This window comes from Pristiophorus japonicus, chromosome 1 (genome assembly GCF_044704955.1).
Source record: "Pristiophorus japonicus isolate sPriJap1 chromosome 1, sPriJap1.hap1, whole genome shotgun sequence".
NCBI classification, from domain to species: domain Eukaryota; kingdom Metazoa; phylum Chordata; class Chondrichthyes; family Pristiophoridae; genus Pristiophorus; species Pristiophorus japonicus.
Genome location: NC_091977.1, coordinates 385,759,263 through 385,903,441, shown reverse-complemented (window position 1 = coordinate 385,903,441; position 144,179 = coordinate 385,759,263). Strand labels below are relative to the sequence as shown.

The 144,179-nt window shown below is 45.2% G+C and overlaps 2 protein-coding genes across 3 annotated transcripts; one reads left to right on the top strand and one right to left on the bottom strand.

The window, feature by feature from the left end:
• Window positions 1-43,776: 43,776 nt before the first annotated feature.
• LOC139274075 (elongin-C) lies at window positions 43,777-82,683 on the bottom strand. Of its 2 annotated transcripts, none has more exons than XM_070891129.1 (4): window positions 82,583-82,683; window positions 59,111-59,171; window positions 56,828-56,971; window positions 43,777-49,868 (listed from the first exon to the last, which is right to left on the bottom strand). In XM_070891129.1, exons 2-4 carry the CDS (start codon window positions 59,112-59,114, stop codon window positions 49,678-49,680), a joined length of 339 nt encoding a protein of 112 aa, XP_070747230.1. In that variant the 5' UTR covers window positions 59,115-59,171; window positions 82,583-82,683; the 3' UTR covers window positions 43,777-49,677. The 2 variants fall into 2 exon arrangements, with proteins under 2 accessions (XP_070747230.1, XP_070747236.1); XM_070891135.1 differs by lacking the exon at window positions 82,583-82,683 and adding an exon at window positions 82,366-82,512.
• A 14,670-nt stretch (window positions 82,684-97,353) lies between these two features.
• tmem70 (transmembrane protein 70) lies at window positions 97,354-124,821 on the top strand. The gene is made up of 3 exons (XM_070891118.1): window positions 97,354-97,551; window positions 116,951-117,053; window positions 120,292-124,821. The coding sequence occupies exons 1-3, from the start codon at window positions 97,354-97,356 to the stop codon at window positions 120,723-120,725; spliced, it is 735 nt and encodes a 244-aa protein (XP_070747219.1). The 3' UTR covers window positions 120,726-124,821.
• Window positions 124,822-144,179: the final 19,358 nt, after the last annotated feature.

Here is a 144,179-nt window from a genome sequence, read left to right as displayed (position 1 = left end):
GCTGGAGAGGCACTCTGGAGACCTGTAATAAAGGACTATGGTCACACATTACTTTGAGCTTTTACAGTATCTGGTCAAACTCTTTATTCAATACATAACAACTGGCGACGAGATATAGATGTCGAACCCCAATGCAACAATGCAGAGAACCGTGGGCATTCTGGAGAAATTTTCAGAGGGAGATGATTGGGAAACCTTCATGGAGCGACTTGACCACTACTTCGTGGACAACGAGCTGGAAGGAGAAGCAAACGCTGCCAAATGAAGGACGATTCTCCTCACCATTTGCACCAACTTATGGCCCATGAAAAACCTGCTTGCTCCAGCGAAACCCACAGAGAAGTCGTACGATGATTTATGCACACTGGTCCGGGAGCATCTAAACCTGAAGGAAAGCGTTCTGATGGCGAGGTACTGGTTCTACATGTACAAGAGGTCTGAAGGCCAGGAAGTGGCGAGCTGCGTCACCGAGCTAAGGTGCCTTGCCGGACATTGCGAATTTGAAGGATACTTGGAGCACATGCTCAGGGACTTCTTTGTTCTTGGCATTGGCCATGAAGAAATACTTCGCAAACTTTTTGACTGTAGAGACATCAACCTTGAGTAAAGCCATAGCAATAGCCCAGGCGTTCATCACCACCAGTGACAATACCAAACAAATCTCTCAGCATATGAGTGCTGTTGCAAGTACTGTGAACAAAGTAATGTTGTTTTTGAATCGTAACGTACAGGGCAGGACTCACATGCCTGTAGCTGCACGTCCACAGATGTCTCAGAGTCCACCATCAAGGGTGGTGAATGCAAGGCCATTAACACCTTGTTGGCACTGCGGAGGTGATCATCGCTTCCATTCATGCTGCTTCAAAGGATATATTTGCAAGGGCTGTGGAACAATGGGACAGCTCCAACATATATGCAGGTGAGCTGCAAACCCTGCTAATCCTGCAAACGATCATGTTGCAGAGGAGGACAGATCTACAGTGGATCACAATGAACCAGAGCCTCAGGCTGAGGAGGCAGAGGTATATGGGGTGCACACATTTACCACAAAGTGTCCCCCGATAATGCTGAATGTTGAATTAAATGGACTCCTGGTGTCAATGGAGCTGGACACGGGCACGAGCCAGTCCATAATGAGCAAAAAGACTTTCAATAAACTGTGGTGCAGCAAGGCCTCAAGGCCAGTCCTGACTCCAATTCGTACTCAACTGAGAAAGTATACAAAGAAACTGATTCTCATAATTGGCAGTGCTACCGTAAAGGTCTCCTATGATGGAGCGGTGCACAAATTACCACCATGGATGGTACCGGGCGATGGCCCCACGCTGTTCAGCAGGAGCTGGCTGGGAAAGATACGCTGGAACTGGGATGACATCCGAGCACTCTCGTCTGTTGATGACGCTTCATGTGCCCAGGTCTTAAACAAATTCCCCTCGCTGTTCGAACCGGGTATCGGGAAGTTCCAAGGAGCAAAAGTGCAGATCCATTTGATTCCGGGGGCGCGACCCATCCATCACAAGGCGAGAGCGGTACCGTGCATGATGAGAGAGATGGTGGAGATCGAGCTGGACCAGCTGCAACAAGAGGGCATTATTTCGGCGATTGAATTCAACGAGTGGGCCAGTCCGATTGTTCCAGTCCTCAAGGAAGACGGCACCGTCAGAATCTGTGTCGATTACAAAGTAACTATCAATCATTTCTCCTTGCAGGATCAATACCCACTACCAAAGGCAGACGACCTATTTGCGACACTGGCGGGAGGAAAAACGTTCACGAAGCTGGACTTGACTTCGGCCTACATGACGCAGGAGCTGGAGGAATCATCGAAGGGCCTCACCTGCATCAACACGCACAAAGGTCTCTTCATTTACAACAGATACCCGTTTGGGATTCAATCAGCCGTGGCGATATTCCAGAGGAACATAGAAAGCTTGCTGAAGTCAGTCCCACGCACTGTGATCTTCCAGGACGACATCTTGTTTACAGGTCGGGACACCGTCGAGCATCTGCAGAACTTGGAGGAAGTTCTTAGTCGGCTTAATCATGTGGGGCTCAGGCTAAAACGCTCGAAGTGAGTTTTCCTGGCGCCAGAAGTGGAGTTCCTGGGGAGAAGAATCGCGGCGGGCCCACTTATTCGAAGACGGAGGCAATCAAGAACACACCGAGACCACAGAACGTGACGGAGCTGCCGGCGTTTCTTGGACTCCTGAACTACTTTGGTAACTTTTTACTGGGTCTTAGCACACTGTTAGAACCACTGCACTCTTTACTGCATAAAGGAGATGAATGGGTATGGGGCAAAAGCCAAGAAAATGCCTTTGAGAAAGCGAGAAAACTGTTATGCTCAAACAAATTGCTTGTGTTGTATGATCCATGTTAGCGTTTGGTACTAGCATGTGATACATCGTCATACGGTGTCGGGTGTGTATTGCAACAAGCTAATGAATCTGGGAAATTGCAACTGGTTGCTTATGCATCCAGAAGTCTGTCTAAGGCGGAGAGGGCCTACAACATGATTGAAAAAGAAGCATTAGCGTGTGTTTATGGGCTCAAATTTGAATTGGAAACCGATCATAAACCACATATCCCTCTTTTCTGAAAGTACGGGAATAAACACAAATGCATCGGCCCGCATCCAGAGATGGGCGCTCATGTTGTCCGCATACAACTATGCCATCCGCCATAGGCCAGGCACAGAAAACTGTGTCGATGCTCTCAGTAGGCTGCCATTGCCCGCCACAGGGGTGGAAATGGTACAGCCCGCAGATTTAGTTATGGTGATGGAAGCATTTGAAAGTGAGCAATCACCTGTTACTGCCTGACAGATTAGAACCTGGACGAGCCAGGACCCCTTACTGTCCTTAATAAAAAAAACTGTGTGCTTCACGGGAGTTGGTCTAGTGTCCCGTTAGAGATGCAGGAAGAAATAAAGCCGTGCCAGTGGCACAGAGATGAAATGTCCATACAGGCTGACTGCCTCCTATGGGGTAATCAGGTTGTGGTGCCAAAAAAGGGCAGGGACATTTTCATTCGTGACCTCCACAGTACCCACCCAGGCATTGTAATGATAAAAGCGATAGCTAGATCCCACGTGTGGTGGCCCAGTATCGATGCAGACTTAGAGTCCTGCGTGCACAAATGTAACACCATGTTCCCAGTTAAGCAATGCACCCAGGGAGGCACCACTAAGTTTATGGTCCGGGCCCTCCAAACCGTGGTCCAGGGTCCATGTTGACTACACAGGCCCATTCTTGGGAAAAATGTTCCTTGTGGTTGTAGATGCGTATTCCAAATGGATTGAATGTGAGATAATGTCGGCAAGCACATCCGCTGCCACCATTGAAAGCCTGCGGGCCATGTTTGCCACGCATGGCCTGCCTGACGTCCTTGTAAGTGACAATGGGTCGTGCTTCACCAGTGCCGAGTTCAAAGAGTTCATGACCCGCAATGGGATCAAACATGTCACTTCGGCCCCGTTCAAACCAGTGTCCAATGGTCAGGTAGAGAGAGCAGTGCAAACAATCAAGCAGAGCTTGAAGAGGGTAACTGATGGCTCACTGCAGACTTGCCTATCCCGAGTCCTGCTTAGTTATCGCACAAGACCCCACTTGCTCACTGGGGCCCCCCCGCTGAACTGCTCATGAAAAGGGCACAAAAGACAAGGCTCTCGTTTGTACACTCTGATCTACACGAACTGGTAGAGAGCAGGCGGCTTCAACAGAATACATATCATGATCGTGCAAATGTGTCACGCGAAATCAAGATTAATGATCCTGTATTTGTGTTGAACTATGGACAAGGTCCCAAGTGGCTTCCCGGCACTGTTGTGGCCAAAGAGAGGAGTAGGGTGTTTCAGGTCAAACTCTCAAATGGACTCACCTGCAGAAAAAACTTGGATCAAAACAAACTAAGATTCACAAACTATCCAGAACACCCACAATAGACTCTACCTTTTTTGACCCTCCCAACACACACACACACAAGTAGCAAGTGACTCAGTGGTTGACCACAAAGCAGAACCCATCACCTGCAGCAGCCCAGCAGGACTCAGCACTCCAGGCAGCCTGGTAAGGCCAGTTGCGCAGCAGCCCAGCGAGGGCCCAACAAACGACTCACCAAAACCAGTATTTGCACCGAGATGATCAACCCGGGAAAGGGAGGCCCCAAATCGATTCACATTGTAAATAGTTACACTATTGACTTTGTGGGGGGGGGGGGGGAGGAGTGTTGTTATATATTGTTAAATACAATGTTTAACCACTAGAGGGATCATCCCCATGAGTCCCAAGGGATCCCACAATCCCTTGGGAGCACCTGTACATAAGGAGGCCTCACAGGCTGGAGAGGCACTCTGGAGATCTGTAATATAGGACTACGGTCACACCTTACTTTGAGCTTACAATATCTGGTCAGACTCTTTATTCAATACATAACAAAGCCCATCCATTACAAATCCAGGGCAATCCCGCACATGATGAGAGAAAAGGTCGAGCTCGAATTGGACAGGCTACAACGCGAGGGGGTCATCTCACCGGTCAAATTTCAAGAATGGGGCAGTCCCATTGTTCCGATGTTAAAGAGCGACGGCACGGTCAGGATTTGTGGAGACTACAAGGTCACAATCAACCGAGTTTCGAAACAAGATCGGTACCCGCTACCGAAAGCTGCTTGCAACGATAGCTGGGGGAAAATCGTTCACCAAATTGGATCTAACATTGGCCTACATGAGAGAGGAACTGGTTGAATCATCAAAGAAACTTCCATGCCCAACACGCACAAAGGAATGTTTATTTACAACAGATGCCCTTTTGGTATTCGTTCGGCGGCAGCCATATTTCAGAGAAACATGGAGAGCCTATTGAAACCCGTCCCCAGGACTATGGTATTCCAAGACGACATCCTAGTCACAGGTCGTGACACCGCCGAGCACCTGCACAATCTGGAAGAGGTTCTGCGTCATCTGGATAAAGTGGGACTCAGGCTGAAACGTTCAAAGTGCGTTTTCATGGCACCAGAGGTTGAATTCCTTGGACGAAAGATTGCTGCAGACGGAATCAGGCCTACAGACGCGAAAACAGAGGCCATCAAAAATGCACCCAGGCTCCAGAATGTGATGGAGTTGCATTCGTTCCTGGGTCTTCTCAACTACGTCGGTAACTTCTTACCCAAATTGAGCACAGTATTAGAGCCTTTGCATAAGCTGCTCAGGAAAGGAGACAACTGGGTGTGGGGTGAACTTCAAGACAGAGCCTTTGAGAAGGCTAGAAATCTGTTGTGTTCCCACAAGCTACTGGTACTGTATGACCTATGCAAGCGTCTAGTTTTGACCTGTGATGCGTCGTCCTATGAGGTCGGCTGCATACTCCAGCAAGCCAATGAGTCAGGCAAACTACAACCAGTTGCATACGCATCTCGAAGCCTGTCCAAGTTGGAAAGAATCTACGGCATGGTAGAGAAAGAGGCTTTAGCATGTGGTTATGGGGTAAAAAGAAAATACACCATCCCTGTTTGGGCTTCGCTTCGAGCTGGAAACCAATCACAAGCCGCTTATATTGTTATGCTCAGAACACAAAGGTATCAATACCAACACGTCGTCCCGCATCCAGAGGTGGGCGCTGACATTATCTGCCTATGATTATGTCATTCGCCATAGACCAGGCACCGACAACTGCGCTGATGCATTGAGCCGGTTACCGTTGCCCACACCGGAGGTGGAAACGCTAATGCCCGCAGAGCTACTCATGGTCATGGATGCCTTTGAGAGTGACGGGTCACCTGTCACTGCTCAACAAGTTAAGATCTGGACCATCCAGGATCCGACCCTATCGGTTGTAAAACGTTGTGTTCTTAACGGGGACTGGTCGACCATCCCCAAGGAAATGGGTGATGAAATCAAACCGTACAGCCGTCACAAAGGTGAGCTTTCCATCCGGTCTGACTGTTTACTGTGGGGTAATCATGTTGTAATGCCCGAGAAAGGCAGGGCGAGATTTGTACGGGAGTTACATATTATACATCCTGGTACTGTCATGATGAAGGCCATCGCCACGTCACATGTTTGGTGACCTGGCATTGATTCAGATTTAGAGTCATGCGTGCATCAGTGCAGCACTTGCATGCAGTTAAGCAATGCCCCAAAGGAAGCTCTGCTCAGTCTGTGGTCATGGCCATCCAAACCATGGTCTAGAATCCACATCGACTTTGCGGGCCCCTTCCTCGGTAAAACGTTTTTTGTGGTGGTGGATGCATACTCCAAATGGATAGAATGTGTGATCATGTCATCCAGCACTTCCACTGCCACCACTGAGAACCTGAGAACCATGTTTGCTACACATGGTCTGCCAGACATCGTTGTCAGCGACAACAGACCGTGTTTCACAAGCCTTGAGTTTCAAGAGTTCGTGAAACACAATGGCATAAAACACGTGAGGTCAGTCCCGTTCAAACCTTCATCCAATGGTCAAACGGAGCGGGCAGTTCAAACCATCAAGCAGAGCCTGAAATGCGTAACTCACGGTTCCTTGCAGACACGCTTGTCACGCATACTGCTCAGTTACAGGACAAGGCCACACACACTCACCGGGGTTCCGCCTGCGGAACTATTGATGGAGAGGCCTCAAAACCAGGTTCTCTCTCGTCCATCCTGACCTTCACGATCATGTCAAAACCCGATGTCAACGGCAGCAGTGGCATCACGATCGCGCTGCAGTGTCACGCGACATATCTATAAATGCCCCAGTGTATGTACTTAACCATGGTCAAGGGCCCAAGTGGCTCTCGGGCAATGTTACGGATAAGGAGAGTAACCAGGTGTATATGGTTAAGCTCAAGAATGGGCAGATGTGCAGGAAACACATTGATCAAATCAAGCTAAGACACACTGACGAACCGGAACACTTGGAAGAAGACATTGATTTAGATGACCAACCAACTCACGTCCAGCCATCAGAAGAAGCCACTGTGGTCAACGCCCAGTCCCAAGTCGTGAGAGACTCGGAAAGCACTGGGATTGTACTGAGACGGTCAACCAGGGAGCGAAGGGCTCCGGACTGTCTCAACCTGTTAAATGGACTTGTGCCAAGAACTGGGCGGGGGGGGGGGCGGCGGAGTGGGGGGGAATGATGTAATGTATGTACATAAGGTCTGCCCACCATCACAGAGCACTATCGTCAGAGGTCCTAGGGTCATAGGTACACTCGTGCTGGGCCCAGTATATAACCTGAACTTCACCTTTGTACCTTCACTTCTGGAAGCCATTAAAGACTGACCAGGTTACACCTGGTCACTGGCTCACAGTACGGACTTCATTGTATCATTTCATACACGATAGTTTGTAGTTCATTTCAGAGAAACAACAGGAATCATTGCTGTGTGCTACATGTACTATTGAAGAAAGATATTTATATATGTACTTTATATTATATGTTTAAAAACAAAAGAGAATAAGCAAAGCCAACAAATATATTAAGGTATATTAATGCTGGAATGTTTGGATATTTGCTTGGTATTATTTCAAGGTGCATATACATCCAAAATTTAATTATAATACAAGTTGAAGTGAAATTGTGTTGTATGTTCTTTAGTACATTTATTGACTGACATTCTTTTTAGTATCCATGTATAAAATAACATCTGTTTTTAAATCAGTTTTTAAATTATGCAATAGTATAAAACAGACATACTGAGTGTTATGTATGCAACACCTTGTAACCAGCATTCTACCGTCACCAGAGGGCCCATCTTTTGGAGTCCCAAAGGATCCCAGCATCCCTTGGGAGCACTGCATATAAGCAGGCCTCCCATGCTGTGCCAGCACGCTGGAGTCAGAATAAAGAGCCGAAGGTCACACTTACACAAGTCGACAGTACTCAGTCACATTGCTTTATTTGAGACATAACAACTGGCGACAAGTAATAGATAACGAATCATTACGTGAAAATGCAGAGAACTGTTGGTATCCTGGAGAAATTCTCAGAAGGTGATGATTGGGAAGCCTTTGTGGAGCGACTTGACCAATACTTCGTGGCCAATGAGCTGGAAGGGAGTGAGAACGCTGCCAAACGAAGGGCGATCGTCCTCACCGTCTGCGAGGCAACAACCTACGGCCTCATGAAGATTCTTCTTGCTCCAGTGAAACCAACAACTAAATCGTATGAAGAACTGTGTATGCTGGTCTGGGAGCACCTAAATCCGAAGGAGAGCGTTCTGATGGCAAGGTATCGATTTTATACATGTCAACGGTCTGAAGGCCAGGGAGTAGCGAGCTACATCGCCGAACTAAGGCGCCTTGCGAATTTGGCTTCCAGGGGCAAATGCTAAGAGATTTTTTTGTGCTTGGCATTGGCCATGAGGTTATCCTTTGCAAACTATTAACTGTTGAAACACCGAATTTGAGCAAAGCCATAACGATAGCCCAGGCATTTAGGTCCACCAGCGATAACACCAAACAAATTTCGCAGCATAAAGATGCATCACCAAGTACTGTACACAAAGTAATGTCGTTTTCAGGCAGAAATGCACATGGCAGAATGTACACGCCTGCAGCTGCACGACCTCAGATGATCCAGAGTCCGCCATCAAGTGTGAATGCGAGGCAATTAACACTTTGTTGGCGCTGCAGAGGTGATCATCGAGCCCATCAATGCTGCTTCAAACACCATAAATGCAAAGGCTGTGGAACAATGGGACACCTCCAGCGAATGTGCAGACGAGCTTCAAACTCTGCAAACCACAACGTTGCAGAGGAAGACCGATCCATGGCGGATCAAACTGAATTAGAGACTCGAACCAAGGAGGCAGAAGTGTATGGGATATACACCTTCACCACGAACTGTCCACCAATTGTGTTAAAAGTTGAATCTAACAGAATTCCAGACTCCATGGAATTGGACACAGGTGCAAGTCAGTCTATCATGAACAAAAAGGCCTTCAAGAGGCTGTGGTGCAACAAGGCACAAAGGCCCAAGCTGAGTCCTATTCATACCAAGCTGAGAACTTACATTAAAGAGCTGATCCCTGTAATTGGCAGTGCAGCAGTAAAAGTTTCCTATGATGGAGCGGTGCATGAACTACCACTATGGATTGTACCAGGAGATGGCCCCACACTGTTCGGCAGAAGCTGGCTGGGAAAAATCTGCTGCAACTGGGACGACATCCGAGCGCTTTCGTCCATCGACGACGCTTCATGTGCCCAGGTTTTGAGCAAGTTCCCGTCGTTGTTTGAGCCAGGCATCGGAAATTTCTCTGGGTGAAGGTGCAGATCCACTTGGTGCCCGGTACACGACCCATCCACCACAAGGCACGTGCGGTGCCATACATGATGCGAGAGAAAGTGGAGATCGAGCTGGGCAGGCTGCAACGAGAGGGTATCACTGCGCCGGTTGAGTTCAATGAGTGGGCCAATCCGATTGTTCCGGTTCTCAAGGGCGATGGCACAGTCGGAATTTGTGGGGACTATAAAGTAATGATTAACCGTATTTTGCTGCAGGACCAGTACCCGCTACACAAGGCAGACGACCTATTTGCGATGCTGGCAGGAGGGAAGACGTTCACCAAGTTGAACCTGACCAAGGCCTACATGACGCAGGAGCTGGAAGAATCTTTGAAAGGCCGCACCTGCATCAACACGCACAAAGGTCTGTTTATCAACAATAGATGCCCCTTTGGGATTCGATCGGCCACGGCTATTTTTCAAAGGAACATGGAGAGTCTGCTAAAGTTGGTTCCGCGCACCATGGTATTCCAGGACAACATATTGATCACAGGTCTGGACACCATCGAACACTTGCAGAACCTGGAAGAGGTTCTAAGTTGGCTAGATCATGTGGGAGTCAGGTTGAAATGCTCGAAGTGTGTTTTCCTGGCGCCAGAGGTCGAGTTCTTAGGGAGAAGAATCGCGGCAGACGGCATCAGACACACCGACGCCAAGATGGAGGCCAACAAGATTGCGCCGAGACCACAGAACGTGACGGAGCTACGGTCGTTCCTGGGACTCCTCAATTATTTTGGTAATTTCCTACCCGGGTTAAGCACCTTGCTAGAACCTCTACATGTGTTGCTATGCAAGGGAGATGACTGGGTATGGGGGAAATCACAAGAGTCTGCTTTTGAGAAAGCCAGAAATCTGTTATGTTCTAACAAACTGCTTGTTCTGTATGACCCATGTAAAAGTTTAGTGCTAGCTTGCGATGCGTCTTCATACAGGGTCGGGTGTATGTTACAACAAGCAAACGAATCGGGAACATTGCAACCAGTCGCTAATGCGTCCAGGAGTTTGTCGAAGGCTGAAAGGGCCTACAGCATGATTGAAAAAGAAGCTCTGGCATGCGTTTACGGGGTGAAAAAAATGCACCAGTATCTGTTTGGGCTTAAGTTCGAGTTAGAAACTGACCATAAGCCGCTTATATCGCTATTCTCAGAGAGCAAAGGTATTAATACCAATGCATCTGCTCGCATCCAAAGATGGGCGCTCACACTGTCTGCATATAACTATGTAATTCGCCACAGGCCAGGCACAGAGAACTGCGCTGATACCCTCAGTCAGCTACCGTTGCCCACCACCGGGATGGAAATGGCACAGCCTGCAGACTTGCTCTTGGTGATGGATGCAGTTGAAACGAAAAGTCACCCGTTACGGCCCGCCCCAACAGGACCTGGACCAGCCAGGATCCTTTACTGTCCCTTGTAAAAAACTGTGTTCTCCATGGGAGCTGGTCCAGCGTCCCAGCGGAGATGCATGAAGAGATCAAGCCGTTTTAGCGGCGCAAAGACAAAATGTTCATTCGGGTGGGCTGTCTTTTGTGGGGTAATCACTTGGTCTTGCATAAGAAAGGCTGGGAAATGTTCATACGTGACCTACATAGTACCCACCCAGGCATAGTGATGATGAAAGCTATAGCCAGATCCCATGTGTTGATGACCCGGCATTGGCTCAGATTTGGAGTCTTTCATGCGCCAATGCAACACTTGCTCTCAACTGGCACCACTAAGTTTGTGGTCATGGCCCTCCAAACCGTGGTCCAGGATCCACATTGACTTCGCTGGCCCGTTTCTAGGCAAAATGTTTTTGGTTGTTGTGGATGCTTATTCAAAATGGATTGAGTGTATAATAGTGTCTGTAAGCACGTCCACTGCCACCATCGAAAGCCTACGAGCCATGTTTGCCACGCACGGCCTGCCTGATGTCCTTGTCAGCGACAATGGGCCGTGCTTCACCAGCACTGAATTCAAAGAATTCATGACCCGCAATGGGATGAAGCACGTCACATCTGCCCCGTTCAAGCCCCCATCTAATGGCCAGGCAGAATGGGCAGTCCAAACCATCAAGCAAAGCTTGAAACGCGTGTCGGAAGGCTCCCTGCAGATCCGCCTGTCCCGAGTCCTGCTCGCCTATCGCACAAGACCCCACTTGCTCACCCAGGGTCCCCCTGCTGAACTGCTCATGAAAAGGGCGCTCAGAACAAAGCTTTCTCTAGTCCACCCTGATCTCCATGATCATGTCGAGGGCAGGCGGCATCAACAGAGTATGTACCATGATCGCGCAAATTTGTCACGCAATATTGAAGTCAATTACCCTGTATTTGTACTCAACTATGGACATGGTCCCAAATGGCTTGCTGGCACTGTCGTAGCCAAAGAAAGGAATAGGGTGTTTGAGGTCAAACTTGCAAATGGACTAACTTACAGAAAGCATTTGGACCAAACCAAACTGTGATTCACAGACAGCCACGAGCAACCTGAAGAGGACACAACCAACTTCGACCCTCCGATACACACACAAGTGGCAACCGACATCACGGTTGACCATGAAGCTGAACTCATCATCCCCAGCAGCCCAGCAAGGCCAGCTGCGCAGCAGCCCAGCGACGGCCCAACCAACTCACCTGCACCTGTGTTTGTACTGAGATGATCGACTAGGGAGCGGAAAGCTCCAGATCGTTTCACCCTGTAAATAAGTGTACTATTGACTTTGGGGGGGTTGGGGGAGTGATGTTATGTACGCAACACCTTGTAACCAGCATTCCACCGTCACCAGGGGGCGTATCTGTTGGAGTCCCAAGGGATCCCAGCATCCCTTGGGAGCACTGCATATAAGCAGGTCTCCCATTCTTAGCCAGCACTCTGGAGTCAGAATAAAGAGACTAAGGTCACACTTGCTCAAGTCTACAGTACCCGGTCACATTGCTTTATTTGAGACATAACACTGAGAAAGATAAGAGCATAGTTTGGTTATGTTTGAGAAAAGGAAATAAACACTTTTTTAAGGGGGAAAGCAGTGTAATGTATTATTAAGTATTCATAGATTATCATAATAAGAAAATAAGAAATAGGAGCAGGAATGGGCCACATGGCCCCTCGACTGCTCTGCCATTTAATACGATCATGGTTGATCCGATCATGGACTCAGGTCCACTTCCCTGCCCGCTCCCCATAACCCCTTAATCCCTTCTCGGTCAAGAAACTGTCTATCTCTGTCTTAAATTTATTCAATGTCCCGGCTTCCATAGCTCTCTGAGGCAGCGAATACCACAGATTTATAACCCTCTGAAAGAAGAAATTCCTCCTCATCTCAGTTTTAAATGGGCGGCCCCTTATTCTAAGATTATGCCCTCTAGTTCTAGTCTCCTCTATCAGTGGAAACATCCTTCAAAGAGCATGTTCAGTGCACCCTTGCGTAATAAACACTCACATGAACTGACAACTATGTGTCATTGTCTCAGTTGTTCTACCCAAATATACAAGACACATGACAACACATCAGTTCTTTTTGCCCCTCAATTAACATGCCCATCATCACCGGAGTGAAGATGTCAGCATTACATAATTGCATCCTTTCTTGTTTAACTCTAACCTACATCAATATTGAAATGCCATGTCAGTGCACATTCTATTTTATTCTTGCGCTACTTCTAAGTACTACCCGAGGCCTAGGATTGCAGGAAGTGATTAATTGCTCATGCTCCACAGAAGGCTAATGAGACTGATGGCCCCTTAGCAGCTTGGTGTCATCTCTCATATTCCACTGATGTAATGCTATGAGAGGAGTGGCTGGGGGCCTGGCATGTGCTGCTGTCCTGAGATATATTGGTAACCATTGAACTGAGACTCCTGGGTGGCATGCTCCTCATCATTCTCTTCACCACTGCACCAATGTTATCATCCTCCTCCTGTGCTACACTTTGCTGTGGTGGATCTTCAGGAAAGGAGGGTAAAAGCCAACAATGGGTGACGATCAACCCCCTTGAAATTAAGGGAACCGAGAGCAGGTTAGAAGATTGAGTTTTTAAAATTTATTCATTCATTGGATGTGGGCATTGTTGACAAGGCTAGCATTTATTGCACATCCCTAACTGCCCTTGAGAAGGTGGGGGTGAGCCGCCATCTTGAACCGCTGCAGTCCATGTTGTGAATGTGCTCCCTCAGTGCTGTTAGGGAGAGAGTTCCTGGATTTTGGGCCCAGCAACGATGAAGGAAAGGCAATGTATTTTGAAGTCAGGATGGTGTGTGATTTGGAGGGGAACTTGGAGGTAGTGGTGTACCCATGCGCCTGCTGCCCGTGTCCTTCTAGGTGGTACAGGTCACGGGTTTGGGAAGTGCTGTTAAAGAGGACTTGGTGAGTTGCTGCAGTGCACCCTGTGTATGGTTCACACTGCAGCCACGGTGTGCCAGTGGTGGAGGGAGTGAATGTTTAAGGTGGTGGATGGAGTGCCGATCAAGCAGGCTGTTTTGTCCTGGATGGTGTCCAGGACAAACTACTGACTTGTGCCTTATTGGTGGCAGAAAGACTTTAGGGAGTCAGGAGGTGAGTTACTCGTCACAGAATACCCAGCCTCGGACCTGTTCTAGTAGTCACAGCATTTGTGTGTCTGTCCAGTTAAGTTTCTGGTCAATGGTGACCTCCAGGATATTGATGATGGGTGATTCGACAATGGTTTTGCCATTGAATTTCAAGGGGAAGTGATTAGACTTTGTCTTGTTGGAGTTGGTCATTGCCTGGCATTTGTGCGGCGTGAGTGTTACTTGCCAATTATTAGCCCAAGCCTGGATGTTGTCCAGGTCTTGCTGCATGCAGGCACGGACTGCTTCATTATCTGAGGAGTTGTGAATGGAACTGAACCCACTTCTGACCTTATGATGGAGGGAAGAGCATTGATGAAGTAGCTGAAGATGGTTGAACCTAGGACACTACCCTGAGGAACTCTTGCAGCAATGCCTGTGGCTGAGATGATTGGCCTCCAATAATCACAACCATTTTCCTTTGTGCTACGTATGGCTACAGCCAGTGGAGAATTTTCCCCTGATTCAAATTGACTTCAATTTTACAAGGGCTCCTTGATGCCACACTCAGTCAAATGCTGCCTTGATGTCAAGGGCAGTCACTCTCACCTCACCTCTGTAATTCAGCACATTGTCCATGTTTGGACCAAGGCTGTAATGAGGTCTGGAGCAGAGTGGTCCTGGCAAAATCCAAACTGAGCATCAGTGTGCAAGTGTTGTTTGATAGCACTGTTGGCAACACCTTCCATCACTTTGCTGATGATTGAGAGGAGACAGATGGGGTGGTAATTGGCCAGGTTGGATTTGTCCTGCTTTTTGTGGACAGGACATACCTGGGTAATTTTCCACATTGTTGGGTAGATGCCAGTGTTGCAGCTGTACTGGATCAGTTTGGCTAGAAGCGCGGCTAGTTCTGGAGCACAAGCCTTCAGCACGACAGCTAGGATGTTGTCAGAGCCCATAGTCTTTGCTGTAGTCAGTGCACTTAACCACTTCTTGATATTGTGAGGAGTGAATCAAATTGCCTTCTGTGATAGTGAGGACATCAGAAGGAGGCCGATATGGATCATCCACTCTGCACTTCTGGCTGATGATGGTTGCAAACAGTTTAGCTTTGTATATTGGACTCATGTGCTGGACTCCACTTCCACCTCCCCCCATTTTTTGTTTAATGGCCCACCACCATTCATGACTGGATGTGGCAGGACTGCAGAGCTTTGATCTGATCCATTGGTTGTTGTATCGCTTAGCTCTGTCTATAGCATGCTGCTTTTGCTGTTTAGCATGCATGTAGTCTCCCTTTCCTTTCCAAAGTCCTTGAACATGTTGTCGCCTCCCAAATCCATGCCCACCCTTCCCCTAATTCCATGTTTGAAACCCTCCAATCAGTTTCCATGCCTGCCACAGTATTGAAACGGCTCTCATCTAAGTCACAAATTATATCCTTTGTGACTGTGACAAAGGCAAACTATTCCTCCTCGTCCTTCATGACTTGTCTGCAGCCATTGACATGGTTGACCACTCTATCCTTCTCCAACGCCTTTCCACTGTCATCCAGCTGGGTGGGGCTGCACTTGCCTGGTTCCATTCTTATCTATCTAATCTTAGCCAGAAAACCACCTGCACCGCATTGTTAACGAAGCTGTCCCTCAAGGATCTATCCTCAGCCCCCCTCATATTTCTCATGTACATGTTGCCCCTTGGCAACATCATCCGGAAACACAGCATCAGTTTCCACATGCACGCTGATGACACACAGCTCTACCTCACTACCACTTCTCTCAACCCCACCAGGCTGTTTGCAACTTTGGTGTCACATTTGACCCTGAAATGAGCTTTCGACCACATATTCGCAGCATAACTAAGACCACTTATTTCCACCTCTATAATAGTTTAGCTTTGTATATTGGACTCATGTGCTGGAGGCCCGTCTCCGCCCTTGCAAGAGATATGGTGATAATGCAGGAAGATGGGTTGAGGTAGAAGATCAGCCACGATCATCCCCTAATCATTTTGAGGTCGGCCAATGCCGTTTCAAGGGCTCCCTCCATTTCGTTCCCAGGAACCTATCACTCATCATTGGCCTCCAGGTTTGGTCTGCAAATCTCTGCGATTCATGGCTTGGCTTTTGGGCTTTCGGAGTTTGGACTAGGTAAATCAGCATTCCCCTGTTCCCAGCTCAGTCCCTGTCCTGCCAAGTTGGCCAAACCTAGCTATGCCACTGCCTCTTCTGCTTATACATTCCACGGGCATGTTGAGTTGTGTTTTTATATAGAACGCTACAAGCAGCAAACACATGGGGTTCCATATGCCCAAGGCAGAACCATAGACCCATATTTCTCTAGGTCTATAATGCTGTTGGGATAAATGAGTGAGTTAGGCTTATTTACAATATGAAGTGCAACTAATGGATTGTGGCATTTGATTACTGGATTCCCATAGATTGATCACAATACATACTTAAATTATTACCTGAAGAATTAAAATTTCAAATGTGCAAAATAAGGATGTAAAGAACATTTTAAAATATATATATTTCATGATCACATGATGAAATTTGTCCACTGAATCGTGTTTTGTGTCTTTTAATATATTCATAAATATGTTTACTTGAAGGCGTAAGTCTCTTCCAAAAGCCTGGGCTTAAACCTCATTATTTTACCCAGAGATGTGACTCTATGAGCTGAATTTAGATTGCACAGTATGAGCATATGCAATGGTTTTGAGAGAGAGCAAATACAAGTGAGAGACAGCTAGCCAAAACAGAGAAGAGACAAAGAGTGAGAGACAAAGGAGTACTGAAATTCCTACCCATTTGTGGCATGGAGAGTGCACAATCTGGGTAGGAGAGGAATTAGGGGTAGGAAAGGAATTAGGGGTTGAATTTGTTTCTGCCAGGTATCTGCCCCTCTCTGCCTATGTTCAAGAATTCTGACAAAAGGAGGAGCATTTTCTGCCTAGCTCCTCCCCCACTGTGATATCATTATAAGAGGTGGGACTGATGAAGTGACATTCACTGCCAGAAATCCTGTCAGTTCCATCTAATGTACAGCCAGTGTACAAAATACTGCCATGATGCGGCTGTACTTACCATACCATGGGCCCATAGCACCACATCCTAATGGCAATTGATCTCCGAGAGATGGACTGCCTTTAGATAGTCATAACTCAACTTTGGATGTGGACAGGATCAAAAAATTTTTATTTGACCAGTCCTTTTCCCCAATCGGAGTGGCAATGTGCAACTGGAGTCCCTCCAATAAGCATTGTAAATGGCATGTGTACTCTTTTCATGCTCTGACTAGTCCCTGGGACAGTGACAGCACTGGGGCATACTTTTGGCTAGAAGTTCACATCATTGCATTTCTGGTAGTACAGCAACTTGCAGAAAATGTCCATGCCTGGAGCTTCACTGCCACTTTATTTTATCATAACCTAAAAACAATTATTCTTTATTAGTTAGAATTTGAAACTAATGGGCTAGAAATTGCGTAGCGCCCAATTTGGGGCGATAATTTTTGCAGGAACTCAGAAGTATTGCCGAGTGAAAAACTTTTGCAACTGACGGGAACTTCCGCTTTGGTGCTCCAAGAGGGAAATGGAACGCTAAATTAATCACTTTCACTTCCCTTGGAGCGCTAGAGGGAGTTAGAGGGGCGGTATCAGCAGAGCGGTGAGCAATGTTCAGTGCAGTGCTGCTGTCTGTACAGGCTCGTTCCCGCGCTTAAAGGGAAGGGCTAATGTTTTGGGTGTCTGAATTTTTCTGCTGTTTGTGTTTGGCAAGGGCACCTGCGCAATGTCCAGAGCAATCCCAAGCACTCGAGGAGTATGCAGGGCTGAGCAATCGCGGGGTCCAAAAAAAGCAAAAACCACCACAATGGGGAGATAAATAAATTTTGCCCTACCTGACTACCACTGCCTTTAATTAGCACTCCCCAAGCAGTCAACCGAGGTGACAACTCCTCCTCCAGCTGCCATTGTTGATGCCCAGCGATGCTGCAGGGGGCGGGAGTAAATATTGCATCCGGAGCAGTATCGGGGTGCTGCACATCAGATGGCGTCACAGTCTCCGGGGCGCAAAAAAGCGAGGTGGTAAATGTTATCGGCAGAGCACAACCGCCAGTGAAGTTCGCAGGCAGCGCTGAATTTGCGGCGCCCAGTCGGTAACCTCTTAGCGCCTGCAGGGGGCAGTAATGGGACACTAATGAGAGGTGCAAAGTTAATTTCTCCCCCAATGATTATTAATAGAATTAGATGAGTTTCGCGAGAAAAAGAATAGAAAGATTTGCTGAGGGGCTCATGTAAGGTATAAAGAATAGGAGGAGATGTGTGGGGGGTGAAATTCATTATCGCCCCATATGGGGGCGGTAACATCTGGGATGCGTGAAACTTAGCACCAGGTGTGGAAGTCCCAGCCCTCTCGACAAATTCGGGGTGAGCGCTCCTCTTCCTTTCTGGGGCAATAACGGGACAGACGCCTTAGCAGCGCTATGCATTTGGCCACGCAGCACTGCAGCACCCGAGGGGCTCTTCCCTCAATTAAAGGGAAGGGCCTACACTGCCGACTCCGCAAGAGAAAAATGCACCTACTTGGACCACCAGGGAGCGGGAGTGCAGTATGATTAGCTCGGCACTCAGAGTGCCGAGCTGAGCAATTGCGGTCACAACCCCACGAAGGCGGGCGGCAAGAAAAAGGTAAGTTTTTTTGCACTCAGCCACCTCCCCTTTAATTTTCGCCCGGTAGCAGCCAGCCGCCCGATAGGCTTTCCCTAAAGCTGTCGATGTTATTGCCTGGCGCTGTTGCGGTGGGGTGAAAGCCAATTTCGAGGTCAGGGCGCTAATGGGGCGATGTGCACGGCGATGATGTCACAATCTCTGGCCGCAGGAGATCGGGGCACAACGCCATAGCTCCGCTGCTAAACTCCCGCCCAATAAGGCGGGAGTCATTGCCAGTGTCGCGCCTGGGTGGTGAGGCATTTGTGCGCCATTAGCATCCCCGGGGGCACTAAAGAGAGGCGCAAATGCACTGATTTTCTAACCCGAGGAGTATAAACACCAGCACAGACTATTTGGGCCGAATGGCCTATTTCTGTGCTGTATATTCTATGTAATTCTAAAATTATGTTTCGCAATGTCTTTCTCATGCTATATTATGATTGCTGAGGGTTTTTTCAAGCAATAAAGAAAAAGGAATTTAATTCTAAAAGCTTTTTCGGCAAATATTTCACAAGAACAAAGGCCAATTATGAACAGTTGAACTCCATTTACACTTTCAAATTGAAAACATTTTAATTAATACATCTCAGCTAGAGAACAAAAGAAGAGAATATTGGAAGTATTTTGAGCAAAAATGTTTCAGATGAATATTAATATAAATCTCCACTGCAATGGTGCCAAACGCCAGGAAACACTACTAACAAAGCCCAGTGCCCTCCACCTAGTGTTGCTAAAACTCAAGATTCCCTTGAGATTGGTACATGTTGCCTACAATTTATTTGTGTATCCTGGGCTTTAAAAAAGATCAGAGATAAGATTGAGTACATGTGCAAAGGAATATATTGATAATAATCAAGGCCACTGATTTATGGTTTTCAAGGAAAAATGGGTAAATCCACATAATTTTATCTTGAAAATGCCAGAAGAAATCCCAAAATAGTATATGTTAAAAATGCAAAGTGACTTATTCTATTCCTGTAAATCAGAGGCGCTGACAATACATTGGGCCAAAAATTGCGGTCGGAGGCTTCCCACGGGTGGATGCCTCCAACCGAATTTTTTTTAACAAATGTACCCGGTGGCCCTGGAGGAATGAAGGGCGAGACTTTCCACTTTCTGACTAAGGCTGAAAAAAATGGGCCTTGTTCCAGCGATGCAGGACCTATCGCCCATGCTGATCGCCGGCTCAAGGCCCATTTTTTATTTTTGCAATTTTCCACTCGGCCTTATCCCAGCGATGTCAAATGGGCGATGTGATTTCTCGGCAATCTCACAATCGCCCTAGCAACGCATTACTGCGCATGTGCAGGTTGATTTTTTTTTCAGGTTGATGCTTTTTCCTGCATTTTGAGGGGTCAAGGGTCTTCACACATGCTCAGAAGCTCTGGGTGGGTCTGGGAGAGAAAGAGAGAGAGAGAGAGAGAGAAAGGAGAAAGGAAACAGGTCAGAAAGTCTTATCCAAATTACAGATACATTTAAAGAATGAAGGGAGGTGCAGGAAAGAGAAAGGCCAATCCCTTCAGCGAAAGGGGCCCTCATAAATGCTGTCAGCTCCAGGTGGGAGGATCTGACAGGGGGTGGGCAGGGGAAACCTCCACTCCGTGCATATCGCAGGATTTGGTCCGAAATAGCTGACATCGTCACATCGGCCTCCAATGAAACGCACACACCGGACCAGTGCCGCAAACGGTGGAACAGCCTACTGGCAGCTGTGAGAGTAAGCTGAAATTTATATTTATGTATTATTTAATGATCTAAATAGCAAGTAGAATCTGCAATGTTATTGGGTTACATTTAAACATAACTAAATTTTATGCAACCCAGCATAAAGTTAAATGTTGTAGTGCAAAATATGCAATGTAATGCTAATTTGTAATAGAGCATTTAAATCTGTCAGTCTTAAATGTCTTCAATTGCCTGATCCATTTGCTTATGCCGTGCAATATTATCGTATCATTTACAGAAGAAGATTTCAATCATTGATCGGGAGCAACGGAGGATGGGGGTGCTGCCATGATGCACACACTATGCCAGTACGAGGAGCTCGCGGTGTCCTTGGTGGGGCGAGATAGCCGTTCGATCACATCCCCTGGTGTGGCCGAACCCACCCTTGAGACATGTGAATAATGAGAAATGTGCATTGTGCAATGTGGGAATCATTAGTAAATATTGAAAATATCGTTGTTACGCATGTAATGTTATGCAATTATAATATAATCTGATACATAATTGTGATGTACTATAGATCTTCAAATGAGGTCATGTTAGGTCATGTTAAACCTTGTGATCACTTGTGCATATGGGGTAATGGAAAGCATTGCAATGTTTTCAGTTGGAGAAAAGTTGTAATGTAATGATTTGAATTGTTAAACGTTGTTTATCAAATTAAAGGTCAAGTGGTCGCCGAGTCGGTGGAATCCATTCCCACCACCACTGAAACTTCGCCGAGATCGCAGGAGATTGAGGAGGAAGGGAAGTCACTGCGGACTCCTGCTGCTGTGGTATATCAGCAGGAGGAGGAGGAGATTGACGAGACGGAAGAAGAGGAAGAGATTTTTGTGGGGGGTGTGGGGGGGGAACAACCTGCAGCCATCTCAGTTGAGATGGAAGAAGCACTGGGACCAAGCGGTGTGCAGGTGGCGAAGCCAAGGCGCGTCATATTGCAAATGCCGATCCCATGTAGGTCTGGTCAGTGTGGCGAGCAATCGCCTGCCTTGGAGGGTCAGACAGAGAGCTTGATTTCTCTGTGCAGGGAGATGGTCATGACTGGTCACGACCTTATCCAGGGGTTCGAGGGATTCTCTGCGAACTGGAGCCAGTTTCCTGCATCCTGGAGCGAGTTCTGCCAGAACTTCTCCAACTGGTCTTCTGAGCAGTCACTGACTGCAAGGGAGACCTTGGAGGCTATTCGGCAGCAGACAGCCACAACCAATGGCCTATGGCATGCATTGCTGGCTGGACACGGCGCTGCACCCCAAGGTGTCGTGTCTGCTCGCAGCGAGACCCCTAGCACGCAAGCGAGTACAGAGGGCACAGTTCCTCCGGACTCGGAAGTAGAGCCTCAGGCTTCTGCTTCCTCTCCGTCACCTCCACCACGGCAGGAAGTCTTGACATCCCACTCTGCACAACGTCTTGGCGTCGGTCTGCGTAGACTAAAACGGGCGGGTGGGGTGCGAACACGGGGTGGGACAGGATCTGGAGGGAAACGTGGCCGCAGGTAGGGAGGGGGGAGTCCTTCTCTATAGTTCACTTGTTTTAAAATATTCACTTGTTATTACCAATTTATTATACTCTTGTTATTGTTATTGTTACTAAATTGGCCCAATTGTATTCAATAGTTAAATGTTCACTTGTTAACATTACTTAACTGTTCCCTTTCCATTCTTTCTGAAATGGTCACTTGTTAGCGTGATTGAAATGGTCACTTGTTATCATTACTTAAATGGCCACTTGTTCTGTTCATTTCTTCATCTTGTAACGTTTTGGGGATTTTGAGGGAAGGGTGGGTTGGTGCGGGGGTGGGGGGATTGGAGGGAGGGTGCTGTTCATTAGTTCTTTGTTTGTTAATTTTTAAAAAAAAATTCTGCAACTTTTGAACCTTCTCTCTTACTTACATACAGTTCTTCATGCAGATTTGTTTGTTTATTCTGTTTCCCCATGGAATATCATTAAATAACTTCACTATGTAAAAGCTATTTAATAAATAATTCCAATATATGCATAAATAAGGTGATAATATCTATTTATATTCCCTGTCCCAAATTTCTGAGTACAATTTGCATCAATTTTACTCTCTAAATAACTCAGAACAATCCTCCACCCTTCCTCAGAGGCTAAAAATGGTGTCCGTAGTGCCCATTTCCCTCTCTCAGGCCCTGAAAAAGCAACTATTTTTGAGCACTCTTTTGGGCCTTGCATTGGCCCAGCGAAGTGCATGCTAAGTGCTGATTTTCCGGCGATATTTTGCTCAAAATGGGCGATAGTGGTCCGTTTTGGGCCACAGATGGGCCTTAGATGGGCGATGTGAAGTGGAAAGTCTAGCCCGAAGATTCTGCTTAGAGGCCTCGATGTGCAGCCCAGTGCAGAGGCCCATGTATACCAGGCTCCTATTACTATCAAAGAGAATACACAAAAACAAATAAAACACAAACATAAATTTTAAAAAAACACAACTTTTAGAAAAAATTTATAGAAATTGCATTAAATAAATGTTTTAAACAAAAATTTTATTTTTTGAAATAAAAGAAAATGTTTTAACAGTGTTAAAAATAAACTTACCTTCATAGACAAGGGGCTCAGTTTTCCCCAAGCCTAATTCTAGTGTATTGCCAAAGTTTCCCCGATGTATAATTTGAATTTGGCGCCACGCAGCGTGTCCAGTCGCCTCGGGGGGTGGAGCCTGTTGTCTGCGCCAAAAAATGAAGCCACACCTTCAGTGCAGGCACGGGAAAAAAAAAGTTACGTTTTTGACATCATTCCAATGGACGTGCATGCTCAGTACAGCTCGGATTTATCCTCTCTCTCCCCTCCCCGCCCACCCTTAACGAATTGGAGTCTTGTGACTTCTCTCTCTCATCTACCCCCCCCCCCCGCCCCCCTTTACTAATTGGAGTCTTGTGATATCTCACCTTCCCTCCACAGTCATTGCAGTCATCAGTGCAGATGACTCTGCTACCCTGGCTCCAAGCCTTACGATCGGCACCTCTCTCTCCTCACCCCACTCCCCCGCCCGCTGTTTGTTTTGTAGCCGAGCCCATGTCCAGGCGCGGGGCCGATTCTGCCGGCCAAAGCAATGACCCTCCAGCCCTGCTTCAAGATGTTCGTTGGTGGCATGTGAGTGACTAAAAAAGAGAAAAATTCTGAAATCCAACAAATTTACACTTCTATGTGTTCCCTTATTTCAGCAGCTAACTCCAACATGCTGTCCCTCATGCACCCTGACAGTGTCTCAACGACCTGCAGCATTCCCTCCCTCATGGTCAGTGACGTGGTTTGCACTATCTCTGACATTCCCTCCCTCATGGCCACTATTCCTTCACTGATGGTCACGGATATCGTTCCCATTTCTCATGTCATTGCTGTTACTTCTCCCGACAATCCCGCTAACTCATCACTCACCCCACTGATGGCGTCCAGGAGTGATCGGGTAAGGCCAATACTCTCCGCACTCAATGACATCATCTGAACCACATCTGTTAGATCCTGCACCTCAGGAGTGTGGTCGACCGTTCATTCCCCTCCTCCCCATGGGTGTGGCTTGCACCCAACTACTGTGACCCGCAACCTCAGAAGGTGTAAAACCATGGAATGTCCCACCAACACTCAAACCACGAGTTACAGAAGAGGTTGTCACCTCCATGAGCAGCACCTCCTCCAAAGTCAGTACAACAGTGGGAGCTTCATCCAGTTCCATCCCCACCCCCTCACCCTCACCCCCATGTTCTTGATCTGGAGGGTTGGATTGGAAGATGTTCTCTTCAGGCTCAAGAATGACAAAATATTTCTGGTGCATTTCTGGTCTAGAAAAACAGGCGTAACTCTGGCAATACACCAGAAAATGGGCTTGGGGAAAATTGAGCCCACGTACCTTTTATGCCTTGTGCCTTGAAGTGATAGACCAGACTACACACAGCTTCACTATACCACAGGATAATATGTTATGTGTCATATGATATAACTCTTGCTCATTGTAAAACATTCTGCCATCCAATTTGCCCTGAGCAATTTGCCATGGAGGATCTGCTAATATGGTATAAAAGCACTTTTATTGACGCCACAGTATCATTGGCGTTGAAACAGCGGATATCAGCACAGATCAAGTATTAAATCTGGAATCTTCCTGGTCTGTACGGCTCAGTATCACTTCTAGCATTGCATTTAATCACTGAACAATTATATTCCAATTCATTAGATAACTTTTTTTTTTACAAAAAGAAAGCTTCTTCCCTTTCAGTTGATTCACAGGGACAAACCAAAGTGTCTGATGAGGTGTGGCCACACTGTTGTTATTGTTTGCACATGTGTGACACTGTACAGGTGGTTAAATTGGTACTGAAGTGCTGTAAGTGCCACAAATGGAAGTATGCTTTCATGTTAAGTCTCTGTAAATACCAATGCTGTTTAGTGTTGAAACTTTAAACTGCGCTGCGCCGAGCTGGAAACTGCCCTACAGATATCGGAGAATTGCGAGGTAAGTATTCGGCACTTTTTCAGTTCTACAAATTCGGCGGGCCTCTCCGATGTGCGCCGTTCTAGCAGGGGTCCGAAACTTGAGCCCATAGTGACTGTTGTTTTGTAAGCAAACTCAATTGTCAATTTTTCTTTTAGCCATCTCATGTCTAAATTAGTGTTATGTTATTTAATTTACCTGACATTTTGAATACTCAGTCATAAAACTGTGGTCTCCATTGTCAGCTTGATGGTTCATTGATCCAGTCACTACAATATTATAAGTAGAGAAGGAGTTAGCCATTATGTACATGTTCAAGTTTCAAAAACGTAGCTAGTTTTAGGAAGGCAATTACGGTTCACCTCTGTTCTTTGCCCGAGTTGCTAGCAATCACAGAATCAGAAGCTATGCACAAAAAGTGGAAACCACCATCACGACTGAATAAAAAGTTTTCCTATCTGTAATTTGAAATCAGAATGTAGCGTATGGAATATTACAGTTTTAAATTGTTAAAGGACCCAGATGCCATGTTTCCCAATTTTTGGGTACTTTTTTCTTGACTGTCATATCCTGCATTTTTTTCCCTAGCCCTTGAACAAGCCTGTCCTGGCTATATAACGTCCATCATGAGGATTGATGACCTCTCTGGTCATGGGTACTGAATGCAATACAAAAGCACCATTAAAAAGTTCATTATTGGGCTGAATTAGATTGCAGGGTTTCCGTAAAAGTACCGTAGATCGAATGTGGTGGTAAAACCAGTGAATGTTTGAGGAAATGCATTTTATACATAAAATTTACATTATCTGAGCACAATGCTAGCAGGATTTAATCGTACTATGAGCTGTGTACTGCATGAACTAATAAACCTGTGAAATAAAAAATAATTATAGTCAAGATTTATTTGTATTGTGTACAACATTCATTTTATGTCGGGCAACATGATTCAATTCTAAAAGCTCTATGAAGGAATTTCTGGGATTATGGAAAAATGGATTTCTGCAGAGTATGTAATTTATCCCCTTAAATCCCCTCTAAACCTCCTACCAATTACTTTCAATCTCTGCCCCCTGGTTATTGACTCCTGCTAAGGGAAATACGTCCTTCCTATCCACTCTATTTAGGCCCCTCATAATTTTATGCACCTCAATTAAATCTCCTCTCAGCCTCCTCTGTTCCAAAGTAAACAAACCCAGCCTATCTAATCAGTCCTCATGGCTTAGATTCTCCACTCCCAGCAACATCCTCGTAAATCTCATCTGTATCCTCTCCAGTGCAATCACATCATTCCTGTAATGTGGTGACCAGAACCTCACGCAGTACTCCAGCTGCGGCCTAACTAGTGTTTTATTTTCTATGTTTCCGTGATGGCTAAAGGGATCAAGGGGTATGGAGAGAAAGCAGGAAAGGTGTACTGAGGGAATGATCAGCCATGATCTTATTGAATGGTGGTGCAGGCTCGAAGGTCCGAATGGCCTACTCCTGCACCTATTTTCTATGTTTCTATGTGCAAACACAATGCATTTCAAGTAGTGAAATAATGCTACAGATGTTACATGATTTTCCACTATGAAATGAATCACATGGTACATTAATTTTGAAGTCTAAACTACATCACTTAATAGGACAAAAGAGGCTTATAGTGCTCTCGGCTTTGCTGTGTCTGCTTCTAAAAGTTTATTCGGCAGCAGTTCCTATTCTCAATTCCATTAATAAGATGCTAAAAAGTATGTATTTTACACACAGACAACTGAATCTGATTTATGCACACTAGCTCAATTGCTGTCACTATGTCAAATAAGGACACGTTTATTTTTACTGCCAAAATGGCCAACATGCTCCACACTTTGTTTCTGATGGGCCCCTCGGAGGATAAGCCACACCCTGAAGTTTCACAGGAATGTGTCACTGGAACCGCCCATCCCAAGGTCTCGCTGACTTTGCAAATTGTAACTCTATGGACTTTGATTTCCTGAAGCGACAGAGGATAGAACTCCCCAGAAGACAGCAAGGGCAAGCCAAAGTGCTTTACCCCAGACCAAGTACTCCCCTCCCCCAGCCAAAGTGCCTTATCCCAGTCCAAATGCATGCCTCCCCCAGCCGAAGTGCCTTAATCCAGCGCAAGTACTCTTCCCCCGCACCGCCCCCACCATAGACGGGGCAGGCATTGTGCAGAATTGTTAACAGGTTTATTGGGTATGAAGTGAATAGTGACAGTGTCGCGACTTCTGGATATCATCCACTCTAACAATGTCCCTTGTAGGGGGTTGCAAAAACGTGATCGTTTTCCATGAAGTTGCTCCCTCCCCTCTGATATGAGTGAGTGAGTCTCCCTGTCGCGATCTCTCTTCCCCCCCCTCCCGCCGCCAATCTCTCTCTCAGCCTCACTCTCCTCCTCCTACCTCAGCCTTTCTCCCTTCCCTCTCCTCCCTCCCCCTCCAAACAGTCCACCAAACAGCAGCAGTGAGGTTGGAGACAACATCAAACAAGAAATTAGGGATGCGTGCAATAAAGGTACAGCAGTTAAGATGGGCGACTTTAATCTACATATAGATTGGGCTAACCAAACAAGTAGCAATGAGGTGGAGGAGGATCCCTGGAGTGTATTAGGGATGGTTTTCTGAACCAATATGTCGAGGAACCAACTAGAGGGCTGGCCATCCTAGACTGGGTGATGTGTAATGAGAAAGGACTAATTAGCAATCTTGTTGTGTGAGGCCCATTGGGGAAGAGTGACTATAATATGGTAGAATTCTTTATTAGGATGGAGAGTGACACAGTTAATTCAGAGACTAGGGTCCTGAACTTAAGGAAAGGTAACTTTGATGGTATGATATATGAATTGGCTAGAATAGACTGGCAAATTATACTTAAAGGGTTGACGGTGGATAGGCAATGGCAAACATTTAAAGGTCACATGGATGAACTTCAATAATTGTACATCCCTGTCTGGAGTAAAAATAAAATGGGGAAGGTGGCTCAAAGGTGGCTAACAAGGGAAATTAAGGATAAAGTTAAATCCAAGGAAGAGGCATATAAATTGGCCAGAAAAAGCAGCAAACCTGAGGACGGAGAAATTTAGAATTCAGCAGAGGAGGAAAAGGGGTTTAATTAGGAGGGGAGAAATAGAGTATGAGAGGAAGCTTGCTGGGAACATAAAAACTGACTGCAAAAGCTTCTATAGATATGTGAAGAGAAAAAGATTAGTGAAGACAAATGTAGGTCCCTTACAGTCAGAATCAGGTGAATTTATAATGGTGAACAAAGAAATCGCACACCAGTTGAACAAATACTTTGGTTCTGTCTTTATGAAGGAAGACACAAATAACCTTCCGGAAATATTAGGGGACCGAGGGTCTAGTGAGAAGGAGAAACTGAAGGAAATCCTTATTAGTCGGGAAATTGTGTTCGGGAAATTGATGAGCTTGAAGGCTGATAAATCCCCAGGTCCTGATAGTCTGCATCCCAGAGTACTTAAGGAAGTGGCCCTAGAAATAGTGGATGCATTGGTGATCATTTTCCAACAGTCTATCGACTCTAGATCAGTTCCTATGGACTGGAAGGTAGCTAATGTAACACCACTTTTTAAAAACAGAGGGAGAGAAAATGGGGAATTACAGACCGGTTAGCCTGACATCAGTAGTGGGGAAAATGTTGGAATCAATTATTAAAAATGAAATAGCAGTGCATTTGGAAAGCAGTGACAGGATCGGTCCAAGTCAGCATGGATTTATGAAAGGGAAATCATGCTTGACAAATCTTCTAGACTTTTTTGAGGATGTAACTAGTAGAGTGGACAAGGGAGAACCAGTGGATGTGGTGTATTTGGACTTTCAAAAGGCTTTTGACAAGGTCCCACATAAGAGATTGGTGTGCAAAATTAAAGCACATGGTATTGGGGGTAATGTACTGATGTGGATAGAGAACTGGTTGGCAGACAGGAAGCAGAGAGTCTGGATAAACGGGTCCTTTTCAGAATGGCAGGCAGTGACTAATGGGGTGCCGCAGGGCTCAGTGCTGGGACCCCAGCTATTTGCAATATGCATCAATGGTTTAGATGAAGGAATTGAGTGTAATATCTCCATGTTTGCAGATGACACTACGCTGGGTGGCGATGTGAGCTGTGAGGAGGATGCTAAGAGGCTGCCGGGTGACTTGGACAGGTTAGGTGAGTGGGCAAATGCATGGCAGACGCAGTATAATGTGGATAAATGTGAGGTTATCCACTTTGGTGGCAAAAACACGAAGGCAGATTATCTGAATGGTGGCAGATTAGGAAAAGGGGAGGTGCAACGAGACCTGGGTGTCATGGTACATCAGTCATTGAAAGCTGGCATGCAGGTACATCAGGTGGTGAAGAAGGCAAATGGCACATTGGCCTTCATAGCTAGGGGATTTGAGTATAGGAGCAGGGAGGTCTTATTGCAGTTGTACAGGGCCTTGGTGAGGCCTCACCTGGAATATTGTGTTCAGTTTTGGTCTCCTAATCTGAGGAAGGACGTTCTTGCTTCGAAGTGCAGCAAATGTTCACCAGAATGATTCCGGGATGGCAGGACTGACATATGAGGAGAGACTGGATCGACTGGGCCTGTATTCACTGGAGTTTAGAAGGATGAGAGGGGATCTCATAGAAACATATAAGATTCTGACAGGACTGGATAGGTTAGATGCGGGAAGAATGTTCCCGATGTTGGGGAAGTCCAGAACCAGGGGACATAGTCTAAGGATAAGGGGTAGGCCATTTAGGACTGAGATGAGGAGAGTTGTTAACCTGTGGAATTCTCTATCGCAGAGATTTGTTGATGCCAGTTCGATGGATCTATTCAAGAGAGAGTTAGATATGGTCCTTACGGCTAAAGGGATCAAGGAATATGGAGAGAAAGCAGGAAAGGGGTACTGAGGTGAATTATCAATCTTATTGAATGGTGGTGCAGGCTCAAAGGGCCAAATGGTCTACTCCTGTACCTATTTTCTATGTTTCTCTGCCCCCTGGTTGTTGACCCCTTTGCCAAGGGAAACAGGTCCTTCCTATCCACTCTATCCAGGCATCTCAATGTTATACACTTCAATCAAGTCTCCTCAGTCTCCTCTGTTCCAAAGAAAACAGACCAAGCATCTGCAATCTTTCCTCATTGGACTGGAAAATTTTGCCAACCAACATTCTTGTAAATCTCCTCTGCAATCACATCTTTCCTGTAATGTGGTGACCAGAACTGCACACAGTACTCCAGATGCGGCCGAACCAGAGCTTTATACAATTCAAGCACAACCTTGCTCTTGTATTCCATGCCTAGACTAATAAAAGCAAGTATTCCATATGCCTTCTTCACCACCTTATCTACCTGGCCTGCTACCATCAGGAATCTGTGGACCTGTACTCAAAGGTCCAATTGTTCCTCTACACTTTTCAGTGTCGTACCATTTAAAGGGTATTCCCTTGTCTTGTTAGAACTCCCCAAACACATTACCGCACACTTCTCCAGATTGAATTCCATTTGCCATATCAATGTACAGGTCAGGTTCTGCCCACCTGACCTGTACATTGATATCTTCCTGCAGTCCGCAGATTTCTTCATTATCAACCACACAGCCTATTTTAGTGTCATCTGCAAACTTCTTAATCATACCCCCAACATTCAAGTCCAAGTCATTGATATATACCACAAAAAGCAAGGGATCCAGTACTGAACCCTGCGGAATCCCACTTGTAAGGAGTGGTTTGCAGGGGGTCAGCTTTCCCTTCTGACCTTATATGAGCAGTTCTGAATCACTCCCACACCCTTGGTTCTAGACACTGGAATTATGAAGGGACTGTGATAGACTTGGACAGACAATCGGTTTCAAGGTAGGAAGCAGGTATGGCTTTATTGTGTTTAAAGAGAAGTAAAAGGCACACCTTTAATAACACATCACAGACCAATATACACTGAAGGGAATAAAATGTCAAATTACAGCCTGCGGGGAAAATAATACAGCTTAAACTCTAAATGGGGTAAAGAGGAGAATGCAGATACACTTACACAAGTTATCCCAGCCTCCCCCTTCCCAATTCCCCTAACTAACTAAGTTTTAGCTCTGAGGGTTCAGGGGCTATGCTCACCAATCCCTTTAGACAGTTGCTGGTGAATCGCGGTTTCGGGGTTCGCTGCACTTGGCCTTCTAGGCGAGCCATACCCCGGACGGAGGAGATGACTTCGGACTGCGTAGTCTTCGGTTGGAGTGCGTCCGTTGATGCGGTAATTTTGGGTAAGTACCCACTTTCTTTGGTTAGGAATAGTTTTAGTTAGTCCCTTTTGGTAATTTCTCACCCGTTGGTCGTTCAGAAGTCGATTGTAGAGTGGAAATAAAGGTTGATTCTTCAGTTTTTGCTAAGTTGGTTTCGGTTGGTCATTTCGTTGGTTGTGGTTGGTCATTTCGTTGGTTGTGGTAACCCGGGTTTATCAATTTGGTTGCTGACAACCTTCCATTTCGTGCGCCTCGTGCTCGGTCGGTCCTTGACGATTTCTTGTAGGTTCCTTCACTATTCCATTTCTTCACTCCGGCTGCTTGTGTCTGTCTCTGTGTTCCCATCTGTGTCCTTGTTCGAGTCTGTGTTCTGCTAGTCTGTGTTCTGCTGGAGTCTGTGCGAGTTCCAGTCTGTGTTCTGCTAGTTTCCTGTGTTCTGCTCGTTTCTGTGTTCTGCTCGTCTTTCCTTGTAAAACTGGGGGATAGATATATCCCAAAAAAAAAGGCTCTGTTTAAACTGTTCTGTCCATTGATTTTCAAATGTCTCCTTTGTCAGTAGTAACTCGATTAGGGTGTGAAAATGTGCTATCACTGGTTTTGCATTGTTTTAGGATTGTCCAGTTTTTCTGACCATGATTTCCATTGTGCTTGATTGGGTAATTCGATTATCTCTTAGGGGGTGAATAGTTCCCCCAGACAGCCTGGGATCCTTAATACACCAATTTGCTTCAGACGTTGGCTCCACCTCCTGTATTTGGTAACTCTTTTTCGCAGCCAAAATGTTGTAGAATCTTAAAATTGATATGCTCCTTCCCATAGATGTTTAGGGGATCTCAAGCTTCTGTAATTTAGGTCCATTTTGAATTCCCTTTCTTATGAGTCCAAACACTGGGGGGGGGGGGTCTCCATGAATGCATCCCCTTTTATCCCCCGCAGGCTTCGTCTGCCCCTTTAAACTCATTTTAAAAGCCCAGAAAGCGATTCTTCTCCTCTGCAGGGGGGAAGGTACCTGAAATCTTTGCCAGATATTGGTAAATTCTACACACTGGATACAGGTTTCCAGTCACAAAAATACCCATCAACCATTACCCTTTGCTTCCTGCCTGAGCCAATTTTGGATCCAACTTGCCACTTTGCACTGGATACCATGGGTTATTACTTTCATGACCAGTCTGCCACGTGGAACCTTATCAATAGCCTTGCTAAAATCTATATACACGACATCATACGCACTGCCATCATCGACCCTCCTGGTTACCTCCTCGAAAAACTCAATCAAGTTAGTCAGACACAACCTTCCCTTAACAAATCCATGCTGACTGTCTTTAATTAATCCATGTCTTTCCAAATGAAGATTTATCTTGTCCCTCAGGATTTTTTCCAATAATTTTCCCACCACTGAGGTTAGGCTGACTGGCCTGTAGTTACTCGGTCTATCCTTTTCTCCCTTTTTAAACAAAGGTACAACATTAGCAGTCCTTCAGTCCTCTAGCACCACACCTGTAGCCAGAGAGGGTGGGAAAATGATGGTCAGAGCCTCTGCTATTTCCTCTTTTGCTTCTCTTAACAGCCAGGAATACATTTCATCTGGGCCTGGAGATTTATCCACTTTCCAAGCTGCTAAGCCCCTTAATACTTCCTCTCTCACTATGTTTATCTCGTCTAATATTTCACACTCCTCCTCCCTCACTCATTGCAAAGTCTGCATCGCCCCTGTCATTTGTGAAAACAGATGCAAAGCATTCATTAAGAATCATACCCACGTCTTCTGCCTCCACACACAGATTTTCTTTATGGTCTCCAATAGGCCCCACTCTTTATCTAGTTTTCCTCTTGCTCTTTAATGTATTTATAAAACATATTTGGGTTTTCCCTGATTTTACTTGCCAACATTCTTTCATACTCTCTCTTTGCTTTCCTGATATCTCTATTAATTGCACCCCTGCACTTCTTAAACTCCGAGTTTCTGCAGTATTGAGTTTTCTGTATGTCATAAGCTTCCCTTTTATTCTGTATCTTGCCCTGTATGTCCCTTGACATCCAGTGGATTCGAGATTGGTTAGCCCCACTTTTTTTTTTTAAGGGAACATACTTGCTCTGTACACTTAAGATTTCTGCTTGAATGGCCCCCACTGCTCTGACATTGATTTACCATCAAGTAGCCGTTTCCAGTCCAGTTTGGCCAAATCCCATCTCAGCTCTGCAAAATTGGCTTTAGCTCAATTGAGAACATTTTTTTTCCTGGTTTGCACCTTTGTCCTTTTCCATAACTACACTAAATCTTACTGAATTCATCATCATCATCATCATAGGCAGTCCCTCGGAATCGAAGAAGACTTGCTTCCACTCAAGTTTCCACACGATAAAAAACGGGCGCCCCTCTGAGCTGGGTGCCCGTTTTTCGCGCCTAAGACGGCGCCGGAAAAAAAACTAGCGATTCTGGAGAGCCCTGCAGCTCCTTGTTTGTTTGGCGCAGCGCCCAGGGAGGCGGAGCTTACACTCGCGCCGATTTTGTAAGTGGGAGGGGGCGGGTACTATTTAAATTAGTTTTTTTCCTGCGGCAACGCTGTGCGTGCGCGTTGGAGCGTTCGCGCACGCGCAATGTGAAGGAAACATTGGCACTCGGCCATTTTTGTAGTTCTTTGTAGCTGTTTAATTTTTGAACTTTTTTAATAAAAGCACATTGCCATCAGCACATCAGCACTGAGGCTTCCTGCAGTCTTCTCACTGTCTCCTTCCCGCCCGCCGTCTGGAACGGCTTCCTCCCCCCCCCCCCACACTGCGTTCGGGCCCGCCCGCCGTCGGGAACGTCTTCCTCCTCCCCCCCTGCTGTCGGGAACGAACGAACTTGTGAGGCTGGCTGAAGCACTTTCACACAGGTAGGAAGATGGTTTATTTAATCTTTTCTTTGCTTATAAATTTTTATTCAGATTGGATTTATTTGTATAATATTTGTATAAGTATAAATAAGGATTTATTGTAGAATTTAATGACTTCCCTTCCCCCCCCCCCCCCTCCCACCTCGTTCTGGACGCCTAATTTGTAACCTGCGCCTGATTTTTTAATGCGTAGAACAGGTTTTTTCAATTCTACAAAAATCTTCACTTGCTCCATTCTAAGTTAGTTTGGAGTACGTTTTCACTGTGGAAACTTTCGAATCAGGCGTCAGTGGCCGGACACGCCCCCTTTTGAAGAAAAATTCTGTTCCAAAGAAGAACTGTTCTACCTGACTAGAACTGCAGGAAAAAAAAATGTGGAGAATTGCGATTTCTAAGATAGTCCGTTCTCCACCAGTTGCTCCTAAAAATCAGGTGCAAATCATGTGGAAACTTGGGCCCTTAAAGTGAGTTCTTTGGTTGCTGAACAGTCCAATACAAGAGCCACAGATTCTGTCACAGGTGGGACAGATGGTCATTGAGGAAAGGCTGGGTGGGACAGGTCTGCCGGACGCTCTTTCCGCTACCTGAGCTTGATTTCTGCACACTTTCGGCAATGAGACTTGAGGTGCTCAGCGCCCTCCCAGATGCACTTCTTCCACTTGGGAGTCCCTGGCCAAAGACTGCCCCAAGTGTCGGTGGGGATGTTGCGTTTTATCAGAGAGGTTTTGAGGGTGGTCCTTGTAATGATTCCACTGCCCACCTGACTGAATTATGATCACGAGCATCAAAATGCTCTCCCACTGATACCCCTTCCACCTGCCCCTCTTCATTTCCCAAAACCAAGTCCAAAACCGCCCCCTCCGTTGTTGGGCTTGTTACATACTGGCTAAAGAAGTTCTCATAAATGTATTTTAGGAATTCCGCACCCTCTGTACCATTACTTTTTCCCCAGTTAATTAGGGTAGTTGAAATCATCCACTATTACAACTCTATAGTTTTTGCACTTTGCAGCAATTTGCCCACATATTTGTTCTTTTATCTCCCTCTGCCTGTTTGCGGGTCTATAGTACACTCCCAGTAGTGTGATCACCCCTTTTTTGTTCTTCAATTCAACCCATATGGCCTTGTTTGATGACCCCTCTAACATATCATCCCTTCTCACAGATGTAATTGTTTTTTCTGCTGCCCAATTCCAGCTTTGCTTCTCTCCCCGCTGAATCTATTCTCCAGTTCCCATCCCCCTGCCAAGCTAGGTTAAACCCTCCCCAACTGTTACGTGAACTTGTATTTACTCTGTACAGCCACCAGGAGGCTTATCCCCTGGAGTCCCAAGGGATCCCATAATCCCTTGGGAGCACAGGTATTTAAGGAGGCCTCAAAGGTTGGAGGGGCACTCTGGAGACACGCAATAAAAGACTAAGGTCACACTTCACCTTGAGCTGAGTGTTCAATCTGACTCTTTCTCCATACATAACACCAACAGCACTAGAAAACCCTCCGGTGAGGATACTGGTCCCTGCTCCGTTGAGGTGCAACCCGTCCAGCTAGTACAGGTTCCACCTCCCACATCAACCGTCCCAATGCCTCAGGAATCTAAAGCCCTCCTGCCTGCACCATCTTTCCAGCCACGCATTCTTCTCGATCCTCCTATTTATGTACTCACTAGCACATGGCACTGGCTGTAACCTGGAGATTACTACCTTTGAGGACCTGATTTTTAATTTCTCTCCTAAACTCTGCCTGTAGGACCTCATCCGTCTTTCTACTTATGTCATTGGTCCAGATATGGACACGACTTCCGGCTGTTCACCCACCCGCAGAATGTCTTGCAGCCATTCATACAAAAAGGACAAACCAATCTCGCCAGTTACCAACCCATCAGCTTACTCTCACTGTAAGGTGTTGTCAACAGTGCCATCAAGTGGCATTTACTCACTAATGCTCAGTTTGGGGTCCACCAGGACCACTCGGCTCCAAACTTTATTGCAGCCTTGGTCCAAACATGGACAAGAGAGCTACATTTCAGAGGTGAGGTGAGAGTTTCTGTCCTCAACATAAAGGCAGCATTTGACTGAGTGTGGCAGCAAGGAGCCCAAGTAAAATTGAAGTCAAGAGGGATCAGGGGGAAATCGCTCCACTAATTGGAGTCATACCTAGCACAAAGGAAGATGGTTGTGGTTGTTGAAAGCCAATCACCTGAGCCCCATGACATCGCTGCAGGAGTTCCTCAGGGCAGTGTCCTAGGCCCAACCATCTTCAGCTGCTTCATCAATGACCTTCCCTCCATCATAAGGTCCGAAGTGGGGATGTTAGCTAATGATTCTGTTCCATTCGCAACTCAGATAATGAAGCAATCCCTGGAGGCATGCAGCTCGACCTTGGTGATATTTAGGCTTGAACTGATAAGTGGCAAGTAACATTCGTGCCACACAAGTGCCAGGCGATGACTATCTCCAAGCCTGCAACAGCTGTGGCCCAGTGGGTAGCACACTCGCCTGAGTCAGAATGTTGTGGGTTAAAGTTCCACTCCAACGGCTTGAGCATATAAATGTAAGCTGACATTCCAGTGCAGTGCTGAGTGCTGCACTGTCGGAGGTGCCGTCTTTTGGATGAGACGTTAAACCGAAGTCCCATCTGCTCTCTGAGGTGGACTTAACAGATCCCATGGCACTATTTCGAAGAAGGGCAGGGGCGGTGTCCCCAGTGTCCTGGCCAATATTTATCCCTCAATCAACATCACAAAAACAGATTATCTGGTCATTATCACATTGCTGTTTGTGAGTTTGCTGTGCAAAGGTTGACTGCCGTGTTTCCCCCATTACAATAGGTGACTTAGTTCATTGCTTTGAGACCGATGGTCGTGAAACAAGAGTCTAACCACCATCCCTTGACATTAAATGCCATCACCAAATTCCCCAATATCCGAGGCATCACCATTAACTTAACTGGACCAGCCACATAAATACTGTGGCTACAAGAGCAGGTCAGAGGCTGGGTATTCTGTGGCGAGTGTCTCACCTCCAAACTCTCCAAAGCCTTTCCACCATCTGCAAGGCACAAGTTGGGAGTGTGATGGTATACTTTCCACTTGCCTGGATGAGTACAGCTTCAACAACATAAGCTCGACGCCATCCAGGACAAAGCATCACACTTGATTGGTACCCCATCCACCACCTTAACCATTCAAGTCCCTCAACCACCAGCGCACCATGGCTGCAAGATGTACTGCAGCAACTCACCAAGGCTTCGACAGCTCCTCCCAAACCTGTGACCTCTACCACCTAGAAGGACACGTTAGTGGGAGTTGTGTCCAGACCTCCAAACAGTAGTAGTGATGTTGGGGAGGGCATCAAACAGGAAATTAGGGGTGCATGCAATAAAGGTGCAGCAGTTATAATGGGTGACTTTAATATGCACATAGATTGGGCTAGCCAAACTGGAAGCAATACAGTGGAGGAGGATTTCCTGGAGTGCATAAGGGATGGTTTTCTAGACCAATATGTCGAGGAACCAACTAGGGGGGAGGCCATCTTAGACTGGGTGTTGTGTAATGAGAGGGGATTAATTAGCAATCTCATTGTGTGAGGCCCCTTGGGGAAGAGTGACCATAATATGGTGGAATTCTGCATTAGGATGGAGAATGAAACAGTTAATTCAGAGACCATGATCCAGAACTTAAAGAAGGGTAACTTTGAAGGTATGAGGCGTGAATTGGCTAGGATAGATTGGCAAATGATACTTAAGGGATTGACTGTGGATGGGCAATGGCAGACATTTAGAGACCGCATGGATGAACTACAACAATTGTACATTCCTGTCTGGCGTAAAAATAAAAAAGGGAAGGTGGCTCAACCGTGGCCATCAAGGGAAATCAGGGATAGTATTAAAGCCAAGGAAGTGGCATACAAATTGGCCAGAAATAGCAGCGAACCCGGGTACTGGGAGAAATTTAGAACTCAGCAGAGGAGGACAAAGGGTTTGATTAGGGCAGGGAAAATGGAGTACGAGAAGAAGCTTGCAGGGAACATTAAGGCGGATTGCAAAAGTTTCTATAGATATGTAAAGAGAAAAAGGTTAGTAAAGACAAACGTAGGTCCCCTGCAGTCAGAATCAGGGGAAGTCATAACGGGGAACAAAGAAATGGCAGACCAATTGAACAAGTACTTTGGTTCGGTATTCACTAAGGAGGACACAAACAACCTTCCGGATATAAAAGGGGTCAGAGGGTCTAGTAAGGAGGAGGAACTGAGGTAAATCTTTATTAGTCAGGAAATTGTGTTGGGGAAATTGATGGGATTGAAGGCCGATAAATCCCCAGGGCCTGATGGACTGCATCCCAGAGTACTTAAGGAGGTGGCCTTGGAAATAGCGGATGCATTGACAGTCATTTTCCAACATTCCATTGACTCTGGATCAGTTCCTATCGAGTGGAGGGTAGCCAATGTAACCCCACTTTAAAAAAAAAGGAGGGAGAGAAAACAGGGAATTATAGACCGGTCAGCCTGACCTCAGTAGTGGGTAAAATGATGGAATCAATTATTAAGGATGTCATAGCAGCGCATTTGGAAAGAGGTGACATGATTGGTCCAAATCAGCATGGATTTGTGAAAGGGAAATCATGCTTGACAAATCTTCTGGAATTTTTTGAGGATGTTTGCAATAAAGTGGACAAGGGAGAACCAGTTGATGTGGTATATTTGGACTTTCAGAAGGCTTGAGACAAGGTCCCACACAAGAGATTAATGTGCAAAGTTAAAGCACATGGGATCGGGGGTAGTGTGCTGACATGGATTGAGAACTGGTTGTCAGACAGGAAGCAAAGAGTAGGAGTAAATGGGTACTTTTCAGAATGGCAGGCAGTGACTAGTGGGGTACCGCAAGGTTCTGTGCTGGGGCCCCAGCTGTTTACATTGTACATTAATGATTTAGACAAGGGGATTAAATGTAGTATCTCCAAATTTGCGGATGACACTAAGTTGGGTGGCAGTGTGAGCTGCGAGGAGGATGCTATGAGGCTGCAGAGTGACTTGGATAGGTTAGGTGAGTGGGCAAATGCATGGCAGATGAAGTATAATGTGGATAAATGTGAGGTTATCCACTTTGATGGTAAAAACAGAGAGACAGACTATTATCTAAATGGTGACAGATTAGGAAAAGGGGAGGTGCAACGAGACCTGGGTGTCATGGTACATCAGTCATTGAAGGTTGGTATGCAGGTACAGCAGGCGGTTAAGAAAGCAAATGGCATGTTGGCCTTCATAGCAAGGGGATTTGAGTACAGGGGCAGAGAGGTGTTGCTACAGTTGGACAGGGCCTTGGTGAGGCCACACCTGGAGTATTGTGTACAGTTTTGGTCTCCTAACTTGAGGAAGGACATTCTTGCTATTGAGGGAATGCAGCGAAGATTCACCAGACTGATTCCCAGGATGGTGGGACTGACCTATCAAGAAAGACTGGATCAACTGGGCTTGTATTCACTGGAGTTCAGAAGAATGAGAGGGGACCTCATAGAAACGTTTAAAATTCTGACGGGTTTAGACAGGTTAGATGCAGGAAGAATGTTCCCAATGTTGGGGAAGTCCAGAACCAGGGGTCACAGTCTAAGGATAAGGGGTAAGCCATTTAGGACCGAGAAGAGGAGAAACTTCTTCACCCAGAGAGTGGTGAACCTGTGGAATTCTCTACCACAGAAAGTAGTTGAGGCCAATTCACTAAATATATTAGGGAGTTAGATGAAGTCCTTGCTGCTAGGGGGATCAAGGGGTATGGCGAGAAAGCAGGAAGGGGGTACTGAAGTTGCATGTTCAGCCATGAACTCATTGAATGGCGGTGCAGGCTAGAAGGGCTGAATGGCCTACTCCTGCACCTATTTTCTATGTTTCTATGACAAGGGCAGCTAGCACATGGGAGCACCATCACCTTCAAGATCCCAAGTCACACACCATCCTTACTTGGAAATATATCACCGTTCCTTCATCATCGCTGGATCAAAATCCTGGAACTCCTTTCGCAACACTGCGAGTACCACCTTCACGCAGACTGCAGCGGCTCACCACCATCTTCTCAAGGGGAATTCTTGATGGGCAATAAATGCTGGTCTTGCCAATGATGCTCCCATCCCATGAACGAATAAAAATAAATTCATGTAAGTAATGATCAAATAGTTCAGTTATAAAATTTTAGATTACACATTTTATTTAACTGAAATTTAACTGTTGAAAGTTGTACAACAGCTTTGGATTGATCTTTCCGTCTAAAATGGGGTGCTACTATTGGAAGACTGGGCATTCTGTGATGAATCTTAACAAATGAGAAGTATACCAAAAGAGCTTCATTATTTTTGCCTCCAATTTATGAACAATTTAATTTCAATTTTTTTTCATGAATCAGAGTTATTGGCTATTTAATTTTAACATTCATATAAATTTTCACAAACCTGAAAAAGAACATGTCTTAATTTTAATTCCACTGTGGAATATATCAATTACTTTTTTCATTTATGGGATGTGGGCGTCACTGGCAAGGCTGGAATTTATTGATCATTTCTAATTGTTTTTAAGCGGTTTAAATACAAGAGAGTGGCTTACTAGGCCACTTCAGAGGGTAGCTAAAAGTTGACTGTGTTGATGTGGGACTGGAGGCATATATAGGTGAGACTGGGTGAGGACAGCAGGTTTCTTTCCCGAAAGCACATTAGTGAACCAGTTGCTTTTTTTTAACCAACACTCCAACAGCTTCATGGCCACTTTTATGGGCATCTCACCACTTAAAACATCCACGGTTAAAATGGGAAGTCGTTTATATCAGTCCAAAAGCATTAACTATGAGCAATTTAAATTATCAATTTTAAACTTGCCAGTTATAGTGTCAAGTTCCAGGCAGAAACAGCTGTGCCTAATTGAAAGATGAGGTTCTGTTCCTTGAGCTTACGCTGAGCTTCATTGGAACAATGCAAAAGGCCGAGGCCGAGGTCGGAGAGGTCAGAGTGGAACAAGGAATTAAAGTGACAGGGGGATACCGGAAGCTCGGAATCACCTTTACGGATGGAACAGAGGTGTCTGCAAAGCAGTCACCCAGTCTGCATTTGGTCTCCTCAATGTAGAGGAAACCGCATCGTGAGCAGCATTCAATATACTAAATTGCAAGTTCAACAAGTAAATCGCTGTTTCACCTGGAGTGTTTGGGGCCCTGGACAGTGGGAAGGAAGTAAAAAGGCAGGTGTCGCATCTCCTATGCATGTACGGGATGGTGCTGTGGGAAGGGTAGGGGATGTTTGAGGAGTGGACCAGGGTGTCGCAGAGGGAGCAGCTCCTTCAGAATGCTGAAAGGGATGGGGAAGATGTGTTTGGTGGTGGCATCACGCTGGAGGAATTGTCGGAGGATGATCTGTTGAATGTGGAGGTTGGTGGGGTGAAAGGTGAGTACAAGGGGAACCCTATCCTTTTTCTGGGAGGAAGGGGAAGGGGCGAGAGCATAAGTGCGGGAAATGGAATGCACACGGTCGAGGGCTCTGCCAACAAGGGTAGAGGGGAAAAAGGGAAGACATATCGGAAGCACTAGTATGGATGGTGGCATCTTCAAAACATAAGCGGCAGAGACGAAGAAACTGGGAGAATAGAATAGAGTCCTTACAGGAAGGGAGTGGGAGGAAGTGTAGTCGAGGTAGCTGTGAGAATCAGTGGATGTTTCGGGATAACCGATCCCCAGAAATGTAGACAGAGAAGTTGAGGAAGGAAAGAGTCCGAGATGGACCATGTGAAGATGAGGGGAGTGTGGAAATTGGAAGCAAAGTGAATTAAATTTTCGAGTTCAGGGCAAGAGCAGGAAATGGCACCAATACAATCATCAATGTACTGGAAAAAGATATGAGGAATACGACCAGAGTAGGACCGCCCACAGCAACACCTTTAATTTGGAGGGAGGAGTCAAAGGAGAAGTTGTTCAATGAAAACAAGTTCAGCCAGGCAGAGGGTGGTGGTGGTGGATGGGACCTGGTTGGAGCTCTGTGCAAGGAAGAACCAGAGCATCCTCAGACCGTCCTGGTAGGGAAATGGGAGATTGGATGTCCAGTGAAAAGGAGACATTTGGGGCCAGGAAACAAAACTGTTGAAGTGGCGGAGGGCTTCAGAAGAGTCGCGAATGTAGGTGGGAAGAGACTGGACAAGGAGAGAAGAAAGAAAGAGTTGAGATAGCAAGAAATCAGTTCCGTGGGGCAAGAACTGAAACAATGGGTCGACCAGGGAAGTCCGGTTTGTGGATCTTAGGAAGGAGGTAGAAGCAGGCTACATGACACAGCCGTGGAAGGAAGATCCCTAGAGATGAGATGAGGTCAGTGACAGTCCTGATGTTCAGTAGTGTCAGAGAGTTGCAGTTCAGCCTTCGCAAGGCAGAGGTCGGTTTGCCAAACAGCACCACCACCCTTGTCAGCAGGTTTAATGACAATGTTCGGGTTGGATCCGAGAGAACCAAGTGCTGCAAGTTCAGAGGGAGGTAGGTTGGAGTGAGGGGAGCAGATAAATTGAGACGGCCGATGTCACATCAGCAGATCGCAATGAAAAGATCTCGAGGGTAAGAAGCCAGAGGGAAGGCTCCAGTTGGAATAAGATTTCAGAAAGCGGGAGAAAGGGAACAGCACATTATCTTTCGATTAGGCACTTTACAGCCTTCTGGGCTCAACATCGAGTTCAACAATTTCAGACCATGACCTCTGCCCTTATTTGTTCAGATGGCAACTGTTGATGATTCTACCATTCCTATTTGAAGCATTTAATCACTCCTACCTTTCACCCCATCACAAACCGTCCCTTTTGTTCTTTCCTCTCCTCCCTGCCTCTGTCCCTGGTTAAAATCGGTTGCATCTCTAACTTTTTCCAGTTCTAACGAAGGGTCACAGACCTTTCTCTCTGTTCCTCTCTCCAAGATGCTGCCTGAACTGCTGAGTAGTTTCAGCATTTTCTGTTTTTAGTCATCTGGATTAGTAGTCCAGTAACGTAACCACAGTACCGCATATAAACATAAAAAATAGGTGCAGGAGTAGGCCATTCGGCCCGTCGAGCCTGCACCACCATTCAATATGATCATGGCTGATCATGCAAGTTCATTCTTAAAAATCATTTATATCAACTAGAGTACTGCTGTACATTTAGCCAAGACTGACATGTTGTGGCTTCCACTTCCATGGGTATCCACATCTATCCTCACACCAACTTCTAGGCAACCCAGAATGCATCTTTAATTTAAATTTGAGCGTCTCCCTTGCGCGAGAAAAGGCATGCTTGTGGGATGGATAGATGAGGTTATTGGAACTTTAGAAAATGTAAAATATCTTCAAGAATTTTTTTTTATAACAGAAAATTATAAAATAAGCAGAGACTGAAGATGTATAACTGTGAGCAAGACAAGGTGCGACAGTTACAAAAGAGCTGAACTTCAGATGAGTGGGAATCTAAGTCAATTTGGAAAGCAAGGAAAAAGAGTAATTGAAACCTGATATAGGCTACTAGTGAAAACAAGGAAATTGAAATGGTCTTGCAATGAAACTGCCTCGGGATCCACATGGCTAGTTTCATTTTCATTCCATCCAACAAGCTTAGTAAGTGACTTGTATACACTGGATTTTACAGCAACTAGAAGTCTGCAAACAAATGAAAAAAACGATTTCTCAACCTGGAGAGATGGCATTGTTAAATGATAGCAATAACATCAACTTTAGAGGATCCTTAGTATATTCCCTATTTTATTGCTGCATCGCATTCCATGCTACGAGCTGCAAAATATTATGGAACAGCAGAGCAACCAGAAATTAATATTCAAAAAAGCACACAATACATAAAGTAAACAGAATTAACTGAAAAGAAACAACACTTTGTAAGGTTCTGGAGCAGTCATGCGTTTAAACAAACGGTTAGTGAATCAGTGCTCTGACTTTCTCTACACAAATGTCATCCTTCTTTCACTCTTGCTACTACCATGCAAGCGATTTCAAACACAATGCAGTAAATAACTCCATGGTAATGTCAGTGATTTTATTTAAAACTGTATGGAGAAAAGACCATTGGGCCCATCAAGTCTGTTCCTTCCATAGCTCCTGCAAGATAACCTCAATCATGGACTTTCTATCCCCTCTCCACATTCTCGAAGGTAAATCCAACAAGTATAGTTAAATTCCTTTGATCCGCTTCCTTTTTAAAAGTGGTGGGACTGCTGGAGTTTGGCAGCAGAGATTTTTTGTAGGGGGGGGACCAGAGGGTTGGCAGAAGGGAACAAGGATGGGCTGTGGCAGTTGGCTCATTGGAAAGACCTCACGTCTATCAGCAGGGAGAGGAAGGGGAAAAGTATGGGCTTGACAGCACTGGGTGGGACCAGCACTGGTTTGCAACTTTCATCAGAGATCTCAGCAAGCATTAAATTCTGTATTTTACTTCTAGGCCATCCTAAGTCTGTGTGTGTATGTCTCTCTCTCTCTCAACAGAACAGATAGTTTGTGACTTTTTGGATGTGTACCATTTATCAGGACTGAGACTGTTCTGATGAAAGACACACACCTGAAATATCAATCTTTTTTCAGAGATGCTGAGTGACCTGCTGTGTATTGCCAGCATTGTTTTATTTCAGCTTTCCAGCATTGACTTCTTTTACTTCTAACCATCAAAACACAGGAGATGATTACAGGCTTCAGAAACATAGAAAATAGGTGGAGCAGGCCATTCGGCCCTTCGAGCCTGCACCACCCTTCAATAAGATCATGCAACTTCAGTACCCCATTCCTGCTTTCTTTCCATACCCCTTGATTCCTTTAGCTGTAAGGGCCACATCTAACTCCCTTTTGAATATATCCAATGAACTGGCATCAACAACTTTCTGCGGTAGAGAATTCACAATTCTCTGGGTGAAAAAGTTCTCATCTCGGTCCTGTATGGCTTACCCCTTATCCTTAGACTGTGACCCCTGGTTCTGGACTTTCCCAACATCGGGAACATTCTTCCTGCATCTAACCTGAACGTCAGAATGGTATATGCTTCTATGAGATCCCCTCTCATTCTTCTAAATTCCAGTGAATATAAGCCTAAATCGATCCAGTCTTTCTTCATATATCAATTCTGCCATCCTGGGAATCAGTCTGGTGAACCTTCGCTGCACTCCCTCAATAGCAAGAATGTCCTTCCTCAGATTAGGAGACCAAAACTGCACACAGTACTCTAGGTGTGGTCTCACCAAGGCCATGTACAACTGCAGCAAGACGTCCCTGCTCCTATACTCAAATCCTCTTGCTATGAAGGCCAACATGTCATTTGCTTTCTTAACTGCCTGCTGTACCTGCATGCCTACTTTCAATGACTGATGTACCATGACACCCAGGTCTCATTGCACTTCCCCTTTTACTAATCTGTCACCATTCAGATAATAATCTGCCTTTCTGTTTTTGCCACCAAAGTGGATAACCTCACATTTATCCACATTATACTACATCTGCCATGCATTTGCCCACTCACCTAACTTGTCCAAGTCACCCTGCAGCCTCTTAGCCTCCTCCTCACAGCTCACACTGCCACCCAGCTTCAAACTATCATCTGCAAACTTGGAGCTATTACATTTAATTCCTTCGTCTAAATCATTAATTTATATTGTAAATAGCTGGGGTCCCAGCACTGAAACGTGCGGTGCCCCACTAGTCACTGCCTGCCATTCTGAAAAGGATCCGTTTATTCCCTTTGTTTGCTTTCAAAATGTAATTTGTTTTAAAAATTGAAATGTGGTTGAGGATAAATAATATGGCTTAGTCTTCCAGTCGCTCCCCCCCAACCGTCGATTTGGATGCAGTGACAAATTCTGTCTTAGCAGGTTTACTGCAGTTTGGCCTGACCATACGATGAGTGTACTTGCACAGGCTGTGTCAGAATTTATTTCCTTTCCTTCAACCACTAAATGCTGGATACATGGGCTAAACAGGAAAGCCTTTACATCCAGCATCCAATCTGTCCATGTAATTCCCTCATTTGCATAGTTTACATCTCCCCATCCCATGTGAATGAATGTATTGTGCGCTGACAGAACTGACCCTGTAAAATAGGGTGGGGGAGGGGATAATAGAAGATACACACAGGCAGGAACACTAGAGTACAACCCACCAATCTGTGTGTTTCACTTTCTGTCTTACAATGTTAGTAATTTGAATACAATTTTCCTATCCATTAACAAAACACAGGTGATAATTAGAGGCTTTGCTGTATAAACGTAACCTTTTTAAAAAAAAACTCAAATTAGGAAGAGGAAATACTTTTTTCCCCCAGCTTAATATACTTTGATGTTTATAAAAAGTATCCATCATATCAGTACTAATTTAATCACTGCAGTCATTTTTTCTTACACATAGACATGTATTTCTTAACTTTTAACTTTATTCAAACAAAGCTTTTGAAATCTATCCTCTAGCTTTACTTCACAGATTTTGTTGGAGACAGGGAAGCATTATCACTTATTTATCTAGATGCTACAGATGTATCCTGCAAAAGTGTGCAGACTGCATATGCTGAAGTTGCAGGACCTGACTTCAACTAACAAAATCACCACCATGGACAAAAATATCAAGTTCAATTCACAGCTTTCGGGAGAGGCTGAGGCCTTCAATTGAAGATTTTAATGAAGGTACCATGATATGGTAAAATGTGATTATTGTTTAAAATCATACTTTGGATATTAGAAATTTGAACGGAGAAAAAAATGGCAGATGATTTTTTTTTTTTTAAATTGAGTGATTCAATTGGTTCATCAGCAAACCATTACAATGGTATACACAAGGAAATGCTAATATAAAACGTTTACATAGGTAACTTCAATGTTAATATAAACAACAATTACGAAAGCAGGAAGTAAGATTTGTGGACAGGAAGTATACATATGCAGATTTAAAAAATATAGATGTTGGAACTCAATGTTTGAATTAAACAATCTATTTACCTTAACAATACTGTTCATTATTTCAAAGGTTCTGGTCATGTCATATCTTAGTCTTTTAATTGGTTTGAGCTTTCGTCATCAGTTAGTCCCCCAAGGCTTGGAACCATCCTTCTCTGAACAATTTTCACTATATCTATATCCTTTTTAAGGAAAGGTGACCAAAACTATACACCATAGTCCAAAATCTGTCTTACTCACGACAAATTCAGCAGTCAAAAATAGCTCTGCGTCCTCTGCCACTATTTATAAATTTACTCTCATCGCTGCAGTAAAACACACCAAAGCTGGCATGTGGGAGCAGAGGGTTTGAACTTTAAAATAAAATGGCACAGCTGTACTTAATTAAAACACCAGGAACAATACCAAACCAAAACACTGGTATCGGCACTTAAATGCAGGAGTGGAACGTTTTGCAGGAACCCACGGTTAAGGTTGACCGATGGCCGAATAACAATCTTAAAACACTGTACCTTGTGGGTGAGGCGCCATGAGCCAAGAGAACTGCTCCCCATGGGATAGGGTAAACAATCCAAATGTTTTTTTTTATAGTTCCCAGCTGGTGGCTGTCAACCTACAGGCAAAGGCTGGCAGGTGATGGAAGGTTTTAAATACATAGCACATTTTGGAAAGATCAGATGATTAAAGCATAAACCTCAGGCACCAAAGCTGCGAGATAGAACAGTTAAGCTGAGAGGACCAGAGGTCAGATTGGAAGAATCAGCCAGAGATAAATACAAGTGGTAAGCTTAGCAATAAGTGATCCATAATGTGACAAGGATGTGCAATAGTAGTAGTGTTTAAAAAAAAATTGTGACAAAGGGGGAAATGTATAGGTTGTATGTAATGCACAGGAAGGGCGTGGTATACACAAAACTTTTAATAAATGTTTATACTGGTAAAAGTAAAAATGTACACACAAAAAGCCTTTCAGAACAGCTCTTTGAATTAAAACGCCCAGTATTTATTATGTCATTGTGCAAATGCAGAACAGTGTTTAAATGGGAACAGCAGTTTGTTGTACCAGTTTAGTATGGAGGGAAAACTATGACATGTTTTTAACAGGACTAACTAGTTTATTGGACAGCACTGCAAGAACTAGAACTTTAAAATTAGCAGTTATAAAATTTGTCAATGAGATATGAGCTCAATTGAATCAGCTCATCTTTAAACACACAGCCATCTGCATTCAAATGTGTCAGACATGAGATCTGAAAGGTTCAATATCCATTTTGCCTACTAAAAATGTTTTTCGCACAGTTTGTTTGCTGGGCGGGTGGATGGTGGGAGGGGACAGGGAATTTACAGGTTCCCCACTGACAGCTACCACTGTAACTAGAGTAGCATCAGTCTATCCACATATGAATTCTTATATTTATCCTAAATAACATCAAGTTTTGTATAAAAATATAAAAGTAAAAATAGTGCAATGCAAAGTATTTGGTAAGGATACATGAGATTATTAGTTTAAATCAGAGTAGACTGTTAATGAGTAGATCCCAAGTACTGAATATCTCAATCTAAACGATGATTTTTCTTCTGCTGAAAGCCTTTTAAAATAATTTGACATTTATTCTTTCCCACCCTTCTCCATTCCCAGTTGAGGTGCTCCCAAAACTTTGCCAATGTTACTCTCGCAGGTATAAAAGCACTCCAGGTTGTTTTATCCACCTATTGGTTCGACAATCTTGTCGTACTATCCTAGTGTATACTTGACACTTGAACAATCAGATGTGGACATGAATCAACTGCAGTGGAATGGAGTGGTGCATCAATTGCAGTACTGTTATTGGGTTGGGGGCAAAAAAAAAAGAGGAAGAGACAACAAAAGTTGGAGTTTGGACAACCTCAACTCAATTCTTAGTGGGCATGAGCTCATAGCTTGGCACTAATCTTGCTCAGAGAAATCACAAAAAAATAGCTTATAAAAGAAATAGAAAATTGACACTTGTGCAACAGAATGTTTTTTTCATGTAAGAGCCACAAAGGAGGAGCTTTACTCTTCATTGTATCTATTTATAATTAAACTGAGAGCCTGATGCAGATACTGGGAATAAAATGTAGACTAGTTCCATTCCCTAGTACTGTCATCCTTCAACCTGAACACAAAAGTTCATTAAGTACATACTGTAAAATAAAGCAGATGCTCTACAGAAACTTCAAATATCGCAGAGATACTGTCACCAGTAATGGATGGATACTCAAAGGGATCCCTCTGGCCCCCCATCAGGTTTGCATTCTGCTTTTTAGAACAGTTGTGTAAATTAAGTTTTAAAAAATGAAACAGGAAGGTAAACAAACTTACCTGCAATCACATTCTCTTAACTAAAACATCTTTTGGGGGAAAATGTTATCTGCCACATTTTCAAAGAAACTTGGATTTAAGAATTATTTAGTTACTAGTAACTTCAGATAGGGATAAAGGAATGAAAAAAGAAACCCAATACTTATCATTAAACTACGAGAAATGTGAAATTTCAGTTTTGATAGAAGCTCCATGATGTGGTGCAGAGCAAATGTAGTTACATACTAATACAATATGGCTACAGTACTTTTAAGACACTTTATTACTAGTCAATTCTATAGGGGTAGCGGATGGAAATTCAGCTGGGAACTGTATCAGCACAGTAACAGTACATTACGGATATATAGGACAACAATTGTTCATTTTTCTTGAAAATTGAGGAAAGTTAACAGCTGGAAACCATCAGCACACCAATATAGAACATTTTGGGATTGGAGAAAATGTCTTATTCATGTAATATACAAGCCAAAGAAATCCTATTATCTTTACTTAACACTTGAAAAAAAATACATCTCAGATAAAAGAAAAAGATTTTGGTGCGAGTTATCGGACATATATGCAACACCATTTTAAAGTCACTTATTAATTGTGCAAGTAGTTAAATACAGAAGCTTAACATCTTATTTTGGGTTACAAGTTACATTTTTTATTTTCTAACAATCTAAGAAGTTTGCAGCCATCAGCAGCTCCAGTGCAATCTCTGGTGCAATTGGAAATTCAGGAATCTCTGTAGAACTGTTGGTGTAGCGAACCTTGTAGGTAAAATACATGCACACTTTTGATAGCACATGGGATGGAATCTCACGAAAATTTACTTCATTCGTTTCATTTTCAGCAAACTGTCCTGAAAGATTAAAAACATATATTGCATTTAAGATCTTGATCATTTTCAACATAAAATGTTTGATTATAGTACTGTAGGTGATCTTGACCTCTCACAAAAAACATTAAGTGGTTGTACACACTAAAAAAAAGTACAAGTTTGCCTTTTAAAAAAAAAATCAAAAACTCTTCCAACTGTAGACACTGCCAGCCACCCCAGGAATCAGCAAATTAGGTTATCATCAAGGTACACACCATTACTGATGTCAAATGCATTATAATTTAAAAAGCAGCAGGTTAGCAATTACCAGTAACTATCCTTCCCATGCTTTTGCTGTTCCAACAAGGCTTCTTGCTCTGTGTATCCTCCGTCAACTGGAGGTGGGAGCATGCTGCTGTGTGAAGTGTGCTGCAGACCTCTCCAGGATTGAAAGGTCAATGCAAGTTAACTTGGTTTTTACTTCTACACAGCTATCCAGCGCATTGGTTGAGAACTTAAAACTCAGCCAAGACATGTGGCAAGCACCTTTCAGGACACAATCTCCCAATCAGCGATCCTGCTGTTTCAGCCAATTCCTGAACTGTGTTAGAATTTGCAACCTGAAAGTAAAGGGGTACATTTTTTTTCTTCCAAAACTCATATTTGGTCACTTAAGCAGCTATTTTAGTTGTTAGGAAGCTTTAATACATAACTTACAATCCAAATACAGAATTTAGGTTTAACCTTATGTAAAAACATGAGTGATAGACCTTCAAACTGAGGAGAATCAAGACCGTGGTACTAGTCATGGATATCGTCAAAAAGGTCATGGCCAAATCCCAATCCCCTAGGTCTGGCAACTGGGGATAAAATGAAAACTGGTATCTTGAGCTAACCAATGATAGTTTCCAATCTGCTGACCTGGTCACTAATGCACAAACTAAAAACTCTTTTGCACTACTACACTAATTAGCTCAGTGAATTCTGTCAGTTAACACATTATACATATTCATATGGAGAGTACTGGAATACAAAGACAACAGCGTATTCTAACATTTTTTTCAGAAACCATTTCAGAACAAAAACCATGTTAAACCATGCCCACTTCCTGCTCCTACTTCTCAACCAGCTAATAGAGAAAGTGAAAATCATAAATTGCTTGCTGGAGTTGGGCATTCATCAGCAATTTTAGTTGTTACTAGCTGATCTCCTATGGCGTGCTCATGGGTAGCATGAGGTTCGGAACAAATATAGCTGCTAAAAGGGAGCTCTGTTTTACAAAAAGAACAGATGGACAACCCATCATTTCTGTTTCGGCTGTTACTGTTATCTGAAGCAGTGGACCCTAAAACTCCAATTTAATCTTGAGTGATTTAGTGAAAATCCAAATCACGGTGTAGGATTCCAAACAAATAGATTTATAAAGTTTTGTAGACAATATCCGTTCTCCAAATTTAGAAACAAAAGCTTAAATATTCATGTGCGTCTTAGGATCATTTTTTTGAAAGCAGTAAGCTTACATTTTAGCAGACAACAGTTTGTATAAATAGGAAATAGCCACTTCATTCCACAGAAACTTAAAGGGGTTTGGCAAAAGTAAACTTATTTGTGATCCCAGTGTGCCAGTGAATAATTTTTCGATATTTAAGTTATGTCATTATAGTAACGATTTTACTTTCATGAATGTTTTCTCCTGAAAAACTCTATAGAGCTCCACATGTATGTTAAAGTTTCAGATGTTTATGCTTAAGCTCAGAAAAGAGGGAAACAACCCCTATACATTAAATATTTGCAATAAATGAAAGTAAAGGACTGTGACGTGGCGACAAGGAGGGTCAACAATATAGGTAATTCCATGTAACTTTAAAGATGTCAATTTCCAGCTACGCATCACTTCTGCATTGTTCAAGGATAGGTATGCTTGAACAGAGCACTCCTCTAACACTACTAATAACATACATTTCTAGGAAACAGTCAACGTTGACAATTAATGCAGAAGCCTAGCTTAAAAATAAATGGTGATTTTTTCATAATGGGGGTGTGGCGAGGGGAAATTACTGTGTGTGTGCACGCCGTCAGGAATCTGGGGAGAAGAGGATAGTGAAAAGTGGCAGCCTATTCTGGGAGGAGGCATGTTTGAATGGGCGGGGGGATTAAAAGTTTCAAATGTATGGACCCCTTGACCAAGCATTTTTTTTATTCATTCAAGGAATGTCGGCGTCGCTGGCAAGGTCAGCATTAATTGACCATCCCTAACTGCCCTCCAGAAGGTGGTTGAACCGCTGCAGTCTGTGTGGTGAAAGTACTCCTAAGTGTTGTTAGGGAGGGAGTTCCAGGATTTTGACGCAGCAATGATGGAGATATATTTCCAAGTTAAGGTGGTGTGTGACTTGGAGGGGAACTTGCAGGTGTGATGACCCATGCGCCTGCTGCTCTTATCCTGCCAGGTGGTAGAGGTCGCAGGTTTGGGAGGTGCTGTCGAGGATTCCTTGGCAAGTTGCTGCAGTGCATCTTGTAGATGGTACACACTGCAATCACGGTGTGCCAGTGGTGAAAGGTGCCAATCAAGCGTGCTGCTTGTTCATGGATGGTATCGAGCTTCTTGAGTGTTGTTGGAGCTACACTCATCCAGGCAAATGGAGAATATACCATTACACTCCCGACTTGTGCTTTGTAAATAGTGGAAAGGCTTTGGGGAGTCAGGAGGGGAGTCACTTGCCACAGAATACCGACCCTCTGATCTGCTCGTAGTCACAGTATTTATGTGGCTAGTGCAGTTAAGTTTCTCGTCAATGGTGACCCCCCAGGATCTTTATGCGGACTTTTCAGCGATGGCAATGTCATTAATTATCAAGGAGAGGTGGTTGGACTTTCCCTTATCGGAGATCATCATTGCCCAGCACATGGTGCGTCGCGAATGTAACTTGCGACTTATCAGCTGAAGCCTGAATATGGCACAGTTACAGCCATAGCAGCAAGTACAGGAGGCGGCGGCGAGGGGGGGGGGAGGCGGCGGCGAGGGGGGGGGGAGGCGGAGGCGAGGGGGGGGGGAGGCGGCGGCGAGGGGGGGGAGGCGGAGGCGAGGGGGGGGGGAGGCGGCGGCGAGGGGGGGGGAGGCGGCGGCGAGGGGGGGGGAGGCGGCGGCGAGGGGGGGGGAGGCGGCGGCGAGGGGGAGGAGGCGGCGGCGGCGAGGGGGGGGAGGCGGCGGCGAGGGGGAGGAGGCGGCGGCGGCGAGGGGGGGGAGGCGGCGGCGGCGAGGGGGGGGAGGCGGCGGCGGCGAGGGGGGGGAGGCGGCGGCGGCGAGGGGGGGGAGGCGGCGGCGGCGAGGGGGGGGAGGCGGCGGCGGCGAGGGGGGGGAGGCGGCGGCGGCGAGGGGGGGGAGGCGGCGGCGGCGAGGGGGGGGAGGCGGCGGCGGCGAGGGGGGGGAGGCGGCGGCGGCGAGGGGGGGGAGGCGGCGGCGGCGAGGGGGGGGAGGCGGCGGCGGCGAGGGGGGGGAGGCGGCGGCGGCGAGGGGGGGGAGGCGGCGGCGGCGAGGGGGGGAGGCGGCGGCGGCGAGGGGGGGGAGGCGGCGGCGGCGAGGGGGGGGAGGCGGCGGCGGCGAGGGGGGGGAGGAGGCGGCGAGGGGGGGCGAGGCGGCGAGGGTGGGGAGGCGGCGGAGGGGGGGGGGGCGGCGGCGGCGAGGGGGGGGGGGAGGCGGCGGCGAGGGGGGGGAGGCGGCGGCGAGGGGGGGGAGGCGGCGGCGAGGGGGGGGAGGCGGCGGCGAGGGGGGGGAGGCGGCGGCGAGGGGGGGGAGGCGGCGGCGAGGGGGGGGAGGCGGCGGCGAGGGGGGGGAGGCGGCGGCGAGGGGGGGGAGGCGGCGGCGAGGGGGGGGAGGCGGCGGCGAGGGGGGGGAGGCGGCGGCGAGGGGGGGGAGGCGGCGGCGAGGGGGGGGAGGCGGCGGCGAGGGGGGGGAGGCGGCGGCGAGGGGGGGGAGGCGGCGGCGAGGGGGGGGAGGCGGCGGCGAGGGGGGGGAGGCGGCGGCGAGGGGGGGGAGGCGGCGGCGAGGGGGGGGAGGCGGCGGCGAGGGGGGGGAGGCGGCGGCGAGGGGGGGGAGGCGGCGGCGAGGGGGGGGAGGCGGCGGCGAGGGGGGGGAGGCGGCGGCGAGGGGGGGGAGGCGGCGGCGAGGGGGGGGAGGCGGCGGCGAGGGGGGGAGGCGGCGGCGAGGGGGGGAGGCGGCGGCGAGGGGGGGGAGGCGGCGGCGAGGGGGGGGAGGCGGCGGCGAGGGGGGGGAGGCGGCGGCGAGGGGGGGGAGGCGGCGGCGAGGGGGGGGAGGCGGCGGCGAGGGGGGGGAGGCGGCGGCGAGGGGGGGGAGGCGGCGGCGAGGGGGGGGAGGCGGCGGCGAGGGGGGGGAGGCGGCGGCGAGGGGGGGGAGGCGGCGGCGAGGGGGGGGAGGCGGCGGCGAGGGGGGGGAGGCGGCGGCGAGGGGGGGGAGGCGGCGGCGAGGGGGGGGAGGCGGCGGCGAGGGGGGGAGGCGGCGGCGAGGGGGGGGAGGCGGCGGCGAGGGGGGGGAGGCGGCGGCGAGGGGGGGGAGGCGGCGGCGAGGGGGGGGAGGCGGCGGCGAGGGGGGGGAGGCGGCGGCGAGGGGGGGGAGGCGGCGGCGAGGGGGGGGAGGCGGCGGCGAGGGGGGGGAGGCGGCGGCGAGGGGGGGGAGGCGGCGGCGAGGGGGGGGAGGCGGCGGCGAGGGGGGGGAGGCGGCGGCGAGGGGGGGGAGGCGGCGGCGAGGGGGGGGAGGCGGCGGCGAGGGGGGGGAGGCGGCGGCGAGGGGGGGGAGGCGGCGGCGAGGGGGGGGAGGCGGCGGCGAGGGGGGGGAGGCGGCGGCGAGGGGGGGGAGGCGGCGGCGAGGGGGGGGAGGCGGCGGCGAGGGGGGGGAGGCGGCGGCGAGGGGGGGGAGGCGGCGGCGAGGGGGGGGAGGCGGCGGCGAGGGGGGGGAGGCGGCGGCGAGGGGGGGGAGGCGGCGGCGAGGGGGGGAGGCGGCGGCGAGGGGGGGGAGGCGGCGGCGGCGAGGGGGGGGAGGCGGCGGCGAGGGGGGGAGGCGGCGGCGAGGGGGGGGAGGCGGCGGCGAGGGGGGGGAGGCGGCGGCGAGGGGGGGGAGGCGGCGGCGAGGGGGGGGAGGCGGCGGCGAGGGGGGGGAGGCGGCGGCGAGGGGGGGGAGGCGGCGGCGAGGCGGGGGAGGCGGCGGCGAGGGGGGGGGAGGCGGCGAGGGGGGGAGGCGGCGGAGGGGGAGGAGGCGGCGGAGGGGGAGGAGGCGGCGGAGGGGGAGGAGGCGGCGGAGGGGGCGGAGGCGGCGAGGGGGTTGGGGAGGGGGAGGGGGAGGAGGCGGCGAGGGGGTTGGGGAGGGGGAGGGGGAGGAGGCGGCGAGGGGGTTGGGGAGGGGAGAGGAGGCAGCAAGGGGGAGGGGAGAGGAGGCGGCAAGGGGGAGGGGGAGAGGAGGCGGCAAGGGGGAGGGGGAGAGGAGGCGGCAAGGGGGAGGGGGAGAGGAGGCGGCAAGGGGGAGGGGGAGAGGAGGCGGCAAGGGGGAGGGGGAGAGGAGGCGGCAAGGGGGAGGGGGAGAGGAGGCGGCAAGGGGGAGGGGGAGAGGAGGCGGCAAGGGGGAGGGGGAGAGGAGGCGGCAAGGGGGAGGGGGAGGGGGGAAGGGGGAGGAGACGAGATGTGGCAGCACTGCAGAGCTTTGATATGATCCGTGGTCGTGGCTCTTTTCTCTGTCTGCAGCAAGCTGCTTCCCTGTATCATGCAGCTTCACCGGGTTGGCTCCTCTTCGTACTGCTCTTGGCATGCTCTTCCACGCTCCTCATTGGTCGCCTGGCTTGCTGGACATGGTAGAGTGAGCGATATGCCAGGCCACGTGGTTTCATATTGTGATGACACACAATTTTGCTGCCGCTGCTGGCCCAGAACAACTCATGGATGCCCAGATTTGAGCTGTTAGATCTGTTGAATCCATCTCATTTAGCACAGTGGTAGTGCCACACAACACAACTGAGGGACTCATCAGTGTGAAGACAGGACTTTAACTTCAGTAGTGATGCTATCAAGTCACACTTGGTGATCGTAACAAGTGACACTTGGTGAATTCCCACACCCAGAGTACATTCTGTGCCCTTGCTGTCACGCAGGGCTTCTTCAAGTGGTGTTCAACATGGAGGAGTAGTGATTCATCAGCTGAAGGAGGGCAGTACATGTTAATCAGCAGGATGGCTCCTTGCCCATGTTTGACCTGAAGCCATGGGACTTCATGGTGTCCAGAGTCAATGTTGAGGACTCCCAGGGACACTCTCTCCCGACTATATATCACTGTGCCACCACCTCTGGTGGGCCGGTCCTGCTGCTGGGACTGGACATACCCAGGGATGGTGATGGAGGAGTCCAGGACATTGGTTGAAAGGTATGATTCTGTGATTATGACTGTCAGGCTGTTTTGTTGACTCGTCTGTGGGACAGCTTTCCTAATTTTGGCACAAGCCCACAGATGTTAATAAGGAGGACTTTGCAGGGTCGACTGGGCCGAATGTGCCTTTGTCGTGCCAGAATCCAATGCCTAGGTTGATGCCGGGTGTTCCATCCACTTTTCAACTGATTATACAGTACTCTGTTGCAGGATTTAATGCAACTGAGTGGCTTGCTAGGCCATTTCAGAGGACAGTTAAGAGTCAACCACATTGCTGTAGGGCTGGGGTCACATGCTGGGTAAGGACAGCAGATTTCCTTCCCTAAAGGACATTGGTGAACCAGATGGGTTTTTATGACCATCCGATAGTTTCATGGTCATCATTACTGATACTAGTTTTTTTATTCCAGATTTATTTAAAACACTGAATTTAAATTCCGCAGATGCCGTCCGTGGTGGGATTTTAACCCCCATCTGCAGATTATTCATGCAGGTTTCTGGATCATTAGTCCAGTAATATAACCATATGTTACCACATGTCACCAATTGCTGATAGTTAAGTGACTGCACAACTTACCAGGGCCACTCAACATAGCTTTAATAGTGCCAGATGTCAATGCATGTTCTCGCTTTACAATAAATTCATGGCCATCAGAGGAGATCAACTTTACATACATAGCATCAGGGCCTTCACAGCCTCCGTAGGTCCTCTCTTCTCCATCTGCAAGATGTTAACACAATGTTTAATTAAACTTTCTACAATTCATTTAATTTAAATCAGTTCAAATCTACTGTAAACCAGCATCAAAATAGAAGTTTCTAAATAGTAGATACATTTAATGTACATTACAGACCAAAACATTACATTTCAAAGTGTTTTTATCTAATTTCTACATTGAGACAGATGTCATAATAGATCAAATATAACTGACTTGTAATTTTAAAACTTAAATACAAAATACTTGAAAGACATGCACTAAATGGCAATGATTGAAAGATTTTTGTTAAAAATGCAATGATTAATTAGCAACTGTTAAAGAAATATATTAGTGGAACTTGACTGTTGAGTGGCAGATACCCTCAAATGGCATACATACAACAATTCAGTTATATGTATAAAATGGAGTTGAATTTGCAGGCCCTGCGGGCGCGTACGAGGTATACACGCTCCGTAGGGACCCCGCAAGTTCCAGGTTTAGCAATGCACTGCTCAATGCAATGCAATAATCCTCAACAGATTGCATGCATCCAAAAGAAAAGGGCCTCCGCGGACGGAGAGCCGAGCCATTTGCCTAACGAATGCCCTTGAAATTCTTGCGCTGGTGAAAGCAGGCGTAAGGCCTGCTTTCACCAGTGTAAGAGTTTAAAAAAAAATAGAAAAATAAAATTTTATCACTCATTTATAAATTTTAAAACTCTATTAATGAAAGTTTATTTTTTAGCACAGTTAAATTTAATTTTGGGGAAAAGTGTTTTGTTTAAAATATTAAATTAAATGGCATTTTAATTAATTTTAAATATGTATTTTTTCAATTTCATGTGGTCATGTATTTTTTTTTAAAGTGATCTCCATTCATACTTACGGTGATTCCCGTAAGTATGAATGGAGATTCCCTTCTTTTATTGGTTGGGGAACCCGCGTGATCCCAGGGGCACTGCAAACCGCAGCACCAGGTAAATTCATAGATTTTTTGCAGATCGGAGGCATCTATCCGCGGGAATCCTCCGACTGCAATTTCTATCCCATTATAACAATATTTGAATTAAGGTTTACTATTGTTAGAATGATATTATGATAGGAACAGTATGTTTATGCTGGTTGAAGAATGCCACCTGAAAGCAAGACCTCGACAACACTTGTAGCACTACCAAGCACAAGTGTGCTTACATTCTTACAGTTATGCTTATACGACTTCAGCATTTCAAACAAGCAGCATTTTTTAGTTGAATTTATTTATATACAGATGCACTGCATTTAAACAGTATTCTAGACTATCAGACAGTGCAATTAGCAAATGAAGTTAAAACGTTTTTGGGATGAGGATGAATTCTATGTTCCAACTGATTGCCAGTGCATGGGAACTGAACACCTGATACAAAGTTTAACCATCAAGACTTCCCAGGTCAGCAACAGCATGTTCAAATGCACAGCTCAACACTGCCCAGTAAAGTACTTTAACCCAATCCCAGAAGAATTACTACTAAATCAGCATAAGTTAGTGGGCTAGCAGTGCTTAGTGCAACACTGGGTACCCAAAAAGCAGATAGATGGTCCATTCACTGAAACTGTAAAAATAAATGTTTTGGGGATCTGGGAGACACTGAAAAGTCAGTAATTATTATCCGGAGGGTGTAAGAGTCAACCATGTCGTGTGGGACCAGAGTCACATTTAGGCCAAACCAGTTGGTTTTGGTAGGTTACATTCTGATAGGTGGTTTGACAATCATCATTTTTCATGTGCCAACCTACAAATTACCAGATTTATTCAATTCAATTTCACTATTTGTCATGGTGGGATTAGAACACGATCTCTGGATTGCTAATATAGTACCATAACCACTAGACTATAGTACCCACATCTCTTATCCCAAGCACAATAAAAAGCATTCAGTAAGATTAAAAACTGGCATACTAAACAAAATACAAATTATTTTTAAGAACTCTTATTGGAATGCAAGCATTAATATAACCATTTTACAGCCTACTGATCCACAAATTGAAACCGAAGAGATACCTAAACATTAATTAATGAAATTCTTATTTTCTTGACAAACTTTAAATATGGCATACATCATACGTTGATATAGGAAAAGATACACTACACAACATATCATCCAACACAGGTGCCAGGATACTTGCCCATTTTTCCAAGAGTGACGAGCTATTAATTTTTCCCAAAAGAAATTATTCAGGTAGGGTCCTAAAAGAAACAAAAGAAAGAAGAGTGTTACCAGTAAATGATATTGATAAATGTGACCACCACCTAGATGGAAAAAAAACATTATTGCAAGAGAAAGGTACTCTTTGAACCACTTCTCACGGTTAACAAAAATGACTTGCTGATAGCATCGGTATCGAGTTATTATAGCAGAGTATTACAAACTAGAAAGAAGCCTGGATACAATGGAATTGTTTCTGTTGAATTGTGACCTGTTTAAGTTTTTTTTTTTAAATAAAGCTCTCCTAGTATTCTATGCAAACTTGCCCAATAGATGCATCTCAAAAAATGGAACTCATTTTTCATCAACACATCTACAAGTGCAGCCTGAAACCTTGCATGGTGTTTCACCCCAGAGGGACAAAAACTGACAGAGCAAAAGATACAATTGAGTTGAGGCAGGTAACTGAAGGCATCATTCAAGGCACAGCTGAAACTTTCATTTCTGCTTTTGTCACCTCCAAATTTGATTACTCCAATGCTCTACTCGCTGGCCCCTCATCCTCCATGAACTGCAACTCATCTAAAAACTCTGCTGTGTGTATCCTGTCCCACACCTGACCTACAATGGCTCCCAGTCATTCTCCCCCCACCCCCCCATTCCTCTCCCCAACTCCCATCCTGGTGTTTAAATCCTTTTATGGTTTCAACCCTTCCCATCTCTAACCTCTTCCAGACCAACAATTCCATGCAACGCCCCAGGCCCCTCTCGGCCAAGCTCTTTCATCCAGCCTCTTGTGTATCCCTCTCCTTTCGTCCCTCCATGGGAAGCCATGCTTTCAGCCAGTGCTCAGGAATCACCTTCCTAAATCGCTACAGCTCTTCACCTCCTTTGATCCTCCTTAAAATCCACCTTTCTGGCATTGCTTTTAGTCACCCCTCCTAATCTCCATTTTTTGGCTCATCAGGCATTTTTTCCTTACACTTATGAAATGTCTTGAGGCAAGTTTTCAGCAGTATCTTGAAGGAGGAGAGAGAGGTGGAGAGGTGAAGAGGTTTGGGGAGGGAATTCCAGAGCTTAGATAGCTGAAGACACGGCAAAGAAAGTGGTGGATGTACAAGAGGCTTGAGTTGTCGGAACGCAGAGTTCAGAGGTTATAGGACCAGAGGAGGTTACAGAGATATGAATGGGCAAGTCCATGGAGGGGTTTGAACATGAGGATGAGAATTTTAAAATTGACGCGTTGGTTGTACGGGAGTCAATAGAGGTCAGGGGTGTTTGGGCGAGCGGGACTTGGTGCGAGTTAGGATACGGGCAGTAGAGTTTTGGATGAGCGCAAGTTTATGGAGGTAATTTACAAGATAGTTAAAGGCATGGAAGCAGTAAATCAGGATTATTACTTCAGATTAAATGGAGAGAGTAGGACAAAGGGACACAGGTTCAAGGTAGTCAAAGGTAAAGTTGTCAGGAAGTTCTTGACACAGACAAATAAATACATTGAATAGACTCCCAGATGCAGTAGTGGAGGTAAAAAGCTTGAAATCATTTAAGATTTGACATGGCAATGGGGGACTGTAGCGTCTTTTGGGACAGATGAGCCGAGATGGGTTGAATGGTCCTCCTCGTGTAATTATCTGGTGATCTAAAATTTGAGCTATCAAATCAAACTTGAGGCACTCTGAGGGAGTGCTCGAATTCTAATAGCACAAAAAAAATCCAAATTCTACTGGGTTTTGGAATAGGATGTTGGACGAGCTACCTCCTGTGCTGACCTGCTAAATGTGGGGAGTTAGTTTTGTGCGTCTATGCACTTGCATTGCAAACACAAGAAATTACTCCACAATCGATCCCCAGTCCTGGTACATTCCCATGTTCCCATTCATATGTTGCAACAAAACAGAATTGAAAATTATGATTTCAAAGTCTCTTTTCAACCGAAGGACAGCGTGTCTTGGAGTACAATGCAGAGAAAAACAAAAACAAAATCTTATGTTATCCTATATACTTCTACAAAACTCTTTATGCACCATCTCAAGTTATCACCACTAGTCTGCACCATAATGCTGTGCAGACACAACCAAATTTAAATGACAAATCTACAAATTAATTTCACTCAAAACAAAAGCAAAATACTGCAGATGCTGGAATCTGAAATAAAAACAGAAAATGCTGGAAATCTCAGCGGGTCAGGCAGCATCTGTGAAGAGAGAAATGGGGCCAAGTTTCGGCCTGAGTTGCTCCTATTTTTTTGAAGCAACCAGTTTAGAATAGAGCATCTTAGAAATTGCAATTCTCGGCATTTAGTTTGCTCCAGTTCTAGTGAGTTAGAATAGTTTCATTTTAGAACAGATTTTTTTTCCCAAAAGGGGGCGTGTCCAGCCGCTTACGTCTGTTTTCTGTTTTGCAAGTTTAGGCAGCGAAAACTTACTCCAAACTAACTTAGAATGGAGTAAGTGTAGATTTTTTTACGCTCAGAAAAACCTTGCCTACACTTATAAATCAGGTGTAGGGAACGAGAGATAGGGGCGTGGAGGGGGGGGTTTGCAAACATTAAACACTTCACTTTTACAAATAAAGACCCATCATCAATAATAAATGATAAATCAATAATAAATCAACCAAATTTTTTTTTAAAATCAATAAATAAAAAATTAAGTTTCTATTCACTGACTGCAGCACCGGGAGTCCTCCAACAGCGTGCTGGGATGGCCCCCCCCCCCCCACCCCCGCAGTGTCTCTCTCTCTCTCTGCCTCTGTCAGTGTCTCTCTTTGACAGTGAGGGGGGAGGGGGAAGAGGACAAAGAGAAGAGGAGGAGTGGGGGGGGGGAAAAGAGGAGAGGAAAGGGGGCAACTGAACGGGCCCCACCGACTATGACGCAGTTGGCTGGCCGCTGCCGAAGACTTCGGGCAGGGCCTGCCCCCAGCAAGATGCCGGGAGGACAGGCCCCGCCGACGACGTGGAGGAATGGCTGAACAGGAGGGAGGGGGGGGGGGGGGGGGTTGCTGAATGGGAGGGAGGGAGGGAGGCCAGAGTCCGATCTTCACCCGGAGAGCCCATTCGGCCAGGGCTAGGGGCGGTATGCTTCGGGCCCCCCCCCCCCCCCCCGCAGCCTTGGGGGAAGAGGAGCTACTGCACATGCGCGCACACACTAGCGCGCATGCGCAGAGGTCCCAACAATGTTTTCAGCGCAGGGTCCTGGCTCCGCCCCCGACCCCTTATGCTGCGCCATGCCAAGCACGAAGATGTCCTGAGGAGTTCTCAGAATCACAAGGCAAGTTTTCGGCGCCCTTTTTATTCCAGAAAATCGCCGCACCTTTAGAGGGCGAAAACTTGAGCCCACAGTTTCAGGTCGAAGACCCTTCGTCAGAACTCCTGAGTAATTTCATTTCAAGGGAGTAGAGTATGTCAATCTTACACACCCATCATAATGCTTAACTGAAAGTCTAATGTCATTACTCTAAACAGCAAGTGCTAATCTCAAAAGGGCAACTGCTTCAGTTAGTTACTAAAGCCAACAGTGTGAGGGATACTACAGCTGCAGTTATTAATTGATGGAGCTTCAGTCAATTACATCATTTTAGCTATCAAGTTTAGAATGAGGCTAACTACCCTGGTTTCACTGCATTTTGGGAACTGGAATAATACAAAATCTGAGATATAGGACAAGATTTTGTTAGAAACTGGGTAAAGTTGGAACAAATGTGCATTATGCATTTGGCTACAGTATAGCTGCAAATAACTTTTGGTGCAGGACTGTGCCTCAGAATGCACTTCCACAGAATTGTGGTAAATGTTTTTCACTAAGGTACAATAGCCAGCTGAAATTTAATCTATTGTTCATGCAACCTGGACCAGGCCCAAGGACACCATCAGAGCTGTGTCCAAGCTCTAAGACTGGCAAAGAAAAATCTGTATCCACTGCAGACTGGGTAAGACCTGTATCAGCTTAGCTCAGTTGGTAGAACTCGCACAGCGAGCATAAAACCTAGGCTGTTCCTTCAGTGCAGTATTGAGGGAGTGCTGGATCAGAGGTGCTGACCTTCAGTTGAGACATTAAACCAGTGTTCTGGTCAACATTCCTCCCTCAAACATCCAAATTCACATCAATGCAATGTGCAAAATGGCTGCTCCATTTATTCACACAATAAATGTACATCATGTATGTGAAGGATTTTGGGACATTGGAGAGATGCGATAAGGCTCTATAGAATTACAAATTTGTCTGTTCTTTAAATCTCCAGGAAACACTAAAACCTGAAAAAATTCACTATGGGAAATGCTATAAACAACTACCAGCTGAGGTGGTGAGCAGGCCATGTGCTTTGAATATTATTGGCAATCTGGAAGCAGTCATAGTTCAAAGTGACCCCCATTTCAGTCAGAAAGTATCTGGACTCACTCCGCCAATCCTCAACAACTGCTGAGGAAAGCAGAGAACATATAACCTACAATTACTGAACAATCTGTTGGGAGTCCAATATGTCACATCATCCATGAAAGGAAATGCAGCCAAAAACATTACCAATTCACTTTACAGCACTTAGATTTTGCTTTCCTCAACAAGTCTTGGTTTTTAAAACAGCATCAGCAAGGTGACCTTTACTCGCCCCATTTATAATTCGTCTCAATTTGAAAAAAGACACACGCAACCACAGGTGACATCCTCCCTGGAGTCGAACATACGTAGATTCAATTGAGATTGCCAGAGAGATAATACACCACTTGCTATCATATTACCTATATTTTAACCTGAATAAAACCATACTGACACTGGTCTAAAATGCTTACTTTAGTCTGTGGAGCAGTGTTTATTTAAAAAAAAAAGGTTTTCAAGTGGCACATGGAAACATTTCCACATACCTTTTACCAAAGAAAGCACTTCACAACCATTTGAGTAAATGGAGCACACAAACTTAACTGCCAGAAATATATTCACGAGGACAACTGAGTACGAGAATAGTTTGTCAACACTCACTTGATGCCCTAGAAACATCTGCTTGAATTCCCAAAAACTATTTGAAATATATCTGTTGGCCCTGTTTCTTCTCATGTCAAAAGTTCTAATTTGGTTTGAACAAGGAAATATTGCCATTGTAAAAATAAAACTCCAGGCTTCACTGCTAAGATCCATTGACACTTTTTACATACATGGTGAATCATTTTAAAAAAAAACTTGCATTTATATAGCACATTTCACAACCTCAGGATGTCCCAAAGCACTTTACAGAAGTACTTCTGAAGTGTAATCACTGTTATAATGTAAGAAACACAGCAGCCAATTTGCGCACAGCAAGCTCCCACAAATAGCATTGTGATGACAACCAGATAATTTGTTTCTGGTGTTGGTTGAGGAATAAATATTGGCAAGGACAACTCCCAAAATACTTCTTTGAAATAGTGCCAAGGGATCTTTTACATCGACCTGAGAGAGCAGACAGGGCCTCGGTTTACTGTCTCATTCGAAAGACGGCACCTCCTACAGTGCAGCACTCCCTCAGTACTGTGCTGGGGTGTCAGCCGAGATTTTTGTGCTCAAGTCTCTGGATTGGGATTTGAACTCACAACTTTATGACTCAGAGGCAAGAGTGCTACCAACTGAGTCATGGCTGACACACCGAATCAGTGAAAAACTTAGCATAATGTATTGACCCTTCAAGTACAGCAAGTTATATTGATAGAATTGCCTCTTATCAACTTGCGAAATTTTTGGGGTACAAAAATGCTCAAGGATAAGATGTTATTCTTGAGCATTCAAGTAAAAATACTTTCTTCCTTCTTTAATCAATTCTTTTCCCACCATTCTCCTCCTCTCCAAAAGGAAATAACTCCTTGCTGGCTTCTTGAGTTCCAGTCGAACTCCAATACCTCGCCATACGAGCCCAGACAGCCAGTGTCAACAAAGTATTTAACCCCTGGTATGGAGTTTCATCACAGACAAATCTATCTGGTCATCTAATGTCACAATCAGAACTCAGGACCTCAGCCAATTTCCCCATGCCTTACCAAGGAGGGCCAGGACCCAGTGCTTATCAGATCAGGAACAAACTTGGAACCTTCCTGATAGGCATTTCTCTGCTACTCACTGACTGCAAGCCATCGAACGACACAGCCTCTCTTTCTTTTGAAGAGCAATGTTTGTATTTAAAAACAAAAGAAATAGGAACAGTAGGCGGCCATTTGGCCCCTAAAGCCTGCTCTGCCATTCAATAAGATCATGGCTGTCCATCACCGCCTTAAATATATTCAATGACCCAGCCTCCACAGCTCTCTGGGGCAGAGAATGCCACAGATTTACAACCCTCAGAGAAGAAATTCCTCCTCATCTCAGTTTTAAACGGGCGGCCCCTTATTCTGAGACTATGCCCCCTAGTTTTAGTTATCCACCTTGTCGAGCCCCCTCATTATCTTATGTTTTGATAAGATCACCTCTCATTCTTCTGAACTACAATGAGTATAGGCCCAAACTACTCAACCTTTCTTCCTAAGTCAATCCCATCTCCAGAATCAACCGAGTGAACCTTCCCTGAACAGCCTCCAATGCAAGAATATCCTTCCTTAAATACAGAGACCAAAACTGTATGCAGTACTCAAGATGTGGCCTCACCAATACCATGTACAGTTGTAGCAGGACTTCTCTGCTTTTATACTCTATCCCCCCTTGCAATAAAAGCCAACATTCCATTTGCCTTCCTGATTACTTGCTGCACCTGCATACTAACTCTGTTTCATGCACAAGGACCTCCAGGTCCCTCTATACTGCAGCACTTGGCAATTTCTCTCCATTTAAAATTATAATTTGCTTTTCTATTTTTCCTGCCAAAGTGGATAACCTCACATTTTCCCAAATTATACTCCATCTGCCAAATTTTTGACCACTCATTTAACATGTCTATATCCCTTTTCAGATTTCTTGTGTCCTCCTCACAATTTGCTTTTCCACCCATCTTTGTATCAGCAGCAAACTTGGCTACATTACACTCGGTCCCTTCATCCAAGTTATTAATATAGATTGTAAATAGTTGAGGCCCCAGCACCGATCCCTGCTGCACCCCACTAGTTACTGTTTGCTAACCGTAAAATGACCAATGTATCCTGACTCTCTGTTTTCTGTTAGTTAACCAATCCTCTATCCATGCTAATATATTACCTCAAACCCAGTGAATTTTTATCTTGTGCAGTAACCACTTGTGGCACCTTATCAAATGCCTTCTGGAAATCCAAATACACATCCACTGGTTGCCCCTTATCCACCCTGCTCATTTCATCCTCAAAGAACTCCAACAAATGTCAAACATGATTTCCCTTTCATAAAACCATGTTGATTCTGCTTGATTGAATTGTGCTTTTCCAAATACCCTGCTACTGCTTCCTTAACAATGGACTCCAACATTTTCCCAACGACAGACATTAGAAAACTATAGACCAATTAGCCTGCTTTCTGTCTGCCTCCTTTTTAAAATTGGAGCGTTACATTTGTGGATTTCCAATCCGCTGGGACCGCCCCAGAATCCAGGGAATTTTGGTAAATTACAACCAATCGCTGCAACCACTTCTAAGACCAGAGGATGTGAGCCATCAGGGACTTGTCTGCCTTTAGTCCCATTATTTCCCAGAGTACTACTTTTTTAGTGATAGTATAAAGTTCCTCCCTCCCTGTAGCCCCTTGATTATCCACTATTGGGATGTTTTTAAATCGCCCTTTCAGTTTTTGTACATTTATCTTCTTCTCGGTCTGGCTTGGCACCTGCAGCTGAGACTCTTTGTGGAGACCAAATTCCGTCTTCCCAAAGAGGACACCCTTCATCTTGTCGCCTGACATTACCACCATGCTAAGTGGAATAGATTAAGCACAGATCAGGATACAACTTGGAGGTGCTGGTGTTCCCATGCAATGCTACCCTTGTCCTTAGTGTGCCAGCTGTGATTCAGTGGGCATAGAAACATAGAAAATGGATGCAGGAGTAGGCCATTCGGCCCTTCGAGCCTGCACCACCATTCAATAAGATCATGGCTGATCATTCACCTCAGTACCTCTTTCCTGCTTTCTCTCCATACTCCTTAATTCCTTTAGCCGTAAGGACCATATCTAACTCCCTCTTGATTATCATCTAATAAACTGGCATCAACAACTCTCTGTGGCAGGGAATTCCACAGGTTAACAACTCAGTGAATAAGTTTCTCCTCATCTCCGTCCTAAATAGCTTACCCCTTATCCTTAGACTGTGACCCCTGGTTCTGGACTCTCCCAACATCGGGAACATTCTTCCTGCATCTAACCTCTCCAGTCCCGTCAGAATTTTATATGTTTCTATGAGATCCTCGCTCATCCTTCTAAACTCCAGTGAATACAGGCCCAGTCGCTCCAGTCTCTCCTCATATGTCAGTCCTGCCATCCCAGGAATCAGTCTGGTGAACCTTCGCTGCACTCCCTCAATAGCAAGAACGTCCTTCCTCAGATTAGGAGACCAAAATCAACACAATATTCCAGGTGAAGCCTCACCAAGGCCCTGTACAGCTGCAGCAAGACCTCCCTGCTCCTATACTCAAATCCCCTAGCTATAAAGGCCAACAATCCATTTGCCTTCTTCACCGCCTGCTGCACCTGCATGCCAACTTTCAATGACTGATGTACCATGACATACAGGTCTCGTTGCAGTTCCCCTTTTCCTAATCTGCCGCCATTCAGATAATAATCTGCCTTCATGTTTTTGCCACCAAAGTGGATAACCTCACATTTATCCACATTATACTGCATTTGCCATGCATTTGCCCACTCACCTAACCTGTCCAAGTCACCCGGCAGCCTCTTAGCATCCTCCTCACAGCTCACACCGCCACCCAGCTCAGTGTCAGCTGCAAACTTGGAGATATTACACTCAATTCCTTCATCTAAATCATTGATGTACATTGTAAATAGCTGGGGTCCCAGCACTGAGCCCTGCGGCACCCCACTAGTCACTGCCTGCCATTCTGAAAAGGACCCGTTTATCCCGACTCTCTGCTTCCTGTCTGCCAACCAGGTCTCTATCCACGTCAATTCATTACCCCCAATACCATGTGCTTTAATTTTGCACACCAATCTCTTGTGTGGGATCTTGTCAAAAGCCTTTTGAAAGTCCAAATACATCATATCTACTGGTTCTCCCTTGTCCACTCTACTAGTTACATCCCCAAAGAAATCTAGAAGATTTGTCACTGCTTTCCAAATGCGCTGCTATTTCATTTTTAATAATTGATTCCAACATTTTCCCCACTACTGATGTCAGGCTAACCGGTCTACAATTCTACCTTTTCTCTCTCCCTTCTTTTTTAAAAAGCGGTGTTACATTAGCTATCCTCCAGTCCATAGGAACTGATCCAAAGTCGATAGACTGTTGGAAAATGATCACCAATGCTAGGGCCACTTCCTCAAGCACTCTGGGATGCAGACTCAGGCCCTTGGGATTTATCGGCCTTCAATCCCATCAATTTCCCTAACACAATTTCCTGACTAATAAGGATTCCCTTCAGTTCCTCCTTCTCGCTAGACCCTCGGTCCCCTAGTATTTCCGGAAGGTTATTTGTGTCTTCCTTCTTGAAGACAGAACCAAAGTATTTGTTCAATTGGTCTTCCATTTCTTTGTTCCCCATTATAAATTCACCTGATTCTGACTGCAAGGGACCTATATTTGTCTGCACTAATCTTTTTCTCTTCACATATCTATAGAAGCTTTTGCAGTCAGTTTTTATGTTCCCAGCAAGCTTCCCCTCATACTCTATTTTCCCCTTCCTAATTAAGCCCTTTGTTCTCCTCTGCTGAATTCTAAATTTCTCCCAGTCCTCAGGTTTGCTGCTTTTTCTGGCCAATTTATAGGCCTCTTCCTTGGATTTGACACTATCCCTAATTTCCGTTGTTAGCCACGGGTTGAGCCACCTTCCCCGTTTTATTTTTTACTCCAGACAGGGATGTACAATTGTTGAAGTTCATCCATGTGATCTTTAAATGTTTGCCATTGCCTATCCACCGTCAACCCTTTAAGTATCATTCGCCAGTCTATTCTAGCCAATGCACGTCTCATACCATCGAAGTTACCTTTCCTTAAGTTCTTGTCTGAGTCTGAAGGTTGTGGGTTCAAGACCCACTCCAGGGAACTTAAAGCATGTAATCCAGGCTGACAGCCCGGTACAGTATTGAAGTTGTGCTGCACTATCGAAGGTGCCTCCTTCCGGGTGAGATGTTAAACTGAGGCTTCAACTGCCCTCTCAAGTAGACATAAAAGATGCTATGGCACTACTTTATGAAGAGCAAGGGGGTTATCCCCGGTGTCCTGGCCAATATTTATCCCTCAACCAACATAGCTAAAACAGATTATCTGCTCACTGCTGTTTATGGGAGCTTGCTATTTGCAAATTGGCATCACGTTTCCAACATTACAACAGTGACCATACTTCAAAAGTACTTCATTGGCTGTAAAGCACTTTGGGACAGTCAAAGGTCATGAAAGGCACCATATAACTGCAAGTATTTCCATTTTCATCCACTGCGTGATTTACCTATCTTAAGAAAGGGATTTATGAACTTCTCAGATGAGCAAATGCAATATAGAATATGCAGCTGCACAACAGGAAAGTTCCAGGCTCAACACCAAATCATTCCCTCCACTTGGTGCCGAGAAGCAGGACCTGAGGCTCTGACTCTCTCTCTTGCCCCCCCACCATGGCGGGCCGAGGGCCGAGAGAGCGAGACACGGGGGGGGGGGATCAGAGGGGAGAGGGGGAACTCGGAAGATGGATAACGTTTTTCCAACCCCCTACAAGGGACATTGTTGGAGTGGATGATATCCAGAAGTCACGACACTGTCACTATTTACTTCATACCCAATACATTTGCAATCCGCACACAATGTCTCATCTATGGTGGGGTGGGGTGGGGGTTAAAGGATGTACTTGGACTGGGGTAAGGCACTTCGGCTGGGAGAGGCATGCACTTGGACTGGGGTAAGGTACTTTGGCTGGCTCTTGCTGTCTTCTGGGGAGCTCTGTCCTTTGTTGCTTCAGGAAGCCAAAGTGGATCGAGTTACAATTTGCAAAGTCAGTGAGACCTTGGGATGGGCGGTTCCAGTTGCACATTCCAGTGAAACTTCAGGGCGGGGCTTATCCTCCAAGGGGACCAATCATGGACAAAGGGTGGAGCATGGCGGCCATGTTGGCAGTACAAATAAGCATGTTCAAAAAATAAACCACCGACCAGGATTTTCACTTCTGGTCATTACTCACTTACCTCTGCTGGAAGTATGCATGGGCTGAAATAGCTTCCTCACATGTCTGAATGGCCTATAAATGTCCAGGCTCACATACATAAGAATATAAGACAAAGGAGCAAGATTAGGCCATGCAACCCCTCGAGCCTGCTCCGCCATTTAATACGATTAATATAAATTACTGTAACCTGGGAAAGGTATCAGATGCCTGCTGGCACCTGTCGATCTAAAACTCAGCAAAAAAAGGGGGAGAATCAGAAGAAATGGGGTATCTTTTCCCATAAATACTCAAAAAATAAGACTATTGCGGGGCTTGCCATGGAGTATGTTCTTCTAATTCGAAGCAATAAAGTCCTTTTACTGTGGGTATATTTCTTCCCTCACTCTTACAGCTATATTTTTTGGGGTAGGAGGATGTTTAGGATGTTCTGATGACCTACAGTTGTCCTTGATTAAACTGCCATCGAATGTGTTATCTGGACTAAACAAATCTGCACAGGGAGATCAGTGCAGCTTATGCACTGCTGAATCAGTGTTATTTTCAACTTTTGTTCATGAAATAATCATCCCAGATGCTAACTGCAGCATTTTTCTTTCAGGCTGTAGACATACTGAGTAGTCAAGGGAAAGAAACCCTAGTTTACAGCAGAGGAGGCAGCCATTTGGCTCATCAGATTTTGTGCTGAGTCTACAAGCCTACAAAACAAAATCCAGAAACTAATCCCACTGCCCTACTTTCTCCCCATAATTATGGGTGGTCTTTTGACTCAAATATTCAGCCACTCTTCGTTTAAAAAGGTGCAATGGTTTCCATCTTAACTACTCCGCATAGCAAAACATTCCACAGACCAACGCCGTGTGTAGAGAAACTTCTCTTTCCTCACTTCCTTAGTGACAATTTTAAATTGATGACCCTTTGTCACTGACTTCCCAACCAGAGGAAATAGTATTTTCCTATTTACTCAATCAAAACCATTCAAAAAAATTAAAATAGCCATTAAATCTCCTTTTAGCCTTCCCCACTTCATTGGAGATGGTCCCAGTATTTCAACTCTCTCCTCATAACTATAGTTTCTCATTCCGGACATCCTGGGGAATCTACGCTATACATGCTTTTATAGTTTAGTTTAACGCTCTATCTATAGTAGGGCATCCAAAACTGTACATACTACTCTAAATATGGCCTAAACATTGCAGTGTATAAATTTTAGTCCTTTTACTCTCATACTCTACGTTCCCATTTATGAAACCTGTAAAGGAAAAATAATTTATATCACAAATCTACTGTATAATTAGAAACATAGAAACATAGAAAATAGGTGCAGGAGCAGGCCATTCAGCCCTTCTAGCCTGCACCGCCATTCAATGAGTTCATGGCTGAACATGAAACTTCAGTACCCCCTTCCTGCTTTCTCGCCATAACCCTTGATCCCCCGAGTAGTAAGGACTTCATCTAACTCCCTTTTGAATATATTTAGTGAATTGGCCTCAACTACTTTCTGTGGTAGAGAATTCCACAGGTTCACCACTCTCTGGGTGAAGAAGTTTCTCCTCATCTCGGTCCTAAATGGCTTACCCCTTATCCTCAGACTGTGACCCCTGGTTCTGGACTTCCCCAACATTGGGAACATTCTTTCTGCATCTAACCTGTCTAAACCCGTCAGAATTTTAAACGTTTCTATGAGGTCCCCTCTCATTCTTCTGAACTCCAGTGAATACAAGCCCAATTGATCCAATCTTTCTTGATAGGTCAGTCCCGCCATCCCGGGAATCAGTCTGGTGAACCTTCGCTGCACTCCCTCAATAGCAAGAATGTCCTTCCTCAAGTTAGGAGACCAAAACTGTACACAATACTCCAGGTGTGGCCTCACCAAGGCCCTGTACAACTGTAGCAACACCTCCCTGCCCCTGTATTCAAATCCCCTCGCTATGAAGGCCAACATGCCATTTGCTTTCTTAACCGCCTGCTGTACCTGCATGCCAACCTTCAATGACTGATGTACCATGACACCCAGGTCTCGTTGCACCTTCCCTTTTCCTAATCTGTCACCATTCAGATAATAGTCTGTCTCTCTGTTTTTACCACCAAAGTGGATAACCTCACATTTATCCACATTATACTTCATCTGCCATGCATTTGCCCACTCACCTAACCTATCCAAGTCACTCTGCAGCCTAATAGCATCCTCCTCGCAGCTCACACTGCCACCCAACTTAGTATCATCCGCAAATTTGGAGATACTGCATTTAATCCCCTCGTCTAAATCATTAATGTACAATGTAAACAGCTGGGGCCCCAGCACAGAACCTTGCGGCACTCCACTAGTCACTGCCTGCCATTCTGAAAAGTACCCGTTTACTCCTACTCTTTGCTTCCTGTCTGACAACCAGTTCTCAATCCACGTCAGCACACTACCCCCAATCCCATGTGCTTTAACTTTGCACATTAATCTCTTGTGTGGGACCTTGTCGAAAGCCTTCTGAAAGTCCAAATATACCACATCAACTGGTTCTCCTTTGTCCACTTTACTGGAAACATCCTCAAAAAATTCCAGAAGATTTGTCAAGCATGATTTCCCTTTCACAAATCCATGCTGACTTGGACCTATCATGTCACCATTTTCCAGATGCACTGCTATGACATCCTTAATAATTGATTCCATCATTTTACCCACTACTGAGGTCAGGCTGACCGGTCTATAATTCCCTGTTTTCTCTCTCCCTCCTTTTTTAAAAAGTGGGGTTACATTGGCTACCCTCCACTCCATAGGAACTGATCCAGAGTCAATGGAATGTTGGAAAATGACTGTCAATGCATCCGCTATTTCCAAGGCCACCTCCTTAAGTACTCTAGGATGCAGGCCATCAGGCCCTGGGGATTTATCTGCCTTCAATCCCATCAATTTCCCCAACACAATTTCCCGACTAATAAAGATTTCCCTCAGTTCCTCTTCCTTACTAGACCCTCTGACCCCTTTTATATCCGGAAGGTTGTTTGTATCCTCCTTAGTGAATACCGAACCAAAGTACTTGTTCAATTGATCCGCCATTTCTTTGTTCCCCGTTATGACTTCCCCTGATTCTGACTGCAGGGGACCTACGTTTGTCTTCACCAACCTTTTTCTCTTTACATACCTATAGAAACTTTTGCAATCCGCCTTAATGTTCCCTGCAAGCTTCTTCTCGTACTCCATTTTCCCTGTCCTAATCAAACCCTTTGTCCTCCTCTGCTGAGTTCTAAATTTCTCCCAGTCCCCAGGTTCGCTGCTATTTCTGGCCAATTTGTATGCCACTTCCTTGGCTTTAATACTATCCCTGATTTCCCTAGATAGCCACGGTTGAGCCACCTTCCCCTTTTTATTTTTACGCCAGACAGGAATGTACAATTGTTGTACTTCATCCATGCGGTCTCTAAATGTCTGCCATTGCCCATCCACAGTCAACCCCCTAAGTATCATTCGCCAATCTATCCTAGCCAATTCTCGCCTCATACCTTCAAAGTTACCCTTCTTTAAGTTCTGGACCATGGTCTCTGAATTTACTGTTTCATTCTCCATCCTAATGCAGAATTCCACCATATTATGGTCACTCTTCCCCAAGGGGCCTCGCACAATGAGATTGCTAATTAATCCTCTCTCATTACACAACACCCAGTCTAAGATGGCCTCCCCCCTAGTTGGTTCCTCAACATATTGGTCTAGAAAACCATCCCTTATGCACTCCAGGAAATCCTCCTCCACCGTATTGCTTCCAGTTTGGCTAGCCCAATCTATGTGCATATTAAAGTCACCCATTATAACTGCTACACCTTTATTGCATGCACCCCTAATTTCCTGTTTGATGCCCTCCCCAACATCCCTATTACTGTTTGGAGGTCTGTACACAACTCCTACTAACGTTTTTTGCCCTTTGGTGTTCTGCAGCTCTACCCATATAGATTCCACATCATCCAAGCTAATGTCTTTCCTAACTATTGCATTAATCTCCTCTTTAACCAGCAATGCTACCCCACCTCCTTTTCCTTTTATTCTATCCTTCCTGAATGTTGAATACCCCTGAATGTTGAGTTCCCAGCCCTGATCATCCTGGAGCCACGTCTCCGTAATCCCAATCACATCATATTTGTTAACATCTATTTGCACAATTAATTCATCCACCTTATTGCGGATACTCCTTGCATTAAGACACAAAGCCTTCAGGCTTGTTTTATTAACACCCTTTGTCCTTTTAGAATTTTGCTGTACAGTGGCCCTTTTTGTTCTTTGCCTTGGGTTTCTCTGCCCTACACTTTTCCTCATCTCCTTTCTGTCTTTTGCTTTTGGCTCCTTTTTGTTTCCCTCTGTCTCCCTGCATTGGTTCCCATCCCCCTGCCATATTAGTTTAAATCCTCCCCAACAGCACTAGCAAACACTCCCCCAAGGACATTGGTTCCAGTCCTGCCCAGGTGCAGACCGTCCGGTTTGTACTGGTCCCACCTCCCCCAGAACCGGTCCCAATGCCCCAGGAATTTGAATCCCTCCCTGCTGCACCACTGCTCAAGCCACGTATTCATCTGCGCTATCCTGCGATTCCTACTCTGACTATCACGTGGCACTGGTAGCAATCCCGAGATTACTACTTTTGAGGTCCTACTTTTTAATTTAGCTCCTAGCTCCTTAAATTCGTTTCGTAGGACCTCATCCCTTTATGAGCAATATTCATACGGTTGGTCTGGTTTACACTGATACCAATTTCAGAATTTGCGATTTATCGCGACAAACGGAGATCAGATTCTGCAACAAGTCTCTAACCTTTAACACTGTGGTTCGGTGGGAGGGGAAGGGGCAAGCACAGCAATCAGCATATAGAACTAATTACATTAAACATGCAACAAGCCTGGAGTTTTTACTGATGGTATGGAATTTTAAAATGTAATTTCACAACTAATTTGTAAAACAGTGTCGAAGTAGGGTCCAGATTTTAAATATTTTTTCCTGGTACCTGAAATTCTCCATGGAATAACCAACCAAACACAAATGATTAGAGATTGTAAATTAGATGCAAGCAAAACACCTCATTAATTATTAGAGGTGTAAAATACTGCACAAGACACAACACAAGCTCACCAGAAAAAAACCTTACTATCTTGGTAATCATGCCACACACTAGACTGCACTGCCCCTCCCCCGCCATTCTTGCTGAGCTCCACCTGTCCCCCAGCACATCAATTTCCAAGTTCTTATCTTCACTTTCAAATCTCTGCAGTCCTGTCCAACTTTTTTTTTTTGAAATATTCGTTCATGGGATGTGGGCATCGCTGGCAAGGCCAGCATTTTTTTTTTTTTTTTTAAATTCGTAGCCAATCGTTCCAATTCTTTGTCAAATCACAAACGCCAGAGGTCACCTTGGGCCCATTCAAGGATCACTCTGCGCCAATGCTCTTAGCCAAAAGGCCTAGAGCCACTGCACCGTTCCTGGAAGTACTGCAATACCAGGTTCGTGCCATGGAGGTGGATGGGTCAGGTCCCCCACACACCTCCGTGGAGGTGGATGGGTCAAGCCACCCCACCCACCTCCTGTTTCCAAAAAAGCAAGCATATACCTTCCTGATCCAGGGAGAACCACCTTGGGGTTATGGTGGTTACTCCCCTGTCAGGTCAGTTACGCATGATCTTAGCCAAAAGACCGTAAGGCCAGCATTTATTGCCCATCCCTAACTGCCCTAGAGAAGGGGGTGGTGAGCTGCCTTCTTGAACCGCTGCAGTCTGTGGTGAATGTACTTGCACAGTGGTGTTAGGGAGTTTCAGGATTTTGACCCAGTGACTATGAAGGAACGGCGATATATTACCAAGTCAGGATGGTGTGCGACTTGGAGGGGAACTTGGAGGCGGTGGTGTTCCCGTATGCCTAATGCTCTTGTCCTTCCAAGTGGTAGAGAGCTTGGGAGGTGCTGTCGAAGAAGCCTTGGTAAATTGCTGCAGTACATCTTGTAGATGGTACACATTGTGGACAGTGCACCGGTGGTGGAGTGAATGTTTAAGGTGACGGATGGGGTGCCAATCAAGTGGGCTGCTTTAGCCCGGATGGCGTTGAGCTTCTTTCGCATTGTTGGAGTTGCACTCATCCAGGCAAGTGGAGAGTATTCCATCACACTCTCCGACTTGAGCCTTGTAGATGGTGGTAAGGCTTTGGGGAAGTCAGGAGGTGCAACACTCGCCGTAGAGTGCCCGGCCTCAGATCTCTCCTAGCCACAGTACTTATGTGGCTGGTCCAGTTAAGTTTTTGGTCAATGGTGACCCCCAGAATGTTGAATGTCAAGGAGAGGTGGCTAGACTCTCTTGTTGGAGATGGTCATTGTCCAGCACTTAAGTGGAAAGTAACATTCGTGCCACACATCAGCCCAAGCCTGAATGTTATCCAAGTCTTGTTGCAGCGGGTACGGACTGCTTCATTATCTGAGTTGTGAATGGAACTGAACATTGAATCAGCGAACATTCCCATTTCTGACCTTATGATGGCAGGAAGGTCATTGATGAAGCAGCTGAAGATAACTGGGCCTAGGATACTACCTTGAGGAACTCCTGCAGCAATGTTCAGGGGCTGAGATGACTGGCCTCCATCAAACACAACCACCTTTCTTTGTACTAGTATGACACCAGCCAGTGGAGAACATTCCTCAATTCTGATAAACTTCAATTTAACTTGGGCTCCTTGATTCCACACTCTATCAAATGCTGTCGTAATGTTGTCATGGGCCATTACTCTCATCTCACCTCTGGAATCCAGCACTTTTGGCCACGTTTGGACCAAGTCTGCAATGAGGTCTGGAACCTGCAGGAACCCAAACTGCGCATCAGACAGCAGATGCCGCTTGATAGCACTGGTGACGACACTCTGCTGATGATTAAGTAGAATGGTTGAGTGGTAAGGCCACATCGGATTTGCCCATGTATATCCTGCTTTTTGTGGCAGGATATACATGGGCAATTTTCCACTTAGTCGGGTAGACGTCAGTCTTGCAGCTGTACTGGAACAGCTTGGCTAGAAGCGCGGCTAGTTCTGAAGTACAATCTTCAGCACGACAGCCAGGATCTTGTTGGGCCAATAGCCAGTGTGCTCAGCCGTTTCTTGATATCACGTGTAGTGAATCGAATTGGCTGAAGACTAGCTTCTGTGATCATGGGGACCTCAGGAGGAAGACGAGAAGTATCATCTACTCGGTACTTCCAGCTGAAGATGGTTGCAAACGCTTCAGTCTTGCCTTTTGCACTTATGTGCGTGCTGGGTGCCATCATTAGAGGATAGGGATGTTCATGGAACCTCCTGCGCCCGTTAGTTGTTTAATTGTCCACCACCATTCATGACCGGATGTGGCAGGACTGCAGAGCTTTGATCTGACTTGTTGGTTGGGAAATCGCTTACCTCTGTTGATAGCAGGCTGCTTCCGCTGTTTAGCATGCAGGTAATCCGGTGCTGCAGCTTCACCAGGTTGCCACCTCATTTTTAGGTACACCTGGTGCTGCTCCTGGCATGCTCTTCCACACTCCTCATTGAACCAGGTTGTCTCCTGGCTGGATGGCAATAGCAGAGTGAGGGATCTACTGGGTCATGAGGTCACAGATTGTAGTGGAATACAATTCTGCTATTGCTGATTGGCCAGTTTTGAGCTCCTAGATCTGTTCTGAATCTATCCCATTTAGCATGGTAGTGCCACACAACACGAGAGGAGATCCTCAGTGTGAAGACAGGATTTTGTCTCCACAAGGACTCTGCAGTGGTCACTCCTACCAATACAGTCATAGATAGACGCATCTGCGACAGGTGGATTGGTGAGGACGAGGGCAAGTCGGTTTTTCCGCTTGTGTTGCTTCTCTCACCATCTGCCCCAGGCCCAGTCTGCAGCTATGTCCTTCAGGACTCGGCCAGCTTGGTCAGTAGTGGCGCTACCGAGCCACTCTTGCTGATGGACAGTGAGGTCAACCCAAAGTACATTCTGTGCCCCTGCTACCCTCAGTGCTTATTTCAAGTGGTGTTCATCAGTTGAGGGAGGGCGGTAGGTGGTAATTAGTAGGACATTTTGTTATCCTTCCCTCTTATTTTCTTTTCCGATGCACGGGTCCGTGCAAATTTTCACTCGTGCGGTTTTACCGATATAAGCCAGTGTGCGCCCTGCGCGGGAACTTCAGACTGCTGCGCAGCTTAATGGGAACATTGCTCCCAGAGCCACTCCCTCCAGACTGAGCTGCCACCTCTGGTGAGACAGGGCATACCCAGGGATGGTGATGGGAGGAGTCTGGGATGTTGGCTGAGCGGTATTATTCTGTGATTATGTCAAACTGTTGCTTGTAGTCTGTGGGACAGCGCTCCCAATTTTGGCACAAGTCCCCAGATGTTAGTGTGGAGGAATTTGCAGCGTCGACTGGGCCGGGTGTGCCTTTGTTGTCTCCGAATCCAGAGCCTGGGTCGATGCCGGGTGGTCTGTCCGGTTTTATTATTGTTTTTCATAGCGTTTGGCACAATGGAGAATTGGACAAAGCAAGACACTGCATACTTCAAAATGAGTTACCATATTCGCCTCCCAACTCTGTTACCAATAACCTTCTCCACTCCATCATCCAATTCTATTCATTCATTTTCTTGATTCCAGCTGACAGTCAACTTCCTTCAGATTGCCCATCCTCAGTCCATACAATCGTTTCAGTGCAATGATTGAATAGATATATCCAAATGAAGTAGTACTCGGTAAAATAATGGGACTAAAGGCAGACAAGTCCCCTGGACCTGATGGCTTGCATCCTCGGGTCTTAAAAGTGGCTGCAGAGATCGTGGATGCATTGATTGTAATCTCTCCAAATTCCCTGGATTCTGGGGCAGTCCCAGCAGATTGCAAACCGCAAATGTAACGCCCCTATTTAAAAAAGGGAAGCAGACAAAAAGCAGGAAACTATAGATCAGTTAACCTAACATCTGCTGTTGGGAAAATGCTGGAGTCCATTATTAAGGAAACAGTAGCAGGACATTGGGAAAAGCATCATTCAGTCAATCAGTGTCAGCATGGTTTTAAGAAAGGGAAATCATGTTTGACAAATGTGCTGGAGCTCTTTGAGGATGTAACGAACAGGGTGGATAAGGGGGGGGGGGTGGAAATCAGTGGATTTAGTGTATTTGGATTTCCAGAAGGCATTCGATAAGGTGCCACATAAGAGGTTACTGCACAAGATAAAAGTTCACGGGGTTGGGGGTAATAGATTAGCATGGATAGAGGATTGGTTAACTAACAGAAAACAGAGAGTCGGGAAAAATGGATCGTTTTCCAGTTAGCAAACAGTGACGAGTTGGGTGTTGCAGGGATCGGTGCTGGCTCCTCAACTATTTACAATCTATATTAATGACTTGGCTGAAGGGACCGAGTGTAATGTAGCCAAGTTTGCTGATGATACACAGATGGACGGGAAAGCAAATTGAGAGGAAGACACAAAAAAATCTGCAAAGGGATACAGACAGGCTAAATGAGTGGGCAAAAAATTGGCAGATGGAATATAATGTGGGAAAATGTGAGGTTATCCACTTTGGCAGAAATAATAGAAATATAATTTAAATGGAGAAAGATTGTAAAGTGCTGCAATATAGAGGGACTTGGGGGTACTTGTGCATGAAACACAAAAAGTTAGTATGCAGGTACAGCAAGTCATCAGGAAGTCAAATGGAATGTTGGCCTTTATTGCAAGGGGGTTGGAGTATAAAAGCAGAAAAGTCCTGCTACAACTGTACAGGGTATTGGTAAGGCCACACCTGGAGTACTGCGTACAGTGTTGGTCTCCGTATTGAAGGAAGGATATACTTGCATTGGAGGCTGTTCAGAGAAGGTTCACTAGGTTGATTCTGGAGATGAGGGGGTTGACTTATGAGGATAGGTTGAGTAGGTTGGGCCTATCCTCATTGGAGTTCAGAAGAATGAGAGATGATCTTATCGAAATATAAGATAATGAGAGGGCTCGACAAGATGGATGCAGAGAGGATATTTCCATTCCGAGGGGAAACTAAAACTAGGGGACATAGTCTCAGAATAAGGGGCCCCCCCATTTAAAACTGAGATAAGGAGAAATTTCTTCGCTTGGAGGGTTGTAAATCTATGGAATTCTCTGCCCCAGCCGGGTGGAGGCCAGGTCATTGAATATATTTAAGGCGGAGATAGACAGACTTTTGAGCGATAAGGGAGTAAAGGGTTATGGGGAGCAGGCAGAGAAGTGGAGCTGAGTCCATGATCAGATCAGCCATGATTTTATTGAATGGCGGAGCAGGCTCGAGGGGCCAAATGGCCTTCTCCTGTTCCTATTTCTTATGTTCTTAAATCTCTTTCATGGGGCCGATGAAAAGCTTTAATTGTTTTAAGTTTTTTTGCGTTTTGCAAATCTTACCAAGAGCTACCACCCAAAAACCATGCATCACCAAGACGACCTATTACCATATTTAAAAATTACCCACCTCCATCCCTACCTCACTAGCACGGCCATACTTTTATCACCCGCTAACTGAATCCCTTCAATTATCTAATTTATAGTTTACAGGACCTTGGTGTGCATAAATTAGCTGTCCCATCTGCTAATACAACAAGTGTCCGCATTTCAAAAAAGTAATTCATTGTCTGTTAAGTTATATATAATGCAAGTACTTATGGGGAAAATGTGTTCTTTCATAGACAAATGCACCAAACATTATGGTTCTGAGCCATGTAGAGCAAGTTGGTCATCAGTTTAATCTCAGCTGGGATAGAAATGGGCCACTAAAATGGGCCAATTTGTGGAATAATGCTCTAGAAAGGGATAGACAAGAAAGAGGCAGAGAGGTTGTTTCCACTGGTCGGAGAGACTAGAACTAGGGGGCACAGCCTCCTAAAATACGGGGGAGCCAATTTAAAACCGAGTTGAGAAGGAATTTCTTCTCCCAGAGGGTTGTGAATCTGTGGAATTCTCTGCCCAGGGAAGCAGTTGAGGCTAGCTCATTGAATGTATTCAAATCACACACAGATAGATTTTTAACCAATAAAGGAATTAAAGGTTACGGAGAGAGGGCAGGTAAGTGGAGCTGAGTCCACGGCCAGATCAGCCATGATCTTATTGAATGGCGGAGCAGGCTCGAGGGGCTTGATGGCCTACTCCTGTTCCTAATTCTGATGTTCTTATAGATTCTGATTTCTAATTGCAATTCAGCGACTCTAGCTGCAAGAGAATATAACTAAATCAAAGGAGGGGACAGGACCAAGTTTAACTGTGATTTTCTTCCCACTATGGTCAAATACACTGTCCAGGCTCACGTGAACAATGGGCCCTTGAATTGGGTATCGGAGAGCCAGTGATCTACAACCGAGCATGTATCGCCATTTTCACCTCGGAGGGGAGAACACTGGAAGAAAAATCTCTTAACTGCTGAAACACATTTTGTTCCACTGTGTCAATGCTTTCAGTTTACACAGAATCCATGTGCAACAAATCCTGATCCCACATATGTACAGAAAAATCCCAAACATTTACTATTTAGGTCAGGTTACAATCACTGCGAACACAACATCCAAAAAAACTAGAACGCTCTGCTCGTTTTCAAATAGCAGCATCAGATTCTTCACAGCCACCCGAATGAGAAATGGAACATCTCATCGAAGAGGCGGCAATGCTGCACTTCCTCACATTGCAATAAATGCCATCTTAGATTGGATGCTGCAATCCTGGAGTGGGAATTGAACCAATATATATCTTCTAATAGGTGAGAGTGCCATTGAGTTACACCTAGCATATAAAGTTGCAGTGTACGTGCGGAGCGAAGACATTCACATACATTTCGGAAAATAAAAGGCATGAACACTGGGATGAAGGTAAAGGCCAGTGACTGGCAGCGCTTCACGGTACAATCACAGCTTTTACCCTCACCGACAGGGCACTGAAGGCAGAGACCCCCTCAAACCGCTCGCCCCCAGCCCCGCCAAAAAAAGGAAAGACAGAAAACTCAGTGTTCACTTACAGCTCGGTTATTAAAGGCCGGGGCCAGGGCCGCGGGCCCCGCTTCAGCTACCACTCGATCACAGGACGGGCTCGGGCACTAACACAGTGGCAAGGCTCGGATCGGGGCCTGCGCCGCTTTACCGAGAGCCCCGGGCCGCACACCAACGAGCGAACGGCCCCTCCACACCACCCCCGCCCCCCGCGCTGGCCGAGTCGAGAGAAAGGCGAACATTTACCAAGAAAGGGCGCCAACCCACAACCTCCTCGTCCTCAGGATCCGTCCACAGCTCTGACCTGGAAACACTCGGCACTTCCGCTCACACAGCCCGGCGGCGAGGAACCAAACTTCAACCAATGCAGCGGCGCTCTGTGTCACCGCCTTCTTTCTGCTGTTTGCAGAGATGGAGACCGCCCCACCCCCCAGCCTCCGGAAAGTGTCTGTGAGGCGGGAACACCACATGTCAATCATAGCGGAACCAGGAATAAAAACATTAAATGCTGGAAATCTCAGCAGGTCAGGCAGCATCTGTAGAGAGAGAGGAAGCAGAGTTAACGTTTCGGGTCGATGGCCCTTCGTCAGAACCCGACCTCTGCTTCCTCTCTCTCCACAGATGCTGCCTGACCTGCTGAGATTTCCAGCATTTAATATTGTTATTCCAGATTCCAGCATCTGCAGTATTTTGCTTTTGTAATAGTGGAACCGGGATTGAGTTCCAGAGTGGGCAATGCAGCACCTGGACAGGCTGGACTCAATGAGGGCGTGTTACTGGAGAGGCCAACATTGGGCAAGGCAGGGCAGGGTGCATTCATGGTTTCAGCAAGCGGAACTGGGGGTGGGTGATCGGAAAAACATATTTGGTCCACCCAGCCTGTCCCATGCAGACATGGGGCAGCCTACATACTTTTGATCTCCCATTAGAGGCAATAAACCATGGGCCAATTTGGAAAATACTCATGAGGCCCAAAATTCCATGGAAATTTGCGTAATTGTAATGGTGCATCAACGTCGCAGGACTTGATTAATGGAACAAAAGTCCCAGGAAATTACGGTGTAAGTAACTTAAACCATTCCTTACGCCACTCCATAATTTCCTAAGAGTTTTGCACAGCTCCACCATTTCCCTCTCCAAAACAGCTGAACGGTTATTTATCATGCTCCAACCCATTAAAATCAATGGAGAGACTGAGTTTGCTGAATTAAAACCATTGAGATTGGCACTGCCACTTATATCGTTGCAGAATAACATTGGTCAGGTGAGTATATAGAATCACAGCAGGAACGCATTTAAAAGAGGCAACATCAGCCCAGAAATTGCTGGAGTGGCGCATTTTGCAATGAGCACTGCGAATTAGATTGTTCTTCACTGACCCTTGAGGTCGTATTATTTTTACGGCACAAATTGCTGGAAATGTAAATTGATAATGGTGCAACAACATCAACAAGGCAGCTGGCACCTCTTGAATGTCAGGTCCAATGGTATACCTTCTTAACCAATGAAATTTAAGGATAGAAAAAGAAACAATGAACAATGAAGGAGAAGGAAATAAGGTGAAGCAGAGTCAAATTAGTCACTGAAAGAGAAATAAAGATAGGGAAAGAAAGATTGGATTAAGAGAGAGAGAGAAAAGAGACAGAAAAGAAAAGTAATTAAAATAATTACAAATTTAGAAAACCTCTCGGAACACTTTTCTACCTGCAAGAGTGACCCTCCACAGTTTCAATTGTTCCCTTCCTGGGCCTCCCAAGATTTCATGTCAGGGCCATAAATCACATCATAAACGTGATTCTTTATGGCATGAAATACCAGCCCTAAATGTCGGCAGCAAGATTCATTCATATTTATGGTGTAAATCCCAGAATTTCTTGACACTCATGGGGAGGTTAACGTGAGCTCCCATTTTTGTGAAATAGCAATTTGTGACCATTTACAACTCATGGGTTTTTTCTTCCTTGCCTCAAATTGCGGGATTTATTATGCATTGGTGACGGGCGATGTGAACTCGGCATTATTTTCCAAACAATTTCTGGGATATTATTTTTCCAGCAATTTATGGCGTAAATTTGTCAATAGAAATTGGGGAGCACAACGGTTTAACTTAACGCGTTCATTGCCAATAGCACCATTGCAGCGAATTCCAGGCCAAAATCTTTCTCCAACCCCTGAAGGAAATAGAAAGCCCCCAGAAATGAATGAAACCTACAAAAAAGTATTGGTAAACTGGAAAGTTTGAGTTTGTCAGCCACTGGCTCAGTTGGTAACGCACTCGCCTCTGAGTCAAAAGGACTGTGGGTTCAAGTTCCAGTCCAAAACCCTGAGCACAAAAATCTCAGCTGACACTCCAGTGCGGTACTGAGGGAGTGCTGCCCTGTCGGAGGTGCCGTCTTTCGGATGAGACAGTAAAACGAGGCCCCGTCTGCTCTCTCAGGTGGTCGTAAAAGATCCCATGGCACTGTTTTGAAGAAGAGAAGGTCAATTATCCCTGGTGTACTGGCCAATATTTATCCCTCGATCAACATAACTAAAACAGATTATCTGGTCATTATCACATTGCTGTTTGTGGGAGCTTGCTGAGCGTAAATTGCCTGCCGCGTTTCCTACATTACAACAGTGACTACACTTCAAAAGTACTTCATTGGCTCGAAAGTGCTTTGGGATGGTTAGTGATTGTAAAAGGCGCTATATTAATGAAAATGGCATGTTGGCCTTTATTGCAAGGGGATTGGAGTACAAGATTAAGGAAGTCTTACTACAATTATTCAGGGCTTCAGTGAGACAACACCTGGAGTACTGTGCATAATTTTGGTCTCCTTATCTGAGAAAGGACATAGATGCCTTAGAGGCAGTGCAACAAAGGTTCACTAGATTGCTCCCTGGGATGAGAGGGTTGTCTTATTAGGGGAGATTGAGTAGATTGGGCCTATACTCTCTGGAGTTTAGAAGAATCAGAGGTGATCTCATTGAAATATATAAGATTCTGAGGAGGATTGACAGGTTGCAGAGAGGTTGTTCCCCCTGGCTGGAAAGCCTAGAACTAGGGGGCATAGTCTCAGGCGGAGATAAATAGATTTTTGGACTCGCGTGGCATCAAGGCATATGGGGATTGGGCAGGAAAGTGGAGTGAGGTCGAAGATCGGCCATGACCTCATTGAATGACGGAGCAGACTCGAAGGGCTGCATGGCCTATTTCTGCACCTAATTCTTATGTTAAGTCTTTTGCTTTATTTTTTTATGATGCTTTCTTTTTTGATGAAAATGAATTGAAAATATTCACATCGTAAGGTCAGGAAACTATTTGAATTTTATTTTGAAAATCAGGCTATGCAATTGGCCAACCAGAAATTGGAACGAGGCAACTCTAATATATATACAAGGAAACTAAACTAATCACTTTAATTTAGGGAAAGGTGTCATTTTGGTTCCGTGGTAGCATTTACACTTCTGAGTCAGAAGGTTGTGGGTTCAAACTTCATGGCAAAGTTTGTGCACATAATATAGGCTGACACTTCAGTGCAGTACAGAGGAAATGCTGCATTATAGAATGAACTATTAAATCAAGATCCTATTTGCCTGCTTCGGTAGATGTAAAGGATTCCATAGCACTACTTGAAGAAAAGCATTGCGTTCACGTGTTAATCATAGCTGATTAAGAGTCCTTTATAGAGTCAGAGGAAATGTATTAGCATGGATCAAGAATTGGCTGGCTAACAGAAAGCAGAGAGTCGGGATAAATGGGTCCTTTTCGGGTTGGAAATCGGTGGTTAGTGGTGTGCCACAGGGATCGGTGCTGGGACCACAACTGTTTACAATATACATAGATGACCTGGAAAAGGGGACAGAGTGTAGTGTAACAAAATTTACAGATGACACAAAGATTAGTGGGAAAGCGGGTTGTGTAGAGGACACAGAGAGGCTGCAAAGAGATTTAGATAGGTTAAGCGAATGGGCTAAGGTTTGGCAGATGGAATACAATGTCGGAAAATGTGAGGTCATCCACCTTGGAAAGAAAAATATTAAAAGGGAATATTATTTGAATGGGGAGAAATTACAACATACTGCGGTGCAGAGGAACCTGGGGGTCGTTGTGCATGAAACTCTTTTTGGAGTTTATCTGCAAAACAAAAAACATTAAACCATGCCACCCGACCTGGATGACACACCAGACATTTACAAGGCCCTCTTTTTTTGGTTTTTTTTTGGGCACTAAATCACTTTTTTTTTCCAGTGCCCCCTATAAAAGGGAAGGGGACACTAAAAACACCGGCAATTAAAACAAATTAAACTTTAAAACGTAAAATCAAATTAAAATTTGGTTGCCGGGCGTGATGATGCACTCCAGTCCCTCCGGTGCCCACCTCTCGTCGTTGTGCATGAAACTCTTTTTGGAGTTTATCTGCAAAACAAAAAAACATTAAACCGTGCCACCCGACCTGGGTGACACACCAGACATTTACAAGGCCCTTTTTTTTTTCTCCTTTTTTTGTTTTTTTTTTGTGTTTTTCTTTTTTTTTTGGTTTTTTTTTGGGCGCTAAAATCAAATTTTTTCCAGTGCCCCCTATAAAAGGTGAGGGGGACACTAAAAGCACCGGCAATTAAAACAAATTAAACTTTAAAACGTAAAATCAAATTAAAATTTGGTTGCCGGGCGTGATGATGCACTCCAGTCCCCACCTCTCGCGGAAGGCCGCGAGCGTACCGGTGGACACCGCGTGCTCCATCTCCAAGCACACCCTGGACCGTCGTTGTGCATGAAACTCTTTTTGGAGTTTATCTGCAAAACAAAACACATTAAACCGTGCCACCCGACCTGGGTGACACACCAGACATTTACAAGGCCCTTTTTTTCCTTTTTTTTTTTCCCTTTTTTTGGTTTTTTTTTGGGCGCTAAAATCACAATTTTTCCCCAGTGCCCCCTATAAAAGGGAAGGGGACACTAAAAACACCGGCAATTAAAACAAATTAAACTTTAAAACGTAAAATCAAATTAAAATTTGGTTGCCGGGCGTGATGATGCACTCCAGTCCCTCCGGTGCCCACCTCTCGCGGAAGGCCGCGAGCGTACCGGTGGATACCGCGTGCTCCATCTCCAAGGACACCCTGGACCGTCGTTGTGCATGAAACTCTTTTTGGAGTTCACCTGAAAAACATAAAACATTAAACGGTGCCACCCGACCTGGGTGACACTCCAGACATTTACAAGGCCCTTTTTTTCCCCCCCCTTTTTTTGATTTTTTTTGTGTTTTTCTTTTTTGGTTTTTTTTTTTGGGCACTAAAATCACAATTTTCCCCAGTGCCCCCTATAAAAGGGAAGGGGGACACTAAAAGCACTGGCAATTAAAACAAATTAAACTTAAAAACGTAAAATCAAATTAAAATTTGGTTGCCGGGCGTGATGATGCACTCCAGTCCCTCCGGTGCCCACCTCTCGCGGAAGGCCGCGAGCGTACCGGTGGACACCGCGTGCTCCATCTCCAAGGACACCCTGGACCGTCGTTGTGCATGAAACTCTTTTGAGTTCACCTGCAAAACATAAAACATGTATCCGTGCCACCCGACCTGGATGACACACACAAGACATTTACAAGGCCCTTTTTTTTTTTTTTTTGTGGGTTTTTTTTTGGGCACTAAAATCAAATTTTTCCTTTTTCCAGTGCCCCCTATAAAAGGAGAGGGGGACACTAAAAGCACCGGCAATTAAAACAAATTAAACTTTAAAACGTAAAATCAAATTAAAATTTGGTTGCCGGGCGTGATGATGCACTCCAGTCCCTCCGGTGCCCACCTCTCGCGGAAGGCCGCGAGCGTACCGGTGGACACCGCGTGCTCCATCTCCAAGGACACCCTGGACCGGATGTAAGAGCGGAAGAGAGGCAGGCAGTCAGGTTGAACGACCCCCTCGACCGCCCGCTGCCTGGACCGGCTGATGGCACCCTTGGCCGTGCCCAGGAGCAGTCCTACGAGGAGGCCTTCGGACCTACCCGCTCCCCTCCGCACAGGGTGCCCAAAGATCAGGAGAGTGGGACTGAAGTGCAGCCAGAATTTCAGGAGCAGCCCCTTCAAATAGTGGAACAGGGGCTGCAACCTTGTGCATTCAATAAAAACATGGAACACGGACTCCTCCAGACCGCAGAAATTGCAGGCGGCCTGGGAGTCCGTGAACCGGCTTAAAAATTTGTTGCACGGCACTGCTCCGTGCACCACCCTCCAGGCCAAATCCCCGATGAATAGTGGGAGGACCCCTGCGTAGAGTGCCCTCCATCGGGGACCCCCGCCTCCTCCGGACGGCAAGATGGTACGCCATGGCGTGTTCGTTGTGCATGAAACTCTTTTTGGAGTTCACCTGCAAAACATAAAACATTAAACGGTGCCACCCGACCTGGGTGACACTCCAGACATTTACAAGGCCCTTTTTTTTTTTTTTCCCCCTTTTTTTTTTTGTGTTTTTCTTTTTCTTTTTGTTTTTTTTTTGTTTTTTTTTTGGGCACTAAAATCACAATTTTTCCCCAGTGCCCCCTATAAAAGGGAAGGGGACACTAAAAGCACCGGCAATTAAAACAAATTAACTTTAAAACGTAAAATCAAATTAAAATTTGGTTGCCGGGCGTGATGATGCACTCCAGTCCCTCCGGTGCCCACCTCTCGCGGAAGGCCGCGAGCGTACCGGTGGACACCGCGTGCTCCATCTCCAAGGACACCCTGGACCGGATGTAAGAGCGGAAGAGAGGCAGGCAGTCAGGTTGAACGACCCCCTCGACCGCCCGCTGCCTGGACCGGCTGATGGCACCCTTGGCCGTGCCCAGGAGCAGTCCTACGAGGAGGCCTTCGGACCTACCCGCTCCCCTCCGCACAGGGTGCCCAAAGATCAGGAGAGTGGGACTGAAGTGCAGCCAGAATTTCAGGAGCAGCCCCTTCAAATAGTGGAACAGGGGCTGCAACCTTGTGCATTCAATAAAAACATGGAACACGGACTCCTCCAGACCGCAGAAATTGCAGGCGGCCTGGGAGTCCGTGAACCGGCTTAAAAATTTGTTGCACGGCACTGCTCCGTGCACCACCCTCCAGGCCAAGTCCCCGATGAATAGTGGGAGGACCCCTGCGTAGAGTGCCCTCCATCGGGGACCCCCGCCTCCTCCGGACGGCAAGATGGTACGCCATGGCGTGTTCGTTGTGCATGAAACTCTTTTTTTTTGGAGTTCACCTGCAAAACATAAAACATTAAACGGTGCCACCCGACCTGGGTGACACTCCAGACATTTACAAGGCCCTTTTTTTTTTCCCCCTTTTTTTTTTTGGGGCACTAAAATCACAATTTTTCCCCAGTGCCCCCTATAAAAGGGAAGGGGACACTAAAAGCACCGGCAATTAAAACAAATTAACTTTAAAACGTAAAATCAAATTAAAATTTGGTTGCCGGGCATGATGATGCACTCCAGTCCCTCCGGTGCCCACCTCTCGCGGAAGGCCGCGAGCGTACCGGTGGACACCGCGTGCTCCATCTCCAAGGACACCCTGGACCGGATGTAAGAGCGGAAGAGAGGCAGGCAGTCAGGTTGAACGACCCCCTCGACCGCCCGCTGCCTGGACCGGCTGATGGCACCCTTGGCCGTGCCCAGGAGCAGTCCTACGAGGAGGCCTTCGGACCTACCCGCTCCCCTCCGCACAGGGTGCCCAAAGATCAGGAGAGTGGGACTGAAGTGCAGCCAGAATTTCAGGAGCAGCCCCTTCAAATAGTGGAACAGGGGCTGCAACCTTGTGCATTCAATAAAAACATGGAACACGGACTCCTCCAGACCGCAGAAATTGCAGGCGGCCTGGGAGTCCGTGAACCGGCTTAAAAATTTGTTGCACGGCACTGCTCCGTGCACCACCCTCCAGGCCAAGTCCCCGATGAATAGTGGGAGGACCCCTGCGTAGAGTGCCCTCCATCGGGGACCCCCGCCTCCTCCGGACGGCAAGATGGTACGCCATGGCGTTGAATCCCAAAAAGTTAGTTTGCAGGTGCAGCAGGTAATCAGGAAGGTGCATGGAATGTTGGCCTTCATTGCGAGAGGGATGGAGTACAAAAGCAGGGAGGTCCTGCTGCAACTGTACAGGTTATTGGTGAGGCCGCACCTGGAGTACTGCGTGCAGTTTTGGTCACCTTACTTAAGGAAGGATATACTAGCCTTGGAGGGGGTAAGAGACGATTCACTAGGCTGATTCCGGAGATGAGGGGGTTACCTTATGATGATAGATTGAGTAGACTGGGTCTTTACTCGTTGGAGTTCAGAAGGATGAGGGGTGATCTTATAGAAACATTTAAAATAATGAAAGGGATAGACAAGATAGAGGCAGAGAGATTGTTTCCACTGGTCGGGGAGACTAGAACTAGGGGGCACAGCCTCAAAATACGGGGGAGCCAATTTAAAACCGAGGTGAGAAGGAATTTCTTCTCCCAGAGGGTTGTGAATCTGTGGAATTCTCTGCCCAAGGAAGCAGTTGAGGCCAGCTCATTGAATGTATTCAAATCACAGATAGATAGATTTTTAACCAATAAGGGAATTAAGGGTTATGGGGAGCGGGCGGGTAAGTGGAGCTGAGTCCACGGCCAGATCAGCCATGATCTTTTTGAATGGCGGAGCAGGCTTGACGGGCTAGATGGCCTACTCCTGTTCCTAATTCTTATGTTATGTTCTTTAAAGAAAAACTGACTTTTTTTTCCTTTTTTAATTACAGGAATGCAATGTCAGTGTCAAGCACTCCCAAGTTAGGTGTAGCACAGATAGATGTAGAGTAAAGCATCCTTTATTATGCCAGAACAATGTGCCTCAGCTCCAGCTCAGAATAGCGCCCTGTAATGTGCCAGTGTGGTATTTTTTCAATTTCCCACATCTGTCATTCTCAGGTCTGTCTGAATGCCATTGCTAATTAGCTCCAAATTAATGGCTGTTTTTGTGCTGCAAACCCATGTCCACTAGGAAATGGATTGAAACTGCCCAAACTCATTTCACAAGGGACCTTTACAGTCAGCGGATCTAAAATAAAATCTCAGGGATGAAAGGCCACTATCTAGCCCACTCCCTCACCCTTTCACCAACATGTATTCATGTAGTATTCCTTATGTGCAAAAAGACATCTCAAAATACTTTACAATAAGGAGGAAGGGATATGGCAGACAGAAAAGACCAAGTCCCCAAGTAGCTTTCTGCCTCCAACCACTTCAAAAAATCATTGGGGGACGCAATGTCCATCATAGGCAGTCTCTTGGAATCGAGGAAGACTTGCTTTCACTCTTAAAATGAGTTCTTAGGTCGCTGAACAGTCCAATACGAGAACCACAGTCCCTGTCACAGGTGGGACAGATAGTTGTTGAGGGTAAGGGAGGGTGGGACAGATTTGCCGCGCGTTCTTTCCGCTGCCTGCGCTTGATTTCTGCATGCTCTCGGCGATGAGACTTGAGGTGCTCAGCGCCCTCCCGGATGCACTTCCTCCACTTAGGACGGTCTTTGGCCAGGGACTCCCAGGTGTCAGTGGGGATGTTGCAATGTACCATGATCACAGTCATAGAGAGTGTCATTTGTGACTTTGACTAGGGCTGTTTTGGTGCTGTGGGAGGAACAGAAATTTGATTAGCAGGATTAAAATCGAGATGCTGGAAAAATGATCAAGGATCTGGGAGGTAACATGTTCTAGGATCTTGGAGGAAAGGGAAGTTGAGAGATGGGATTGTGGTTCGTGAAAACTGATAGCTTTAAAGTAGTTATTTTTTGAGAATGGGGGTGACGCCACTAGTTTTGAAAGGGAGGAAGACAGTTCCTGAGGAGCTAAAAGGAGGAATTTGGTGGGAAAGGGGTTGAGGGAATAGGAGGCAGGTCTCATGGCTGAGTTGAGATTAAGGTGGGCAGTATAACTGCACAATTGATGATTTTTTTCTTTTTTTATGAGAAATGTAAGTGACATTTGAATTTTAAACAGACCAACCAAATCCAGCTTACCAAAAGCTACCCTCTGTAGTCAGTCTGTTAGCAGACATGGGCAGGAAGATGGTTAAATGACACAAGACTCCCAAAGCAAGCGCTCTACTCGGAACTCCATCACGGCAACCGAGCCAAAGGTGGGCAGAGGAAACGTTACAAGGACACCTTCAAAGCCTCCCTGATAAAGGGCAACATCCCCACTGACTCCTGGGAGTCCCTGGCCCAGGACCACCCTAAGTGGAGGAAGTGCATCCGGGAGGGCGCTGAGCACCTTGATTCTCATCGCCAAGAGCATGCAGAAATCAAGCGCAGGCAGCGGAAAGAGCGTGCGGCAAACCTGTCCCACCCACCCCTTCCCTCAGTGACTATCTGTCCCAACTGTAACAGAGTCTGTGGTTCTCGTATTGGTCTGTTCAGCCACTTAAGAACTCATTTTAAGAGTGGAAGCAAGTCTTCCTCGATTCCACTGCCTATGATGATGAGAAGTTGAACACAGAATCTTATGCTTTTACTTTCCTCACTGGAACGCAAGCTGGGCCTCAAGAAAAAGGTAAGCACTTGCATGCTTACGGCGTTCACTATGAAAAGGCCCACACATGATACTGTGTGTAACTCTATGAAGTGTCACCAGTGACCTAGATTGAGGATAACATGCAATGGAAAAGTGATGAGAATGTATTATGAGATCTCACCCATGTCAATGAACAGTACAACTTTACCCATTTTGACTATTACATACAACTGCTTGTATTTATCATCATAGGCAGTCCCTCGAAATCGAGGAAGACTTGCTTCCACTCTAAAAGTGAGTTCTTAGATGACTGAACAGTCCAATATGGGAATTACAGTCTCTGTCACAGGTGGGGCAGACAGTCGTTGAAGGAAAGGGTGGGTGGGGAGTCTGGTTTGCTGCACGCCCCTACCGCTGCCTGCGCTTGTTTTCTACATGCTCTCGGTGATGAGACTCGAGATGCTCAGTGCCCTTCCTACACTTAGGGCGGCCTTTGGTCAGGGACTCCCAGGTGTCGGTGGGGATGTTGCATTTTATCAAGGAGGCTTTGAGAGTGTCCTTGAATCGTTTCCTCTGCTTGCTTGTCGTGTAGGAGTTCTGAGTAGAGTGCTTGCTTTGGGAGTCTTGTGTCAGACATGCGACAATATGGTCCGCCCAACGGAGCTGGTCGAGTGTGGTCAGTGCTTCGATGCTGGGGATGTTGGCCTGATCGAGAACACTAACATTGGTGCGTCTGTCCTCCCAGGGGATTTGCAGGATCTTGCGGAGACATCGTTGATGGTATTTCTCCAACGATTTGAGGTGTCTACTGTATATGGTCCACGTCTCTGAGCCATACAGGAGGGCGGGTATCACTACAACCCTGGAAACCATGAGCTTGGTGCCAGATTTGAGGGTCTGGTGTGATCTGATAAAGCAGCGCATTTGGAATGCAGTGAGGATTGGTCCAAGTCAGCATGGATTTATGAAAGGGAAATCATGCTTGACAAATCTTCTAGAATTTTTTAGGGCTATAACTAGTAGAGTGGATGAACCAGTGGATGTGGTGTATTTGGACTCTCAAAAGGCTTTTGACAAGGTCCCACACAAGAGATTGGTGTGCAAAACTAAAGCACATGGTATTGGGGGTAATATATTGACGTGGATAGAGAACTGGTTGGCAGACTGAAAGCAGAGTAGGGATAAATGGGTCCTTCTCAGAATGGCAGGCAGTGACTAGTGGGATACCGCAGGGCTCAGTGCTGGAATGCCAGCTATTTACAATCAACACTGATTTAGATGAAGGAATTGAGTGTAATATCGGCAAATTTGCAGATGACACTAAGCTGAGTGGCGATGTGAGCTGCGAGGAGGATGTTAAGAGGCTGCAGGGTGTCTTGGACAGGTTAGATGAGTGCATGGCAGACGCAGATAATATGGATAAATGTGAGGTTATCCACTTTGGTGGCAAAAACACGAGGGCAGAATATTATCTGAATGGCGGCAGATCAGGAAAAGGGGAGGTGCAATGAGACCTGGGTGTCATGGTACATCAACCATTGAAAGTTGGCATGCAGGTTCAGCAGGCGGTGAAGTAGGCAAATAGTATGTTGGCCTTCATAGCTCGGGGATTTGAGTATAGGAGCAGGGAGGTCTTTCTGCAGTTGTACAGGGCCTTGGTGAGGCCTCACCTGGAATATTGGGTTCAGTTTTGGTCTCCTAATCTGAGGAAGGACGTTCTTGCTATTGAGGGAGTATAGCGAAGGTTCACTAGACTGATTCCTGGGATGGCAGGACTGACATATGAGGAGAGACTAGATCAACTGGGCCTGTATTTACTGGAGTTTAGAAGAATGAGAGGGGATCTCATAGAAACATATAAAATACTGACGGACTGAACAGGTTAGATGCAGGAAGAATGTTCCCGATGTTGGGGAAGTCCAGATCCAGGGGACACAGTCTAAAGATAAGGGAGAAGCCATTTAGAACCGAGATGAGGAGAAACTTCTTCACTCAGAGAGTTGGTAACCTGTGGAATTCTCTGCCACAGAGAGTTGTTGATGCCAGTTCGTTGGATATATTCAAGAGGGAGTTAGATATGATCCTTAAGGCTAAAGGGAACAAGGGGTATGGAGAGAAAGCAGGAAAGGAGTACTGAGGTGATGATCAGCCATGATCTTATTGAATGGTGGTGCAGTCTCGAAGGGCAGAATGGCCTACTCTTGCACCTATTTTCTATGTTTCTATGTTTCAAACACTCTCTTCCTCTGGCAGTGCTGGCAGACTGGAGGCTGTGTTGAACCTTGTCGTCGATGTCTGCTCTTGCTGATAATAAGCTCCCGAGGTATGGAAAGTGGTCCACATTGTCCAGGGCCGCACCGTGGATCTTGATGACTGGGCCTTTAATGCAGTAAAATGTTCCAAGGCAATTGACAGGAGTATTATAAAACAAAATTGGACACCGAGCCACACAAGGAGAAATTAAGGCAGATGACCAAAAGCTTGCTCAAAGAGGTAGGTTTTAAGGAGCGTCTTAATGGAGTGTAATGTCTGTAAGCTTGTAATGTTTGTCGCCCTCCCACTATTTATCGGGGACTTGGCCTGGAGGGTGGTGCACGGAGCAGTCCCGTGCAACAAATTTTTAAGCTGGTTCACGGGCTCCTAGGTCGCCTGCAATTTCTGCGGTCTGGAAGAGTCCGTGTTCCACGTTTTTATGGAGTGTGTGAGGTTGCAGCCCCTGTTTCATTATTTAAAGGGGCTGCTCCTCAATTTCTGGTTGCACTTCAGTCCCACACTCCTGATCTTTGGGCACCCTGTGCGGAGGGGAGCGGGTAGGTCCGAGGGCCTCCTCATAGGACTGCTCCTGGGCACGGCCAAGGGTGTCCTTGGAGATGGAGCACGTGGTGTCCACCGGTACGCTCGCGGCCTTCCGCGAGAGGTGGGCGCCGGAGGGACTGGAGTGCATCGTCACCCCCGGCAACCAAATTTTAATTTGATTTTATATGTTTTAAAGTTTAATTTGTTTTAATTGCCGGGTTTTAGTGTCCCCCTCCCCTTTTATAGGAGGCACTTGTATATATATCTATGGTTTTAGTGCCCCCCAAAAAGGGGAAAAAAACACAAAGAAACCACCAAAAAAAACCCACAAAAAAAGTGCCACTTGAAAAATGTTTGGAGTGTCCCTCAGATTGGGGGGGGGGCACTTGATTATTTTTGCTTTTTCTACAGAAAGAGTTGTAATGTTTGTAGCTCCACACTGCGGATGTGGACGTATTATTAACTGCAGAGTTAATAATAAAAAGAACCAGACTGTGCCGGAGGCTTCCGACAGAGCTGCCTGCCATGTTAGGAGCTGTGTGTGCTGTGCTCTGTGAATATAATCACATTTGGTGATGGGATGGGATTTTTCGGATGATTTAAAGCTTAAATTTTGTTGGTGAAGGATTCAGGCAGCCGACAGAGATACTTTGGAAGTTTCTGTCTTTGAAAATAGCTACAAAATCCGAGGTAAAATACAGCACACGGTGTGAACAGCTAGAGATTAAAATGGCAGGTGTAATGGGACATTTGGGTGAATATAGACACGACCGGGAACATTTTAAAGTGTATGTGGATCGGCTAGAAATGTATTTCACTGCAAATAACATAATCGAAGTTCCAGACAATGCAGTCCAGAACCGGGCTGTATTGGAACGTAAGAGAACGATCTTCTTATCGGAGGCAGGTCCGGCATTGTATAAAACGCTGGTAAATCTGCCTGTGCCTTACGAGCCAAAGGACACAACGCTTAAAGAGATTTTAACAAAGCTGGAGCAGCACTATAACCCTAAACCGTTAGAAATCGTTGAAGGCTATCGTTTCGGGATTTGGAATCAAAAGTCTTAAGAAAGCATCAGTGATTACATCGTAGTATTAAAAAAGCTATTCCAGAGCTTAGGGCTGAGGCAGTTAAAGGCACGGTCGCCAATGGTTGAACGATTAAATATGTATGTATACGCACACACACACACCTAGTAAATTTTAGAAACAGTTCTATGCCTTAGGAGAGGATCTAGATTACTGATTTATGGGTCAGAAACGCATAAAACGTGGCGAATTGCAACGAAACAGTGTATTTAACTCTTTGAGTCTACCTGCAAAACATAAACATTAAACTGTGCCACCCGACCTGGGTGACACACCAGACATTTACAAGGCCCTTTTTTTCCTTTTTTTTTTGGGCACTAAAATCACAATTTCTCCGGTGCCCCCTATAAAAGGGAAGGGGACACTAAAAGACAGTGTATTTAAACCGGGAAAGTTTCTCAAGCGCTGTATATTTGACCTCGTCTCCTCGATTCTGGTACGTTTGATTTGTCAGTTTTTACCTTATTTGGAGGATTAAACTTTGAATAAGTGAAATAAAAACAAACATGGTGGAAATCGGCAGCAAATGAAGCAGCACTTCTGGGGGAGAAAGGTCAATGGGGCAGGGCTCTGGGAATAAACGATCTTGTGATTGGTGGTTGCCAGCGGCCAATGGCGTGTGGGAATATTGAGAGGTCTAGGCGGCTGCACGGAAAATGGCGGCAGTGGGCCTGATCCTCCGGGGCTGTTCTGTCACCCTGAGCAGAGCTGGGGTGGCGACCCTGTGTACAGCTGCCCGGTCTCTCTGCGCCTTCAGCGGCTACACAGACTGCTACACCTACCGGCTCTTGGACACGCAGCGGCCGCACAGCGCGGGATGGCCCCGGGTTACCGGCAGCCGCACAAGCGCACAGGTAGAGTAAGGGCTGGGGGCGGCCCGGGGAGAGACCTCTGAAGGTGGAAGGAGGTGGTACAGGGGCTTGGCGTCGCTCAGGTCTCTGTCAGGAAGGTCGCCCGCTTATAGTCATCGGCAGCGCGCCCGCTCCTCGCCTGGAGCAGCGCCTCCGAGCACAAGGCAGGGTGTCAGGGAACCCCGCGGGCACAGGTGACCAAATTATCCGTTGGAAAGATGCTAAAGGCAGGAAAGTGGAACAGTTTAAAATAAATTCCCACAGGCAGGAGCACGGTGCTGCAAGATTGGCTGTTGTGGGCCGACGGTGGGTGTATAGATTTAGGTCGCAGATCAGCCATTGAATGGCGGAACTGGCTCGAGGGGCTGCAGAGGAGTGGAGGTGTAAGACTGGAAAGGATTTCCTAAATAAGGTTGAGCGATTTAAAGGAGATGACCAGCATCTTGAAGTTAATTTGTTGGGACATGGGACTTATTGTGGACGTGGACTTGGCCACAGAGTTGATTTATAGAAGTTTTTAGCAAGTGGGTGGCCCATAAAGAGGATATTTTATATTTTAACACAAGAACATAAGAAATAGGAGCAGGAGTCGGCCATATGGCCCCTCGAGCCTAACACGATCGTGGCTGATCTGATCATGGACTCGGGTCCACTTCCCTGCCCGCTCCCCATAACCCCTTATCGTTTAAAAAACACTTTCTGTTTTAAATTTATTCAATGTCTCAGCTTCCACAGCTCTCTGAGGCAGCAAATTCCACAGATTTACAACACTCAGAATAAATTTCTCCTCATTCAGTTTTAAATGGGAGGCCCCTTATTCTAAGATCGTGTCCTCTAGTTCCAGTCACCCCAATCAGTGGAAACATGAGAGATGATCTTCTCTGCATCCACCTTGTCAAGCCCCCTCATAATCTTATACGTTTCGATAAGATCACCTCTCATTTTTCTGAATTCCAATGAGTAGAGGCCCAACCTACTCAACCTTTCCTCATATGTCAATCTCCTCATCTCTGGAATCAACCTAGTGAACCTTCTCTGAACTGCCTCCAAAGCAAGTATACCTTTTGTAAATATGGAAACCAAAACTGCACGCAGTATTCCAGGTGTGGTCTTACCAATAGCCTATATAACTGTAGCAAGACTTTTTGCTTTTATACTCCATCCCCTTTGCAATAAAGGCCAAGATACCATTGGCCTTCCTGATCACTTGCTGTACCTGCATACTATCCTTTTGTGTTTCATGCACAAGTACCTCCAGGTCCTGCTGTACTACAGCACTTTGCAATCTTTCTCCTTTAAATAATAACTTGCTCTTTGATTTTTTTTTTCCTGCCAAAGTGCATGACCTCACACTTTCCAACATTATACTCCATCTGCCAATTTTTTGCCCACTCACTTAGCCTGTCTATGTCCTTTTGTGGATTTTTTGTGTCCTCCTCACACATTGATATTCCTCCCATCTTTGTATCAGTCTCTTCTTCCAAGTCATTGATATAGATTGTAAATAGTTGGGGTCCCAGCACTGATCCCTGCGGCACCCCACTAGTTACTGATTGCCAACCTGAGAATGAACCATTTATCCCAACTCTCTGTTTTCTGTTAATTAGCTAATCCTTGATCCATACTAATATATTACCCCCAACCCTGTGAACTTTTATCTTGTGCAGTAACCTTTTATGTGGCACCTTGTCAAATGCCTTCAGAAAGTCCAAATGTACCACATCCCTTTATCCACCCTGTTACATCCTCAAAGAATTCCAGCAAATTTGTCAAACATGACTTCCCTTTCATAAATCCATGCTGACTCTGCCTGACTTAATTATGTTTTTCCAAATGTCCTGCTATTGCTTCTTTAATAATGGACTCTAACATTTTCCCAACCACAGATGTAAGGTTAATTGGTCTATAGTTTCCTGCTTTTTGTCTGCCTTTTTTAAATAGGGGTGTTACATTTGCAGTTTTCCAATCTGCTGGGATCTCCCCAGAATCCTGGGAGTTTTGGTAAATTCCAACCAATGCATCCACTATTCCTGCCGCTACTTCTCTTGAGACCCGAGGATGAAAGCCATCAAGTCCAGGAGATTTATTTGCCTTTAGTTCGATTATCTTATTGAGTACCACCTTCTTAGTGATTGTGTTAAGTTCTCCCCCTCCCCCACCCCCAATAGCCCCTTGACTATCCACTGTTGGGATATTGTTAATGTCCTCCACCATAAAGACTGATACAAAATGTTTGTTCAGAATTTCTGCCATCTCCATGTTTCCCATTACTAATTCCCTGGTCTCATCCAAAAAGGGACCAACATTTACTTTAGCCACACTCTTCCTTTTTATATACCGATAGAAACTCTTGCTATCTGTTTTTATATTTTGTGCTAGTTTACTTTCATAATCCATCTTCCCTTAATTTTTTTAGTCATTCTTTGTTGACTTTTAAAAGCTTCCCAATCTTCTGTCCACCCACTAGTTTTGGCCACTTTGTATGCCCTTGTTTTTAATTGGATACCGTCCTTTATTTCTTTAGTTAGCCACAGATGGCTCTCTTTTCTTTTACACCCTTTCCTCCTCACTGGAATATATTTTTCTTGAGTTGTGAAATATCTCCTTAAATGTACACCACTGTTCATCAACCGTTCTACACTTTAATCTATTTTCCCAGTCCACTTTAGCCAACTCTGCCCTCATACCTTTGTAGTCTCCTTTATTTAAGTTTAGTACACCGGTTTGAGATCCAACTTTCTCACCCTCCATCTGAATTTGAAATTCAACCATGCTATGATCACTCATTCCAAGGGGATGCTAGGAGATTGTTTATTAATCCTGTCTCATTACACAGGACCAGGTCTAAGATAGCCCCTGGTTGGTGTAAAGTCCCCCGGACCTGATGGCTTGCATCCTAGGGTCTTAAAAGAAGTGGATGCATTGGTTGTAATCGACCAAAATTCCTTGGATTCTGGGGAGGTCCCAGCAAATTGGAAAGCTGCAAATGTAACGTCCTTATTTAAAAAAAAAAGGCACTCAGAAGGCAGGAAACTATAGACCAGTTAGCCAAACATCTGTCATTGGGAAAATGCTGGAGTCCATTATTAAGGAAATAGTAGCAGGACATTTGGAAAAGCATGATTCAATCAAGCAGAGTCAACATGGTTTTATGAAAGGGAAATCATGTTTGACGAATTTGCTGGAGTTCTTTGAGGATGTAACGAGCAGGGTGGATAAGGGGGAACCAGTGGATGTGGTGTATTTGGATTTCCAGAAGGCATTCAATAAGGTGCCACGTAAAAGGTTACTGCACAAGATAAAAGTTCACGGGATTGGGCGTAATATATTAGCATGGATAGAGGATTGACTGACTAACAGAAAACAGAGTCGGGATAAATGGGTCATTTTCTGGTTGACAAACAGTGACTAATGGGGTGCTGCAGGGATCGGTGCTGGGACTTCAACTATTTACAATCTATATTAACGACTTGGATGAAGGGACCGGGTGTAATGTAGCCAAGTTTGCTGATGATGCAAAGAGCAAAGATGGGTGGGAGAGCAAATTGTGAGGAGGACACAAGAAATCTGCAAAGGGATTATAGACAGGCTAAGTGAGTGAGCAAAAATTTGGCAGATGGAGTATAATGTGGGAAAATCTGAGGTTATCCACTATGGTAGAAAACATAGAAAAGTAAATTATAATTTAAATGGAGAAAAATTGCAAAGTGCTGCAGTACAGAAGGTCTGGGGGCGGCATCCTTGTGCATGAAACACAAAGTTAGTATGCAGGTACAGCAAATCATCAGGAAGGCAAATTAAATCTTGACTTTTATTGCAAGGGGGATGGAGTATAAAAGCAGAGAAGTCCTGCTACAACTGTACAGGGTATTGGTGAGGCCGCATCTGGAGTACTGCGTATAGTTTTGGTCTCCGTATTTAAGGAAGGTTATTGTTAGCTCTCTTAATTTTCAATGAAGTGCAAACTCCGGTTGTAGTTTTAATGTAATTTTATTCTGGCAGCAGCAACAAGCGTCTGGCTGATTGCCAGTTCCTTTGTCTTTCTGAGACCACATGGCTAAAATTGCGGTTCTTATACCTGACTCAGTTTGCAGAAAAGAACGTGCCTTTTTTGACCTTATTGGCTCAATTGATATACTGTTAACCTTTAATTGGCTCGCTACCAAATGTCCTAAAATGTCAAGTTGCTGGATGACTTAATGCAACATGCTGAGTTGCATGTAGCAGCTTTGACTTGGGGGTCTGTGAATTCTCACAGCCTAACTGAATGCAGCCTGTTTGAATTCCCTATCAATCCCCCCTTTTGATTCTTTCACAAACTGAATCATAAAACATCAGCTATCACTGGTTAAACATTCTACAAAATAATTTCATACATGTTAATAGAGTTTCCTTCTAAAATTTGTTGGTGTTTCGCCACATGTCCGGACTAGTAGCTTCCACACAAATTTACACCAACCCGAATTCCATCATGGCCACAATGGAAGTCTGGTTTTAGTAGGTTAATTAACCTTATTCCAATTTAATCCAAGTCAATATCTTAATTCAACCAGTAAACAACCTTCCCTTAAACATAACATAACCCTATGCCACGTACAGACGGTCTACTGGGACCTGCTAGGCATCTCACCTGCAGAACAGCAGCTGTAGCGCCTGGTCGCAACAACATTTAATCAACATAAACAAACAATATAAAAGTAAAATCATTACAACAAATAGAATTAAACCTTCCACCAATGAAGTTCCTATTGAACCTAGCCATTCAGTAGCTCCGCTCCACAAAGTGAATGATGGGGGTTGTTTAAGCATTTCTCCCTCCTTTTGGATATGCGCCGCTAAGTGGGTAATTTCTTCGGAGCTATCTGGGATATATGTGCAACACTCAGTTCCGAGTCGGGCGCAAGTACCTCCCTTTTTAGCCAGGATGTAGTCAACGGCCAGTCTATTCTGTAGGGCTACTGTGCGGATTGCTACCATTTCTGCATTAATTTTAACGAGGACCTCTGAGGTATCATTGGCTGCCCGTTCCACAACGGATGCCATGTTAATGGATTCCCTTGCCAGTCTGGCGGTCCCATACCTGGGGATCAGAATGGCAAAGAACCTCTCTGTTTCTGTGATAGCTCTCTTAGGACAGTGTAAATGTTCCGACAGTGACTTTATATGATACATATATGGCACAATATAGACTAAATAGCAGGATCCTGTCCAATTCTGGGGCAGCCAAGGGTAGGCCTTGTGGCCACACACCCAATAGGTGCCATTGTTGGCAATGAAGGTTAGCTGTTTCCTTGTCAGCAACTCTCCGGGGCCTGTCCAGGCTTTTCCATCTGTTTTATTCAGAATCCCCGTTGCGTTAAGAATTCCCACATCGGCCCAGTTTGGACGGTTCCGTGGCTTGATTACATTATAATTCTGGGAGCAGTTACTATACCCCATATTTTGGCCTCCTTTGATGTTTCTAATCAGACAGACCAATTCCCCCATTCTTCCTATTCCCGTTGTATTAGCGATAACAAAAATTGGGGGCCGTTTGGAATTATTGTACCACGGTTGGTATCCCCCTTCAAAGGTAGTCAGATTGTAACCTGCTGACTTCCATTTTCGTGCCCAGTTTTCCGTATCCTGAAACGCATTGCCTGTTTTGTTTTGATTAATTATCCACTCAGCCATTTCCGAGATATTCAAGGGAACTGGCCTCAAGGGAATCCCTCCCTTTGAGTGAATAGGAATATGCGCACATACCCAACAACTAGAAATGTTACCTTGTTTGGCATAAAGGTATTTACATGTAATTCCCTTGCCACCCTACTATTTCCCTTTGGTGCAGAGGATTGGCGAGTAAGAAGTAGGCCTATGCCTAGAATACCTACAATCAGTAATACAGTAAATTTATACATTTTGGCAAAAAGTAATTGTCTTTATTAGATTTCAGCTTCAGTTACGGGTGCTCGTTTAACGTGTGAAGCGTGGATCCAGGCTTTCTTTTCTTGGACTTTAATAGCTGCCTGGGTGGTCAATAACACTTGATAAGGTCCCTCCCACTTAGCACCCAAAGGTTCTTTATGCAACTTTTTCACATACACCCAGACTCCCGGGATGATGTCGTGTCCTCCTTTGGGTGGATTACCCCAAGCTGCCGATACCTGTCAGGAAACAGGACTAATAGCATTGGTTAGGTTCTGACAGTATGATAACAAAGTGTCATAAAGTGAACATCAGCTTTCCGTAAATCGATAGTTCCTGGCAGTGACATGGGTCTTCCTGTTATAATTTCAAATGGGCTTAGACCTGTAGTTCTGTTTGGGGTTGCCCTAATACTACCTAGCACTATTGGTAGTGCCTGGGGCCATGGTGTTCCTTCTTGGTGATATTTGGCAAGCCGTTGTTTCAGAGTTCGATTCATTCGCTCTACTTGTCCTGATGATTGTGGATGATAAGGACAGTGTAAATCCCACGTAATGTTCAGTAACCTACAGACTTCTTGGCAGACAGCACCTGTGAAGTGTGTTCCCTGATCTGAGTCAATGCTATTCGGGACTCCCCATCGGGGAATGTAATCCTTACACAAGACCTTTGCAGTGTGATTGGCTGTGGCTCTTTTAGTTGGGACAGCTTCTGCCCATATAGAGAATCTGTTGACCATGACAAGAATGTTAGTGTATCCTTGGCATGAAGGGAGAGATATATAATCGACCTGCAGATGCTGGAATGGTCCGACAGCGGCAGGGGGCCTCAGTTGGGGCATTACCGTGATGGGTCCAGAATTATTTTTCTGGCAGACCACACAGCGGTCTACTACCAGCTGGGCATGTTTTTTAAATCCCCGACCCCACCAGTTTTTCTGGAACCGTGCCGTCATCTGTTGTGAGGCCAAGTGTCCCCACGAGTGGATCTGTTGGGCTAAAAAAGGCATAAGCGCTTGTGGCGCGACTGGCTTGTTGGTAATTCTTTGTCTCCAGACACCATCTTCGCATAGCTTAATTCCTGCCTCAATCCATGTCCATTTTTCCTCATTGGAGCACTCGCCTTGTATTGTTTGAAGGTCTCGTGTCAGAGTCCTGAGTGCTTTCAATCTGCACGTCTGTGTTGATTCTTCTGGGGGAACGCTCTGTGAGGCGGCATCTTTAGCTGCCTGGTCGGCTAGGGCATTTCCCTGTGCTTCCGTGGTATTTTCCTTGGTATGGGCCTTACACTTCAGGATGGACATTTCCTGAGGTAATTGTCTGGCCCCTAGTGAGTCTTGGATTTCTTTTCCGTTTCGGATAGGTGTACCAGCAGCATTGAGGAATCCCCTTTTCCGCCATAACAGACCAAAGTCGTGAGCGACTCCAAAAGCATAACGCAAATCTGTGTCGACATTAGCTGTCTGTCCTTCTGCTATTCGACGTGCTTCTGACAGGGCCCGTAACTCGGCCTGTTGTGCTGACGTTCCTGAGGGTAAACATCCTTTTGCCACTACCTCATATAAGGTTGTAACTGCCCATCCTGCTTTTCTGGTACCATTGTCAACAAAGGAGGAACCATCTGTCAACAGGATGAGGTCTGGGTTGTGCAGAGGCTCCTCTGCTGCTAAGGCTGCTTCTTCTGTTTCTTTTAAAATCTCCACGCAGTCATGCTCTTCACATTCTCCCCCCTCTTGCTCCCTCGATTCTGACATCGGGAGCATAGTTGTGGGATTAACCGGGCTGGCCCGGACGATATGGAAATTAGGAGCTTCCAAAACTGCTGTCCAGCGGGTCCATCTAGCTGCCGTCACCTGAGACATTCGATTCATAGACAGCAAAACGTGTACGGTGTGGGGACACTTGACAGTCAGCTTTTGGTCGCGGACTAGACCCACAGTGGTCATTACCGCTCGACATATAGCTTCCATGGCCCTTGGGCAACTTCCCCATCCGGGGGCTACCGCATCCAGTTTTGCCGAATAATAGCCAATAGGTCTTTGCCGATCCCCATGTTCTTGTCAGTATAGCTGTCATATATCCTTCTTTCTCATGGACAAACAGGGTAAATGGCTTACCACTGTCGGGGATTCCCAGAGCCAGTGCCGAATACAAAGCCTTTTTCAAATTCAGGAAGGCTTCTTGCTGTTAGTGAGGGTGATGGCTTCTTTAGAGGCTCGTTTCCCCTTTAAAATATCATTCAATAGCTGAGCAAGCTGTGTGAAGGAATCAATCCAATTTCTGTTAAAGTTACACAATCCCAAAAAAGACCTTAGTTCCTGAATAGTGGTGGGTTTTTTAGCAGCCCGAATGGCTGCAGTTCTATCCTGGGTAAGTTCTCTCTTTCCTTGTGAAATCTTTTGTCCCAGGTATACAACCTCTTCTTGGGATATTTGTGCTTTGTCGATGCTGGCTTTATGTCCTTTCAGCCAAAGGTGGTCCAGCAAAGCTCGTAAATCTTGTTCATGCTGTTCTTCCGTGTTTGAAGCTAGCAGGATATCGTCTACATATTGGATGACGGGAGATAATTCTCGCAAATGGCTTTGTAAAGCCATGTGGAATATCGTAGGGCTGTAGTGGAAACCCTGCGGTAATCGGGTCCAAGTATACTGTTGTCCTTGGACCGTGAAAGCAAAACCACTGTCGAACCTTCAGTGCCAGAGGCACCGACCAAAATCCGTTGGCCATATCTATAACCGAGAAATATTTATGTTCCAGTTTGAGGGCATTAAAATGGTGGAGGGATCTGCGACCAAAGGAGCTTTTTGATCAATACACTGGTTAGCTTTCCTATAATCGACAGTCAAACGCCAAGTCTCATTAGATTTCTGTACCGGCCACATGGGGCTATTGGAGGAGCTATGCGTTTTAATAAGCACCCCTTGTTTCTCCAATTGCTGAATAACCGGTAAGATTCCCGCGATGGCAGTTGGACTGATGGGATACTGTTTAGTGCATGGAGGCTTGGTCCCGGTAAATGACGCAGGCTCCATCTGGAGTAGGCCACAATCATTCTTATCTTTTGCCCATAATTGGGTGTTCCTTCAATTCTTCTTTCTTCAAAGTTCTAATTGACCATGTCACCCGACCATCCTCAAAATGCAACGATGAATCTACTTGGATTAGAACGTCCATTCCTAAAAGGCATTGATCTACTGGGCCTATCCAGACCGGCATGGTTAGTTCATATGGACCCAACCCTATAAGTACCGCTGTTGTCCTTTTAATTTCCATTTTATGGCCCCCAATTCCATAGGCTGTACGTGCCCTACCATCCAACGGCAAAAAGTCTCCATATTGTAGGGGTAAGCATGTTAATTCCGCCCCTGTGTCTAAAAGACAGTCCACATCCTTATCGCCCACCATCACCGTTATATATAGCCCATTTCCCCTCTGTTGTATTAGTGCGAGGAGGGGGGCCAGGGTGGGCTCTAATCGTTTTTTGATATCCCAAGTAACTCCTTCTGTTGTTGTATTGTCAGTCGCTTTAATGCTTCTATGAGGTCATTATCTTGTGACAAGCCTGGCTTGTTGGCTGAATTTTATCCCTGGCTGCGTCCTCTTCCCCGGCCACGACCTTGCTGTTTTGCCCTGCATGTCTTGGCCCAGTGACCACCTTTCCCACAATAATGACATTTTCCGGGTAATTTTTCTAATGACTGTTTATCGGAATCCTGGGATTTCCATCCCATAGCCTGTACAGCTCGGACTTTAGCTCCCATATCCCTGTCTAATTGGTTACATCGATCCACCAATGCTGCAAAGGTAGTTCCTCTACCTTCCCAGTCCGGTAACACTACCTTAAACATTTTGGACAGTTCTGGCTTTCGACCTGCCACGAAAGTTGCTTTCAGGGGTCCAAACACTTGTTCATCATTTCCTCATCCGTATTATTCATACCTGAATGTTCTAGCCACGTGCATCTAAACCGCTCGTCATACTCCAGGACCTCCTCTGTTCCTTTCTGTTGGCAGGCTGCAATTTTTCCCCAGTCTGTTTTAGCTGGACTGAAGGCTTGCAGCCAGTGTTTAATCGCTTCCCATCCTGCGTTTAATTCTTGCTCATCCTGCCTCAAAGCTGCTTCTATCTTGTCGTGCAATTTTCTTCCCTGTGTTTTTGGCACCATTATGGTCAAAATTTGCACTCCGTCCCAGGGATGAAGTTGATATATATTTCTTAAGCGGTCCAATTGGTCCCACGTTTTCACTCCCCCTTTCTTTGGATTGGGCAACTCCTTGGACCATTTATTAATTTTCTCTGGGTCTGTCGGATCATGAAATAAGTATTCTACATACACCCTTTTCTTCGTTTTTTTGGTTCCGCCCTCATCCGCAGTCTCTTCTGATTTGACTGCAACTCGTCTTTTTTTAAACTGGGCAAAGCGCACCCCTAATTCTTCATCCTCCGACCCTGCATCATCAGAGGATTCAGAATCTGTATCTATTCCTCGGTCCTGTCCTCGGGTTTGCGCTTTTAATTTATCCAAACATGGGTACCCTGGGAATTGACCGATACATTTTCCTTTTCCTATTACTGTCTCTTGACCTAATGATTTTTTCCATTCTTTAATTTCACCTTTAAGATCTTTAACTTCCGCTTCTGACTTTTCAAGTTCAAGTCTTTTCTGTTGCACCTGTGAACAAACAGCTTGCAATTAGTCCTTTGTACTGGTCAGGTCTCTATCATGTTGGGAATGTGTTATAATTTCATTCCGCTTTCGGATCTGTCCCACAACTGCTAGGGACCATCGGATTCGCTCTTTATTTTTCATCCGGGTCGTTTTTCCCCAGACCCTTTTAATCTCGTCCAAGGACCATTGTCCTTTGGAGGTTCCGTACTTTTGTTCGATCTTAATACAGGTTTTAGATAAGTCGAATTGTTGCTCTATGTATTCTTTCAACTGTTGGAGGATTTCATCTATCGAAACCTCAGGTGGTGCCCGCCCGCCTTTTACAGTTGTAGGCAATTCTTTGCTCTTATCTCCTGCTGCCCTAATACTGATTTCTTTACTGGGGTCTCGAGTCATAGGCTTTTCAGCCGATCAGTGGGTCGGTGATTAATTAACTAACACACCGCCGAAGTTTAGACGTCTATGGGACCTCGAGCCGACTGCCAACCGGAGGGTTCGCATACCAGAGGCTTTCGGAATCGAGTAGAAGGAGAGGCGAATTTAGACTTTTGTCCGAGGACTTTTATAAAGAGGAGTCCTTACCTCAGTATGTAGGTCCGATGTCCAAAATTCAGTTTTTTCCCTCAGCGATCGTGTTCGTAATGCCAAAATTGTTAGATCTCTTAATTTTCAATGAAATGCGAACTCCGGTTGTAGTTTTAATGTAATTTTATTCTGGCAGCAGCAACAAGCGTCTGGCTGATTGCCAGTTCCTTTGTCTTTGAGACCACATGGCTAAAATGGCTGTTCTTATACATGACTCAGTTTCCAGAAAAGAACGTGCCTTTTTTGACTTTATTGGCTCAATTGATATACTGTTAACCTTTAATTGGCTCGCTACCAAAAGTCCTAAAATGTCAAGTTGATTGATGACTTAATGCAACATGCTGAGTTGCACGTAGCAGCTTTGACTTGGAGTCCGTGAATTCTCGCAGCCTAACTGAATGCAGCATATTTGAATTCTCTATCAGATATACTTGCATTGGAGGCTGTTCAGAGAAGGTTTACTAGGTTGATTCTGGAGAGGAGGGAGTTGACTTATGAAGGTAGGTAGTGCCTATATTCATTGTAATTCAGAAGAATGAGAGGTGATCTTATCGAAACATAAGATAATGAGGGGGCTCGACAAGGTGGATGCAGAAAGGATCCACTCATCGGGGAAACTAAAACTAGGGGGCGTAGTCTCAGAATAAGGGGCCGCCCATTTAAAACTGACATGAGGAAGAATTTCTTCTCTGAGGGTTGTAAATCTGTGGAATTCTCTGCTCCATAGAGCTGTGGAGGCTGGGTCATTGAATATATTTAAGGCGGAGAGAGACAGATTTTTGAGCGATAAGGGAAAAAAGGGTTATGGGGAGCGGGCAGGGAAGTGAAGCTGAGTCCATGATCAGATCGGCCATGATCTTATTAAATGGTGCAGCAGACTCGAGGGGCCAAATGTCCGACTCCTGCTCCTATTATGTTCTTGTGTAAAATGAGAATTGTTCTGTATGTGGTGATGAGAAAGATGTTGGATTTTCGGCTTAGCTCGGGTCAAGCAATGCTAACTCGCCAAACATTAGAAAAATAGATTAACCAGATATTTCTTTAAGGCACATCTGTTTGTTTCCAGTACAGTTGTATGTTCTGTGTTTTTCTAGTTGTTGGTATTTTTGCAGTTGTGAACTGAAAATAATTCTTTAACACCGTTAGATTATTTTCCATTCAAATTTGGCTTGTTTGTGTAGAAAGATTTTGAGTAATGTAACTCTGGGTTGAAGTTAGAAAAACATCATAATTATTAAATGGTGAGAAATTGTTAAATGTTGGTGTTTGGAGGGATTTGGGTGTTCTTGTACACAATGCAAAGTTAATATGTAGGTACACCAAGCAATTAGGAAGGCAAATGGCATGTTGACCTTTATTGCAAGGGGGTTGGAGTAAAAGAAAAAGAAAGACTTGCATATGTATCATCATCACAGGCGTTCCCTCGAACGAGGATGACTTGCTTCCACAAGAGTTTACAAATGTTTCAATGAAGGATCTGATGTTCCAGTCCTGAACTCCAATTGAGAGTGCGGAAGATGTCTGTGCATGGATTTTTTTAATGTGTGGTGACTGTTGCACATCGGCCACGACAGAGCTAGGCCTTTATCCAGTGGCAAGGGTTAACCAGGACGACTGGAGACCAGCCCTGCTGCATGGACCTAATGCGCACACACTTCGCAGTGTGGGCTGGGCCCTCAGCTCTTCTGGGCCCCGTACCCTCATTCGCCCGATCACCGGACGTCTCAAAGTGCTCTACAGCGAATTAAGTACTTTAAAAAAAAAAGTATAGTCACTGTTGTAATGTAGAAGTATAAGAGTCAGGAAGTCTTGCTACAATTGTGCAGTGCTTTGGTGAGACAACACCTGGAGTACTGTGCACAGTTTTGGTTTCCTTTTCTGAGGAAGGATATACTTGCCTGAGAGGCGACGTAGCAAAGGTTCACTAGATTGATTCCTGGAATGATAGGGTTGTCCATTGAGGAGAAATTAAATAGATCTGTATTGATTAGATATTATTGAAAATACTCTGGAGTTTAGAAAAATGGGCCCAACTTTGCCCAACCTCATTTTTTGGCGCACTGACCTGAAGTGCGCCGACCTTGCGCGCTGGAAACTGCGCTGGCAAAAAGTCACCCCATCCTCGTCGCTCTTCAGAGTCCCTGGAGTCCCGGCATGGCGTGCATTCTGAAGTGGGAGGGGCGGAGCAACAGGCCAACGTCAAACAGTGCCGGCACCTGTGCGCATGCACAGTGAAGTCTGCGCGCAAGCTCCTGCCCTCCCAGCATGTCCTGCGGGCTGTGAGCCCTATCCCCGGCCGAAGGGATACCCCGATCTTCGCCGCACCCTATCCCCGGCTGAGTGGCCTCCCGCACCGGCCGGCCGGCTGAGTCCCGGCCGAGGTAGGACTTCGGTTTTATTTTTTATTTATTGGTTATCTTGAGAGTTTTGATTGGGGGCGGGGGGGGGGAGAGGAGAAGGAGGGAGTGGAAGAATTTTGGGTGGGGTGGGGTGGGGGAGAGAGAAAGATTTGTTTTGGGGTGGGGGGGGCAGAGAGAGAGTGTTTTGGGAGTGCCATGATCTTATTGAATGGTGGAGCAGGCTCGAGGAACCATATGGCCCACTCCTGCTTCTGTTATGTTATGTTAAGATTTGTTGTTGGAAGCATGTGGAGCAGGCTGCCAGCAAGGTAATTCATTTGGGGGTCAAATAACACATTTTAAAATGGAGCTGGAAAGATATCTGTTGTGATGATGGATTGAGGGTAATGGCCCCAAGTTTCCACACGCGGCAAAACAGGCGCCCCTCCGAGCTGGGCGCCCGTTTTTTTTTCGCGCCAAAAACGGTGCCTGAAAAAAAATGCGCTATTCTCGAGCGCTTTGCAGCTCGATGTCTGCTTGGCGCGGCGCCCACCACTCGTGCCGATTTTGTAAGTAGGAGGGGGCGGGTACAATTTAAATGAGTTTTTTTCGTGCCGGCAACCCTGCGCGTGCGCGTTGGAGCGTTCGCGCACGCGCAGTCTGAAGGAAACATTGGCACTCGGCCATTTTAAAAAGTGCTGCAGAAAAAGTGAAAATTTGTTTATTGAACCCTTGCAAAGACTTGTATTTTAATTTTCTTGATATTTCTGTGTGAGGGTGAGGGAGTGCATTCTGTAGTTAAAGATAGACTGTGATAAACGGGACACATGCATTTGTTTGAGACTATTCAAATTCTTTGTAGCTGTTCAATTTTTAAAATTTTTTAATAAGACCACATTGCCCTTCCATGATCAGCACTGAGGCTTCTTGCAGCTTTCTCCCCCTGCCGTCCGTCAGGCCCGACGGCAAACAGCTGCCTCAAGTAATGAGGCTTCCTGCAGCCTTCCCCCCCCCCCCCCCCGCCCCCCTGCCGTCGGGAACGGCTGCCTCAAGTAATGAGGCTTCCCGCAGCCTTCTCCCTGCCTCCCCCTGCTGTCGGTCGGTCCTGACGGCAAACCGCTGCCTGAAAGGCCTGCCTGAAGCACTTTCACACAGGTAGGAACATGGTTTATTTAATCTTTTCTTTGCTTATAAATGTTTATTCAGGTTGGATTTATTTGTATAATATTTGTATAAGTATAACTAAGGATTTATTGTAGAATGTAATGACTTCCCTTCTCCCCCCCCCCCCCCCCCTCCTCCCCCACCTCGTTCCCGACGCCTAATTTGTAACCTGCGCCTGATTTTTTAATGTGTAGACAAGGTTTTTTCAAGCCTACAAAAATCTTCACTTGCTCCATTCTAAGTTAGTTTGGAGTACGTTTTCACTGTGGAAACTTTCAAATCAGGCGTCGGTGGCTGGACGCGCCCCCTTTTGGAAAAAAAAATTCTGTTCAAAAGTGAAACTGTTCTACCTGACCAGAACTGCAGAAAACTTAAATGTGGAGAATTCTGATTTCTAAGATACTCCGTTCTCCACCAGTTGCTCCGAAAAATCAGGAGCAAATCATGTCGAAACTTGGGGGCCTATATATGGGAGAAAAAGCACTGCTTGATTTTTTTTTTTGCAGATAGTGGAAAGGAGCATGCATTCCTTTAAACATAGTTATGGTTGGAAATTCATGATCGAATAGTCACTCCAACTGGGGTGGACGTGATGGGTCAAATGGTATTTTGTTTCTGGACTTAACAGCCTGGAAATTCCTAGGGCAGCCCTCTTCTGCCTATGGAACGTCTACCTGCCTAACGGATGTATCTGACTCCTTGAGGTCACTAAGTGATTTAGTGTCAATGGAGCCACTGTGTTGGTCAAGAAGGTTTCAAAATTTGGAAACCTTAAACCCTGACTTTTAAAGTTGCTACTCTCCGAACAGCAGAATCACTGATTAATTGCTATGTTACTGACATTTTACACAACCGTGGGTCCTGCTGTCCCTAGTATCTGATCCCGGCAACCTATATATGCATGCAATATGTTGGCGTCATTAGCATTATGCCTAGCCCTGAACTTGCATCTTTCTCTAGTTTCTCTCCTATCTCCCCTCGTGCCCTATCCAAACTCATCTCATCCATGAGACCCATCTCCTGCTCCCTCGATCCTGTTCCGACCAAACCGCTGACCACCCAACTTCACTTCCTGGCCCCCATGTTAGCTGGTAGTGTTAATGGTTCCCTCTTTGTGCATTGTTCCTTCCCCTTCAAATCTGCTGGCATCACTTCTGCTCAAATAAAACACCCTTGATCCTTTTGTCCTTGCAAACTTCCGCCCCATCTGTAATCTCTTTCCTCTCAAGTCATTGAATGTGTTGTCGTCTCCCAAGTCCAAATTTCCATGTTTGAATCCCGTCAATGAGGTTTCTGCCCCAGCCACAGTACTGAAACAGACCTAATCACCGATGTGACTGACCACTGTCTAAGGCTGAACAGACAGAGTTCTCAATCTTGGTGTCATATTTGACCCTGAGATGAGCTTCCGACCACATATTCGCGGCATCACTAAAACCACCTATTTCCACCTCTAACATTGCCAGACTCCGCCCAGCCTCAGCTCATCTGCTGCTGAAAGTCTCATCCATGCCTTTGTTACATCTACACTTCACTATTTCAACGCTCCCCTGGCCTTTGTTTGATAATGCTCCTGTGAAGCGCCTTGGGACCTTTTACTACGCTAAAGGTGCAAAATAAATGTTTGTTGCTGTTTTACAGAAGTAATTCCTCCCTGGAGGAGTGTGGAAACAAGAAACACCCACCCCCATTCTGGCAGAATTTGGAATTGCACAGAAAGGAGTAGAAATCTGATTTAACTGGGTCCCACAGGCAATGTTCCCTCAAAGCGGCCGTGCAGCAATAGGAAAGGCCTGGCCGTGCAGGCCACTCACCGGCTTCTCCATTGTAAATACCATGCATGTGCGGAAATTGAAAGGGACCATGCACCAAAAGAAACAGGCCGCACAGAACAAAGCGCAGCTTACAGGGAACATTGTCCACAGGAAATTCCTCCTCTGCCCAAGAAATGGTGTCACTGGAGCCAGGGATTTCAGGGCTTGTTATTTATTTGAGGTGATGAATTTAAAGCACATGGTTTGAACTCCGTCTCACAATGCCAGTCTGAAGTAAAATGTTCATACTATATATATTTTATATATAATTTATATTGACATTAAATTCCTTAATTTATATGTTAATGTAGAGTGGACAAGGGGAGAACCAGTTGATGTGGTGTATTTGGACTTTCAGAAGGCTTTCGACAAGGTCCCACACAAGAGATTAATGTGCAAAGTTAAAGCACATGGGATTGGGGGTAGTGTGCTGACGTGGATTGAGAACTGGTTGTCAGACAGGAAGCAAAGAGTAGGAGTAAATGGGTACTTTTCAGAATGGCAGGCAGTGACTAGTGGGGTACCGCAAGGTTCTGTGCTGGGGCCCCAGCTGTTTATATTGTTCATTAATGATTTAGACGAGGGGATTAAATGTAGTATCTCCAAATTTGCGGATGACACTAAGTTGGGTGGCAGTGTGAGCTGCGAGGAGGATGCTATGAGGCTGCAGAGTGACTTGGATAGGATAGGTGAGTGGGCAAATGCATGGCAGATGAAGTATAATGTGGATAAATGTGAGGTTGTCCATTTTGGTGGTAAAAACAGAGAGACAGACTATTATCTGAATGGTGACAGATTAGGAAAAGTAGAGGTACAACGAGACCTGGGTGTCATGGTACATCAGTCATTGAAGGTTGGCATGCAGGTACAGCAGGCGGTTAAGAAAGCAAATGGCATGTTGGTCTTCATAGCGAGGGGATTTGAGTACAGGGGCAGGGAGGTGTTACTACAGTTGTACAGGGCCTTGGTGAGGCCACACCTGGAGTATTGTGTACAGTTTTGGTCTCCTAACTTGAGGAAGCACATTCTTTCTATTGAGGGAGTGCAGCGAAGGTTCACCAGACTGATTCCCGGGATGGCGGGACTGAAATATCAAGAAAGACTGGATCAACTGGGCTTGTATTCACTGGAGTTCAGAAGAATTAGAGGGGATCTCATAGAATTTTAAATATTTCTGACGGGTTTAGACAGGTTAGATGCAGGAATAATGTTCCCAATGTTGGGGAAGTCCAGAACCAGGGGTCACAGTCTAAGGATAAGGGGAAAGCCATTTAGGACCGAGATGAGACAAAACTTCTTCACCCAGAGAGTGGTGAACCTGTGGAATTCTCTACCGCAGAAAGTTGTTGAGGCCAATTCACTAAATATATTCAAAAAGGAGTTAGATGTAGTCCTTACTACTAGGGGGATCAAGGGGTATGGCGAGAAAGCAGGAATGGGGTTCTGAAGTTGCATGTTCAGCCATGAACTCATTGAATGGCGGTGCAGGCTCGAAGGGCCGAATGGCCTACTCCTGCACCTATTTTCTATGTTTCTATGAACATAAATGGATTCATGAATAAGATATGTGTAGATAATCATGGGAATTGCTCGATGAAAAAAGACTGTACACCTAGTTTGCTTTCCACCATCCAAGTAGTCGCATGATACAAAGCTAATAGAGTTGTTGATTAATCATAGCAAAGAATTTGAGTTGTTTACGTTTACTATGTGTATATATATATATATGTATGTATATATATATTTTTTCAAAAGCCAAAACCATTTTTTGTTATAAATTGGAATATAGACGGCAACGGTAAACATGTAGTAAATTTGTCGGAGGCGATGGTTAGACCAGAATTAGAGTAGTGTGTAAATTTTTCGGTGGTCCACTATAGAAAGGACGTTAAAGTCTTGGCAATCGTAGTGTAGATTCTCTAGGGTGATGCAAGGGATGATAAACTATTATGAAGAGACAATTGAGTGTGTGGTACTGGTTCATATTTGAGCAGAGCTGAATAAGATGATATTTAACAGATGTTTTAAAAAATTATGAAGGGTTTTGAATTGGGAAACCTGTTGCCTCTAGTTAGGGAGCTGGTGATGAGTGGGTCATCAATATAAAATTGTCAGTGAGGTTTGGATAATGTTTTTTATATAAACGCTTGTTTGATCTTTGTCACAGGAGTGGTTTGAGCAGAGACTATTGCATCTTTTAAGGTAAAAATGGATACATATTTGAAGCAAAGGAATGTACAGGGCTATGGGGAGCGTGCAGGGCAGTAGAATTAGTTTTGCATTGCTCCAGCAAAGCTGGTACAGGCATGATGGGCCGAACAGTCTCCTGTGTGTTGTAAACATCTGTGTTAAGTGATATCAGTAGCCAAATGCAAGTGCATCACAAGATGTGTATTAGCATATTACAATATCATTAAAATGCATTGGCTTAATTCGTATTTTTTCTATAGTGTATTGGTCTCAATATCCTAAATAAACTAGTGGTAATTGATGAAATATTCCTAGCGCTGGTCTAGTGAAATGTTCCTAATGCTGAACGAGAGAAAAGATTTTAATGCCCAGCAGGAGAGTTTGGGATCAGAAGTTACTTGAGATTAGTGGCAGAGCAGGAGCTGAAAGGAAGCATGGTGTAGCAAGATGTACTATTCTGAGGATGAGGATACATTAATGCAGAAGAAAGGATGCTTTGTCTTGCAGCTAACCTGTGAATGCTTGATGCCGACAAGGGAGAAATGTGTTTATAAAAAAAAAAAATTCCATTCCATGTGTCCTTCAGCTAGATGAGGAGCAGAAATAAAACTGGTTTGAGGGTCTCGTCACCAAGATTTTAATATCTGACCTTGTTTATTAAAGGTAAAGACTTATTATTTGATCCTAGTTGTCCAGATCTGTACAGATACTATAAGCATTTTCTTGTGTGTGCAGATTAACCTGCCGTTCAGTCAACCGTTTCGCTGCTTTTGCTCAGCTGGAAAGACTGTGGAGGGTCGATTGATTTACGCTGGAAACTTGGCCAGGGTAGTACTCGGTAAGAGATTAAATTCTTCTACTCATTGTTTGAATATGCGCTGCTAGAATTGGAGGAAGAGAAAGGAAATATGTCTGCATTTACGTTCTAACCTTTTTCTGAGGAAGCACATTTTTAAACACCGTATGTAAATAGAATTTTTTCCAAGTATGTAAAATCTTCCTTAACATAAGAACATAAGAAATAGGAGCAGGAGTAGGGCATTTGGTCCCTTGAGCCTGCTCCAGCATTCAGTAAGATCATGGCTGATCTGATCTTCGCCTCAACTCCACTTTCCTGCCTGCTCCCCATAAACCCTTGACTCCCCTATTGTTGAAAAATCTGTCCATCACCACCTTAAATATATTCAATGTCCCAGCCTCCACAGCTCTCTGGGGTAGAGAATTCCAAAGGTTCACGACCCTCAGAGAAGAAATTCCTCCGTTTTAAATGGGCGGCCCCTTATTCTGAAACTAGGCCCCCGAGTTCTAGATTCCCCCACGAGGGGAAACATCGTCTCTGCATCTAACCTGTCAAGCCTCCTCAGAATCTTATATGTTTCAATAAGATCACCTCTCGTTCTTCTAAACTCCAATGAGTACAGGCCCAATTTGCTCAGCCTTTCTTCATAAGACGACCCCTTTATAAGAACATAAGAAATGGGAGCAGGAGTCGGCCATTCGGCCCCTCGAGCCTGCTCCACCATTCAATACGATCATGGCTGATCCGATCATGGACTTGGGTCCACCTCCCTGCCCGCTCCCCATAACCCCTTATTCCATTATCGTTTAAGAAACTGTCTAGTTCTGTCTTAAATTTATTCAATGTCCCAGCTTCCACAGCTCTCCGAGGCAGCGAATTCCACAGATTTACAACCCTCTGAGAAGAAATTTCTCCTCCTCAGTTTTAAATGGGCGGCCCCTTACTCTAAGTTTTTAAATAATAACCTGCTCTTTGATTTTTTTTCTGCCAAAGTGCATGACCTCACACTTTTCAACATTATACTCCATCTACCAAATTGTTGCCCACTCACTTAGCCTGTCTATGTCCCTTTGCAGATTTTTTGTGTCCTCCTCACAAATTGCTTTTCCTCCCATCTTTGTATCGTCAGCAAACTTGGCTACGTTACACTCGGTCCCTTCTTTCAAGTCGTTAATATAGATTGTAAATAGTTGGGGTCCCAGCACTGATCCCTGCGGCACACCACTAGTCACTGATTGCCAACCCGAGAATGAACCATTTATCCCGACTCTGTTTTCTGTTTGTTAGCCAATCCTCTATCCATGGTAATATATTACCCCCAACCCGTGAACTTTTATCTTGTGCAGTAACCTTTTATGTGGCACCTTGTCAAATGCCTTCTGTAAGTCCAAATACATCACATCCACTGGTTCCCCTTTATCCACCCTGCTTGTTACATCCTCATCTCAGGAATCAACCTTGTGAACCTTCTCTGAAGTGCCTCCAATGCAAGTATATCCTTCTTAAATAAGCTGACCAAAACTGTCTGCAGTATTCCAGGTGTGGTCTCACCAACGCCCTGTACAGTTGGAGCAGGACTTCCCTACTTTTTTATTCCATCCCCCATGCAATAAAGGCCAACATTCCATTTATCTTCCTCATTACTTGCTGTACCTGCATACTAACTTTTTGTGTTTCATGCACAAGGACCCCAGATCCTTCTGCACCGCAGCATTTTGTATTCTCTCTCAATTTAAATAATTTGCTTTCTTCTTCCTGCCAAAGTGGATAACCTCACATTTTCCACATTATACTCCATCTGCCAAATTTTTGCCCATTCACTTAACCTATCTATATCCATTTGCAGGTTCTTGTGTCCTCCTCACAACTTGCTTTCGCACCTATCTTTTGTATCATCAGCAAATTTGGCTACAGTATACTTGGTCCCTTCATCTAAGTCATTAATATAGATTGTAAATATTTGAGGCACCAGCACTGATTCACGTGGCACCCCACTAGTTACAGTTTGCCAACCTGAAAATTACCCATTTATCCCAACTCTGTTTCTGTTAGTTTGCCAATCCTCTATCCATGCTAATATATTACCCCCAACCCTGTGAGCTCTTGACTGGTGCAGTAACCTTTTATGTGGCACCTTATCGAATGCCTTCTGGAAATCCAAATACACGACATCTGCTGGTTCCCCTTTATCCACCCTGCTCGTTACATCCTCAAATAACTCCAGAAAATTTGTCCAACATGATTTCCCTTTCATAAAACCATGCTTGATTGTATAATAATTTTCTAATTTCTGCTACTACTTCCTTAATAATGGACTCCAGCATTTTTCCAATGACAGATGTTCGGCTAACTGATCTATGTTTTCTGGCTTTCTATCTCCCTCTGTTGAATAGGGGCGTTACATTTGCGGTTTTCCAATCCGCTGGGACCCCTCCAGAATCCAAGGAATTTTGGTAGATTACAACCAATGCATCCACTATCTCTGCAGCCACTTCTTTTAAGCCTCTTGGATGCAGGCCATCAGATCCAGGGGACTTGTCCATCTTTAGTTCCATTAGTTTGCCTCGTACTTTTTCTCTCGTGATTGTTTTAAGTTTCTCCCTCAGTATAGCCCCTTGTTTATTATTGTTTATTATTATTATTATTATTCTTTTAGTGTCTTCTACCGTGAAGATCAATACAAAATATTTGTTCAAAGTCTCTGCTATTTCCCATTATTAATTCCCCAGTTTCATCCTGTAAGGGACCAACGCTTACTTTAGCTACTCTCTTCCTTTTTATATACCTGTATAAGCTCTTACTGTCTGCTTTTATATTTCTTGCTCGTTTACTTTCATAATCTATTTTCTTCCTCTTTTTATTATTTTTTTTAGTTGTCCTTTGCTGGTTTCGAAACATTTCCCAATCCTCTGGCTTACCACTAATCTTCACAACATTGTATGCCTTTGTTTTCAATTTGATACCATCCTTAACTTCCTTAGTTAGCCACAGATGTTTCATCCTTCTCGTCGAGTCAGTCTTTTTCACTGGAATATATCTTTGCTGAGTGTTATGAAATATCAATTCCTTGCACCATTTTGGAATTTTTAATTATAAAGCACTTAAATGTTCTGTAAATGTATAACATAGTGCACCAAAATGGTTCATTGTGTTCATGAGGATTTGTTTTGAGCATTATTTCCAAATATTGTTTCTATATTGCTTTAAAGATTAAAAATGTTTTGATTATGAAATTAGCACTTTTTTTCTAATGTCAAATATCTCTTTCATTTTACAGGGGTGAAGTTCTTCTCCTACTCCACCAGTATATTCAGTTTCTGTATGATGCCTTATATCCTATTGCAGTCTGGCCTTGGAATTCAGAGCCCTGCATTGCAAATAGCTTTCTGTGGCATAATAGGATTCTTTACTTTTTTAAGTCCTATGGTATTGCACCTTCTCACTAAAGGTTACGTGGTTCGTCTGTATCACAATGCAGAAACTGACCACTACACAGCAGTCACTTACAATGTTCTCCTCCAGCAGAAGAAAATTGTTTTTCATCAAAAGGATGTGAGGGTTCCAGGAGTCAGCAAGATGTTCACCACATTCTATGCAAACAAAAAATCACTATTGGTAAATCCAGTACTGTTCTGGCATCCAAATGACTACAGTCACCTAATGGGTTATGATGAGCCCTTTTCCTTTAATTTGGATGAACTAAAAAAGTAACAAGAGGAAGAAGAAATGACCATTGGGAGAGGGAAGTTACTTCTGTAGTTTGAGTTTATACAGCAAAACTCATTTCCTTGGTCTTCATTGGTAGTCAGCTAACTAATCCCTTTAATTTTATACACTTTGGTTAAACAAAAGGAAATCCCTGCATGTGCTGAATCAAAGAAAAATACTGCAGATGCTGGAATCTGAAATAAAAAGAGAAAATGTTGGAAACATTTAGCAGATCAGGCAGAATCTATGGAGATGGTAGGTTGATGTTTCAGGTTTATTTCTCTTTGTTAGAACACTTGCAAGGACAGATCTGGCATCTGACCACCTGAGTGTTTCTAACATTGTCTCTATTCTCATTATGTACTTTTTTTGCAGATACTTTATTTACAAATTACTTTTAGTATGTTTGTTCCTGTATAAACTGCACCCATTTGAAGCTGTCCAAAAGGGAGTGCTTGTGGTCATTGAGAACTGACTTGAGTCTCCTCTCCGTCTTCCATTTCCTCATGTTGACCATGAACCAGCTACGCTAGAGGGTAAGCAACCAAACCACCCCGGCCTCTGCCATTGTTGCTTTGAACTAGTTGCTGGAGGGTGAGAGTGGCCAGGTTATGACCCTCTATCTTGTGTCCTTTGCTTCTGTAAGAAAGTGCTTTGTTGAGAACAGGAATGTAGTGACCGAGGATCAAATCTGTGTCCCACTGCTCCCATGCCACCTAATTTTATTTGCTTGTCTTTACCATCTGTAGTGATTGGCAACTCCACTTTGGTGTGAGCTTCAGACCTACAGGCATGTGACCAAAATGGCACCCTAATTTGCTGAGCTAAGAAATTGCTGTTGAGTGCATAAAAGAAGCATCCTTTGTTAGCTTTCATAAACTGTTGGAAATGGTCACTATATATTTCAAAAATCCCCTGTTCATCCAAAATGTATTTTCCAGTTTCTATAAATGTTAGCTTGAATTATGTGATTGAGAAGGTGGGGGAGGGAAAAATGTACCATTTGTTTCTATAGCACAGCCTTCCTCTTCCAATTATATTTTCCTGAAGATCAAGTTTTAAATATACACCAGAGTGGCAGGTAGGCTTTATTTTTTATTAAATCCAGTTTGGACAAACAAAAGGGATATGCCATAAACACATTTTAAAATTTCCTTCGTTTTTTTTTTACTAAATGGATGACTGTTATATAATATCAGTATGCTGACGAGCTAGTTTCCAATGATTTACATTTTACTGGTGATTTCTTAAATGGATGTATGTATGAAAATGACAGACAGGAAAAGATAAACTGGTCCATCAAGCCTGTCCCATAGTTTCATCATGCAATTTATGCACACCATGGGCCCAGGTTTCCCCAGGAATTGCTCCCTTTTTTTTGAGCAACTTGATTTTTCTGGATTATCTTGTTAGTTGCAATTCTGGCCATTTAATTTGCGCCAGTGTAAGTGAGTTAGTTTTTTTTTCAGTTCAGTTTTTATTTCAAAAGGGGGCGTTCCTAGTCACTGACCCCTGTTTTAGGCGCTTGGCCAGCAAATAGTTGCTCCAAACTAACTTAGGCCAGCATATGTTGCCACTTCTGTCCGCACAGAAAAACCTTACCGAGAGTTAAGGAATCGGCGCAAGTAACTACATTTAAAGCACCAACCAAAGCACAAAAGATAATAAGCAATAAATTAACACATCAAATAGAAGGAACCCTGCACCTAAAGCACCAAGACCAAAGTAATAAGCAATCAATAAATAACATTAAAAAAAAAATAGAAGTCCTACTTTAGGGAACGCAGAGGGCCGCTGATGAGGGAGCCCATTCGGCCAGGGCTAGGGACAGCGTGCTTCGGGGCCCTCCCACACAGCCTGCAGCGCATAGACTCTGCCTTCCAGGAGCTACTGTACATGCATGCAGACTCTGCTGGCACGTGCTGGGCCATGCTGCGCCACGACCGAAGAGAGGCTGGGGAGCGGCCAGAATACCGACTTTTTTTCAGCGTGCTTGGAGGTGGACAAAAACGGCACACCTTGAGTGAGGGTGCCAGAAAAACAAGTTAGGGAAACTCTAGCCCCATATCTTCCATCCACATCCCCACCAGCCAGCCGTGCAATTTCCTGGGGCAGCCCACAAAAACCTAGGTTGATTTCGAGGAAAGAAAACCCGTGAAATACCTGTCCAACCCCATTGCAATGCCATTCTTACTCAGATTTTACAGAAACTGGAAAATTATTTTTGGATGAACGGGGAATTGCAGAAATATAGATTGATCATTTGCAACAGTTTATGAAAGCCAGCAAAGGATGTTTCGTTGCACTGAACAGCATGTACAGACCATTTCTGATTGTTTGTGGAAGCCAGCAGATTTGTTTGACACCCAGACAATTTTTTTTTAGTGTCCCATTGGTCAGCAAATTGTCACTCTTGTGGTAAAGACTGATTATGCAGTGAATGTGAAAAATGAGGTAATTTCATTATTGGAGTAAGAGCAAAAGAAAGACTTGCATTTATATAGCGCCTTTCACAACCTCGGGACGGCCCAAAGCGCTTTACAGACAATGAAAAACTTTTGAAGTGTAGTCACTATTGTAATTTAAGACACGTGGCAGCCAATTTGTGCACAGCAAACTCCCACAAACAGTGATGTGAAGATCATCAGATAATCTGTTTATCATGTTGCAGATAAAAGTGCAGTTTACTTTCTGTTTCATCATGATGGGATTCTAGTTTTCTTTTAATGTGGAACAAGCTGATTAATGGATTGTCAGTGTGAGTAGAGGTTTAACAGAAGCTTCAATGACCATTAAATGCATCCAGAACTTATTCTAAATGTTACTTATTTATTACAACTAAGTCAGTGGATGTACCAATCAAATAAAAGTTATTCAATGACACTTGCTAACCAAATTAATTTCCAGTGTGTTGTAATTTCAGTGGTATAAAGTGTATGTGATTGGAAATGGCTAATGTGTTAAAAGGGGCAACTCTATTGCTATCATCACTGGTTAGTACTTATCAATTCCTTTTTTATGAATTAACAAAAAAAATCCAATTTCCCCCCCCCAATTTCCTCCCTTTGCCGATTCCCAAAGGTTTACATTTGTTGTCGGTCTGGTTGATTATCCATTGTCAAGACTTGAATGAATCCTGCTGTTAAGACTTTGCCAGGACCTGTGGAAGGATGGCTTTGTGACGATGACTATTTTCCCTCCAAGCAGAAAAGTACATGGGTTCCTATTGACACCTCCTTATTGTAGTGCAGCTGTGCTGCTATGGTTTTGTTTTCTTTCCTAGCTTTTTAAAACGAAACAAGCTTCTCCTGTAAGCATGTGCTAGTTTTTGGAGCAGGAACTTTTAAGACATCGTTGAGGGAAGGAGGCAATCTCTTAATTAGTCTAATGTGAATATTTGATAGGAGTTTTGAAGAAAGCACATTTTTTTGGCTACCATTGGTACATCATAAGCAGAACAATAAGTTTCTCTGGCAGTGGTATGGAGGTCGGGAATCTGGTATCTCCAGCCTGTCCTCTCTGTATTGGAAACTAAATATTGGGTTCTTCTGGAAACCAATATAAATGAAGATTTTGCATTTGTCCAAATCTGGGAATCTACTTGACCTGAAATCTGTGTTGATATTGCCCACAGAGATACCACCTTTGTTGAATGTCGTGCATACATGTTTTCAATTAAAAATATCAGTGACTTAATGTGGACATAGATCATGAATTGAAAAAGCCAAAGGTGTTTTAAGATATTTACAAGACGTGATTAAACGAACAGAAACACAATATTGTGACCAGAAGTTATGGAAGTAAGACTTGTTCTTGCCTCGCTTTTGCTACTAAACATGAAAGTGGCAAGCTTTGTGATCCTGCTGCTTGAGGTTGGTGGCAGTTTTTAAGTAATCTGATGTACTCAGCTAATAGTCATTATATTATATGCTAAATCAATGTGTTGAATAGTGATGGAGGCACTTGACTCTGTTGTGAAATATGGATGTTCTTGAGTCTGCAGTGCTACATTTGAAGCATTTTTCAGTGTATTGCCACTAGGTGGTGAAAACACATTGTAATTAGCTCTGTAATGTTTCCTATTAAAGCACTGACAACATTTTAAATTGTAGACCACTTTATTTTAGATTGTATAACCATGTAAAATACTGTAAATTACTCATTAGCAACCTGCTAGGAAAAACATGGTTAAGCGACAGTACCTGTTTAGTGATGCACAATTGTATGACTATTAACTGCTGTTTTATTTTATACTCATTTCATTTTTGCATTTTTCTCATCTTGCTAATGTTACCTTATGAAAAGAGCAGATCTACATGACTGAAAAACATATGGAACTGAAACCCAAATTTTTTTTTAAATTATCCGAGCTGCATTAATAGTAAAATCTGCTAAATACTAAACATTCAGATAATTTTTGCTAGAAGTGTCTGAAAACGGCATTAAAAATCCTCAACTACATTTTGCTGGTTTATGGAAAATGGAACTCCAAAATCAAATCCCATCACAATTTTAAACACCTCTCTTAGGCCACCCCTCAGCCTTTTTTTTTAAAAAAAGGAAAAGAGCCCCAACCTGTTCAGCTTACAAGTTTTGGTTCTTGGTACAGAGCTTCAGCCATGTGGGTGCCTCAGAGGAATTATGACTTTCCAACAATTAAAATAATGGATAGAAGGTGCCCAACTTCTTGATATATGTTCCCTGCATGCAGAGGTCCATGCTGGGAGTGCAAATTCATAAAATTACCCAGTAATGTGTTGAAAGAACCTGTGTATTTATTTTGGTAGCACTAGCATTTTTCTCTGAATGCTTATCACTTTTTTATTAGCTTTTCTCAGATGCCTTATTTAAAAAAGGAGGCAGACAAAAAGCAGGAAACTCTAGACCAGTTAGCCTAACATCTGTGGTTCGGAAAATGTTGGAGTGCATTATTAAAGAAGCAGTAGCAGGACATTTGGAAAAGCATAATTCGGTCAGGCAGAGTCAGCATGGATTTATGAAGGGGAAGTCATGTTTGACAAATTTGCTGGAATTCTTTGAGGATGTAACAAACAGAGTGGATAAAGGGGAACCAATGGATGTGGTGTATTTGGACTTCCAGAAGGCATTTGACAAGGTGCCACATAAAAGGTTACTGCATGATAAAAGTTCACAGGGCTCGGCGTAATATATTAGCATGGATAGAGGATTGGCTAACAAACAGAAAACAGAGTCAGGATAAATGGTTCATTCTCTGGTTGGCAATCAGTAACTCGTGGTGTGCCGCAGGGATCAGTACTGGGACTCCAACTATTTGCAATCTATATTAACGACTTGGAAGAAGGGACTGCGTGTAATGTAACCAAGTTTGCTAACGATTCAAAGATGGGAGAAAAAGCAATTTGTATGGGGGACATACAAAATCTACAAAAGGGTATAGACAGGCTAATTGAGTGGGCAGAAGTTTGGCAGATGGAGTATAATGTTGGAAAGTATGAGGTCATGCACTTTGGCAGAAAAAAAATCAAAGAGCAAGTTATTGTTTAAATGGAGAAAGATTGCAAAGTGCTGCAGTACAGCGGGACCTGGGGGTACTTGTGCATGAAACACAAAAGGATAGTATGCAGGTACAGCAAGTGATCAGGAAGGCCAGTGGAACCTTGGCCTTTATTGCAAAGGGGATGGAGTATAAAAGCAGGGACGTCTTGCTACAGTTATACAGGGTATTGGTGAGGCCACACCTGGAATACTGTGTGCAGTTTTGGTTTCCATATTTACGAAAGGATATACTTGCTTTGGAGGCAGTTCAGAGAAGGTTCACTAGGTTGATTCCGGGGATGAGGGGATTGATTTATAAGGAAAGGTTGAGTAGGTTGGGCCTCTACTCATTGGAGTTCAGAAGAATGAGAGGTGATCTTATCGAAACATATAAGATTGAGGGGGCTTGACAAGCTGGATGCAGAGAGAATGTTTCCACTGATGGGGGAGACTAGAACTAGAGAGCATAATTTTAGATTAAGGGGCTGCCCATTGAAAACTGAGATGAGAAATTTCTTCTCTGAGGGTTGTGGATCTGTGGAATTCGCTGCCTCAGAGAGCTGTGGAAGCTGGGACATTGAATACATTTGAGACAGAGATAGACAGTTTCTTAACCGATAAGGGAATAAGGGGTTATGGGTAGCAGGCAGGGAAGTGGACCAGAGTCCATGATCGGATCAGCCAAGATCGTATTTAAATGGTGGAGCAGGCTCGAAGGCTGTATGGCCTACTCCTGCTATTTCATATGTTCTTGTGTCTTTACTCATATTTAAATTACTCTTGCTCTCTGATCGTTAAATGTATTAAAGCTTTAACACAATGATTTGGCCACAAATCTATTCGATGTGACTAAATACTGCAATGTTTTCCGCTCAAATGATGAAGAAACCCGTCTTGGCTAACTTCACATGGATTTCCTTTCAGTTTGCAGGTTGCCTAAACTTTGTCAGCTGTTTTGCCTCCAAGTTATTGGCCCTGAAATTCCGTTTTGGCCTTTCCGCGGGCATCTTAGCGAAAAATACGCACCCTACCTTAAGCTGCTGCCCCCGTTCGACTTTCCGATGCTGAGGCCTCTCCTGACTGCCAGTCGCAGCGCGTGCACGGCGATGCGTGCGCAGGCCAACAGCTGGAGTCACATGGCTGTGGGCAGCCAATCAGGTAAAGTATCATAGTAATAGTCGTTCTGCAGGGTCCTAAACTCCTATTACTATGATTGTGATCGAGCCCGAAACATCCAAAACATAGCCCCAAACACCCAAACCACTTATAAAAAAAAATAGAAAATAATGACACTACATTTAAATTAGTTATTAATGTCTTAAAAAAAATAATTTCCCGATTTAAAAAATTAAAAAAAAACTTACTGTTGGGAGGGTTTTTAATAAAATATGTTTTAATAACTTTATTATGTTTTTGTGTTTTTAAAATATTTGCGCCTGTAAAAGTAGGCTACGCACCTGCTTTTTCAGGCGCATGATTTTTGAGGACATTTGTAAGCGTAAATATCGGAAATTTCCACTTACAAATGTCCTCGCTCCTGAGATGCGGCCATCTGTCAAGCCAGAAACTTGACAGATCAGAAATGCTGGTTTCCAGCACGTGTGCATTGCGCGCTGGTAACCGGCATTTCTGATGCCTTCTTGGGTCTGTAGGAACTCCATACAGATCCGAGGAGGCCGAAATTGTTGGCCCAATGTCTTTACTGGCAAATCAGTGGCCGGTCTGCTGCTCACAGCGGAAGTATTACTAGTGCTTCTGTATGAAAGAACTGTAAACGAGTCAGTTGATGCTGCTCTACTGAAGATGCATTATGGGCACGTTTACTTGCAGAATACATGCACAGCTTAAACATTGTTTAATTTTAAAAATAATTCTTTCAATTTCTCACCCAACCTGATGGTATTGACTGTTTTTCAGACCTGAAGGTAGACCGTATTTACAAACAATTCGACCTCAGAAAACATCAAGCTGAGCCCAATCCTGTCCTCATCTGCTATCCTACACACACACGCACACTTTTCTAGCAGGGGCCACTGGATAACATTCAGCAGTGGCTGAATTTTTCTTTTTCTTTCCTCAATCAGAGGCTCAAAGACTAATTCTACCAATTTCTGAAAGTATAAAATGAGTAATTAGGTCTGTTTTAAAACCACATTAATCTTTTCTGCCAGGAATATGCTATGAAGTATACCACTACATTGTGCCATATATTAAGCTTGAACACTTATGATCAAGCAGTCATCCAATACAATGTTGCTATCAATATCAGTACTATAGTGCAAGTCTCAACACATTTTAAGTTAATACAATACTAATATGCCTTTAGTTACATATTTCCTTTGTATTACTTTAACTTATTCTTGCCACCTTGTGACTTTTAAAACATCTTACAAATATAACTTGAATTTCCACCCTGCTACACAATTCAGAAATGATGCATGTATGCAAGGCTGTAAGAGAAGGGATAACCATCTGTGGTTAACTAAGGAAATAAGGAATGGTATCAAATTGAAAACCAGGGCATACAATGTGGCCAAGACTAGTGGGAGGCCAGAGGATTGGGAAACTTAAAAGTCAGCAAAGAACGACTAAAAAAATACAAGAGAGAGGAAGATAGATTATGAAAGTAAATGAGCACGAAATGTAAAAAAATTAAGAGTTTCTATAGGCACATAAAAAGGAAAAGAGTGCCTGAAGTAAATGTTGGTCCCCGAGAAGAGGAGACTGGGGAATTAATAATGGAGAACAGGGGAATGGCAGAGACATTGAGAAATAATTTGTGTCGGTCTTAACGGTGGAAGACACTTAAAAACATCCCAATAGTGGATAATCAAGGGCTATCGGGAGGGAGGCATCACTAATGAAGTAGTACTCGGTAAAATAATGGGACTAAAACATAGAAACATAGAAAATCGGTGCAGGAGTAGGCCATTCAGCACTCCGAGCCTGCACCGCCATTCAATGAGTTCATGGCTGAACATGCAACTTCAGTACTCCATTCCTGCTTTCTCGCCATACCCCTTGATCCCCCTAGTAGTAAGGACTTCATCGAACTCCTTTTTGAATATATTTAGTGAATTGGCCTCAACAACTTTCTGTTGTAGAGAATTCCACAGGTTCACCACTCTCTGGGTGAAGAAGTTTCTCCTCATCTCGGTCCTAAATGGCTTACCCCTTATTCTTAGACTGTGGCCCCTGGTTCTGGACTTCCCCAACATTGGGAACATTCTTCCTGCATCTAACCTGTCTAAACCCGTCAGAATTTTAAACGTTTCTATGAGGTCCCCTCTCATTCTTCTGAACTCCAGTGAATACAAGCCCAGTTGATCCAGTCTTTCTTGATAGGTCAGTCCCGCCATCCCGGGAATCAGCCTGGTGAACCTTCGCTGCACTCCCTCAATAGCAAGAATGTCCTTCCTCAAGTTAGGAGACCAAAACTGTACACAATACTACAGGTGTGGCCTCACCAAGGCCCTGTACAACTGTAGCAACACCTCCCTGCCCCTGTACTCAAATCCCCTTGCTATGAAGGCCAACATGCCAGTTGCTTTCTTAACCGCCTGCTGTACCTGCATGCCAACCTTCAATGACTGATATACCATGACACCCAGGTCTCGTTGCACCTCCCCTTTTCCTAATCTGTCACCATTCAGATCATAGTCTGTCTCTGTTTTTACCACCAAAGTGGATAACCTCACATTTATCCACATTATACTTCATCTGCCATGCATTTGCCCACTCACCTAACCTATCCAAGTCACTCTGGAGCCTCATAGCATCCTCCTCGCACCTCACACTGCCACCCAACTTAGTGTCATCTGCAAATTTGGAGATACTACATTTAATCCCCTCGTCTAAATCATTAATGTACAGTGTAAACAGCTGGGGCTCCAGCACAGAACCTTGCGGTACCCCACTAGTCACTGCCTGCCATTCTGAAAAGTACCCATTTACTCCTCCTCTTTGCTTCCTGTCTGACAACCAGTTTTCAGTCCATGTCAGCACACTACTCCCAATCCCATGTGCTTTAATTTTGCACATTAATCTCTTGTGTGGGACCTTGTCGAAAGCCTTTTGAAAGTCCAAATATACCACATCAACTGGTTCTCCCTTGTCCACTTTACTGGAAACATCCTCAAAAAATTCCAGAAGATTTGTCAAACATGATTTCCCTTTCACAAATCCATGCTGACTTGGACCTATCATGTCACCTCTTTCCAAATGCGCTGCTATGACATCCTTAATAATTGATTCCATCATTTTACCCACTACTGAGGTCAGGTTGACCGGTCTATAATTCCCTGTTTTCTCTCCCTCCTTTTTTAAAAAGTGCGGTGACATTGGCTACGCTCCACTCGATAGGAACTGATCCAGTGTCAATGGAATGTTGGAAAATGACTGTCAATGCATCCGCTATTTCCAAGGCCACCTCCTTAAGTACTCTGGAATGCAGTTCATCAGGCCCTGGGGATTTATCGCCCTTCAATCCCATCAATTTCCCCAACACAATTTCCCGACTAATAAGGATTTCCCTCAGTTCTTCCTCCTTACTAGACCCTCTGACCCCTTTTATATCCGGAAGGTTGTTTGTGTCCTCCTTAGTGAATACCGAACCAAAGTACTTGTTCAATTGGTCTGCCATTTCTTTGTTCCCCGTTATGACTTCCCCTGATTCTTACTGCAGAGGACCTATGTTTGTCTTTACTAACCTTTTTCTCTTTATAGATCTATAGAAACTTTTGCAGTCTGTCTTAATGATCCCTGCAAGCTTCTTCTTGTACTCCATTTTCCCTGTCCTAATCAAACCCTTTGTCCTCCTCTGCTGAGTTCTAAATTTCTCCCAGTATCCGGGTTCGCTGCTATTTCTGGACAATTTGTATGCCACTTCCTTGGCTTTAATACTATCCCTGATTTCCCTTGATAGCCACGGTTGAGCCACCTTCCCTTTTTTATTTTTACGCCAGACAGGAATGTCCAATTGTTGTAATTCATCCATGCGGTCTCTAAATGTCTGCCATTGCCCATCTACAGTCAACCCCTTAAGTGTCATTCGCCAATCTATCCTAGCCAATTCACGCCTCATACCTTCAAAGTTACCCTTCTTTAAGTTCTGGACCATGGTCTCTGAATTACCTGTTTCATTCTCCATCCTAATGCAGAATTCCACCATATTATGGTCACTCTTCCGCAAGGGGCCTCGCACAACGAGATTGCTAATTAATCCTCTCATTCCACAACACCCAGTCTAAGATGGCCTCCCCCCTAGTTGGTTCCTCGACATATTAGTCTCGAAAACTTCCAGTTTGGTTAGACTAAAGGCGGACAAGTCCCCTGGACCTATGGCTTGCATCCTAGGGTCAAAAGAAGTGGCTGCAAGAAAAATATATTCCAGTGAGGAGGAAAGGGTGTAAGAGAAAAGAGAGCCATCTGTGGCTAACTAAAGAAATAAAGGACGGTATCCAATTAAAAACAAGGGCATACAAAGTGGCCAATACTAGTGGGAGGACAGAAGATTGGGAAGCTTTTAAAAGCCAGCTAAGAATGACACAAAAAATGATTAAGGGAAGATAGACTATGAAAGTAATCTAGCACAAAATATAAAAACGGATAGCAAGAGTTTCTTTCGGTGTATAAAAAGGAAGAGTGGCTAAAGTAAATGTTCATCCCTTAGAGGATGAGACCAGGGAAATAGTAATGGGGAACATGGTGATGGCAGAAACTCTGAACAAATATTTTGTATCCGTCTTTACGATAGAGGCCACTAACAATACTCCAACAGTGGATTGTCAAGTGGCTGTAGGGGGGAGGAACTTAACACAATCACAATCTCGAAGGAGGTAATACTCAGTAAGATAATGGGACGAAAGGCAAATAAATCCCCTGGACCTGATGGCTTGTATCCTGGGGTCGTAAGAGAAGTAGCGGCAGGGATTGTGGATGCATTGTTTGTAAAATACCAAAATTCCCTGGATTCTGTGGAGGTCCTAGCAGATTGCAAATCTGCAAATGTAACACCCTTATTTAAAAAAATGAGGCAGACAAAAAGCAGGAAACTATAGACCAGTTAGCTTAACATCTGTGGTTGGGAAGATGTTGGAGTCCATTATTAAAGAAGCAGTAGCAGGATATTTGGGAAAGCAAAATTTGGTCAGGCAGAGTCAGCATGGATTTATGCAGGGGAAGTCATGTTTGACAAATGTGCTGGAATTCTTTGAGGATGTAAAGAGGGTGGATAAAGGGGAGCCAGTGGATGTAGTGTATTTGGACTTCCAGAAGACATTTGACAAGGTGCCACATAGAAGATTACTGCACAAGATAAAAGTTCACAGGGTTGGGGGTAATACCATGGATAGAGGATTGGCTAACGAACAGAAAACGGAGTCAGGATAAATGGTTCATTCTTGGGTTGGCAATCAGTAACAAGTGGGGTGCTGCAGGGATCAGTGGTGGGACCCCAACTATTTACAATCTATATTAACGTCTTGGAGGAAGGAACCGAGTGTAATGTAGCCAAGTTTGCTGATGATGCAAAGATGGGAGGAAAAGCAATGTGTGAAGAGGACACATGCAATCTGCAAAAGGATGTAGACAGGCTAAGTGAGTGGGCAAAAATTTGGCAGATTGAGTATAATGTTGGAAAGTGTGAGGTCATGCACTTTGGCAGAAAAAAATCAAAGAGCAAGTTATTATTTAAATGGAGAAAGATTGCAAAGTACTGCAGTACAGTGGGACCTGGGGGTACTTGTGCATGAAATACAAAAGGATAGTATGCAGGTACAGCAAGTGATCAGGAAGGCCAATGGAGGGTTTAAGCCAGCTTGGCAGGGGGATGGGAACCTGAAAATAGATTCAGTAGGGAGGGGAGTAAAGCTGGAATTAGAAAGCAAAAATAAAGAAAGTGAATTTGAACGAAAGAGGAAGCAAGCAGGAAAAAAGGGTAAAAAATCAAATTTAATGGCACTATGTCTAAATGCATGTAGCATTTGTAACAAAATAGATGAGTTGACAGCACAAATTGAGACAAATGGGTGTGATCTGATAGCCATAACAGAGACGCGGTTGCAAGGTGACCAGGACTGGGAATTAAATATTCAGGGGTATTTGACAATCCGGAAGGACGGACAAAATGGAAAACTGGGTAGGGTAGCTCTATTGATAAAGGATGGAATCACAGCAATAGTGAAAAATGATATTTGAATCACTGCAATAGTGAGAAATGATATTTGAATCACTGCCATAGTGAGAAACGATATTGGCTCAAATGATGTGTTATATATGTAAACCTGTAAATACCTTGTTTAACCACCAGAGGGCGCATCCCCTGGCGTCCCAAGGGATCTCGCAATCTGTCCATAAGGAGGCCGCACAGGCTGGAAAGGCACTCCGGAGACCTGTAATAAAGGACCACATTCGCACATTACTTTAAGCTCACAATATCTGGTCAGATTATTTAAGACATAACAACTGGTGACGAGGTACAGACGACGAACCCCACCGCAACAATGCAGAGACCCGTAGGCATCCTGGAGAAATTTTTGGAGGGAGATGATTGGGAAATCTTCATGGAGCGACGTGAACGACGAGCTGGCAGGAGAAGCGAACGCTGCCAAACTAAGGGCGATCCTCCTCACCATTTGCGGGGCGCCAACGTATGGCCTCATGAAGAATCTGCTCACTCCAGCAAAACCCACAGAGAAGTCGTACGATGATTTATGCATACTGGTCCGGGAGCCTCTGAACCCGAAGGAAAGCATTCTGATGGCGAGGTACCGGTTCTACATGTACAAGAGTTCTGAAGGCCAGGAAGTGGAGAGCTACGTCGCTGAGCTAAGGCGCCTTGCAGGACATTGCGAATTTGAAGGACACTTGGACTTGTTCGGACTTGTTTGTACTTGGCATTGGCCATGAAGGAATACTTCGCAAACTTTTGACTGGCGACTCCAACCTTGAGTAAAGCCATAGCGATAGCCCAGGCGTTCATCGCCACCAGTGACAATACCAAATAAATCTCTCAGCACACGAGTGCTGCTGCAAGCACTGTGAACAAAGTAATGTTGTTTTTGAATCGTAACGTACAGGGCAGGACTCGCATGCCTGCAGCTACACGTCCGCAGATGTCTGAGTCCACCATCAAGGGGGTGAATGCAAGACCATCAAGGGGGTGAAGGCAAGACCATTAACACCTTGTTGGCGCTGCAGAGGTGATCATCGTTTTCATTCATGCCGCTTCAAAGGATACATTTGCAAGGGCTGTGGAACAATGAGACACCTCTAACGTATGTGCAGGCGAGCTGCAAGCCCTGCTGATCCTGCACACCACCATGTTGCAGAGGAGGACAGACCCACGGTGGATCATGACGAACCAGAGCCTCAGACTGAGGAGGCAGAGGTATATGGAGTGCACACGGATACCACAAAGTGTCCCCTGATAATGCTGAAGATTGAATTAAATAGACTCCCGGTGTCAATGGAGCTGGACACGGGCACGAGCCAGTCCATAATAAGCAAAAAGACGTTCAATAAATTTTAATGCCAGTCCTGACTCCCATTCGTACTCAACTAAGAACGTACGATGGAGCGGTGCGCAACTTACCACTCTGGGTGATACTGGGCGATGGCCCCATGCTGTTTGACAGGAGCTGGCTGGGAAAGATACGCTGGAACTGGGATGACATCCAAGCGCTCTTGTCCGTCGATGACACTTCATGTGCCCAGTACTAAACAAGTTCCCCTCGCTGTTCAAACTGGGCATCGGGAAGTTCCGAGGAGCAAAAGTGCAGCTCCACTTGATTCCGGGGACGCGACCCATCCATCACAAGACGAGAGCGGTACCTTACATGATGAGAGAGGGTGGAGATCGAGCTAGACCGGCTGCAACGAGAGGGCATAATTTCACTGATCGAATTCAACGAGTGGGCCAGTCCGATTGTTTCAGTCCTCAAGGAAGACTGCATCATCAGAATCTGGTGATTACAAAGTAACTATCAATCGTTTCTCCTTGCAGGATCAATACCCATTACCAAAGGCAAATGACCTATTTGCGATGCTGGCGGAAGGAAAAATGTTCACGAAGCTGGACTTTACCTCGGCCTACATGACGCAGGAGCTGGAGGAATCATCGAAGAGCCTCACCTGCATCAACACGCACAAAGCTCTTCATTTACAACAGATGCCCGTTTGGGATTCGATCAGCCGCGGTGATATTCCAGAGAAACATGGAAAGCTTGCTGAAGTCGGTCCCGCGCTCCGCGGTCTTTCAGGATGCCATATTGGTTACAGGTCAGGACACCGTCGAGCACCTGCAGAACCTGGAGGAGGTTCTTAGTCGGCTTAATCATGTGGGGCTCAGGTTAAAATGCTCGAAGTGCATTTTCCTGGCAGCTGAAGTGGACTTCCTGGGGAGAAGAATCGCGGCGGACGGCATCAGGCCCACCGATTTGAAGACTGAGGCAATCAAGAATGCACCGAGACCACAGAATGTGACGGAGCTGCGGTCGTTTCTCGGACTCCTGAGCTACTTTGGTAACTTCTTACTGGGTCTTAGCACACTGTTCGAACCACTGCACTCTTTATTACGTAAAGGAGATGAATGGGTATTGGGTAAAAGGCAAGGAAATGCCTTTGAGAATGCTAGGAAACTGTACTGCTCAAACAAATTGCTTGTGTTGTATGATCCATGTAAGCATTTAGTCCGAGCATGTGATGTGTCGTCATACGGTGTCGGGTGTGTATTGCAACAAGCTAATGAATCTGGGAAATTGCAACCGGTTGTTTGCGCATCCAGAAGTCTGTCTAAGGCTGAGAGGGCCTACAGCATGATCGAAAAAGAAGTGTTAGCGTGTATCGATGGGGTAAAGAAGATGCATCAATATCTGTTTGGGCTCAAATTTGAATTGGAAACTGACCATAAGCCACTTATATCCCTCTTTTCTGAAAGTAAGGGGATAAATACAAATGCATCAGCCCCCATCCAGAGATGGGCATCATGTCGTCTGCATACAACTACGCCATCTGCCACAGGCCAGGCACAGAAAACTGTGCCGATGCTCTCAGTAGGCTGCCATTGCCCATCACAGAGGTGGAGATGGCACAGCCCGCAGATTTAGTTATGATAATGGAAGCATTCTACAGTGAACAATCACCTGTTACCGCCCGACAGATTAGAAACTGGACAAGCCAGGACTCCTTACTGTCCTTAGTAAAAATAAACTGTGTGCTCCACTGGAGTTGGCCTAGTGTCCCGTTAGAGATGCAGGAAGAAATAAAGCCATACCAGCAGCGCAGAGATGAAATGTTCATACAGGCAGACTGCCTCCTATTGGGTAATCGGGTAGTGGTGCCAAAAAAGGGCAGGGACACTTTCATTAGTGACCTGCACAGTATCCACTCAGGTATTGTAATGATGAAAGCGATAGCCAGATCCCACATGGGGTGGCCTGGTATTGATACAGACTTAGAGTCCTGCGTGCACAAATGTAACACATATTCACAATTAAGCAATGAACCCAGGGAGGCGCCACTAAGTTTATGGTCCTGGCCCTCCAAACCGTGGTCCAGGGTCCATGTCGACTACGCAGGCCCATTCTTGGGGAAAAATGTTCCTTGTGGTTGTAGATGTGTATTCCAAATGGATTGAATGTGAGATAATGTCGGCAAGCACGTCCGCTGCCACCAATGAAAGCCTGCGGGCCATGTTTGCCACGCACGGCCTGCCTGCTGATCTTGTGAGTGACAATAGGCCGTGCTTCACCAGTGCCGAGTTCAAAGAGTTCATGACCTGCAATGGGATCAAACATGCCACATCTGCCCTGTTTAAGCCAGCGTCCAATGGTCAGGCAGAGCGAGCAGTGCAAACCATCAAGCAGAGCTTGAAGAGGGTGACTGAAGGCTCATTGCAGATTTGCCTATCCCGAGTCCTGCTTAGTTACCGCACAAGACCCCACTCGCTCACTGGGATTCCCCCCTCTGAACTGCTCATGAAAAGGGCACTTAAGACCAGGCTCTCATTAGTCCACCCTGATCTACACAAACAGGTAGAGAGCAGGCGGCTTCAACAGAATGCATCATATGATCAAGATTAATGATCCTGTATTTTGATGAACTATGGACAAGGTCTCAAGTGGCTTCTCGGCACTGTCGTGGCCAAAGAGGGGGGTAGGGTGTTTCTGGTCAAACTCTCAAATGGACTCGCCTGCAGAAAACACTTGGACCAAACCAAACTCCGATTCATGGACTATCCAGAACAACCCACAATAGATTCCACCTTTTTCGATTTCCCCCCAACACACACACAGGTGGCAACCGACCCAGCGGTTGACCACGAAGCAGAACCCATCACCTGCAGCAGCCCAGTAGGACTTGCCACTCCCAGCATCCCACAATCCCTTGGGAGCACCTGCACATAAGAAGGCCTCACAGGCTGGAGAGGCACTCTGGAGACCTGTAATAAAGCACCATGGTCACACATTACTTTAAGCTCACGATATCTGGTCAGATTCTTTATTTTAGACATAACAATAAGAGTGTTGAAACAATTTGGGTGGAGATAAGGAATAATAAAGAGAAAAAGTCACTGGTGGGTGTAGTCTATAGATTCCCTAACAGTAGCAACTCTGTTGGTTGGAGCATAAACCAGGAAATAGTGCGTTTTTTTAAAAAGGGAACAGCAATAATCATGGGTGATTTTAACCTTCATATTGATTGGACAAATCAAATTGGTCAGGGTAGCCTTGAGGTAGAGTGCATAAGGGATGGATTCCTTGAGCAGTATGTAACGGAACCAACCAGGGGGCAGGCTATCTTAGATCTGGTACTGTGTAATGAGACAGGATTAATAAACAATCTCCCAAGTAAAGGATCCGCTTGGAATGAGTGATTACAGCATGATTGAATTTCAAATTCAGATGAAGGGTGAGAAAGTTGGATCTCTAACCAGCGTACTAAGCTTAAATAAAGGAGACTATGAAGGTATGAGGGCTGAGTTGGCTAAAGTGGAGTGGGGTACATTTAAAGAGATATTTCACAACTCTCAAGAAAAATATATTGCAGTGAGGAGGAAAGTGAGTAAGAGAAAAGAGAGCCATCCATGGCAAACTAAAGAAATAAAGGACGGTATCCAATTAAAAACAAGGGCATACGATGTGGCCAAAACTAGTGGGAGAACAGAAGATTGGGAAGCGTTTAAAAGCCAGCAAAGAATGACTAAAAAAATGATTAAGAAAGGGAAGATAGACTATGAAAGTAAACTAGCACAAAACATTAAAAACAGATAGCAAGAATTTCTATAGGTATATAAAAAGGAAAAGAGTGGCTAGAGTAAATGTTGATCCCTTGGAGGACAAGACCGGGGAATTAGTAATGGGGAACATGGAGATGGCAGAAACTCAACAAATATTTTGTATCAGTCTTTACGGTAGAGGACACTAATAATATTCCAACAGTGGATAGTCAAGGGTCTATAGCGGGGGAGGAACTTAACACAATCACAATCTCTAAGGAGGTGGTACTTAGTAAGATAATGGGACTAAAGGCAGATAAATCCCCTGGACCTGATGGCTTGCATCCTAGGGTCTTAAGAGAAGTAGCGGCAGGGATAGTGGATGTATTGGCTGTAATTTACCAAAATTCCCTGGATTCTGGGGAGATCCCAGCAGATTGGAAAACTGCAAATGTAACGCCCCTATTTAAAAAAGGAGGCAGACAAAAAGCAGGAAACTATAGACCAGTTAGCCTAACAACTGTGGTTCGGAAAATGTTGGAATGCATTATTAAAGAAGCAGTAGCAGGACGTTTGGAAAAGCATAATTTGGTCAGGCAGAGTCAGCATGGATTTATCAAGGGGAAGTCATGTTTGACAAATTTGCTAGAATTCTTTGAGGATGTAACGAACAGGGTGGATAAAGTCGAACCAGTGGATGCAGTGTATTTGGACTTCCAAAAGGCATTTGACAAGGTGCCACATAAAAGGTTACTGCACAAGATAAAAGATCACGGGGTTGGGGGTAATATATTAGCATGAATAGAGGATTGGCTAACAGAAAACAGAGAGTCGGGATAAATGGCAATCAATAACTAGTGGGGTGCCGCACGGATCAGTACTGGGACCCCAACTATTTACAATCTATATTAACGACTTGGAAGAAGGGACTGAGTGTAACGTAGCCAAGTTTGCTAACGATACAAAGATGGGAGGAAAAGCAGTGTGTGAGGAGGAGACACAAAATCTGCAAAAGGACATAGACAGACTAAGTGAGTGGGCAAACATTTGGCAGATGGAGTATAATGTTGGAAAGTGTGAGGTCATGCACTTTGGCAGAAAAAAATCAAAGTGCAAGTTATTTAAATGGAGAAAGATTGTAAAGTGCTGCAGTACAGTGGGACCTGGGGGTACATGTGCATGAAACACAAAAGATTAGTATGAAGGTACAGTAAGTGATCAGGAAGACCAATGGAATCTTGGCCTTTATTGCAAAGGGGATGGAGCAGGGAAGTCTTGCTACAGCTATACAGGGTATTGGTGAGGCCACACCTGGAATAATGCATGCAGTTTTGGTTTCCATATTTACGAAAGGATATACTTGCTTTGAAGGCAGTTCAGAGAAGGTTCACAAGGTTGATTCCAGAGATAAGGGGGTTGACATGAGGAAAGGTTGAATAGGTTGGGCCGCTACTCATTGGAATTCAGAAGAATGAGAGGTGATCTTATTGAAACATATAAGATTATGAGGGGGCTTGACAAGGTGGATGCAGAGAGGATGTTTCCGCTGATAGAGTCTAGAACTAGAGGGCATAATCTTAGAATAAGGGGCCGCCCATTTAAAACTGAGATGAGGAGAAATTTCTTCTCTGAGGGTTGTGGATCTGTGGAATTTGCTGCCTCAGAGAGCTATGGAAGCTGGGACATTGAATAAATTTGATAGAAATAGACAGTTTCTTGAACGATAAGGGAATAGGGGGTTATGGGGAGCGGGCAGGGAAGTCGAACTGAGTGCATGATCTTATTAAATGTCGGAGCAGGCTCGAGGGACCAGGTGGCTTACTCCTGCTCCTATTTCTTATGTTCTTATGTAAGCTGATTATCCCTACTAAGCTGCTTGATTATCTGACTCCATGACCGAACTGGATTTGGTAAGAAATCTTTAGAAACGGCTGTACACTTAAACAAATAATCTAGTACTAGTAATTTTAAATCATATTTGAAAAATAAGCCTCCCAATCTCGAAACTAACCACAAGGTGGTTGGAATGCCAGGGTTGTGTGTGTGGTCACTATATGTACCATTTCTGAGGGATGAGTTATAGCAGATGCATTCGTTATAATCGACCAAAATTCTCTGGACTCTGGGGAGGTACCAGCGGATTGGAAAGCAGCGAATGTAATGCCTCTGTTTAAAAAAGGGGGCAGACAAAAGGCAGGTAACTATAGGCTGGTTAGTTTAACATCTGTAGTGGGGAAAATGCTTGAAGCTATCATTAAGGAAGAAATAGCGGGACATCTAGATAGGAATAGTGCAATCAAGCAGACGCAACATGGATTCATGAAAGGGAAATCATGTTTAACTAATTTACTGGAATTCTTTGCGGATATAATGAGCATGGTGGATAGAGGTGTACCGATGGATGTGGTGTATTTAGATTTCCAAAAGGCATTCGATAAGGTGCCACACAAAATGTTACTGCAGAAGATAAAGGTACGCGGAGTCAGAGGAAATATATTAGCATGGATCGAGAATTGGCTGGCTAACAGAAAGCAGAGAGTTGGGATAAATGGGTCCTTTTCGGGTTGGAAATCGGTGGCTAGTGGTGTGCCACAGGGATCGGTGCTGGGACCACAACTGTTTGCAATATACATAGATGACCTGGAAGAGGGGACAGAGTGCAGTGTAACAAAATTTGCAGATGACACAAAGATTAGTGGGAAAGCGGGTTGTGTAGAGGACACAGAGAGGCTGCAAAGAGATTTAGATAGATTAAGCGAATGTGCTAAGGTTTGGCAGATGGAATACAATGTCGGAAAATGTGAGGTCAACCACCTTGGGGGAAAAAAAAACAGTAAAAGGGAATATTATTTGAATGGGGAGAAATGACAACATGCTGCGGTGCAGAGGAACCTGGGGGTCCTTGTGCATGAATCCCAAAAAGTTAGTTTGCAGGTGCAGCAGGTAATCAGGAAGGTGAATGGAATGTTGGCTTTCATTGCGAGAGGGATGGAGTACAAAAGCAGGGAGGTCCTGCTGCAACTGTATAGGGTATTGGTGAGGCCGCACCTGGAGTACTGCGTGCAGTTTTGGTCACCTTACTTAAGGAAGGATATACTAGCTTTGGAGGGGGTACAGACACGATTCACTCGGCTGATTCCGGAGATGAGGGGGTTACCTTATGATAGATTGAGCAGACTGGGTCTTTACTCGTTGGAGTTCAGAAGGATGAGGGGTGATCTTATAGAAACATTTAAAATCATGAAAGGGATAGACAAGATAGAGGCAGAGAGGTTGTTTCCACTGGTCGGGGAGACTAGAACCAGGGGGCACAGCCTCAAAATACGGGGGAGCCAATTTAAAACCGAGTTGAGAAGGAATTTCTTCTCCCAGAGGGTTGTGAATCTCTGGAATTCTCTGCCCAAGTAGGTAGTTGAGGCTAGCTCATTGAATGTATTCAAATCACAGATAGGTAGATTTTTAACCAATAAGGGAATTAAGGATTACAGGGAGCGGGTGGGTAAGTGGAGCTGAGTCCATGGCCAGATCAGCCATGATCTTGTTGAATGGCGGAGCAGGCTCGAGGGGCTAGATGGCCTACTCCTGTTCCTAATTCTTGTGTTCTTATGTTGACACATGAACTTGCCAAAGTAACAGTAATTGTACAAATTTATACTACCAGCGAGGAGCCTCATCTGCGACCATTTGTAATTTAGTTTATGAATTCTCCTGTACCCTGCTTTTTAAAGAAAAACTAGAAGAGTCTGCAAATAGACAAAAATTATGGGCAGTGCGCCACTGATTTCCCAACATGCACTGTCAGTGGGCTAGACTTCCCACTAGTAACATAAACGTGGGAAATCAGCCATTTTCTTCCAGCATCCTCCCCACTGCATGTTGCTTTCAATGAGCTGCAGGAGTGCTGAAAATTCAGTAAATGTCATGTTTTCCCGAAGAGCCAAAAGAATGTAAGAAATATAGTAAGCCAAGCAGATTTTTTTTTAAACTAGAAGCTTCACTTCTAGCCTGAAGTGCTCTTGTGCTAAATAATTAAATTTAATATGTTAATTATCAGTCGTGGTATGTTAATGAGCACTAGCACAATTTCCCGATTTTGTCACCGGGCTACGCTATGACCTCAGTCCGTCCATATAAATGAGCCGAGAAGATCAGTCACTTTGTGGGCTTTCAGCAAGTAACTTCTTAAAAGATGACCCGCTGGATTTTTAACGTAACCATTTTTGATCTTGGACCTTAAACGTTGGAGAGCTGAACTAGTGATTGCTTTTTTTTTCGGTTTCCTGCGATTTTGTTATTTGTATGGATTTTTTTCTCCTTACCCCTTGATCCCTTTAGCCATAAAGACCATATCTAACTCCCTCTTGAATATATCCAATGAACTGGCATCAACAATCTCTGCAGTCGGTAAGTCCACAGGTTAACAACTCTCTGAGTGAAGAAGTTTCTCCTCATCTCAGTCCTAAATGGCTTACCCCTTATCCTTAGACTGTGTCCCCTGGTTCTGGACTTCCCCAACATCGGGAACATTCTTCCTGCATCTAACCTGTCCAGTCCCATCAGAATTTTATATCTTTCTATGAGATCCCCTCTTATCCTTCTAAACTCCAGTGAATACAGGCCCAGTTGATCCAGTCTCTCCTCGTATGTCTGTCCTGCCGTTCCGAGAATCAGTCTGGTGAACCTTCGCTGCACTCCCTCAATAGCAAGAATGTCCTTCCTCAGATTAGGAGACCAAAACTGAACACAATATTCCAGGTGAGGCCTCACTAAGGACTTGTACAACTGCAGTAAGACCTCCCTGCTCCTATACTCAAATCCCCTAGCTATGAAGGCCAACATACCATTTGCCTTTTTCACTACCTGCTGTACCTGCATGCGAACTTTCAATGGCTGATGAATCATGACACCTCGGTCACATTGCACCTCCCCTTTTCCTAAACTGCCGCATTCAGATAATATTCTGCCTTCATGTTTTTGCCACCAAAGTGGATAACCTCACATTTATCCACATTATACTGCATCTGCCACATGTTTGCCCACTCACCTAATCTGTCCAAGTCACCCTGCAGACTCTTAGCATCCTCCTCACTGCTCACACCACCACCCAGCTTAGTGTCATCTGCAAACCTGGAGATATTACACTCAATTCCCTCATCCAAATCATTAATGTATATTGTAAATAGCTGGGGTCCCAGCACTGAGCCCTGCTGCACCCCACTAGTCACTGCCTGCCATTCTGAAAAGGACCCATTTATCCCGACTCTCTGCTTCCTGTCTGCCAACCAGTTCTCTATCTATGTCAGTACATTATCCCCAATACCATGTGCTTTAATTTTGCACACTAATCTCTTGTGTGGGACCTTGTCAAAAGCCTTTTGAAAGTCCAAATACACCACCTCCACTGGTTCTCCCTTGTCCACTCTACTAGTTACATCCTCAAAAAATTCTAGGAGATTTGTCAAGCAGGATTTCCCTTTCATAAATCCATGCTGACTTGGACCGATCCTGTCACTGCTTTCCAAATGCGCTGCTATTTCATCTTTAATAATTGATTCCAACATTTTCCCCACTACTTATGTCAGGCTAACTGGTCTACAATTACCTGTTTTCTCTCTCCCTCCTTTCTTAAAAAGTAGTGTTACATTAGCTACCATCCAGTCCATAGGAACTGATCCAGAGTCGATAGACTGTTGGAAAATGATCACCAATGCATCCACTATTTC

What these genes read in the sequence shown, in the direction of transcription:
- tmem70 (XM_070891118.1), top strand. Translation starts at nt 97,354, where the DNA reads ATGGCGGCAGTGGGCCTGATCCTCCGGGGCTGTTCTGTCACCCTGAGC. An exon ending in GCAGCCGCACAAGCGCACAG is followed by an intron (nt 97,552 to 116,950) that starts GTAGAGTAAGGG and finishes TTGTGTGTGCAG; the next exon opens with ATTAACCTGCCGTTCAGTCA. An exon ending in CTTGGCCAGGGTAGTACTCG is followed by an intron (nt 117,054 to 120,291) that starts GTAAGAGATTAA and finishes TTCATTTTACAG; the next exon opens with GGGTGAAGTTCTTCTCCTAC.
- LOC139274075 (XM_070891129.1), bottom strand. An exon ending in AGCTATGTTGAGTGGCCCTG is followed by an intron (nt 49,869 to 56,827) that starts GTAAGTTGTGCA and finishes TTAATCTTTCAG; the next exon opens with GACAGTTTGCTGAAAATGAA.